This window comes from Camponotus vicinus, unplaced genomic scaffold (assembly GCF_025532165.1).
Source record: "Camponotus vicinus isolate PSW18456_S1 unplaced genomic scaffold, iyCamVici1.0 SCAF_1, whole genome shotgun sequence".
In the NCBI taxonomy this organism is placed as follows: domain Eukaryota; kingdom Metazoa; phylum Arthropoda; class Insecta; order Hymenoptera; family Formicidae; genus Camponotus; species Camponotus vicinus.
Window position 1 is genome coordinate 25,517,375 of NW_028141945.1, and position 144,179 is coordinate 25,661,553.

At 31.5% G+C, this 144,179-nt stretch overlaps 9 protein-coding genes, 3 long non-coding RNA genes and 3 pseudogenes across 19 annotated transcripts; 8 read left to right on the forward strand and 7 right to left on the reverse strand.

The window, feature by feature from the left end:
- Positions 1 to 7,897: 7,897 nt before the first annotated feature.
- Positions 7,898 to 8,494, forward strand: LOC145962285 (uncharacterized). The gene has a single exon (XM_083083283.1). It carries the CDS (start codon positions 7,898 to 7,900, stop codon positions 8,492 to 8,494), a length of 597 nt encoding a protein of 198 aa, XP_082939409.1.
- Positions 8,495 to 8,521: 27 nt separating this feature from the next.
- Positions 8,522 to 9,658, forward strand: LOC145962343 (uncharacterized). Its single transcript, XM_083083421.1, has one exon. It carries the CDS (start codon positions 8,522 to 8,524, stop codon positions 9,656 to 9,658), a length of 1,137 nt encoding a protein of 378 aa, XP_082939547.1.
- LOC145959850 (uncharacterized) lies at positions 9,508 to 11,720 on the forward strand. The gene is made up of 2 exons (XM_083079045.1): positions 9,508 to 9,519; positions 9,659 to 11,720. Exon 2 carries the CDS (start codon positions 9,691 to 9,693, stop codon positions 11,353 to 11,355), a length of 1,665 nt encoding a protein of 554 aa, XP_082935171.1. The 5' UTR covers positions 9,508 to 9,519; positions 9,659 to 9,690; the 3' UTR covers positions 11,356 to 11,720.
- Positions 11,721 to 13,128: 1,408 nt separating this feature from the next.
- LOC145959852 (uncharacterized) lies at positions 13,129 to 28,820 on the reverse strand (annotated as a pseudogene).
- Positions 18,375 to 20,820, forward strand: LOC145974933 (uncharacterized; annotated as a pseudogene).
- A 16,135-nt stretch (positions 28,821 to 44,955) lies between the features above and the next one.
- Positions 44,956 to 45,771, forward strand: LOC145962408 (uncharacterized). Its single transcript, XM_083083489.1, has one exon. It carries the CDS (start codon positions 44,956 to 44,958, stop codon positions 45,769 to 45,771), a length of 816 nt encoding a protein of 271 aa, XP_082939615.1.
- Positions 45,772 to 48,988: 3,217 nt separating this feature from the next.
- On the reverse strand, positions 48,989 to 81,181 carry LOC145959853 (cytochrome P450 4C1-like). 5 transcript variants are annotated; one of them, XM_083079047.1, is made up of 13 exons: positions 80,924 to 81,181; positions 54,801 to 55,039; positions 54,420 to 54,529; positions 54,087 to 54,177; positions 52,100 to 52,285; positions 51,802 to 51,895; positions 51,149 to 51,251; positions 50,826 to 50,925; positions 50,481 to 50,587; positions 50,319 to 50,387; positions 49,825 to 49,993; positions 49,456 to 49,635; positions 48,989 to 49,391 (listed from the first exon to the last, which is right to left on the reverse strand). In XM_083079047.1, the coding sequence occupies exons 2-13, from the start codon at positions 54,955 to 54,957 to the stop codon at positions 49,195 to 49,197; spliced, it is 1,563 nt and encodes a 520-aa protein (XP_082935173.1). In that variant the 5' UTR covers positions 54,958 to 55,039; positions 80,924 to 81,181; the 3' UTR covers positions 48,989 to 49,194. The 5 variants fall into 5 exon arrangements, with proteins under 5 accessions (XP_082935173.1, XP_082935172.1, XP_082935177.1 ...); XM_083079046.1 differs by having other exon boundaries at positions 54,801 to 55,061; XM_083079051.1 differs by having other exon boundaries at positions 54,801 to 54,877; positions 80,924 to 80,927.
- Positions 60,417 to 62,536, forward strand: LOC145959855 (uncharacterized). The gene is made up of 4 exons (XM_083079053.1): positions 60,417 to 60,798; positions 61,133 to 61,210; positions 61,306 to 61,380; positions 61,449 to 62,536. The coding sequence occupies exons 1-4, from the start codon at positions 60,687 to 60,689 to the stop codon at positions 61,649 to 61,651; spliced, it is 468 nt and encodes a 155-aa protein (XP_082935179.1). The 5' UTR covers positions 60,417 to 60,686; the 3' UTR covers positions 61,652 to 62,536.
- Positions 63,688 to 68,528, reverse strand: LOC145959854 (uncharacterized). Its single transcript, XM_083079052.1, has 4 exons — positions 64,930 to 68,528; positions 64,650 to 64,865; positions 64,279 to 64,551; positions 63,688 to 64,165 (listed from the first exon to the last, which is right to left on the reverse strand). Exons 1-2 carry the CDS (start codon positions 65,376 to 65,378, stop codon positions 64,694 to 64,696), a joined length of 621 nt encoding a protein of 206 aa, XP_082935178.1. The 5' UTR covers positions 65,379 to 68,528; the 3' UTR covers positions 63,688 to 64,165; positions 64,279 to 64,551; positions 64,650 to 64,693.
- Positions 81,182 to 82,716: 1,535 nt separating the features above from the next.
- Positions 82,717 to 83,251, forward strand: LOC145963679 (uncharacterized). The gene is made up of 3 exons (XR_014436230.1): positions 82,717 to 82,915; positions 83,009 to 83,097; positions 83,166 to 83,251. It is a non-coding gene; the product is annotated as an uncharacterized LOC145963679 (long non-coding RNA).
- A 26,057-nt stretch (positions 83,252 to 109,308) lies between these two features.
- Positions 109,309 to 109,916, reverse strand: LOC145968316 (uncharacterized). Its single transcript, XR_014437715.1, has 3 exons — positions 109,831 to 109,916; positions 109,635 to 109,749; positions 109,309 to 109,442 (listed from the first exon to the last, which is right to left on the reverse strand). It is a non-coding gene; the product is annotated as an uncharacterized LOC145968316 (long non-coding RNA).
- On the reverse strand, positions 109,877 to 114,269 carry LOC145962541 (uncharacterized). Its single transcript, XM_083083735.1, has 4 exons — positions 114,112 to 114,269; positions 110,600 to 110,842; positions 110,176 to 110,517; positions 109,877 to 109,958 (listed from the first exon to the last, which is right to left on the reverse strand). The coding sequence occupies exons 1-4, from the start codon at positions 114,267 to 114,269 to the stop codon at positions 109,877 to 109,879; spliced, it is 825 nt and encodes a 274-aa protein (XP_082939861.1).
- A 5,354-nt stretch (positions 114,270 to 119,623) lies between these two features.
- On the reverse strand, positions 119,624 to 125,320 carry LOC145973165 (uncharacterized). Of its 3 annotated transcripts, XR_014439382.1 has the most exons (6): positions 124,397 to 125,290; positions 124,089 to 124,244; positions 123,876 to 123,981; positions 123,387 to 123,749; positions 123,010 to 123,118; positions 121,955 to 122,942 (listed from the first exon to the last, which is right to left on the reverse strand). XR_014439382.1 is itself a non-coding variant. In XM_083102416.1 (5 exons), exons 2-5 carry the CDS (start codon positions 124,176 to 124,178, stop codon positions 119,694 to 119,696), a joined length of 600 nt encoding a protein of 199 aa, XP_082958542.1. In that variant the 5' UTR covers positions 124,179 to 124,244; positions 124,397 to 125,320; the 3' UTR covers positions 119,624 to 119,693. The 3 variants fall into 3 exon arrangements, 2 of the variants coding, with proteins under 2 accessions (XP_082958542.1, XP_082958534.1); XM_083102416.1 differs by lacking the exons at positions 121,955 to 122,942; positions 123,010 to 123,118 and adding an exon at positions 119,624 to 119,734 and having other exon boundaries at positions 124,397 to 125,320; XM_083102408.1 differs by having other exon boundaries at positions 121,955 to 123,118.
- On the forward strand, positions 124,627 to 125,153 carry LOC145973184 (uncharacterized). The gene is made up of 2 exons (XR_014439385.1): positions 124,627 to 124,903; positions 124,979 to 125,153. It is a non-coding gene; the product is annotated as an uncharacterized LOC145973184 (long non-coding RNA).
- A 2,132-nt stretch (positions 125,321 to 127,452) lies between the features above and the next one.
- Positions 127,453 to 138,647, reverse strand: LOC145959859 (proto-oncogene tyrosine-protein kinase ROS-like; annotated as a pseudogene). The gene is made up of 9 exons (XR_014435197.1): positions 137,535 to 138,647; positions 136,571 to 136,712; positions 133,186 to 133,279; positions 132,396 to 133,046; positions 130,725 to 132,171; positions 129,394 to 129,495; positions 128,993 to 129,210; positions 128,257 to 128,730; positions 127,453 to 128,027 (listed from the first exon to the last, which is right to left on the reverse strand). The product of XR_014435197.1 is annotated as a proto-oncogene tyrosine-protein kinase ROS-like (transcript).
- Between the last annotated feature and the right edge of the window lie 5,532 nt (positions 138,648 to 144,179).

Genomic DNA, 144,179 nt, shown 5'->3' on the forward strand with positions numbered 1-144,179 from the left:
ACTTAGATGAGATAACAATATTTTTTTTCTAAAAATATTTGTTTATAAAAGATATATACTTTTACATGTAATGTAATATAATACATTTTAATAAAAATGTTTCTAAGTAAAAGAAATGATACATCTAACTTGCTTCTAAATTTATATAAATCGAATTATCTTTCTATAAATGTCCGCAAACTCTCACCATCCCCAAAATATACGTAGAAATATGTAAACCTAGTCAGAAATAATTTCCGGAAAGTATATTTTAGTTATATTTTTCTTCATCTTAAATTACACATTATAAATATTTCTTGTCCTCAAAGTATATATTAAAAGATTTTATCTCAATTGTCATTAAAATTAAAAAAGTTGCATTTTTTATATAATGTAGGCAAAAGATACTAATTTTTCTAAATTATATTTTTCAAATATATTTCCTAATTGTTTTCGAACTACAAATAGATATACTTTATCTTCCTTAAGGTTACAAGATTACATGTATACAAATTTCTTGCCTCACAAGTTCAAAATATTTTTTATATTTAACGTTTACTATACGAGAACTCATGAATAAAATATATTTTCCTAGGACATGTCCTAGAATTATATTTTAAACATATTATTTAGCAATTAAAGTGAAATGTCCCGAAATAATACGTTCAAATTTTAGATGCAAAAGAAAGCAGATATGAAGTTTCATCCGGTCTCGTATTTCTCAAAACGGGCGACCGATACTGAAAGCCGCTATCACAGTTTCGAATTAGAAACGATCGCAGTTATTTATGCACTTCGTCGATTTCGCATCTACTTGCATGGCATTAAATTTAAGATCGTCACGGATTGCGCGTCATTGAAAATGACTCTAGATAAGAAAGATGTGTGTCCGCGAATAGAAAAATGGGCAGTCGAGCTTATGGAATATGATTATACTCTGGAACACAGAGTCGGTACCAAAATGCAACAAGTAGACGCTCTCAGCCGCGCCACAAACATTCTGATAATTGAGGATAACCCACTCGAGTTGAAGCTAGCGTTAAGTCAAAATCGCGATCCCAAAATTCGAGAACTGCGCGGGAAACTTGAGAAATCTCAAGATAGACAATACGAGATGCGAAATGGACTCGTGTATCGAAAGAGAGATGGCGAGTTACGGTTCTATGTACCGGAAAAGATGGAAGACCAAAATGTATTGCGAAAGTATCATGACAAAATGGGACATTTCGGTCCAGAAAAAACATGCGGTGTGATCGATAAAACCTATTGGTTCCCGCAAATGCGTACTAAGGTTAAGAATCATATTCGAAATTGTTTAAAATGTATTGCGTTTACTCCATCTACAGGCAGGTCTGAAGGTTTTCTGCATAGTATACCTAAAGGTAATATACCGTTTCAGACATTCCACATCGACCATATGGGACCTATAGATCGAAAACACTTAATCAAACAACACATTCTGGTGATCGTCGATGCGTTCACGAAGTACATTAAATTGTATGCTACTAAGACTACAACTTCAAGGGAATCCATCGATTGTCTAAGGCAGCATTTCGCTAACTATAGTCGCCCTCATACTATAGTGAGCGATAGAGGAACCTGTTTCACCTCAAATGAGTTTGAAGAATTTCTCAAGGAAAATAACATTCGATACATGCCGATAGCCACGGAATCTCCGAAAGCGAATGGGCAAATAGAACGCATTAACCGTGTATTAGGTCCGCTCCTAGCCAAAATAGTTGATAATAATGCCGGAAAATATTGGTACAAGGCATTAGTGGAAGCAGAATTCGCGATCAACAACACAATAAATAAATCCACGGGAGATACGCCAAGTCGTTTATTGTTTGGAGTCAATCAGCGAGGCCCGAATATCGATGGAATCAAGGAGTACTTAGAGGAAAAGGCTACACCAGAAACCCGTGATCTCGAAGTGATACGTGAAAGGGCCGCTAAGAATATTTCAAAGAATCAAGAGTACAATCAGCGTTACTTTGACAGGAGCAGAAAAGAGCCGCGCCAGTACAAGGAAGGTGACTACGTAGGGATCCGAAATTTCGATAATACTCCAGGAGCGCCGAAGAAACTCGTCCCCGAATTCAAAGGTCCCTATGAAGTATATAAGGTCCTCAGAAACGATAGATACATAGTTAAAGATGTAGAGAATTCCCAAACATCACGTCGCCCCTACGAAGAAACGTGGGAAACTTGCAACATTAGACCTTGGCATGACGAAATCGCCTGACTATACCTAAAGCGCTAGTCAGAGACTAAAGATTAGTTGATAAGCAATAGTTTAAGATTGTTTTGTACTTATTCATTATACTCTATTACCTTGTTTGTACTACCGTGTCCGAGGCCGGACAAATGATCAGGAAAGGCCGAATTGTGAGATGAACGCGATATAAAAAAAAAACCCAAATCATGCGCCAAGATTATTGTAGGACGCATGACCCAGGTGCGCTACGGAAGGCGAGGGCGCTGGCGAGGTGAGAGGGTAGCGTGGCGTCTGTCCGCACCTTAGAACATATAGATATGGAAGGAGAATGCCTTTGTTCTCGACCAGAAAAAGATGTCCGCAGGAAGTGAGAAAGAAAATCATCGTTGCCTCTCTCTCATGAGTTACTGCTCGAAAGTGCGCACGCGCGGCTTACGTTTGCGCCGGTCCCTTGCCGGTCCGGGTCTGAGAAAAATAAGGTTATATTATTAACCGCATGTTGAAACGTATTCATTTCGTAGATAGATTTTACAGTTTATTTAAAAACGTGCTCATTCGCGAACATACATACAGTGTCAAAATTCAAGCAAGATGGGCTTATATTGTATTTTATGTGGTAAAAAGGACAAATCAGTTTCCTATTTACGGTGAGTAAAAATATATTTAATTTATTGATGTCAGTAATCTCAGCAATGGATATAATTATTGAACTATTTAAACTAATTACTATTGAAACTATTTTTTTCTATATTTTTACTTAAATGTATTTTATTTGTCAACAGATTTCCATCAAATAAGCACATCAGGAAGCAGTGGTTGAAATTCTGTAAGAAAAGTGAGAAAAATTTGTATGTCTCACACAGATTATGTACAGATCACTTCAAACCCGAGGATCTGAGGAAGCATTTAAAATGTGTTGTTGTACACGAAAAAGCTATTCCTTGTATATATACGGTGAAAGGACAATTTCTTACTGTTGAAAATGCCAGTAAGATTAACGATGACAATATCTGTTCTATTATAACAGAACAGATCAGTGACCCCGAGAATCACAACATGAACGGGAGTTATTTGCCTTCGAATAATTGCCTAACTCCCTTCAGACAGAAAGAAGATGTTTGTTGCAGCAGCAAGAAGAAACGCTTAGATTTCGATTCTATTGAATTGGTTTCTAATGATGATACTGAAATAGCCAACTGTGAAATTCCTCCGAATAATTGCCTAACTGAATTGGCTACTGAATTGGTTTCTAATGATGGTATTGATTCAACAATCTCCATTCAAGAATTACCAGTACGTATTACTTCGTTTAAGTATTTGTGTCTTATATAATAATAATATTGTATAATAATAAGTTTTGCATAATCTATCAGGTCTCTGCTCTTACACCAACCATTTGTGATTCTGCTCCACCGATACCAGATCCACGTTATGTTGGTGATATCCAATTATCTCATTTCGCAACACCAAGACGAGCTACGAGAGCCATCAACGTAATGCGACGTACCGTTACGCAACAACGACAGAAAATTAAAACGTTGCAGAAAAAATACAAGGATGTAAGCAACGTATATCTTTACTAAAGGATCTGGTCTTAGATTTGAAGAAAAGAAACTACATTTCTGAAGCTGTTGCTGACAACTTAATGGTACGTTTAAATAGCATTTATCGATCGATGATGGCATCGAACATCGAGTAAAACCAATGTCTTCATCGATGAAGATCGCAAATGAAAGTATTATACATAACTTCGGTTACAATTGTATATAAATATATTCTCTACAATTAGATACTCCCTGCAGGATATAAAAAAATTAAATTTACTAATGAATATTAACCCTCAAGTACACCGTTGATGTCTATTTGCTGTGGAATTCTGTAACTCGTTAACGACAGATATCAATATCTGTCGTTAACGAGTTACAGAATCCCGTAGCTGGCGTGTTTTCGAAAGTAACATTTGTGTGCAGGTAAAGGTACACCGCTTATTTTACTTAATGTAAGTAAAATAAGTGATGTAATTGAGGGTTAAAATTTGTTATGTAATTAATAAATTTTAAAATATGTACATAAGTTTCATAAAGAGGTTGATTGTATTTAGGGTGAAATCCCAGGAATCATGCATGAAGTACTGAAGTGTAGAACAAAAGTGAGGAGTAAATATTCCGCTGAATTACGAGCCTTTGCCTTGACGTTAAATTTTTATTCAACTAAGGCCTATGAATACGTACGAAAAACCTTCAAAAATCTTCTACCAGAATCTTCAACAATTAGCAAGTGGTACAGGTCAATTAATGGACGACCTGGATTCACTGAAGAAGTTTTGCAAGCTTTACTATGTAGAGTTCAGAATAGCGATAAAGCAATAATTTGTAATTTCAATTGTAAGTCATTGATGAAATGAGCATCCGTCAGCAGGTTGATTTTGATGGGAATCAATATTATGGTTTCGAGGATTTTGGTTTTAATAATTGTACAAATTCAGATCAGCCTATACAAGCGACAAGTGCCTTAGTTTTCATGCTTGTGGCCTTAAACGATCATTGGAAGGTCCCTATAGGATACTTTTTGATCCACTCACTAAGTGGAAAAGAAAGAGCGAGCATTCTTACAAACTGTTTAGAATTACTTGCGAAAATTAATGTACACATACATTCATTGACTTTTGATGGAGCCAGCACTAATGTGTCTATGTGTAAGGAGTTAGGGGCAAACTTTGAATTGGAAAAGGATTTCAAGCCTTTTTTTATTAATCCTGCGACAAAAGAAAAAGGGTTATGTTTTTTTTACCCTTGTCATATGATTAAGTTAGTAAGAAATACGTTAGGACACAATTTAAAATTACGAAATAATGAAAAAAAAATATTGTTTGAAGACATAAAGCGTCTGCAAAAATTGCAGGATGAGGAAGGCTTGAAGGCTGGCACAAAGCTAACTAAAAAACATATATATTTTCATAATAACAGAATGAATGTTAAATTAGCGGCTCAAACACTTAGTGAAAGCGTTAGCACTGCTCTAAAATTTGTTGACAAGTGTGTTCCTGGATATTTACAGTCACCCGAAGAAACTGCTAAGTTCTGCTCCATCTTCAATGATGCCTTTGATATTCTCAATGTCAGATCAAAATTTCCAAAACCGAAAAAGTGTAATATGCCTCTTTCTGATAGTACTTTTATTGAATTAAAACAAATGCTGAGAATATAATTGAATATATTAAAAATATTGAAGATTGTGAGCATCGATCTATTTTAAAAAGTAATAGAAAAACTGGTTTTTTAGGTTTGATTATATGTTTACAAAATATATTTGAATTATTTCTACTTTTAAAAGAAAAGGGATTAGAATATTTACTTACTTATAAACTAAATCAAGGCCACTTGGAAACATTTTTTAGTGCAATACGAAGTCGAGGTGGATTCAATAATAATCCATCGGCTAAACACTTTGAATCCAGCTACAAAAGATTATTAGTTAGATATGAGGTGAAAGCTGCTGAAACGGGAAATTGCATGATCAATGATATTCAGATTTTATTTGTATCGTCAAAGAAGGAAGATACACTTTTCATAGAGGAAGAAAATATGCAAATAACATCGAGTGATATAATATTTGATCATGACTACTTATCCACATTATGGAATCTTAGTCCGTACGTTGATGAAGTAGTTAAATACATCAGCGGATTTGTAATTAGGAAACAATTAAAAAATAAAAATATATGCGATGTATGTGCACCATTTTTGACAGCTAGTAGGCAAAATATGCCGAAATGTACATTGATCGAAATAAAATCACGGGGAATGTTAATGTATCCTTCGCATGATGTTGTAATAATAGCTAGAACAGCTGAAACAATTATACGCGCAAATGATTACATTCTTTTCAAACATAAGAATATTAAAGAATTCTTAATATTGAAAACATTTCAGGCAGTTAGTATAAATAATAGAGTATTTAATGATAATATCATGACAGAACATATAAAGAATCAAGGAATTATTGATAATCATAAAACTCAATTAATTAAAAGTATTATTAAAACATATGTAGTTCAGATGTTAATAGAAACGAATATATTCGACACAAATTTTCAAAATTAATTTTATTTGAAAACCAATAAAATTGTAACAAAATGTAATAAAATATTTATACCATATTATATAAAGACTGATCTTCTCAATATTGATTTATTCATTCTTCCATTCCTTTCTTTATATATTTATAAAATACATAGATATATTATACCTTTAAATAAATAAATATTTATTACTTTAATAATTAATTTATACGTAAATAAATAAAATTATTACAAATATATATATATATATATATATATATATATTTATTTATTTATTTATATTAATAAGTAAACATATATTTATTTATGCATCGGTTGTTCAATCCTATTATTAATTATTTTATCTTTTATTCATTCACTTATTTAACTATTTCATTTATTCAAGAATTTTTTATTACAGTCGATTTATTCATTTATTCATTAATCGATTAATTCATTATTTATTTATTCTGACTCGTTTAATCATTTATTCGGTTATTTTTATTCATTTTTTGACTCATGCATTTCATTATTTATTTTATTTATTTGTTCTCTGATCTTTTCATAATTTATTCATTAAAAATAACGAATATATATATATATATACATGATTGATTTGTGGAGGTCTGTATATGTACACACATGATGCTTGTGTGCGTCAGCAAATGACACGCATGCGCACTTTCGAACAGTAACTCATGAGAGAGAGGCAATGATGATTTTCTTTCTCACCATATCTATATGTTCTAAGGTCCGCACACAGTGAGAGCGCGCGCATGAAGGAGCGAGTGACATGGACGGGAGCACATGTGACGAGAAGCACATGTGACGGGGTAGCGTGGCGTCGGTCCGGCCGCACAGTTTAAGTATGCCTTATCAAATAAAATAATGTTCTCATTAAGTCGGAGTACATAACTATTGCCGCACGGCACCTTACAATATTCATATACCTATTTGTTTGATCCTCTCTTATGCAGTATTCATGCCTAGCTGCCGATCAAAAATCAACTATCAGGGGCACGAAGCACTGACCGCGCTCACTACCTTTTGTTTTTGACTGCCCCTGCGTGGTGGCAGTTATGTCGCCTAGTCAGTCGGCCTCATGGCGTAGAGCAAACAAGACTGTTTCTTTGTTAATTAATTAGAAATAAATATGCATATCAAACCAACAAGAAAGTGGGCTCGTGATTTATTGTAAACACAGCCATTTCACCCATACATGGAACATAGTCCTTCGAGCCGGATCGTACCGGATACATTATCGAATAATTTGACGAATATTGGCAAATATTCAGAAATATCAACACAAACGGCATTTTCTTCTTGAGAATCACGGAGCGTGTCTGTGAATATCTGTGGCATAGGCGTTACAGCAGAAGTATTATCCACAGCAGCAGACCGAGTAGCAAGGCTACGTAACACAAGCATTGTGAATCAGCACAAGTATCGATGATTCTCGACGGCATAACGACGATCGTCGACGGCCATTTTTTCCTTGCGGACATATTGGTGAGTCGCATCATATTTTCGTCCTTGACGACGATACGACGGCCATCTTTTCTTTCTTGTGGACATTCTGGTGAGTCACGTCATATTCTCGTCTTTATTACATCTCAAAAAAAAACTATTGTTTCGTTGTAATGGCGGAAGCCGAATTAAAGAAGGCTAGAATAAAACGCGGGGCGATTAAGAGTGCTCTCACGCGAGCTCGCACATTTCTCAATTCTGACGATGCAATCACCGCTATCTTATCACAAATACATCAACGTAAACAAAAGATAGAAGCAACATGGGATGAGCTCGATAAAGTCCAAACAACGATAGATCTCGCGACAGATGAGGAGGTCATGCACGAAGAAAGAAAACTTTTCGAGGATGCATATTTTGATATTATTTCGCGATTTGACGAACTTATATTATCTCGCACGCCCGCCGAAGTTGTCGCGCCGACACGAGAAGATGAGCGAGCGCATCGACATGAAGTTAATAATAATTTGCGATTGCCGAAAATTGAATTGCCGACTTTTTCAGGAGGATATGAAGAATGGTATCCATTCCACGATACTTTCCAGTCACTCATACATGATGTGGAAGCCATTCCAAGCATTCAAAAATTCCATTATTTGAGATCATCGCTCCGAGGTGAGGCCGCCGATGTTATACAATCTCTAGAGGTTTCTGCGGACAATTACTTAGAAGCATGGCAGATGCTGCGCCAAAGATATGACAATAAATGACTAATTGTTCAAAAACATATAAAGGCGATGTTTGAGTTGCCCACAGTGTCAAAGGAAAATCATTCATCTCTACGATCTCTCATCGACGGTACTCTAAAACATAAACGTGCCCTGCGAGCTCTCGGCCGTTCCACAGGCGAATGGGATGATCTTCTTGTGTATTTGATCACGAGTAAACTCGATGTAGTTACTAATCGAGAATGGGAAAACAGTTTGAAGGAACCGAACATTCCGACACTTCAGGAGTTAATAGACTTTTTGGAACATAGGTGCCATACGCTAGAAATAATTCAAAGAAAGGCGCTACCGTCAAGCACGTCAGTCATTGCAAGCAAACAACGCCAAGTGAGATCAGTTTCTGCAAACGCTGCGGTCCAAGGCAAAAAATGTCCTATTTGTAAAGGTGAGCATTTTGTATTCATGTGTGACACGTTATTAAAAATGAGCGTTCAGGACAGATCAAAGGCTGTTAGAGACAGCAAATTATGTTTGAATTGTTTGAGATCCACATCGCATCAGGCTAAAAATTGTTCTTCGCGTGGATGTAAAACTTGTGGTAAGCGGCATAACACGTTGCTACATTTCGCATCATCTGAGGATCAAGGCGAATTGCAAAAGGAGTCCAAGCAAGGAGAAGCAATAGCTCAATTTTCAATAGTCACGAGTGCAATTCGTCCTGAGGACCACAATGGTCAAGTATGGCTATCGACTGCGATCATTCAGGTGTTAGACGTAGACGGGAATGCTCATTCATGCCGTGCCCTTCTTGATCCTGGTTCCCAATCCAATTTGATAACGGAAACATTGGCGAAGAAATTGAGATTACCGTGCCACACTGTAAACATTCCTATTGTGGGAGTAAATCAAGCAATGAGTCTCGCCCGAAATATCACAAAGGTCACGATTAATTCAAGACATTATTCATTTCGCAGGGAAGCGGATTGCCTCATATTGAAGCGTATCACAGACAGGCTTCCATCGGTATTATGCAACAAATTAAGCTTAGATATTCCGCAAAATCTAAGGTTAGCGGATCCCAAATTCCATATTTCAGATGACATTGACATGCTTATTGGAGCTACAATGTTCTGGGAAAGTTTGTGTGTCGGACAAATTAAGGCCACATCTGAGCGTCCAGTTCTCCAAAAAACGCTTTTCGGTTAGGTGGCTCAAGTGAATCCACGAGACAGAAGCGAATGCCGACACATTGCAACCTCATTACAAACCAACAACTTGACGCAAGCCTCACAAGATTCTGGGAGCAGGAACAATGTCCTAAACGAATTACTCTTACAGCTGAAGAGAAACTCTGTGAACAGCACTTTGTGGAAACACATCGTCGTGACGACGAAGGACGATTCATCGTGCAACTTCCGTTTAGAAGGGATATAATCGAGCAACTTGGTGAATCTAAAGATATAGCATTGCGTCGATTTTACGCGTTGGAACGGAAGCTGAATAAAAATCCAACGTTACGAAATCAATACACTGAATTTCTCGACGAATACCAACGATTGGGACATATGGAGTCGGTTGAAAAGCATGACTCATCGACAACAGGTTATTACTTACCGCATCATTCTGTCATTAAAGAAGCGAGTTCAATTACTAAATTGCGTGTCGTTTTTGATGCATCTTGCAAAACCACAACTGGAATTTCGCTCAATGATGCACTCATGGTAGGGCCAACTTTGCAGCAAGATCTCTTAGACATAATTTTCCGATTTCGTTGTTGGCAATACGTTGTGACGGCCGATATAGAGAAGATGTATAGGCAAGTTCGTGTTGAGCAATCTCAAACTCGATATCAGCGTATTCTTTGGAGAACAAATCCAGAGGAAGAAATAAGGGCATTTGAGCTCAAAACGGTCACATATGGCACCGCATCGGCATCGTTCTTATCGATACGAGCATTGCAAGAATTAGCACACATAGAGAGATTAAATTTCCCATTGGGAGCTGCAGCAGTATTGTCAGACTTTTATGTTGACGATCTGTTAACTGGTGCAAACGATTTAGACTTAGCACTCAAGATCCGTGATGAAGTGATGGCTATACTAGCCAAGGGCGGATTCCAATTGAGAAAATGGGCATCGAATTGTCAGGAATTGCTTCAGAATATTCCGGATTCAGCATCAGAGCAATCAGTCTTAACCTTAAGCAAGAGTGAGCATCTATCAACTCTGGGATTACAGTGGCATTCGGTCAACGACACCTTGCAATACCAAGTGAAGCAATCAACACCTTACAACACAGTAACGAAAAGGACTATTCTATCGAGTGTTGCTCGAATTTTTGATCCCCTTGGATTGCTCGGACCAGTCATCATAGTCGCAAAAATTTTAATACAGAAGCTTTGGTTACTCAAACTTGATTGGGACGAAACAGTACCTGTGGAAATTGAGACAAGATGGCGCAATTACGAGGCTCAATTGGCTCTTTTAATCACGCTAAGAATACCTAGAAAGGTCATAATGCAGTCATCGCCTCACACTGTCGAAATGCATGGATTCTGTGATGCTAGTATGGATGCTTACGGAGCCGTAGTATACATTAGAACAACAGGTTCCGATGGTCATAAAGAAGTACGTCTACTCTGTGTAAAATCACGTGTTGCCCCAGCTAAGGCAGTCACTCTTCCAAGATTGGAGCTTTGTGCGGCGCACTTGCTTGCCCAACTAACTCACAGAATTTTACAGATTCTTAGCATTAAATTTGACAACATTTATTATTGGACAGATTCCATGATCACACTGGGATGGATACAAGCAGACGCAAAACGTTGGAACTTTTGTGGCAAATCGTGTCGGACAAGTCCAAGAACTAACAGATGCATCATCGTGGAGGCATGTAAATTCTAAGGAGAATCCTGCTGACGCAATATCTCGAGGAATCTCACCTTCTCAATTGATCCAATTAGATCTCTGGTGGAATGGGCCGCAGTGGCTCAAATGTGGAATTGCAGACTGGAAAGCGGAATCAGCTCTCGTGTCTATACCGGAAAATCTTCCAGAAGCTCGCAAGGGTACTTTAATTGCAATAAACAGGTCGCAGGAGTGGAGCATTTTTTACACTATGTCCAGTGCAACTCACTTAATCCGATCTATGGCATATGCTTTACGTTTCATAGAGAACGCCAGAAGGGTTAAGCAAGAACGACAGATTGGTCCTCTCACCGCTCAAGAATTATGTCGAGCGACCACACAACTGTCGAAAATCGTTCAAAAATCCGCATTCTCACTCAAAATAAGGGCATTACAGAAGGGCGATTCAGTGCCCCGCAACAGCAAGCTTATTGGTTTATCGCCATTTTTGGATAATGATGGTATTATTCGAGTTGGAGGCAGATTATCACACTCTAAATTACCATATTCAACAAAGTATCCTATTGTGTTGCCTTCGAAACATAATTTTACAAAAATGTTAATAGCAAGTGAGCATCAAAGATTGCTTCATACAGGACCACAGTCAACGTTAGCTTCTTTGCGACAACGGTTTTGGCCAATAGCTGGAAGGAGTGCTGTAAGACAAGTTATACGAGATTGTGTAAGATGCTTCCGCACAGCGCCAATTCCTAAATCAGCAATCATGGGAAACCTTCCATTACCGAGAGTATCTCCCTCAAGACCATTCCTGCATTGCGGAATTGATTATTGCGGACCGTTCATGGTGCGAGATACAAGAAAACGTAATTCGAAGCACTCAGATCGGTTGATAACCTTCTGTATAACTGAAAATATTAAAAAATAATTATTTGCATATGTATATATATATCAGATAGGTAGAAAAGCTCTGCAGCTGAAATTGTTACCAACTAATTTGGTTTCCGTATGATTGCCATTACAAAGTCATACTTATAACTCAGAAAGCAACATACACCAAGTCTTCTAGCTACGCTGTGATATATAATAGACAATAGACATCCTTTGTAATGTTCTGAAGTCTATATCATCAAATTTTATTAGAAAAAAATTATATTGAACATTTATAAGATATAAAACGCATAGTTTGCACGATGCATAATAAAGTTATAAATTTGTAGGGATTTGTAGGGACGATTGTCTCCTACTCCGCCTCTGTTACACACACACGTACATATTTACTCACGTATATTATATAAATTCTAATCCCGGCATGCACGCATCCGACATCCGCTTTCACTTTTGTAAAAGTTTACAACCCTTGCATGTTACGCAGCCTTCCATCGATCCCTTACATCGCCGATTAACATATGGCAAACACACGGCTTTTCTTACACAACGGTCACTCGTCCCTCCAAGAATCTTTCCGATTATAAAAACTTTCTCCCGCATCATGTATGCTGAATCCTGGTTTTCCAGGAATCATTCGGTATCCCGCTTTCGGAGAGTGAATATCAAGTCTTAAGAGAATCTATCTCGCACCTATCGATAGCTCACATCACGCCCTCAGACAATACACACGTGACCACATACAATATACAAGACGCTCAAGTTATAGATCAAAATAAATTCAGAGTTATTTAATTTAGAAGCGTTAATTCCTTGCATCCCGAGATCACCCACAAATTAATATGTAAAAATTATAATTTAATATAATAAAAAACTAACTTACAGTATTTATAAATTTTTTTTCGACATCTAATGTTACCAATAATTGATATACTTGATGAACAATAAAATTAGAAAACATAATTTCATCAAGAATATATATAATCTGTTTGGCTTCTGTCAAACTCCAGAAGTCATCGTTGATATTGTTATTTCTCCATAAAGTAAATTGCTCAGAAGACGTCGAGAATACTGAATGTGTAGGATATTTATTTTTAAGGCGGGATAGCACTTCTTGCAATATTATTATTAAGGCCCAGCTCCGAAGTTTGTTTTCTTTCGTTATGTATTTTATGAGATCTGTTTCTTTTTACTGTATTGTATCTACAGTGCATGCCCTTTTCGGGGTCAGAGCGGCCCGGTCGTCCCTTTTGGAAGGTCTAAGTGGCCCCGTTGTGCGGTTGAAAAGAAAAAGCAGTCTGTCGCATGTTAACCAAGTCTTTGAATAAAACTAATTATTGAAATGCAACTCAATTCACTGTTTTCACCTACATTTTCCTTAGAAGAAAACGCAAAAATAAGTGGTCCAAAACGTAAAACTTTTGCCACTTGGGTAAATCTTTTTCACGTGTATAAACTACGATTCTTGCGGGGCACGTCGAACGAAGATTTAACAATCATTTAACCATGTATCAACATTTGAGTGAGATACTTGTGGTTGAAAATATTGTGTGATAATAGTAATTTGCTTTTCTAAAAGTTGCTCTTCCTTTGGCATGTACATAAATTTGGTTTGCTTGTATATGCTAACCGACTGTTTTAACCAATGATAAATTAGGCCGAAATAATATTTAACTGTCAAATTGGAGTCGTGCCTGAAAAAAAAATTTACATATTAATTGTACAATATTTACATTAAATTATAATGTTAGTGGCAATTTGGTTATTAAATTTTACCATGATAATTATACAGAAATACTTTTATTTATATCATCCAAAATGAAACGATAAATTGTAGAATGTTAAACTATGGAACGCAGAAATTTATTCAATTCCATTTCTTTGATATCCGGTAAGTTATTATAAAACATTAGTACACAAAATGGCGTAGTTCTTCGGCACATTTTACACCTGCTTCTAAATGGTTAAAAATTTTCTTTAATTTCTTTTGTTATGTATTATTTTCGACAAGGGAAATCTAAAATTGAAAAGAATATTCTTCAAAAATATGTTAATCAACAAATCAGCAATAAATATAGGAAATATTTATTTTTCAAATTAAACACATATTATATTTTTTAATTATATATATACAGGGTGTCTTATTTTAATTGTGCATCCCGATTAACATCGCAGAAAGTGGTCGGATTCAAAAATATTTTAGACAAAAGTTGTAGGGTTCGGGGGACATCTGATGGTGACATTGGTTTGACCTTGAGTGAACGTGCCAAGGTCATATGAAATTAAACTTTGTTTTATTAAATGGAACTCCATATTTTTTATTACATATTCTTGCACTTATATCGAGAGTTCTTCCCAAAACACTATAACAAAATATTTTTTGTTAAGTATTTTTCAAGTTATGAGACTTGAAATAATTTCTTAATTTTATATAAAGCATAAAATATCTCGTAAAATATTAATTTTTTTATTATCTCACCTCAATACTTTTATGCACAAAATAATGTGAGAAATCAATTGGTGTAAAGAAAAGACATAATTGTTTTTAAGAAAATATATATAATTGGAAATTAACAATTATGTTTTCTTTGCACTAATTGATTCCTCTCATTATTTTGTGCATAAGTATTGAAATAAGATAATCGAATAATGAATATTTTACGAGATATTTTATGGTTTACGTAAAATTAAAAAATTATTTCAAGCCTCATAATTCGGGAAGTATTTAACAAAAAATATTTTATTATAGTGTTTTGGAAAGCTCTCGAGATAAGCTACAAGAATATGAAATGAAAAGTAGAGGGCAAGGTTATTTAGCGAGTTTTCTGGTCCCCGTAGGATTTTCAAGAAACAAAATTGAATCCATATGATCTTGGCACGTTCACTCAAGGTCAAATCAATGTCACTATCAAATGGTCCCCTTCTGAATCTTTCAACTTTTATCTAAAATATTAATAATATTTAATTTAATAATTTCCGAGCACCATATACATATACAGGGTGTAACTGAAAAAGCGCCCACGGAGCAAATAGCGTTATTTCTGATTATAAATCGAGTTGAAAAGTCCTGAAGACCTAACCATTTTTTTCTATAATGCTTAATAAAGCGGTAATTATTGAATAAAGTGCGCCAATAAGCACCGACCTTTAGACGGGTGCACGTCAATGAGCCGCGCGCCTGGTAGTGTGCGTGAGCGCTCCGCCGCTACGGTGCTATGTCATATCGCTATCGTGCAATATTCTTATGCGTCGTAATAATGTGAAAAACTTTATTTTGTATTAAAAATCATATTTCTTCCGTTAAAAGCGTTTCCTTAAAGAAAATTTCAACAAGGAGGATAAAGGTCGGTGGCTTATTGGCGCAATTTTATTTAATAATTACCGCTTTATTAAGCATTATAGAAAAAAAATGGTTCAGGCCTTTTCGACTCGATTTTTAATCAGGAATAACGCTTGTAAGATTCTTTCTCTCATTATGTTATATTATTGTTGTATTATTTATTATTATGACTACGCTACAAGTAAATAAATTTTTTTACATAAGTAATATAACATAATACGGGAGTATATAATCTTCCGCCGTAACCATATAATTATGATTATATAGTATTTCTGCAATCATAGAAGTTTATATATTTGCTGTGTAGCCAAGAATGATTGTAATAAAAATATTATATAATCATAATTATATGATTACGCAGAAGATTATTTACTCTCGCATTATGTTATATTATTTATATAAAAAAATTTATTTATTTGCATAGTCATAATAATAAATAATACAACAATAATATAGTTATAGTTCGAAAAATACAAGAATGTAAGGTTTTATATTCCTAAAAATCCGTTTCTAATTTTTGTTGCACAACAAAAACTAATGCTCTGACCACATTTTGTCATTAGGAAAAGTTGTACTCGTCGAGCACAATCTGGCACAAGAGAAAAAAATAAGAAATATTAAATTTTTTTCATTCCCACCCCTTTTTATTAAATATTTAATCAAACTTTATAATTACCTATATTTTTTTATCTGTTTATCCTTTCTAATTATGAGGACAATATAATACAATTTATAGAAATTCAATTAATGCTATATAAAATGATTTATGTATTATCATTGTTTTTAACTTTACGAATTTTTTTTAGCTAAATGGAATAAGATAACAAAGTTTGCTTAACGGCACAATACGGCACAAACTTATACCAATTTATTAAAAAAATTGAACTCAATTAAGACAAAGTGCGGGGCTAGTAATTTTTTTTTTTTTTAATTTTCTCGAATATGATTCAAGTTATTGAGTTGCGGGTTGCTGCACACATTAGCACAAACGTAGCACAATACAGCACAATCAATAAAAATTCAAAATTCGAAAAGTGCGGGGCTAACTTCACACAGGTTCAACACCGTGGGTTCTGCTCTCTCCCTCGTTTACGGTGAAACTCCAGGAAGATATAAAACTGATTCAAACTTATTTCTGACTTAAAGTTACAATTTGGTCTGAATTACGTTATATAACCGTTGTATGACGTAAAATTATATTCTATTCAGTAAACCCTTTTTGTTGATAACTTAATAAACAACTAGCGCGGGCTAAAATCTTTATAAAATTACTCAGATTGATTTTGACAACATATGTGAAAATTATTGAAATCGGAAATGACTCTCTATATCTGCGTAATTATCAGATTGTAATATCAAGATGCATCTGCTGCGATAAAATCTCGTATTATTTAATTTAATTTAATTTAATTTTATATCGTGTTTGAATGAGAAATCAAGTTGAAAATAATTGTATAGAGATATTTAAGTCTACGCATGCCAAAAATAAAACCTGATAAAATATTTTAGAATAAAATAGTACTTAATTTTTACAATCTACAAATAGATAAAACTGATTGCATATGATTAGGTTTTATAACATTGTAAAAACCATAAAGTGAACAGAAAATTTCAAGAATAAAATTCTCTTATATTATGAGTTCCGCTCCAAAATATTCAATTTATGAAAATTAATTAGAGATTATTATATAAATAAATATTGAAATATAAATAAACTTGAAACAAATGAATATAAAAGAAATATCTTTACGAATATTAATATAGATAAATATTAAGTAATCGCATTATTACCAATTTTAATATTAAAATATGAAAAATCGTGACAGCACTTTTATTTAATTTTGTTTCATATGTGTTTTACGCTATAAAATAGATTTTTTTTCAATACATGATAAAATAATTTTTTTAAATATTAAAAAAATTTACTAAACACATAAGTACATAGATTATATTTTTAAACATATATTTTTAATAATTTAAAATAATCCAAGTCAAAATACATTTTTAGCGTGCCGTAACTGAAAACAATAATAAAAAAAGAGATATGCTTATAATTTAATAATAAAGTCTATGCAAGGAAACGATGAAATTATAATCTACGATAACAATGAGTCATATATTTCAAATAATAATAAACTATCTTTATCAATAGAACAAATGATGGAAATGATTGGAAATGATTAATAAAACTTATTACGACTTGTAGAGCCTATAGACGTAAAATTTTGGCTTTACTAAATTTTGGCTTTACTAAATTTTGAACCTTTATTACGATCGACATGAATTGTAACATCAAAAGCTCAATATACAACGAAGCAACAAACGCAGTATAAATTAATAAGATAACAATGTAATAACTTTAACTTTACTATTTCACTATTGCTTTCACAAAGGTTCGTTGAGCGATGGAAATCGACCAAATATAAAATAAATATGAAAAATTTAATAAAAGAATGCTTAAAATCATACCTCTGAAAAAACTTCTTTCCCAAAATTTGGTGTTAAATGTTATATGCTGCAACCTCTTGCATGTGGATTTAAGATTTACGATATCCTCCATGCTAATGTTCTTATTTTCCAAAATTGTAGCAATTATTTCATCTGACAAATGTGTTATCGTAGTCATCGTAAAAAATTCAATGATTCACAAAATAGCTCGCAACCGATATTATTTATTTTCACACCACTAATTTCGTTTACATATTTATATATATATAACTAATCACGAATGTGAGCACAAATTTTACTGCTACTTGTAACATTGCGTCTATCGCATGCACTTCGTTCGAGGTTGCACGTGGTTCAGACTAAAGATGCACTTCCTTTAGAAATGATTCACGGCATTTGGTTTACCAATCAGAATAAAAGGGACATCTCCGTCCTGATTGGTCAAAAAAGTTAGACCATAGTAGCAGGCAACGTATGACAAATTCTTTGGAAAGAATTTTTGAACAATCTCTTTTCCCTTCTTGAGATGTATAGTTTTAAGGGGGTATTCTAATCTAGTGGGTCAAAAAAATCGATTTGTTTTTTGCATGTTTCGCTAGTATTGGGTATGGAAAATATGCCTATAAGAGGATTTAGCCCGACTCGCAAAATTAACAAAGATATAGCACCTGAAAGGGAGTGGTCTCCGGATTGCGCTCGACGCTTAGACCGCGCGGTGTACAATGCGCAGAGCACTGTATTGGCATTTATATTTCGGTTAGGCTCTGTTAGGCTCGGTTAGAGTCGGAAAACCGTTGCCTTTAAAATATCACACATATACAGTGCGGCTTTGGAAGTTAAGGCGAGCGAACGAGTTAAGCTAAGTTACTGGTTCATTTACACGCTAAAAATCTTGAAAATGGATAAAAAAGGGTACAAAATTAAATCGAACTTTTGCGAGTCGTCAAAGAAAACGGCATTTTCGAGGTAATCAACACACAGCTGAGCAGGATTCGGAATTTACGAGCACGTCGGCAAAAAAATTGCGAACTTCGGAAGAGATCGACTTTCCTATTTCAAAAGAATTTGGTTATTGCATCTTGAATTTTTTCACGGTGTTTTCTACAATTGCATCTCTTGTGATCTGCAAAAATTGCAAAAGTAATAAAAAAAATTCAATTCTCCCAGAGCAAATTCAATTCTCCCAGACGCCAAATCGAGATTTGGGATTCAAAATTTATGTAAAGTGCGACTGTAATGAAGTATATATCGATTCATCGCCATTTATTAACAAGGCATACGAAATAAACCGTCGAATTGTTTTTGTTTTGCGGCTTTTAGGTGTTGGACGAGAAGGCCTAAATTTATTTTGCGGTTTGATGGACATTTGCTAAGGCATGGCTGCAAACACTTATTATGCATGCCTTGACAATATCTACGTAGCGACATCTGCAGTTTACAGTTGCATTTTAAAACAAGCAATTGAAGATGAGAAGACAAAGAACGAAGCGGCTGGAAATGTTGCAACACATTTAACGGTTTCCGGCGACGAAACATGGAAAAAAAGGGGATCTTCATCTTTATTTGCTATGTCTACTTTAATTGGAAAATATTCCAAAAAAATGGTCGACGCGGAGGTTAAAAGTAGCTTTTGCCAAGCGTGTAATTTGTGGAATAAAAAAAAAGATGACAATATTAACGAATATAATGAGTGGTATGAAACTGAAATGTTTTCCAGATCGAAAGAGAAGCACGGAGTTCTTTACGTGAAATACATCGGAGATGGGAACAGTAAAACGTTTAACGGAATTTTAAATGCGAATCGTATGAAGATGAAGTCACTGTGGTGAAGAAAGAGTGCGTCGGTCATGTGGAAAAGAGAATGGGCGCGAGACTTCGCGATGCAAAAAAAAATAACAAAGGTATCTGCGGCGAAGGTGCTGGGAAGTTAAGGGGATCCTAAAGTCGTCTGTTTTATCGACAAAAACGCCGTAATTTTCGAAAGTGTGCCATTTTTTATTGCCTGTGTAGAATTAAAAATCTTTCTCCAGAATTGAAGTGTACGCAAATGGACACGTGAAAACTCTATACAGTATGAGATTTTATATTGAGAAAGAAAATATGTATAAAATTACATTTTTATTTATCGACTTCTAAAATCAACATGGCGTCAGAGCTGTCAATTTGTACAAATATTAGCTTCTTATAAAAGTTTTATAGCTTTTATGCATAAAACTGTAGCTTTCACAATTGTGTACTGCACCGTAGAACATTGTCGAACTATAAAAACTGAATTTAATTGCCTAATTAATAAATGGCATTCTTTCGAAAATTTTAGTCCGCATGTACCTGAAATATCGGTAAAGTAGAGTGGAAAAAGCAGTGCATCTTCTTTATAAATAACATGACAGAGAGAGAGATACGGGATGAGGATTAGATGAGGGCGTTGTAATCATGTAAGAGTTCGCCGTTCAGTTTAGGATCCCCTTAACAGATAAAATTATTGGTGAACTCACGACGTATTATGGCTTGGCTATTCGCAGACATCCGGACTCTATCGAGGAAATGAGGAAGGCAATATGGGCCACATATCATCACAAAAGCTCCACTGATGATAAGCCGCAACATCAAAACTCCAGGTAAAGGGAGCTGGTGCAAGTGGCGTAAAGCCGAAAGCTGAAGATACACTTGCAAGCTTCCGTCATGATAATCCGCCTCTTACCGATGAAGTATTGGAGGTAATTAAGCCTATTTATGAGGACTTGTCATCGAATGAATTGCCAGAACATTGTTTAGGAGCGGAAACGCAAAATAATCTTTATAACGAATCTTTAAATTCATTGATTTGAACTTTTGCCCCAAGACATCTTCATTCTGGGGCAAAAATTGTTGAGATAGCAACTTTTCTGGCGGTTGTTATCTTCAATGAAGGATTTATGCCAATTTTAAAAATTATGAATATAATGGGGGTGACTATTGGTCAACAAGCAGAGATGTATGCAAACTCTCGGGACGAAGTTCGTATCGTCCGCTCGACTGACTTCGCCAAAGACGAAAGAATAAGTCGCAGGGAAGAGAGAGCAGCTCGGCAAGACTTTTATGAGCAGGAGGAAGGTCCCTTGTATGGTCCTGGACTAGCTGATTGATTGTAAGTAAAATTATCTCTATGTAGTTAGTACGAAAAACTTTAAACGCGTTTTTCTCGAAACCATGTTTTTCAAATTGGCTCGCATGATATCTCAAAAACCAGTTGATCAATTGAGTCAGGCTTATGCACACATCTTCAGGATATGTGTGGCTATAGCCCCTACCAGAATCAAGTCGAAATCTTTTTTTTTTTTATTTTTACAGCCCTTTAATGAAGGAAAAAATGGAAAAAATCGAAACTTGATTTTCTAAATGATGTCATTTTTTTAATTTTCAATATTTTTTTTTCATTCTGGTACGGGCGATAGCCAAATTCATACTAATTAAGAATCTTTTTGGTTTTTTTGTTTCAGATAAGCAGAACAGCCGGAATCGTGCGAGCCGTGGACCAACTTTTTTTTTCATGAGTATATTCAATGTTTTATACTGCGCATATTAATAATTATTTTTTCATAAAAAAATTATGAGACATACTTTAAATATGGGTAAATATATAGGAGAAATCCTTGTCCCAAAAAAACTTATACTTTTTTAAAAAAAAATTCGCAAATATAGCATAGAAATCTACACAGGAAAAAAATAAGTGTAAAATCAAAACTTATATATTTAAACTAACGCGTTCATTGTTTCGTATATACGCAATAATTTATAATCTTCTTAGAAGAATTTAATAATTTTAAATTTCAACAATATTATAGTCTTATAATATTGTAATTGTCATCTCAAGAATATATAATTATTTAATTTTACTTTAAGAAAATTATAATCTTTGATTTAAAAATGTTATTTTCTATCTAACATTGTTTCTTTTCCATTTAAGAAAATTAAATCTTAAATCATAAGAATATATTTTTCTTGATTAAACTATATAAAATGGCTTCATTCAAGTAAGCAATTATTCAAGCAATTATATTTTTTTTTAATTAACGCAATATAATCTCATTTCAAGATTTCCATGTTAAAACTAAATATATTTTCAAAACAAGAATGTCCTTTTTTCTGTGTAGACTAGAATACCCCCTTAAGGTCTTATTCCAATTTTATTTTAATGAAAATTTTTTTCAATGAAATTTTTTGCCTTTTTCATCGTCATTTATATATATGCGCTGAGAGAGAGAGATCATATTTATCTTATTGGAGTTGTAATCGTATCGTGTTTCTTGGCACTTAATTTTATTATTCTTATATTTATTATAATATTATATTATATTTATTATAATTAATAATTATTATAAGAAAAATTAAATAAACTAATGAATCATATATGATCACGAAATATATAATGATCTGCGAAAAACCATGCAAGTAAACTAACGTCCGTATTCGCAGCTCGGCTTTGTACAGTATAAACTCTACAATAAAAATTTTCAATTTTAATTTATGAATTTATGAATATAACAAATATTTTTTTGAAATCTATATTCAATCTTCTTATATCGTTTCTTATATCATTCTATATATATATCGTTTTTCTTTTCATATGGAGTGAAAACAACTTTATCTTTTTTACATACAAATACTTTATTCATTTATAGATTTAGAAAGATATTATTTTTTTCTTTCACTGCTGTTCTCCCGAGACCTGATCCCGATTGAGGTTATCCGATTCGGCTGGCAAACTCGCGGAGGCCGTTCGTGACATTTTTACATTTTATTATGTATATTCAATCACACAATGTAAAAAACTGACATAGATGAATATTAATATCCGAATATTAATATAGTTTAATCTTGTTAAATAAATTTTACGATTTAAATATTCAATTTAACTTAAGAATATATTCGAGAATTGAATTCTACTTTTTGATCTTTTCTACTATCGATTTTCCCTCTAATAAAGATAAGAAAAAATCAGCTAGTTGAAGTTTGGAACGTTCCTGGAGCGATTTTTAGAAAGTACATATAAATAACAAAATACATCATATATATGTAGAATAGTACAATATAGCACAACAGAAAACATAATATTTCAATACGCTCTACGAAAGATACCCTTATTATCGAAAAACCATCCTTCAGATAACGAAAAAAATTCCAGCTTCGTCAAAAAATAATTTCTCCCATTTCTACTGTCACACACGGTGACTTTCAAGTGCCACGCACAAAATGGGGCCGATATCGGCCCGATATACCTTGCGGAAGACATCCTTACTATCGAGAAATAAAGCATAAAATGCATTTTACTTTTGTTAGGAGAGATTTGTTTTTAAAGTAAATTTAATTTTTGTATAATAAAAATATTTTGTATAATATATAAAATATCACTATTATGTTATAGATTTTCTTGCAAATAGTAAATTATAACTTTATCTAACCTTTAATGCGCCATCGATTGCTAATTTTGAATTTAAAAGTGTTCTGTGCTAAATTCATCGAAATATTTGAAATTGTTTTGAAATTAGGCCCTGGACTAAACGAGTTAAGACTAAAGTGACATATAAAAACTTGGCGTACCTGAATTATAACTCATAAATTTTTATTAATGAATATTATAAATATTTAAAATCAAGATTCACGAATTATATATCTGAAATTAAAATTTGTAAATTATTATTAGAAATTATTATCAATATGTTAATAAAAATATATGAGTTATGCGATCGGGGTAAGTTTTTGTATGTTACTTTGGTTTTAACCCCTTTAGTTCCAGGCTTACTTGACAAAGCTTATAATTATTTTAATAACAATTTCAAATATTTCGATCAATTTGGCACAGGACACCTTTAAATTCGAAATTGGCAATCTACGTGATCGATTTTGTAATGCAGTAACAGCTAAATAATCTTTATTTGCAATAATATCTATGACATAATAATGCTATTTTACACATTATACAAAATATTTTTCATACAAAAAATAAATTTATTTTTAAAAACAAGTTTTCTTAGTAAAAATAAAATGCATTTTCATGAGATTTTCAAAATCTATGTATAATATTTTTATAAATGTGTAAGCGATAATGGAAATGCGAGAGAGTTGACGAGATATAATATCATTATATCGTCCTTTTGTTTTGATCGAGAGCACCTTGTCTCGTCTTGAGACAGGGGCAACCCGCTAAGACCGAACAGAAGATGGGCATTCGCATTTCGCTTCTAGACAAGTAACGAACATTTATTCTGCGATAATAGCTCGTGACTGAGATCGATCTAACGGATTCACATTTCCCCGATTACAGTTTATCAGAAGTGGGATTCGAGCGCCTTTACAAATTGCCTTAAACGCGTCGGGGCGCGAGAAGAGCGGACGTCAAGCAACGGTATCATCCCAACGTCTGATAGCGTTAAGAATATTAAAGGATTGCTGCCTGAGTTTGACGGAACGGCTAACGCTTTTTGGAGGTAGCAACAGCAACTGCAGCTATTAAGACATTCCTACCATTTGGACGAGAGTTCGATGCGGATATTAATTAGCTCGCGATTAAAAGGGCGCGCGCTATCATGGTTCTATTCGAGAGCCGAATATTTGACATTGAACATGGAGGAGCTGCTCAAGGAAATGGAGCTGATGTTCGATTTGCGTCCTAATAAACTGGCGCGGAGAAGAGAATTCGAATCTCGAACTTTATTACTATTAAAGAAAGAAAATGTCAGTTTTTCGGGCTTAATGCCCTCTCAGAAAGGATTTCTGATAACAAGACGAAAAATATTCTTGACACATTTAATCCGGTCACAATCTTATGTAGTATAAAAGTGAAACAATTTTAAAACTAAAACAATAATTCTTATTTTTCTCTCTCGAATTAAATAAGATTGTCTTTATAATCTGGAAACAAGAATAATATAAAGAAATCTAAGCTATACATATATTCTTGCACTTAGAATAATTTGATATTAGCGCCAGTAGTTGCGTGAAACCGATATGCGTCTGTCGTCTTTTGTAGATAGAATCAGGATCATTTTATTCTAGATTTAAGAATTTTCCATTTTCCAAGATTAAAATATTCTTTTTTTAATAAAAAACATGATTGTCGCTATATCGATCCTATTTTATGATAGATTGAAGTGTAATAGCATTAAATTTAGAAATCTTTTCTGTGGGTGCATTAATCCGAGAAAACAAAATATTGATTTATCTCGATGACTTGTTGATCGCAACGAAGGACATGTATGAGCACATTGAAATCTTATCTAAAGTCTTTGAGGTAGCAGGTAAACATCACTTGCAACTTCGGCTGGATAAATGTTATTTCGCTCAAACAGAAATAAAATATTAGGTGTATAACTAAGTTCCCGCCGTTTTTTTACTTGAAAAATGCATTTATTTCAATAAGAAAATGAATTAATATATTAATTAAAATATAATCCTTTGTTTTCTATGACTTTTTTGCAAAAGTTGAATTCCGCTCAATTTTATTGATAAATGCCTAACTTCACTACATTTGCAGCTGGAGCCATTTAATTATGAGCGGCGGGAACTTAGTTATACACCTAATATTTAGGATATTGCGTATGGTGTTTAACCGAAGGATGAGAACATCGAATCTATTCTTAATTAGCCAATACCGTCAATAATGTAAAGGATGTACAAGGATTTATTGGATTGGCGAGTTATTTTCGTCGATTTATTCGAAACTTCTCGGTATTGGCAAAGCCATTATATGAGGTGATAAGGAAAAACGCTGCTTTCAAATTCGAGTCCGTCGAAAGTTCCACGTTTGAGACACTCGAGCGATATTTAGCTACTAGACCAGTACTTGCGATTTATTCACCACAAGCAGAAACAGAATTACACTGCGATGCAAGCGCTAGTGGTTTTGGCGGTATTCTATTGCAAAAACAAACCGATAATACTTGGCGTCCGATCTCACTTTGGAGTCAACGAACAACACCTGCCGAGTCGCGGTACCATATCTTTGAATTAGAGTGTCTTGCTGTTGTGTATGCGCTGAAAAGATTCCACATAAATCTTGCGGGGCGAAAATTTAAAATTATTACAGATTGCGATAGCTTCCGTCTGACTTTGAATAAAAGAGACGTGAATCCTCGAATTTCGCGTTGGGCTCTATTTTTGCAAAATTATGATTATGAAATTGTCCATCGTCCAGGTAAGCGGATGAGTCACGTTGACGAGCTTAACCGATGCCACGGTATATTTGTTCTCGAGGGCAGCACATTGGAAAGAACTCTGTCCGTTTGTCAGGATCGCGATGAAGAAATTTTAAAGATCCGCAACGAGCTTGAGAATGGCGAAGTCAAATATTATGAATTACGAGACGGGCTTGTGTATATAGGGTGTCCCATTTTAAAAAACACACTTCGACAATTCTTCAACGAAGCATTTTCAGCAAAAATGTTTCAGACAAAAGTTGTATGGTTTCAAGGGGGACATAAGATGGTGTCATTAATTTGATCTTGAATAGTTACATGAAGGTTACGTGAAGGTCACCTTCAATTTTTTAAATGGAACCGCCTACTTTTTGTTGCATATTCTTGCAGCTCATCTCGAGAGCTTTCCAAAACACTATAATTAAGTTAGTTGTCATTAAGTACTTTCCGAGTTATGAGGCTTGAAATCATTTCTTAATTTTACATGAATCGTAAAAATCTTGTAAAATATTCATTTTTCGATTATCTTACCTTAATACTTTTATGTAAAAAATAATGAGAGGAATCAATTGGTCTAAAGAAAACACATAGTTGTTTCGAAGAAAAAATATGTAATTTGCAATTAACAATTGCGTTTTTTAAAATGGGACACCCTGTATAGGAAGGATAAAAATAAAAAGCTGCTTTTCTATGTCCCCCGCTCTATCAAATGTGATTCGGACATGCCATGACGATATCGGTCGTGTAAGAATCGATAAAGTAATCGAAAATATTATACGAGTCTACTGGTCCCCTCGTATGCGTGAGAAAGTGCGAGAGTATATTTTTAACTGTCTTAAGTGTATAGAGTTTTCCCCGAGTAATAATAAGGTTGGCGACTATGTTGAGATTCGTAATATCGAAACAATGACTGGAATTAATAAGAAGTTGGTGCCAAGGTTTAAAGGTCCATATGTTGTAAAGAAAGCGTTAGATCGCGATCGTTATGTTGTTGCCGACATCGACGGATTTCAATTGACCCAGCGGCCGTATACGGGCATATTGGCGTCAGATCAGATGCGTCCTTATATGCGTACATAAATGTAATATTTAATGACTTTATTTTAATTATTCATTATTTATAAATTGTGTGTGCGATAAGCGTTGGTTTTAGTTTTATATTTGACTAGGGACGGCCAAAAGTCAGGATAGCCGACCTGTAAGCGATAATGGAAATGCGAGAGAGTTGATGAGATATAGTACAATATCATTGTATCGACCGTTTGTCTTGATCGAGGGCACCTTGTCTCGTTTTGAGACAGAAGCAGCCCGAAAAGACCGAACAGAAGACGGGAATTCGCATATCGCCTCTAGATAAGTAACATTTATTGTATTTCGCGCGATAATAGCTCGTGCCTGAGATCGATCTAACGGATTCACATTTCCCCGATTACAATATAATATAAACGTTTCGATTATAGTACATTCGACATTATGACGATCTGCCATTATCTTGTCGTATTATTATTTTCAATTTTATCGTTTGATAAAATGCTTTTATTTTTGATATCATTATATTTGTAAAACGTCTGTATTATATGATTTATTTTAATTCAAAAATTGTTGACATGATATCTTGTTGCCATGATGTTCTTTTGCAGTGATTGCAATAAAATTATATCGGTATTATTTTGTGACATATATGTATGATTTTGTGCATATATCTTTAAAAATGTATAATGAAAAGGAACACGCGAAGCGCGCGCTTTGTATTGTTCTAGTGAAATATAAAAAAGCACTTGAAACAAATGAATGTAAAAGAAATATCTTTATGGATATTAATATAAATAAACATTGAGTAATCGCATTATTACAAATTTTAATATTAAAATATGAAAAATCCTGACAGCACTTTTATTTAATTTTGTTTCATATGTGTTTCATGCTATAAAATAGAGTTTTTTTCAATTACATAATAAAGTAATTTTTTAAAATATAAAAAAAATTACTAAACACATAGACTATTTTTTTAAACATATATTTTTAATAATTTGAAATAATCCAAGTTAAAATACATATTTAGCGTGCACAATAACTGAAAACAATAATAAAAAAGAGAATATGCTTGTGATTTAATAATAAAGTCTATGCAAGGAAATGATGAAATTATAATCTACGATAACAATGAATCATATATTTCGAATAACAGTAAACTATCTTTATCAATAGAGCAACTTGGAAATGATTAATAAAACTTATTACGACTTGTCGAGCCTCTAGATGTATTAAAATTTTGGCTTTACTAAATTTTGATCATTTACTACGATCGTAATAAATTTTAACATCAGAAGTTCAATATCAACGAAGCAACAAACGCAATATAAATTAATAAGATAACAATGTAACAACTTTAACTTTACTTTTTCACTATTATTTTCACGAAGGTCCGTTGAGCGATGAAAATCGACTAAATATGAAATAAATATAAAAAATTTAATAAAAGAATGCTTAAAATCATACCTCTGAAAAAATTTCTTTTCCCAAAATTTGGTGCTAAATGTTATATGCTGTAATCTCTTACATGTGGATTTAAGATTCACGATATCCCCCATGCTGTTCTTATTTTCCAAAATTGCAGCAATTATTTCATCTGGCAAATGTGCTATCGTAGTCATCGTAAAAAATTCAACGTAAAAAATTCAATGATTCACAAAACAGCTCGCAACAGATATTATTTATTTTCGCACCACTGATTTCGTTTATATACTCATATATATCTCTCATATATATATATATATATATATACATATATATATATATATATATCATATATACAGGGTGTCCCATTTTAATGTCCCACCCTAAATAACTTTCTTATTTTTAATTTTAGAAAAAGATGTTTCAGACAAAAGTTGTATGGTTTCAAGGGGAACATAAGGTGGTGTCATTAATTTGACCTTGAATAGTTACTTGAAGATCACGTGAAGGCCACTTTCAATTTTTTAAATGGAATCGCCTACTTTTTATTACATATTCTTGCAGCTCGAGAGCTTTCCAAAACACTATAATTAAGTTAGTTTTCATTAAGTACTTTCCAAGTTATGAGGCTTTAAATCATTTCTTAATTTTACATAAACCGTAAAATATCTTGTAAAATATTCTTTTTTCGATTATCTTACCATAATACTTTTATGTACAAAATAATGAGAGAAATCAATTGGTGTAAAGAAAACACATAATTGTTTCGAAAAAAAAAATGTAATTGTTAATTGCAAATTACATTTTTTCTTTCGAAACAATTATGTGTTTTCTTTACACCAATTGATTCCTCTCATTATTTTGTACATAAAAGTATTAAGGTAAGATAATCGAAAAATGAATATTTTACTAGATATTTTATGGTTTATGTAAAATTAAGAAATGATTTCAAGCCTCATAACTCGGAAAGTACTCAATGAAGAAATACTTTATTATAGTGTTTTGGAAAGCTCTCGAAATAAGCTACAAGAATATGGAATAGAAAGTAAGGGGTTTCATTTAAAAAATTGAAGGTGACCTTTACGTGACCTTGAAGCAACTATTCAAGGTCAAACTAATGACACCACCTTATGTCCCCCTTGAAACCATACAACTTTTGTCTGAAACATCTTTTTCTAAAATTAAAAATAAGAAAGTTATTTGGGGTGGGACATTAAAATGGGACACCCTGTATATATATATTAATATATATATATATATATGTATATATATATACCCTGTATATATATATTAATATATATATATATATATATACAGGGTGTCAGTGAAATTTTAGCCCATACGAAGTAAGGAGGTAGATTGGCTCAAATTAAGAAGGAAGGACTTGTACTGTTTTGTGATATTCGCAATAATTAACGAAAAATTAAATAAAGAATATCGGCCAATCTGCGTGAGTAGAAGCGCGCGGCGACGAGAGTCGTCCCACTGTAATCTTATACTAGGCGCGCGGCGAAGCGATGGGCGGATCGCTCTCCGAGACATGATGGTGGCGTGCGATATATCGCAATACCGCGCCGAAAAATGACCCGTCCTTTTAGTGGTGAGAAAATGACGCGCTATCATTTCCACACCACCTTGCGATAGATAGCATGGTGCGCTTTTTTTATAGTGGTTTCTCCCATAGGCCTATTCCACTCTCAATTTAAATATTTGTGAAAATTGTTCAAAATGCCGTTACTGTACGCTGAATGTATTGTAAATGTAAAAAATTGATGATGACAGTACCTTTACAAAAATTGATCCGTGGTTGAAAATCCCTCGATAAAATTACACACGTTGGTAATGATACGGACGTAATCCATTACACGTAAAGCGTGATGTACCGCGTATCGCGAAAAACCAAATTCATATGCCACATGACGCACGCTAGTTCCAGGATTTTCATAAAATGCTTCAAGAATCCTTTCTTCATCTCGTACACGAAGACGCACTGCTGGACCGGTTATCCCGATATTATGTACGATACCCAGTTTCACATAATTATTGCACAACTCGTAAAACTGTACGTTCTCTTGGCTTTCGTGCACGCCCGGAAAATCATTCCACGTAAATTACGGCCGCGCGATAAGTATTTTCTTCCGCTAGCCCCTATGCCACAATCATATCCGTATATTCCTGCAGAGTACACTTCATTTTCACTATTAATTTGCTACGCGAACACAAGATTTTTACTAAAATCGTCTGAGCTCTCGCAGGCTGTTGCCAGAGTGCATACGCCAGCAGCACGCAACTACAGCTGAGCGGACATGCGAATGTAAGCGTACGTGTGAGCTCGGCGCCTGCGCATTATGATTACACTCACATGTCCTCTCAGCTGTAGTTGCATGCTGCTGGCGTATGCACTCTGGCAACAGCCTGCGACAGCTGAGACAGTTTTAGTAAAAATCATGTGTTCGCGTAGTAAATTAACAGTGAAAATGAAGTGTACTCTGCAGGAATATACGGATATGATTGTGGCATACGGGCTAGCGGGAGAAAATACTTATCGCGCGGCCGCAAATTACGTGGAATGATTTCCCGGGCGAAAACCAAGTGGACGTTTTTACGTGTTGTGCAATAATTATGTGAAACTGGGTGTCGTGCATAATATCGGGATAACCGGTCCAGCAGTGCGTCTTCGTGTACGAGATGAAGAAAGGATTCTGAAAGCATTTTATGAAAATCCTAGAACTAGCGTGCGTCATGTGACACACGAATTTGGTTTTTCGCGACACGCAGTACATCACGCTTTACGTGTAATGGATTACGTCCGTATCATTACCAACGTGTGTAACACATTTTATCGAGGGATTTTCAACCACGGATCAATTTTTGTGAAGGTACTGTCATCATCAATTTTTTACATTTACGATACATTCAGCGTACAGTAACGGCATTTTGAACAATTTTCACAAATATTTAAATTGAGAGTGGAATAGGCCTATGGAGGAAACTACTATAAAAAAAGCGCACCATGCTATCTACCGCAAGGTGGTGTGGAAATGATAGCGCATCATTTTCTCGCCACTAAAAGGACGTGTCATTTTTCGGCGCGGTATTGCGATATATCGCACGCCACCATCATGTCTCGGAGAGCGATCCGCCCATCGCTTCGCCGCGCGCCTAGTATAAGATTACAGTGGGACGACTCTCGTCGCCGCGTGCTTCTACTCACGCAGATTGGCCGATATTCTTTATTTAATTTTTCGTTAATTATTGCGAATATCACAAAACAGTACAAGTCCTTCCTTCTTAATTTGAGCCAATCTACCTCCTTACTTCATATGGACCAAAATTTTCCTGACACCATGTATATACAGGGTGATTCAAAATAACCCCTGTGTCCCTGAAATGACATATTCTTGAATCAATTCTAAGACGATTTTTCCTTCGGCAAAATTTCGTCCGAAGCTTAGTTTTTGAATTATTAAAGGAAGTAGTTAACGTATGACGGGTCGAATACAAGAGGCAGGCAAGGGTGGCGCGATTCACCGTCAGACGCGGGAGCTTACGCGGGGCGCCTGCTGCGATCAGCTGATCGCTATACACATACAGACACACATGCGAACACATACATTCTCTCTCTGTCTGTCTGTCTGTCTGTCTCTCTCTCTCTCTCTCTCTCTCTCTCTCTCTCTCTCTCTCTCTCTCTCATTCGCTCACTCACCTGTAAATGTTTTTTTTTTTTTTTTTTACGAGAGAGGGGAAAATGCATTTTATGCATACCCACCGGTCGATCCAGTGAGTTATGTGGGACTCGAGTACCAAGTCGAATTACCAACTCGGTACTCCCTACCCACTAAAAACCCTTCTCTTTTCACGAATTTCCTTTAACACACTGTTCCTCTGACTTCCCGAGATCTGTTTTCACATAACGTCAAAAAATAGTTATTATTACCTTGTTCGATGACTTTTGATGTATTGCTGTAATTGCTTGAAGGAGAAATGAATTTTCCGATAGATCGTACGTTCTCAAATTTAACGTAGATATCACGTTGCAAAAGACAAGAAATCCACACTAAATTATTAACTGAAAGTTTTTCTTCTTTCATGAACTGTATTCTTTTATTAAACTTTAACATAATCACATTTATTTACTCACTCGATGAGACGAGAAATTTACTAATGACTCTATCACTAATCACTATTAATCACTGTCGAATAATAATTGTTGGCAATTAAAAATCACTCGATGAAAGAAACACGCGCGGATACGTTACTACACGACGCGACGACGCGACGACGCGACAATGCAACGATAATTACGACTTGGCGACTGCAAGCAGTTTTTTGTCATGGTAGGTTGCGGTAGGTTAAGGTATTACTGGCGCTATCGAACGCGATCATGTGTTCGATTGAAGAATGCGGTAAACATAATAAACATTTAACATATTAATATTATTATTATGTTAAATGTTTATTATGTTTACCGCATTCTTCAATCGAACACATGATCGCGTTCGATAGCGCCAGTAGTACCTTAACCTACCGCAACCTACCATGACAAAAAACTGCTTGCAGTCGCCAAGTCGTAATTATCGTCGCATTGTCGCGTCGTCGCGTCGTCGCGTCGTGTAGTAACGTGTCCGCGCGTGTTTCTTTCATCGAGTGATTTTTAATCGCCATCAATTATTATTCGACAGTGATTAATAGTGATTAGTGATAGAGTCATTAGTAAATTTCTCGTCTCATCGAGTGAGTAAATAAATGTGATTATGTTAAAGTTTAATAAAAGAATACAGTTCATGAAAGAAGAAAAACTTTCAGTTAATAATTTAGTGTGGATTTCTTGTCTTTTGCAACGTGATATCTACGTTAAATTTGAGAACGTACGATCTATCGGAAAATTCATTTCTCCTTCAAGCAATTACAGCAATACATCAAAAGTCATCGAACAAGGTAATAATAACTATTTTTTGACGTTATGTGAAAACAGATCTCGGGAAGTCAGAGGAACAGTGTGTTAAAGGAAATTCGTGAAAAGAGAAGGGTTTTTAGTGGGTAGGGAGTACCGAGTTGGTAATTCGACTTGGTACTCGAGTCCCACATAACTCACTGGATCGACCGGTGGGTATGCATAAAATGCATTTTCCCCTCTCTCGTAAAAAAAAAAAAAAAAAAACATTTACAGGTGAGTGAGCGAATGAGAGAGAGAGAGAGAGAGAGAGAGAGAGAGAGAGAGAGAGAGACAGACAGACAGACAGACAGAGAGAGAATGTATGTGTTCGCATGTGTGTCTGTATGTGTATAGCGATCAGCTGATCGCAGCAGGCGCCCCGCGTAAGCTCCCGCGTCTGACGGTGAATCGCGCCACCCTTGCCTGCCTCTTGTATTCGACCCGTCATACGTTAACTACTTCCTTTAATAATTCAAAAACTAAGCTTCGGACGAAATTTTGCCGAAGGAAAAATCGTCTTAGAATTGATTCAAGAATATGTCATTTCAGGGACACAGGGGTTATTTTGAATCACCCTGTATATATATATATATATATATATATATATATATATATATATATATATATATATATGTAAGGTGCCGTGCGACAATAGTTATGTACTCGGACTTAATGAGAACATATTTTATTTGATAAAGATACATTTAAACTGTGTGGCCGGACCGACGCCACGCTACTCTCTCACATGTGCTCGCTCACCTCATGCATGCGTTCTAACTGCGTGGCCGGGCAGACGCCACGTTACCCTCTCACATACGCTCGCTCATATTCACGCGTGCACTCCTTCGCCTCGCCAGCGCCCTCGCCTTCCATAGCGCACCAGGGTCTTGTGCCCTGCAATAATCTTGGCGCGTGATTTGGGTTTTCTTTGGTAGAGCGTTCATCTCACATATATATATATATATATATATATATATATATATATATATATATATATATATAACTAATTACCAATGTAAGCACACAAATTTTTTCTCCTACTTGTAACACTGCGTCTCACATGCACTTCGTTCGACGTTGCACGTGGTTCGGACTAAAGATGCACTTCCTTTAGAAATGATTCACGGCATTTGGTTTACTAACCAGAAAAGGAACATCTCCGTCCTGATTGGTAAAAAAAGTTAGACCATAGCAGCAGGTACGTATGACAAATTCTTTGGAAAAAATTTCTGAACAATCTCTTTTCTCTTTTTAAGATGTATAGTTTTATGATTTTATTCCAATGTTATTTTAATGAAATTTTTTGCCTTTTTTGATCGTTATTTATATACAGGGTGTATCTGAAATGATGCACTAAACTTTAGGAGCGTATTCTAGAGGTCAAAATAAGACTTTTTTTTCTTATGAACATGGGTCCGCAAATGAACCGCCCTCCGAGCTAAAATTCGAAAATGTGTGAAATTGACCAAACACCCGCAACGTAAATTTATTTATCTCTCAAGAGAGGGTGATAAGTAATGTCAAAACTTTTTTTTTCTGAAATACAGCCAATTTTTAATTTTTTCCCCAAACTTTAGGGGCCTCTAGCTCGGAGGGGGGTTCATTTGCGGACCCATGTTCATACGAAAAAAAAGTCTTATTTTGACCTCTGGAATACGCTCCTAAAGTTTAGTGCATCATTTCAGATACACCCTGTATATGCGCTGAGAGAGAGAGAGAGGGAGAGGGAGAGAGAGAGAGAGAGAGAGAGAGAGAGAGGAAGGAGATATTTTTCTTATTGGAGTTATGATCGTATCGACATTTCTTGCCTCTTAATTTTATTATTCTTATATTTATTATAATATTATATTATATTTATTATAATTAATTATTTAAGAAAAATTAAATAAACTAATGAATCATATACGATCGCGAAATATACAAGGAATGCGAAGAACCATCGAAGTAAATTAATGTCATATTCGCAGCTTAGCTTTGCACAGTATAAACTATACGATAAAAATTTTCAATTTTAATTTATGAATATAATAAAACTTTTTTGGAAATCTATGTTCAATCTTGTTATATCGTTTCTTATATCATTCTTTATATAGTTTTTCTCTTCAATATAGGTGAGAGAAAACAACTTTATCTTTTTTACATACAAATATACCCATACTTTGTACTCATTCATAGGTTAAGAAAGATATTATTTTTTTAAATTTAATTATAATTGTTTCCGGTGACTCTAATCATACTGACACGCATTTTAAAACTTGCGATATATCGAACGTCGCCGCGCACGATCGACAGCATTATCATCTTGTAATACACACTTACTCACACTTGTATACTTGTACACACACACACACACACACACACACACACACACACACACGCACGCACGCACGCACGCACGCACGCACACACACGCACACATCAAAGGACGTTTATGAATTTTATTTTATTTTACTTTAACACCAAAGAAATCACGTTTTCTTTCACTGCTGTTCTCCCGAGACCTGATCCCGATTGTGGTTATCCGCCCATATAGAAATAACCAGACTTGACAACAGGGCCAATACTTGGCCTGATATATGGTAACCGATGATTGGCCAATACTTGGCTTACTGTATTCGCCCATGCTTGGCATTTTCGAATTTGCCAAAAAATTTTAGAAATTACTCCTACTTAAAGCAATAAAATATTATATATAATATATTATATATATATATATATATATATATATATATATATATGCTGATATTTTAACAGTTTAAAAACAACAAAATTTTTGTAACTTAAAACTTTAACTTAACTTTAAATGCTTATTTCCTTTTCTGAGTAGTAACTTTACTGTACGGTAAAAATGCCAATATGGTTTTCTTACAGCTTAATCAAATTGTTTTTTATTGCTTCCTTGTAGAAATAAATTATTATAAATATATACTTATAAAATAGTTTGCTGGATATGTCGAATTTGTTGAATTTTTATTAAAAATACATTAACATATAATAATTATATACACAGAGAAAAATGTTTCTTTACATTTAGTATATCTATTTGTTTGACTTATATTTGTTTCTCTAAAGAAAAAATTATTTTATACTAAATATTATTTGTTTGAATCAAAATTTGATTGTTTCGTTGTATTAATTTATATTGTTTAACGGAAAAATGACGATTATTTGAAATAATACTGATTCAAATAAGAATATTGTTTGTTTCAATTAACTTATTATTTGGAATAACCAATAGTATGTAGTATATGTTTCTTCGTTTGCTGTTACGCGACGCACCACTCTTAACTTTTCTCTTAACTTTTCTATTCAATATTTACCATGAAATGTGTATAAAGAACTAGTATTAAACACGTAAGATCTCAAGTATATTTTTTTCCTCTTAGCAGTAATGCGAGAAAGAGGATGATATTCACACGTAGGTTCTCTGATTGTGTGCATGTGAGCATACTCTTTCTAACATATCATTTTTTATCACTTTAATTCCAGACAAACTAAATTCAAAATAATTTATTTAATAATCTGGATTTCTTGTTGGGATTCAAAATATTAAACAGATTATTTGAAATTATAAGAAAAAAAAACATTTTTCTCTGTGTATAAATATTCTTAATAAAAAGGGAAAAAGTTTCTAGTAAAATATATTTTGATAAATGTATATTTGTAAAAACATATTAACGCAATAAAGCAATAAAAAAAAATAATTTGGCTAAGTCGAGCCCCATAAGAACGCTATTATCGGCCAAGTATTAGCATAATAGATTAGTCATTAATGACAAAATATTAGCAAGATATATTGACCATTAATGGCAAAATATTAGTAAGATATATTGACCATTAATGGCCCATCATTGGTTACCATGTTTGGCCGTACATTGTTATCCATTGCTGGACCGAAGTTATTATTCCAGAAAAGTCCCATTGCTGAGCCAGTCATGAACGCCATTATCGCGCCAATATTGGTGACTTGGCAACCAGTTTTGGGCCAGAATAAGACTGTTAGTAAAACTATATGGGCGATTCCGCTGGCAGACTCGCGGAAGCCATCCGTAACATTTTTATATTTTATTATGTTTATTTATTTAATGAAAATTAAAATGACTAATAAATGAATCATATTCGATCGCAAAAGTGGAAAAAACTGACATTTAATTAATATCCGAATATATTAATATAGTTTAATGTTGCCTAATAAATTTTACGATCTAAATATTGAATTTTAACTGAAGAATACATTCGAGAATTGAATTTTACTTTTTGATCTTTTCGCATCGATCTTCCCCTTAATAAAGATAAGAAAATATGTGATCTTTCTTAATTGTAAACAATAATTGAAACAACATTTGCCATGAAATCAATTTTTGTATGATAAATATTTTGTATAATATATAAAATATCATTATGTTATAGACTTTCCTGCAAATAGTAAATTATAACTTTATTTAACCTTTAATGCGCCATCGATTGCTAATTTTGCATTTAAAAGTATTCTGTGCTAAATTGATCGAAATATTTGAAATTGTTGTTTTGAAATTAGGCCCTGGACTAAACGAGTTAAGACTAAAGTGACATATAAAAACTTGGCGTTCCTGAATTATGACTCATAAATTGTTATTAATGAATATTATAAATATTTAAAATCTAGATTCACGAATTATATATCTGAAATTAAAATTCTCAAATTACTGTCAGAAATTATTATCAATATGTTAATATGTAAAAATATATGAGTAGCGACCAGCCCATGCCAAGTTCTTGTACTTACTTTGGTTTTAACATCTTTAGTCCCAAACTTACTTGACAAAGCTTATAATTATTTTAATAACAATTTCAAATATTCCGATTAATTTAGCAAAGGGCACTTTTAAATTCGAAATTGACAATCTATGTGGTCAATTTTGTAGTACAGTAAGAGTTAAATAATCTTTGCTATTTACAATACAATCTATGACATAATAATGGTATTTTATTGCTCAAATTGCAGACCTTCACAAATTTAATTGCTTTTAAGTACTTGGCTAGTTATAATTATTAATTTCAATTTAATTTTTATTTAATTTTGACTTTTTACATTTTACAGGATTATATTTAGAAGAAAATTATTTTTAGTTTCTATTACTTTCTAAATATTATAAACAATTTTTTTAGTTATTTTGTTTTACTTATTTTGTATGTACATGGGATATTTTTTGTCTTCATATTTTTTTTTACTCTTTTTTTAATAGGATAGTATTTTGTAAAAGTCTTGAAAAAGATTATAAGAATATGCATTAAAAAATAAAGGATTTAATTTAAAAAATTCATGATGATTTTGTCCTGACCTTGGCAGCGCTACTCAAGATCTAACTGATGAGGCTAAATAGATTTTTGAAAATCCTTACAACCTTACAACCTTTTTTAAACCTTCCTTTCGTATTAAACATTTTTTTACATTTATGTTTTTCGAGATATTTCCCGACTCTTTTGTGGCAGCCTGTATAGAGTACTCTGTAGAAGACACGCATATTAATTGCCTAAATTTAATACATAATATGAGATTTACAAAGTTTATAGAATTGTGTAGTACATTGCACATAACGAGCGTTAAATTGAAAAATTGATATTTTAAAATCTTCTCAGATGAAAACCCGTTACGACCGAAAAGTTAGAAAGGTTCTTTTTCAAGAGGGGGACAGAGTCTGGTTGTTTAATCCTCGAAGATGTAAAGGGAAGGCTCAGAAATTGCAGAGCAATTGGGAGGGCCCTTACTTGGTAGTGAAGAAATTAAATGATGTGGTTTATTGTATTCAAAGAACTCTTAGACACAAGAAGAAGGTGGTACATGCTGATAGGTAGGAAATCAGTGTTGTGTGGAAACTGTTGTAGAAATTCAAGTAAATTTATCAATAAGAAAGTTTGACTAGTTAAAATGTCTCACAAAAATTTATTGCGAAATAATTTTACTGTATATTCTTGTTATATTTTACCTTTCATAACACGAAAGGTAAAATATAATTCACTCATTAACATTGTGCACTTTTAATTTTACAATATCTACAATATCATAATACCTTCATGGAGAAAAATTAAAAAATATTTACACATAATTTTAAAACACACACACACACACACACACACACACACATATATATATATATATATATATGTATAATGGATATTATTATACACACTACTGATAAGAAAATATTTCGTGCATAACAGCGATATCAGTTGGATAATTCTTTGCCAAGTTTTCATTTGGTACGTAATAAGTGCCTTTAAATTTAGAAAAATATCGTCCTATCTCTACATTATTGATCCTCTTTGGTGGACATTTTGATACCATATTTAAAAAAAAGGAAGTATATTTTTTATATTGCGCGTGTTAGAGAAATGGAAAATTATATAAAATATATATAATTTATGAAAGAAAGGATGCTACTAATATTTCATATATACCTTGTGTTACATAACACACTACATTATTTTCTGCAAGAATTATATAGTGCGGTTGACAGATATATCTGGAATTGTCTGATTTACAAGTTTCACATTTGCAGAAACATATGTTCTGACCATAATAGTAGTCCCTCAGATGCGGAACTAAAGAATACAATTTTTTCCGTATGAACGTAACTTTACATTTATGATGCCAACCAATTATCACGCCATCGTGAGTTTTGATAATTGTAGACCTAAACGTATGCAGGTACGATGAATTCGTTACGATCATACCAATCGTAAATTTAATTTCTTCCTTTTTTATTTCCGGTTGTTCATTTATGACGATGTTAAGTCTATCCCGTATGTACATAACAAATGTGTATATAGTAATGTAATAAAGCTGAGGATACCCATTAAAAATTTCTAGGTTATCTTTACATGACCTTGAGAACGCTATTGAAGGTCATACTAATTTTTCTGTGTAATGCTCCACTTAAAACCTACAATTTTTGTATAAAACATTTTTCTCGAAAATGCGTACTTTTCGAAATATTAAGGGGTTTCACTTTTTATGCACCCCTATAAAGCGCTGTATTTTCTAAACCATAGCGAATACGAAAAAAATTTATTTACATTATGTGTTCTACTCATGCTCCTCTTTCATCTCCTATTCGATTGACTTTACCTTTCCAGACACCCTGTAGATATACATATACAGGGTGGTAAAAAATTATATGTCATGGCTTTGACAGGTGATTCTCCAGATCGAGATCGGTAAAGATTTGAAAAAAGTTGCAGCCGCAAAATTGATCTTGACCTTGAAATTCAAGGTCAAATTTTTTTATTGGCTTAAAAAATTTCTGCTCATCAAGAGGAACAAAAATCTCAAAGAGTCCATAAGTCGCAAATGAACCCTTCAACCCGAAATAAAATCATGAAGTTGGAAAAATTAGGATATGCGTTTTTGTCGCGAATATTGATAAATGAAATTCTGTTTTTCTCTATCGACAAACTGACAAATCATTTCATGCTTTTTTTTTCCCTTAGGAGAAGGTAAAACTCATGCCCTGTTACCGATATGGTTTGCAAACGCAAGCCGCTGTGATTCGATTTGAAATATTTCTTCGACTATCTTGATTTCGGCTTTCCACTTGATTCTATACCTTCATTCTGCATATCTTAGAAGTTTGCTTATGATGGAACGTCGTTTGCGACATCAACGTAGGCGAATGCATAGAGATAGTCGTGACCGACGTCTGATGCTCCGAGTAATTGACCAAGTCCTTGGAAATTATGCACGAGCTCGCGAAATTTATGCCAATTTGTTATAAAATCGCGCAAACGGACGACGCCATCGTGAAATTCTAGATCGTCGGGAATTCCAACGCTTTGAGCGTTTTGGAGACCAAGAGCGATTTGAAATGAGGGTCGCGGGTCATTGTAGAGCAGGACGACCTCGAATTTATTGGCAACTCGAAGAACGGATAGGAAACTATTCCTGCCAAGGTGAGGTCTAATCTAGAGGCAAGACTACGATCTTGCTTGCGGAATGAAGGGCACCACGTGGAAATCGGAGAACAAACACGTATGCTGAGAGCCATCGGTGTGAACGGAACGGTTCTCTGGGTGCCACGTAGAAGACGTCGTCGAAATGCAGCACATGATTAGATTCGCGTCGCACACACATACACACGACAGAGAGGGTTTGAAGTCATTAAATACCGTGGAAGTGACGAACCGCGGGGTCCTAATCTTTGTGGGCATGTGTTGTAGTCGAGTCACTAGATAAAAAAATAGCTAATTAATTTCGTACGGCTGAGGTACCCATTGTGACCCATGGTCTCTTTGAAACTTTTGTTCCTCTTGATGAGCACAATTTTTTAAACTAATAAAAAAATTTTAAGAACAATTTTGCGGATGCAACTTTTTTCGGATCTTTACCGATTTCGATCTGAAGAATCATCTGTCAAAACCATGACATATAATTTTTTATCACCCTGTACATATAGATATGCATACTTATATACAGGGTGTCCTAGACCACCCGTACACCCCTTTTCTTTTAAAAACTAAGCATTTTAGAGAAAAACGTTTTCGACAAAAATTGTATGGTTTTGAGGGGAACATAAGATGGTGTCATTGGTTTGACCTTGGATGGCATCGTTAAGGTGAGGTCAAGGACACCTTTAATTTCTTAAATGGAACCACCTATTTTTTATTGCATATTCTTATAGCTTATGTCGAGAGCTTTCCAAAACACTATAATTAAGTATCTTTTCGTTAAGTACTTTTTGAGTTATGAGGCTTGAAATAATTTCTTAATTTTACATAAACCGTAAAATATCTTGTAAAATATTCATTTTTCGATTATCTTACCTTAATACTTTTATGTACAAAATAATGAGAGGAATCAATTGGTGTAAAGAAATCACATAGTTGTTTTTAAGAAAAAATATGGAATTGTTAATTGCAAATTACATATTTTTTCTTTGAAATAACTATGTGTTTTCTTTACACTAATTGATTCCTCTCATTATTTTGTACATAAAAGTATTAAGGTAAGATAATCGAAAAATGAATATTTTACAAGATATTTTACGGTTTATGTAAAATTAAGAAATTATTTCAAGCCTCATAACTCAAAAAGTACTTAACGAAAAGGTACTTAATTATAGTGTTTTGGAAAGCTCTCGACATGAGCTATAAGAATATGCAATAAAAAATAGGTAGTTCCATTTAAGAAATTAAAGGTGTCCTTGACCTCACCTTAACGATGCCATCCAAGGTCAAACCAATGACACCATCTTATGTTCTCCTCAAAACCATACAATTTTTGTCGAAAACGTTTTTCTCTAAAATGCTTAGTTTTTGAAAGAAAAGGGGTGTACGGGTGGTCTAGGACACCCTGTATATCATATACATCGTGTTATACACTACCTGTATTGAACTTGTAATATAATTTCTGTTTCCATAATCTGTTTGTATATCAATCTGTTTGTATATTATTATTATAAATAATTCATAATTATCGCAGCAGCGTGATAAAAATTTCGACAAGTACATCATTATGCATTTGTAAGATACTTGATATTTCAATTGTAAATCAGTGTAAATATTACAATGATCTCTCAATTCACAGAGACTAAGTATCAGATTTTGTATATGCTGAAAAATCATATAAATATGGATTGGCAGAGCGATAATAAAAGGTATTAGTTTAAAAAATAAAATTTAAAAAACAAATAATAGAGATATAAGTTTCTTATGTTGAAAAAGTATGTGTGCTATACTTAAGGCACAATAGCTTCTAATCCTTATAATATTTTTAACAAATAATACTCTTCATTCTCGCAGATTTAATACGCGCAGGAAGCAACGGCAGCGTAGCGCTTCCGATCCGTATTTTCGAAGAGTATTTTCTCGTAGGAAAGCGCGAAGACACGCCGAAAAGTTATATCAACAGAATATCAAGGGGACTTGGGGATTTGGAAACGTTTGGATACATCGAAAATAAAATATATATTATCGAGATTTAGACATAGATAATAGATTTGAAAATGTATGCAATGTGTTAAATGTATGGGATATTTTTGTGTAAGCTTTTATACAATGTTCCATTCGATATGTTAAATATTTTTTAAATATTGCTGGAATATCCAAATAATTCCTGAAATATTTATATATCTGTATATTCGTAAATTTTACATATTATTTTGTGTTTTATAGACATACTTATGATTAATGAAAAGAGAAATTCTAGATAAAAGAAATTAGTATTCTAAATAAAAATTATAATATGTCATGCTTCACCAAGAAGAAGAAATTTTATAAAAAGATACTTAAAATATAATAAGAGGCACTCAAAACATATGTAAAATGGTTGTATAATATTAGCATATCAATAGCATTATATAAAAGCTTCACACTGTAATGTGATATGACATTTTTTTATCTAAATAGTTATAATTTTGTATCTTGTTAGTATTTGAATCTCACTTAATATACGTAAGATATTAGGAAATAACAGATAACATTTTTATTGATCTAATTTCGTGATGTGACATAAAGTGCTCATCAAGAAATTTTAATCATAACAATGATGCTGTGATTTGTACCAAATGGTCACCGACAAAGAAATGGTGCTCTCTCAAAGAGATATTTCTTTGCGACAAAGTTATTTTAATCAAAATCGCGTCTGTGAATAGTCGATTGCCCGTGTGTAGACCAACAAATTTTGCAGCTTTAAAAGTACAAGATATGTATAGATAAATAAAGAAAAATAAAAAAATATATTATATCTTTTGTAAGAATATATGTATTATATGAATGTAAGATAAACAAAATATAAAACATAACAAGATAAGTGAATATGAATTGTAATATGCTAAAACTAACAATAAGAATCAACATGATTAAAATAAATATTTAATATATGATATGTTGCATTTTTATTAGTATAAAATATTAATATTTATTAAAATTTAATATTTTTATATTCACATTGCGTAAATGGTGCTGATTACACGTTTCACTTATATCCCACATTTTTCGCAAACGATTGGAGGATATCTTTGTGGTCTCTTATCAGTCGATAATTTGTTAATATATATATAAACAAATAAAAATGCAAACTATTATTTTAAAATTCAAATGTGTGGTTCAGTGGTCCGTTATTCTATTTATATCTTTTATTTTAATCTTTTATTCCTTATAATCTCGTGACATCTGTCCATCGTCATATATGTCATATACATAATTTCTATATAATAATTTTTCAAAAAATTAAAAAGAAAGGTCTTTTTACTAACATCCCATTAGATTTAGCGTTGGATAGCGTCTCAGAGAGATGGTATCTAATAAAAAAGAAGTGTAGCATTCCCCGCGACGAATTCTTTACTGCAGTTCGGTTTATATTAAATTCTACTTTCTTCACTTTTAATGGAAAAATATACCAACAAACATTCGAAACTCCCATGGGCTCTCCCCTATCCCCCATCATTGCCGATATCACTCTGCAAGATTTGGAAAATAAAGCAATTGAACGAGTTCCCTTCAATCTACCATTCTATTATAGGTATGTGGATGATATAGCTTTGGCGGCTCCCTCTTCTATGTTCAATGAGGTCTTGGGTATCTTCAACTCTTTTCACCCAACGCTTCAGTTCACATTGGAGGAGGGAGTTGATAATAAACTTAATTTTCTTGATGTTACGATAATCGTGAACAATAATTTAATTGAATTCGATTGGTATCACAAACCTACTTTTTCCGGGAGATATCTAAATTATAAGTCGAATCATCCACTATGCCATAAGAGGGGAACAATCGTAGGATTGGTGGATCGTGCCTTTTTATTATCGCATCCGAGATTCCATCAAATAAACTTTGAGCTGATAGTCGGCGTGCTCTTGGACAATGGCTATCCTCTATTTTACATTTTCCATGTAATACGAGAACGTCTGAAGTTGCTATTGGCCTTGAATCGGACAGGCTTGGAGCCCGACAAGGACCACCCTGAGAAAAGACCCTCTTCATATTTTACAATCCCATACATTCCAACGTTTTCGGAACAATTTAAGCGAGTTCTTCGTAATCATGACACGGGAGTTTCTTATTTTGGCTTAAATAAACTTCGTAATTTTGTCAAGGTCCATAAAGACATAATGCCAAAAGATTCGTGTAACAATGTAGTGTATAAAGTCTCGTGCAATGATTGCGATGCGTCATATGTCGGCCAAACTAGCAGACAGTTAAGAAAACGAATTTCTGAACACCGAAATCACATTTGACGAAATACGTCACAACCTTCGGTTATAACTAATCACAGACTGGAATTCGGTCATGATTTTAATTGGGAAGAATCTGAGATTTTGGACAGGGAGTCCTCGTTGGGCAAAAGACTTGTCTCTGAAATGCTGTTTATCAAGCGCCAAAAAAATAGCTTAAACTTGCAGAGTGATACAGAGGGCTTGCATCATACATTTGCGACGATAATCGATAATTTATCGAAAATATGAGGCGTTCGTTCACGCGTCGGTGTTTGTTATCGTTGAGTCAACTGCGCATGTCCTTGGTTGAGTCCATGTTTACGTCCTGACAACCGAGGACATATTTATACAGTTCGTCATCGAATCTCGAATCGACATGAGGCGCACAGCGGCATACTATATTATTAATTGTAAAAAGCGCGAAATCTGGTGAGCCATGCTTCTAACTATTAATTTAAGCAAAAAAGCTTATTCGCGTGTAATATCTTTCGGTATTTATTTTATTATTTTTACTCGATTTGTTAGATCTGCTGTGACGTCGCATAGCATAACTATAATATATTTAATTGATTGTTGGAGGCAGAGCGCTTACTAGACCTCCGCGGGATGCAATTTCGCGTCACCTACGCGTCGAGAACAAATTCGTTTAATGTAACGCGTCACTATCTGTAATATATATTGTTAACATCGCGCTGAAGAAGGATCAAAAGATGATCCGAAACGTTCGCTTTTTGTTATTATAATATATTTTTTAATAAACTAATATTGAAAAAAGAAAGAAGTGTTATTGCTTCTCTGCGCTCCAACTACCGCGCGTTGGCTCTTATGCCATTTTCTTTTTAATTTTTTGATTACTTGAGCCAAATCTCTAATTATTAAATAATTTTTCAGTTATATTTTTCCATTCTAAAATATTATTTTTTCGTTCGATTTATTATTCTTAAAAATTAAAATTTGTATTAACAGAAAATATTTTTAATAAATAATTACACTTAAAATATTGATATATACTTTGTATTATAGTTTTATTCTGAAAATTATCTATCAATATTCAATATAGTATTACATGTTTCTTTCATCTATTATTTCTTTATTTAGCGTGTGTGTAAGTGTAAATCTACGCGACAGATCTCTTTCCCACTTCCCACGAGATTTATGTGAAGAAAGAATTCATTAACACATAGAAAAGAACAAATATAATATAAATAATATTTTATGTGTGAAGGAATTAAATTTAAAATTGTATGATAATGTAACGATAAATACACCGCATCTTTCAAATGTATAATTAAAATGTTTATCACTTAAAAAAAAATTTAAAATGGATAAGGAAAAAACATAAAAATATTATTTTGCATGACAAAAAAAAATTAAATTTAATTAACGATCTTGACAAATTTAAATTGCTGCAGATATAAAAATATAATTGCAGTGTTGTAAATCGATTCAAGTATACAATGAATATATTTCGTCGATTAAAAATTATTTCAAAGAAAAAGATTCTAGCTACCAAAAAAAATAGAGTAATTATGCAGATATACGGAGCCACTTCCGATTTCAATAATTTTCACATATGTTGTCAAGGTCAACACTCTGAATAATGTTATAAAGATTTTAGCCCGCGCTCGTTGTTTATTTAAAAATTATTAACAAAAGAATTTCAGAATTTTAATGCTTTTTATCTCCGAAAATATTGATTTGAGAGAAAAAATTTTAAGCAAAAAATAAAGCCGTTGAAAAACTCTACAAAAAAGGGTTATATGCATTTTTTCCATAAACCTACTATTTTAGCTGTTATATAAAAAAAATAATAATTTTAAATACAATTTAAATTTATATAGAATTTAATACAATTTAATGCAATTAAAAAATATCACAAATGTATGTGTACACACACACACACACGCGCGCGCGCGCGGGGGGTGCAAGGGAGGCCTTCCTCTCATTATTTCATACATAAAAGTATTAAGGTAAGATAATCGAAAAATGAATATTTTACTAGATATTTTATGGTTTATGTAAAATTAAGAAATTATTTCAAGCCTTATAACTCGAAAAGTACTTGATGAAAAAATACTTTATTATAGTGTTTTGGAAAGCTCTCGACATAAGCTATAAGAATAAGCAATAAAAAATAGGTGGTTCCATTTAAGAAATTAAAGGTGTCCTTGACCTCATCTTAACGATGCCATCCAAGGTCAAACCAATGACACCATCTTATGGTACAATCTTACCATACAATTTTTGTCGAAAACGTTTTTCTCTAAAATGCTTAGTTTTTGAAAGAAAAGGGGTGTACGGGTAGTCTAGGACACCCTGTATACATATATCTTTTCATTTCTATTTTTTTCTTTACTCCCTTTTGTTTTCTTTTAATTTCCCACATCCTCATATTATTATTATTATTATCTTTTTCTTTCTCTTTATATTATTTTCCTTTGAATTATCATTACTTTTGGGAGAAACCGTTGAAATAGATGAATAATTTTCGAACTTAGACTTGGCAAATCTCTTATTTTAATTTTATTATTGTATTTTAATTTAGAGCTGTGTTTCAGCGAATTTAGAAAATTTTAATTTTAACTATAACACATATGCGCAAGCGACGAATTCTATACTTCCCTTAATAAGTAAGCGTTATTCATATTTTCTTTATTACACATTCACTTTTTATTTTGTTTTATTTCTTATATTATATTAATTATATGTATATTGTATTAACCAGTCAGAATTTAATTCTTAACGTAAATTCTTCCCTGTATATTCTGACTGATGACCTCCGAACGATTGTAACACCCGCGAGAATATATACATGCACACACAGATACCTACTCACGCATAACTACAACTGCTAAGATGTATTTTTCTTTCTTTATTTTTTTTATAATATATGTATTTTTTAATTTAATGTATAATTTAATTATTTAACCCGTTCTCTTCCCTAAATCCTGAGATCGCACTAGGTCCCATCCCGCGTAACAAGGATTAAATTCCTTTATCGAAAAGGGACCACCGAACGAATAGGCTTAAAAACGCAGCGTTAAAGAGACCTTCGGTCGCTGACCTGTGTCAGGCCCTTCACATTCGTTCGACCCGATCCATACACACGCCCGAATAAAGTGTGTCACGGGGTAAGTAAGTTGCGTCCTTCCATACAGCCCATCCATTCCAGGGTTTGAACGTAACATTAGCTTTGCATGCATATATTTTATGGATAAAAATTTTTATTACGGTTACACATAATAGAGGCCATACGTTACATACGTTACATACGTTACCTTACATACGTTAAATTTAGAGTATATTGAGTTCTGATTCATAAGATATTCTTTGTAGATATTTTCATGGTTAAATATAATGTTTACATACATAATATTTTCATCATAATGTTGAACGTATAATATGCATAATAATTTTCTTCGATTTTTGCTCTGCATCATCTTGTTATACTCTTGCAGTATCCACGTTAGTTTTAAACGGCTGTTTGACCGGGATGAATCTTATATGAACTGGATGAGTAGGATATAATATTATATCAAACTTTAATCGGATATTTTTTAAATACTCAATAGGTTCCAAGTAAAATTTATGTATCAAAGGAGCTATCGTAGCTTTCATCATCAGCAGACCGAGACGTTGACCTACAATTCGAAGTTTATGATAAATTATCGATATGAGAAGAAACGAAAATCGCCATCAATTCACCTATGCAATTTCTCGGTCCTGCGCTGAATGGTATATAAGAATAAGGATGACGATTTTGTATCTTTTCGGGTAAGAATCTGTCCGGATCAAATACTTCTGGATTTGGCCAAAAATTGGGATCTCTGTGAACTCCGTAGATATTAAGAATTAACATTGTTCCAGCGGGTACAACACATGACTCTGAAAATTATTATAAAATTGAAAAATACTAAAATTTACGAAAAGAGATGAGCTTTTTTGCGAAAAATAAAAAATAACAATATTGTATTCTTAAAATACTAATTAAGTTTAATATTTTACATTCAATAATATATACTCCATATTATGTAATATATTCAAAAATATATGCAGCAAAAAGTGACTAATTACGTAATTTTACATCATTCCCAGCCTTGCGTGATATGCCACTCACGCTGGGATACAAACGTAGCGCTTCCTTTATACATCTGTCTAAATATGATAAATTGTTTAATAATCTCATGTTAAGTTTTCCTCCGTTCTCTTGCATCACAGTATGGACTTCAGCCCTCACACGCTCCTGTGTATCGAAATTATTCATTATATTAATAATGAAAGTATATTTCTCAGTTCTGATTTTTATGCGCACAGGTAAAAATAAATTCATAATAAAGCAAAATATTTCCATTTATTTTAAATATATTTTCTCTTCCGATATATTAGTATACATATATATATATATATATATATATATATATATATATATATATATATACTAATATATCTAGGAAACATATATCATAACATAAGAACTTGATTATTACTTTAAATTATTACTCTTTATTACTTTAAATTAAAATCTTAATTTAAATAATATATCGCAATATATTGCGAGAAAAAAGTACCTGGATATCTTTATGTTCAGCTAAGAGTAGTAAAGTAAACATTATACTCGCCGTTGTAGTATCGTAACTCTATAATCATCGTCATGTGCATATCATATTGTTATACATACTTATTGTTAGATATCATGTACAAAAAAATAAAAAAAGGTTACAGATACATACTGCGACTATAAAAGTATCGACTTCTTCTCTAATATCCAAATCAGTTAAAGAATTTTCTCGAGATGCCGCTATTAAAAGGTCCAACATAGCTAGCCTATTTTTTTTAACTAAAAAAAAGCATATTAGTAACGATTTCACTTTTGCATGCCGCGCTTTAATTATATAACAGTTCTTGTTTAAAATTCAAACTCTATTACGAATAATAATGATTTATCTGTACAACAAACATTTGTTGTATCATTTCGTGTGATTATGTGTTTAATATAAATAGTGCAAGCATAATTTATAATATTAGATTGCGCAGTCAAACTAATATTAAAAGCTCTGCTCTTTTTTCTTACGTACTTCCAAACACGTCGACATTTTCTGTTTCTTTGTTATTTTCAAGGTTTTTTAAGTATCGGTCATTGGTGCGTTCGTGATAAAGCTTTCTTTCCGCAATGATCTATATAAGTACAGTATTTAATTTTTAAAATGATTTTCTTATATTAAACAGCAATGGCACATTGTGCTATATCATAGATATTTATAACATAATATTAATATATCTTATTAATATTTATAATAAATAATGTAATCCTACAAAGATTACGAGATTTATTGTTATTTTACATATAAGTGTTGTAAGATTTAAAATAATGAGATTTTAAAATAATGTGATAACGTACTTTTTCCGTAAATCCATGCAATATTTTCAAGACTTTCTTTTGCTTTCTTCCTTGTGGTGACAATGAGAATAATAAATCATTATACAACCAAGGCCTTAATGATCTAAACCGAAATTCAATAAAACTATATAATTTCAAATGATGATATAATTTCGATAATGTTATTTTATAAAAGCCTTAATTAAAGCCATCATGAAATCAGTTTAATCTTTAATAATTACAGATTGTAAAGAAAATTTAAATCTATGTATATTACAAAAAAGATATAATTTTCTAAAAACTTTTTATTTTATGTTAGCTATAGATTTTTTGATCAAAGATAATTTCTTTACAAATTTTGAATACAATTTATTTTTCTTTTAATTATTCTAATATTTTCAACATTTTAAAGATTACAAACAATTATGTAATGGAACATTTAGTGATACACATACAATAGATTTTGATTGAAAATTGTCGACTTGTAAACGAAGTGACATTTTCACTAAGTCCACTTTTACATAATTATTCATTAATTAATCTATTACATAATTATTCATTAATTAATCTATTTTTCATAATGTAATGTATCACAGTTAAAAGAGATTATAAGTTAAAAAATGTGGATTATAAGTTAAAAGATCATACAATTATATTCTATATTCGTGAATTACCTATAAATCATTAATTCGGTTATATCGTGAATCGCATTTCGATACTGTTGTTGGATCTCGCCAAGTTTTTGCAGAGAGACGCCCATGATAGTTTCTACAAATGCATTTAAATAAAACAATCTAAGATTATTTTCAGGGGAATATTTTACGGAAAGCTTTCTTTTATAAAATATTAGATATTATCTATCTTTACTTGTAGCATTGATACTTCGTATAGAAACATTATTCTATTTTTATTTTAAGCTATAATCTCTGAGAATAAAATTCCTGTACATAATGTAAAATAAGAACTCCTTACCGCATGTCGCGTTTAACGTATGTTCACTAATAAATGGTAATAAATCCTTTACAACTATCCCTCCGACGTCTTTCAACGATTTTGTCATGCAATCGCCCTCTTTGATCAAGATATCAACAAATTTATTCAATATATTAAAATGGAATGCAGGTGTTAACATCTTTCGCCGTGACTTCCACTTAATCGCTAAAACAAAAACAAAATAATGCAACATTGTGCTATAAAAGAGGAATTGCAAGTATGAACGTAGGTGTAATTATTATTTTGTAATTAACTTTTTATGAATCAGTAAATAGAAGTAAATTAATATAAATATATAATATTAGGTGCGCAACTAAGTTCTCGCTGTTTTTTTTATGAAAATGCAACTTTATTGTGAAAAAATGGTTACAAATGAATCATTCAAAGTATTGCCCATCGCTAGCTACAACTTTTTCCCCATCTTTCTGGCAGAGCTCGAATACCGTTACGGTAAAAGTGTTCATCTTTTGAGGCTATCCACGAATCAAGCCATTTTTTGATGTCTTCATATGAGCGGAACTGCTGATCAGCCAGACCATGTGCCATCGAACGGAACAAGTAATAATCGGACGGCGCAATATCTGGGGAATATGGCGGGTGGGGTAGGACTTCCCATTTGAGCGTTTCCAGGTAGGTTTTAACGGGTTTGGCAACGTGAGGCCGAGCGTTGTCATGCTGTAGAATCACTTTTTCGTGCCTCTGCTCGTATTGTGGCCGTTTTTCGCGCAGTGCTCGGCTCAATCGCATCAATTGAAGTCGATACCGTTCCCCAGTGATGGTTTCGTTCGGTTTCAACAGCTCATAATAAATAACACCGACCTGGTCCCACCAAATACACAGCATAACCTTCGCAGCGTGAATATTCGGCCGAGCCGACGACGTAGAAGCATGACCGGGCAGTCCCCATGACTTTCTTTTCTTTGGGTTGCTGTAATGAATCCATTTTTCATCACTCGTCACGATGCGATGAAGAAAACCCTTCCTTTTTTGCCTCTGGAGCAGTTGTTCACAGGCGAAAAAACGACGCTCAACGTCCCTTGGCTTCAAATCATAAGGAACCCAAGTTCCTTGCTTTTGAATCATTCCCAACGCATGCAATCGCTTGGAAATGGCTTGGCGGGTAACTCCTAATGCTGATGAAAGCTCTTGTTGCGTTTGGCATGGATCCTCATCGAGCAATGCCTCCAATTCAGCGTCTTCGAAGGTTTTTGGCCTTCCTTCACGCGGACGGTCGTCAACATCGAAATCACCGTCTTTGAAGCGACGGAACCAATCACGGCACGTTGTTTCACTTAGAGCAGCATCTCTGTAAACTTTGTGGAGCTCTCGATGCGCTTCAGCCGCCGTTTTCTTCGAATGAAAGAAGAAAATCAACACTTCCCGCAAATGACGATTATTTAGCACAAAATCAGACATTTTCACACAACCAAAAGTATATGACGCCAAAACAAAATCACTACTGTGTCAAAACGGTTTGTTTACCATATGTCAAAGCTTGATTCATGACGTTTTGGATATGTCGAAATCGACCAACACTTATTGGTGGCGCAATCTATTGACAAACAGCGGGAACTTAGTTGCGCACCTAATAATAATATAAATATATAATATATAAATATATAATATATAAATTATATATATAATATTAATTAAATCTATTCTGTATAATCTACAGATAGTACAATATATTAGTAATAGTGTTTGATTTAACTAAAATATCTCTCTTACTTCTATTTATAATAATATATACATGCATTACGAAATTATCTCTCAACATCTCACCTGTAAATTTCTTTTAAATTTATTAGTTTTTATAACAAAGAGTTTGTATAAATTCACCATTTAAGATAATATTCAAGTCTAATTGTAACATTTTATTTGATTTTCTGTGATGAGGATAGATCGACAACAAATTGTAATAGAAAAGTATGAACTTATACATATGTTAACATTATTATATTATTACCTGGGCTAATGCCGAGACCTTCATTTAACCAAGGGATGGCTATGTTATACAAAGGACTTTTATCGATGTGCTTAGTGCTGCTTAGTATCGTCTGAAATAATCGGAAACAGAAAGAAATATATATTATTCACTTATTATATCACTAATCTTAAATACACAAATAATTTATTAATTGTATCTCTGTATTTTATTCTAATCTCGATGGAGTATCGATTTGTCTTTCCATTTTTTTTAAGAAACATTTTTTATCAGTAAAAATCTTTCTGTGAATCGCAAGACTCTTCAATCTAATTCAATCGTAACGTGTACAGAGAATAAAATTTCTTTTATTACCTCTAAATCGTCTGGATGACGGATAATTATTATATATTTAAAAAATAATCCGAGTTTAAAAATGGGATAATATTCATCGGATAATTTACACAAGAACTTCCAAAATTCCTCTGAAAATTATATTATAAATATCAATACACACAAATGTCTTGATTAATTTTAGTTTCCATATTAATATGCAAATGTATCCAAATACGTTGAAAACAGATAAATAATAAAGAAAATGGATTACAAATTGTTATTGTAAAGAGAAGTAATCTGCATGAAATAATCTTAATAAATATATGTTTTAGAATAAATGATTTATAAATTTTTGCTTGTATACATGACACAGATTTCCTTTGTCAATTAATGTAAATAGATTAGAAATTTTGTACATACCTGCTGACACATACAATTGGAGCGCATTGCCAATAATCGGAAAACCCGATGGTCCCGGTATAAGATTAAGAAGTTGCCTGTATTTTTTATGATACACATAATAATTATATACCAAAAAAATAAACATAGAAGATAATACCAATATAGTAATAAACATTGTTTCTTCCGTCCTGATATTTCTTGATTATTTTATTAAGCTTCTTCCGTTTATTGTTTTTTATTCCTCACATGTGTCCGATCTTCGACAAAATTCGTAGTTATCTTAATAAGTTAAATAAATAATATAATTATATAAACTATATAATTATTGCTTAAGGGGATCCTAAAGCGACGGGCGAACTCCGACGGATTAGCGCCTCCATCTAAATCAGTGCTGTCACTTACTTGGAACTTTCGGCCGGATTTCTTAGCTCACGCCTATCGCTCTCCTCTTACCGCGCGTACTTTAGCAACCGCGCCGCCGAACGCTCGTAACTAAGGAGCGCGGCGGTAATCTCAAGCATGTGCGCGTCACAAATGTAATGTAGCAATCTATCTAAGTTCTCTTTATTGTTTATTAATAATAAAAATAATTATTCTATTATTAATTACGTATATGTTCTGTAACAATTTAAAATATTTGTGTTTTGAAACGTAATTACAATAAAGAGAACTTAGATAGATAGATTGCCACATTACATTTGTGACGCGCACGTTCCTGAGCGCTCCTTAGTCACGAGTAGCGCGAGCGGTAAGAGGAGAACAGTAGGCGTAAGCTAAGAAATCTGGCCGAAAGTTACAAGTAAGTGACAGCACTGATCTAAACGTAACTAAAAATGTTGATAATATCGATAATATCGACATTTTTAGTTCCGCTATTACCGACATTATTATTGAAACATGCATAATATAATAGAAAATGCAATCTTTTGCATTCCGTTCAATATATTGAAATGAGATAATATCATATTTTTATTGATTTATATATACATGCATATATATAATATATTTTATATATGTATAAAATATATATATTAAATATATTATATAATTATTAAATATATTATATATTATATATAGGGTGTCCCGAAACTACTGCGAGATATTTTAAAGGCAGATTCTCTGGCCAATTCAAAAACGATTTTTCCTCAGCCAAAATGTTAAGGCTATAATAGTTTTCAAACGGGAAACGATTATATTTCACGAATAACAGGGCTGGGATTTCGCGCGCTCAGACACAGCGAAATGACAAGTGATAATAGTGCTCTTATGAATAGCATCCTTTTTCACGATAATATTGTATAAATTTGCAATAAGCATTGTCAAAATATTTTTTGCCGCTTTTCTATTGCATTAGTATATTTTTTTTACGAAAAATAAGTATAAGGACTAAAGACATCTTGAATTTGATTCAAATAAACATTTCCGACATGTTTCAACTTCATCTGTCAAAGTGTCGATCAATATTATCATCATGAAGGTGTTCACTATGCTACGCGGTGGGTGACAAATGAAATGTAATAAAAATAAGTTTAACATTTGTTTATTTGGCATTTTTTATATTTTTACAATAAATTATGCTTAAATTGTGAACGCAATATTCATAAACGAGAATAGTTTCTTATTGAAAGTATAAAATTACAGAAAATATTTAAGTAATTAATAACATAATGAAATATTTAACAAATTTTAAATTATTAAATAAAAAGAATTTTACAATAAATGTTCGAAATGATCACTATGGCACTTAATACATAATTGTGCGCATCGTAATAGACTATTTATTGCCTTGCTAATCATTTCTCGTATTATTGTAGCGATTGCTTCAATAATTTATTCTAGTTTCTCGCCAGTATTAATTTGTTCCTTGTAAATAAATTATTTTATGACTCCATAAAAAATAATTGTACATACATTTTGTCATCGATTCTTGCAAGCATTTCAAATGGTCCAATCTGTAATTTAATATTGAAGATACTGCAGTATTTGTTACATAAATAATAATACATACAATAAACAAAAATCGGATATATCTATAACAATTAAAAAATATGTATGTATGTACAATGAAAAATAACTTCCCAATAAACACATGATGGAATATTAAACATTTATTAAACGTAAAGTTAGTATAAATGTGGTATAAGTATATCAGATAAACGTTTTAATTTTTATGGTTTTTATACAATCGTATAATATACGATAATGATATCCGTTTTTATTACGTTTGCATAAAACAAAACGGATTTTATGTGTTGAAAAATATTATATAAGAATACGAAAAGAAACGTTTAATTTCTAGAATGTATCTGCGTCTATTTTATTTTTTAAAATCGTATATTTATGTAATCGAAGAAACGTTTATTGAAAACGTATATAATTATATACAGACAGATTATGTGATTGGAGATGAGGATGTGAGAGGGAGAATCAAAAGAATGAGAATAGGAGATAAAATAGACTCAGATCATCATGCAGTGGAAGTATGGGGGGAGGAAAGTGGAGAGGAAAGTGGAGAGGAAGAGGAGAGGGGAAAGGATAGAAGAAGTCGGAAGAATGATATGGAATGAGGAGGGTAGAGAAATGTTTAGGAAAAAGATGGCATTAGAGAAAACAATGGGAGATGGATTGGAAGAAGCATGGGGGGATATGGAAGTGAAAATAAAAAAGGCGATGAAGGTGACAGAGGAAGAACAGGGAAAAGAAAAGATAATAAGAAGGGGATGGTGGGATGAAGAATGTAAAGATAAGAAAAGAGAAGTGAAAGAGGAATTGAGGAAATGGAGGAGGGAGGGAGAAGATAAAGAAGGATATAGGGAAAAGAAAAGAGAATATAGAGAGTTATGCGAGCAAAAGAAAAGGGAGGAAAGTGAGAGATGGGAAAAAGAAGCGGAGCAGGTAAAGAAAGAGAAGGATGTGTGGGAGATTGTGAATAGAGGTAGGAGAAAGAGGAGGAGAGTGAACGAGAATATAGAGGAGAGAGAATGGAAAGATTATTTTATGAGACTACTGGGTGAGGTGGAGCACAGAGTAGTGAGAGGAAATTGGGATAGAAGAAGGGAGGATGGAGAAGGGGAAATAAGCAAGGAGGAAATTAGGGGGGCGATCAGAAGGTTGAAGGATGGGAAGGCAGCCGGGTACGATGGAATACCAGGAAAGGTTTGGAAATATGGAGGGGAGGATTTGGTAGACTGGGGGTGGAACTTTTGCAAGGGAGTGTGGAAGGGAGAGGGGTGGCCGGAGGGATGGAAGGAGGGGATAATTGTACCAATTGTGAAGAAAGGAGAAGGAAAAACAGTGGAGGAATATAGGGGGGTGACACTGATGGCGGTATTATACAAGGTGTATAAGAGGGGGCTAGCGGAAAGATTGAAGGAGGAATGTGAGGCTAAAAGGGTGATTATGCAGAATCAGACAGGGTTTAGGAAGGGAATGGGTACAATGGATAATATATATGTGGTAAATTATCTAATAAATAGGCAATTGGGAAAGGGAAAGAGAGTAGTAGCATTATTTGTGGACTTGAAGGCGGCATTTGACACGGTGGACAGAGAGATATTATGTGAGACAATGAGGATGAGAGGGATAAGAGAGGGTTTAGTGGAGAGAGTGAAAGAAGCACTGAGAGAGACGAAAAGTAAGATAAGAGCAGGAGGGGAAACGGGGGGGGAGTTTTTGCATGGCAAGGGGGGTAAGACAGGGATTTTCATTGAGTCCGATGTTATTTAGTATAATGATTGCGGACTTGGAGGAAGAGATGGGAAAGATGAAGTGAGGAGGGATAAAGATGTGCGGGGGAGAAAGAATATATACCTTAGCTTATGCGGATGATATAGTGCTATTGGCGGAGGAGGAAGATGAAATGAAGAGCATGATTGGTAGATTGGAGGAATATATGGAGAGGAAAGGTTTAGAGTTGAATGTAGGTAAGACGAAGATAATGAGATTTAAGAAGGGAGGAGGTAGAATGAAGAAAAGAGAGTGGAGATGGAGAGGAAAAAGGATAGAGGAGGTAAAGGAATTTAGGTACCTGGGGTATACGTTGCAGAGGAATGGAGGACAAGAAGTGCATATTAGGGAAAGGATTAAGAGTGCAGCGGCGGTAATGGGGGAAGTATGGGGAATAGGGAAGAGAAAGTTTGGCAAGGATTGGAGTAGAAGGCTATGGCTGTTTGATAGGCTAATATGGACAATATTGAGCTATGGAGTTGAGATATGGAATTGGAAAGAAAGGGAAGGAATAGAGAGACTGGAGGAAAGATATATGAGGTGGGTACTGGGCCTAGAGAGAATAACGCCAGGATATTTGATAAGGGAAGAAATTAAGAGGGGAAAGTTAAGAGAGAGAGCGGGAAAGAGAGCTTGGGGATTTGAGGAAAGGCTGAAGGAAAGGAAAGGTAGTGAGTTGATGAGACTATGCTGGAAGGAATTGAGGGAGGGGGCGAGGGAGGGAAAGGTAGGATCAGAGTGGGAGGAAGAGAGAAAGAGGTTCTTTGAAAGCAGGGGATGAGGGATTGGAGAGGTAGAGAGGAAGAGAGAAGAAGGGGATGGGTGGTTTGGAGAATTGATTAATAAGGACAAAGAGGAGCAAAGGTTGGAGAGAGAAGGAAGGATAAGAGACTCAAGATATAACAAGTGGTATAAGATGATAAAGGAGGAAGGAATACCAGAATATCTAAAGAAGGGATGGGGAGAGAGTAGGTGGAGGAGGGTATTGAGGTTTAGATTGGGGAATGAGATAGGAGAGAGTAATTATTGGGAAGAGGAAGATAAAAGGATATGTAGGTTATGTGAGGGGGAGACGGAGACTTGGGAACATGTATGGGAGGGGTGTAGAGTGTGGAGGACTGGGGGGGAAAGTTGGCAGGAAATGGCGAGGTGGATATTGGAGGGAGGAGGGGAGGGAGAATGGTGGATGAGAGAGATAGAGAGAGAAAGAGAAGTAAGAAAAGATAGAGGAGGGAGAAGAGAGAGGGGGGCGGAGGAAGAGAGAGAGTGAGAGAGAGAGAGAGAGGGAGAGGGAGGGAGAGAGAGAGAGAGAGAGAGAGAGGGAGGGAGGGAGAGAGAGAGAGAGAGAGAGAGAGAGAGAGAGAGAGAGAGAGAGAGAGAGAGAGAGAGAGAGAGAGAGAGAGGGTAGAGGGAGGGACGATGGAGTTGAGAGGTTGAATAAAAGGCAAGAGGAAGCGGAAGTCGAGGGCGTGTGTGTGTGTGTGTAAAGGAGGGAGGGGGAGCGAAAAGATTCGCGATCCCTCAAGTAGTTTATAAGTATAGGTTAAGTTTAGGATAAAAGTAGATTTAAGACTTTTTTGTAAAAGATTGTAACCCTGAGGGGAACAATAAAGTTTATTATTTCAGTTTAGTATTTAAGTTTAGTATTTCATATTAACAATTATAATGATTTTAAGGTTTTCATTGTATTACATAAGAGTTTTTTATAATTAATCTTTTTTTTAATAATTTGAAGATTTATTAGTTAGAAAGACTAAAATGTTTATTATGCGCATGTGCCATATTTGATTAAATTTTAAACATTAAAACACATTTACAAGTTCGTAAAAGATTAATGTAATAGTTTTTTTTCCTTTATCTTAAAATTATTGTGTTGCTTACAAATACACTAGGACCTCTATTTAGGGCTGTGTTCCGATTCCCCACCCGGGTGCACCTAAACACCTAGAGAGCGTTCAGATTCCTCCTAAATACTTCTGCCGGACTCTCAAGTGAAGCGTTCAGATTACCACTCTATCCACCCGGGAAAGTGAAAAAATCACCCGGCTCATGGAGCCGGGTGATTTGGGTGGTGATGACGTATAAAGATTACTAGCGATACAAATCGACACAAGCATCATACTATCCTTTTTCAGCATCAGTGAATAACTAAAATACATCAATATTTTATGTACAAAAATGTTCTCGGAAAAGAAATTAATTTTAGATGCCAAAAGGCATCAATTGTGCAAATCGAAAGACAATAAAATCACCAGTTTTGACGGCTCATTAATTGTATATGATAAAATCAGTAAGTATTTATGTGACATAAACTCACACAACACAAAAGGTTAGAAATTTCTTAATTTTCTGTAATTATTTCTTATGTTATTGAAGTGTTTGTAGCCAGTTTTATCTATCGTAAAATATCCGTAAAAACATAAAAATAATTTGAATTGTTATTATATTACATTTTCAATAAGTTAATATATTACATTTTTAATAAGAAACAATGTATATTCCATACAATCACCTAGTATATTTCAAAAAATTATATTTTCTTTACCAAATTTCTTTTAATAATGTTCATATAAATATATATGTATATATTTATTTGTAATCTAATAAATTATGATTTATTGCAGCTGATGCTCTTATGACGATCCCTGATACATTAGAAACGAGGCAGTTTTTTAATCTTAATACAATAGATAACAATTCAAGTAAGTACATTTTTGAATAAATAGACTATTGATTTTCTTTTTGTGTTTCTTTTCTATTAGTGCAATTGTTGATATTATTGATATTGTTCCTTTAGTTTCATCAAATACTGCTGAAACTGATACAAGTAATACTGATGAGTTCATTCTAGACAGATACAGTAACAATTCAGGTATATCTTTAAATAAATAAAACTAATTTTATCATGTTTTTCTTTTGTTGATAATCATTTTATTTTAGAAAGTTGTAATACAAATCTCCTTCTACCGGATTCTGTACCAGTTAAGTGGACAGATGCTAATGCTGTTAGAGCACTTATTTCGAAATGGAAGAATCACGAAAATGATTTTAAAAGCACTCTTATTAGAAATAATAAGGTGTGGCAAATGATAGCAGACGATTTGAAAAAAGAAAATCCCCTGTGGAACTTCACTGGTACGTAATGTGAGAACAAGTTTAAGGATGTTAGAAAATCATATACCAAAGTAAAGGATCATAACAATCAAAGTGGAGCAGAAATTAAAACATGTAAATTTTATGATGAGATGGAGGATGCTTTAGGTGAAAAACCAATAGTGAAACCAATTTCAATATCATCAACGCTGAAAAATAGAATATGTCCAAATTCAAAGAGAGCAATATCATCATGGAGTTCTGACAGCTGTGATGAAAAAGAAAATGTATCACAAATGCCAAATAGAAAGAAAAGCAGAGTAGCGAAAGAATTGGATGAATGGAGTGCACAACAAAGAATAGAAGCAAAGGAACGAGAACAAGCAAGAATATAGCGGCATAAGGAAAAAATGGAAAGTCAAGATAAAGCTATAATGATTTATAAAGAGCAAATGGAAAAATTACTTGAAAAGCTCTAACATGTAATGTTTTAAAAATCTGCTTATTTCTTATTTCTTGTTAACTTAGATTTCTTTGATACAGTTTCATAAAAATACTTTTATCTTTCAAAATGTTTTAAGACATGAATGTTCTTATACTGTAGTTTTATGTAATTGATTTTGTTTTCATAAAATATTTTGTTTCTTTATTTTTTTCATATTTTATGTATTCACTTTTGAATAGTGATTTAAACAATTTTGTTTACTTGTTTTTTTTCGTTAGTAATCGCTCATTGTATGTGATACATAATTACAAAGATAAATGTGATACTTGAATACAAAGACTGTTCCATTTATAATGTTTAGTTCAGAAATGTTTCCATTTTTCTAGTCAGGAATCATTTATTTTTCTATGTAATATACAGGGTGAGCCATTTTAATTAACGCACGCAATTATTTCGGAAACAAAGCATTTTAGAGAAAAATGTTTCAGACAAAAGTTTTATGGTTTCGAGGGGGCCATAAGATGGTATCATTGGTTTGACACTGAAGAGTCATTTGAAGGTCACGTGAAGGTCACTTCAATTTTTTTAAATGGAATACCCTATATATTTTTGCACACTCTTGTAGCTTATCTCGAGAGCTTTCCAAAACACTATAATTAAGTACCTTTTCGTTAAGTACTTTTTGAGTTATGAGGCTTGAAATAATTTCTTAATTTTACATAAACCGTAAAATATCTTGTAAAATATTCATTTTTCGATTATCTTACCTTAATACTTTTACGTACAAAATAATGAGAGGAATCAATTGGTCTAAAGAAAACACATAGTTGTTTTGAAGAAAAAATATGTAATTTGCAATTAACAATTCCATATTTTTTCTTAAAAACAACTATGTGTTTTCTTTACACCAATTGATTCCTCTCATTATTTTGTACGTAAAAGTATTAAGGTAAGATAATCGAAAAATGAATATTGTACAAGATATTTTACGGTTTATGTAAAATTAAGAAATTATTTCAAGCCTCATAACTCAAAAAGTACTTAACGAAAAGGTACTTAATTATAGTGTTTCGGAAAGCTCTCGAGATAAGCTACAAGAATATGCAATGACAAATAGTAGGTTCCATTTAAGAAATTGAAGGTGACCTTCATGTGACCTTCAAATAACTCTTCAAGGTCAAACCAATGATACCATCTTATGGCACCCTTGAAACCATAAAACTTTTGTCTGAAACATTTTTCTCTAAAATGCTTTGTTTCCGAAATAATTGCGTGCGTTAATTAAAATGGCTCACCCTGTATAAGGTAAGATTGTGAAGTTTTATTAAAATTCTCTTTAGTTAATTTTTCGTTACTCTCAAGAAGATCAACAGAAAAAGTTCATATTAAATATTAAATTCATATTAAATTTTCATATTAAGAATAAGTTGTACTATTTAATTATAATATAAATTTAAATTTATATTTAGTATAGCTAAAAGAGATGTTTTTACATTGAAAAGTAGTAGAAAGTTTATTTTATCATTATATCATTTTTCATATATATAATTTTTGTTCTTATGCAACAATGTAATCTTAGAACGTAAGTTTTAGTTTAATAAATAAAAATAAGTATAATTAAATATAATATATTTTCTTTATTATCTCCATAAATTTTATCGTGTCTATCTTACAATATAGTTACACATCTTTTTTACATTATAAAAGTACGTTTCGATGAATTCTGCTAAATATTAGAACAGTTATATTTTTTTTAATTTAAATGAATTCTTATAAAAAGAATGAAAATCAAATTGTGTCAGTATTAAGCTTCAGCGACGAGTGCACACAAGTATTCACGTTTTATTTCTCCTGCCTCTTCATTATATATATTTCCAATATAAACCTCATCATTTTCCACTTCCACACCTTCTTGTATGAAATCTTCTATATCATTTTCGTCAATACCATCCAGGCATATATTATGTAATACTGTACAAGCAATTATGACATAGGGGATCATTTCATCTACGTTCATATCAAGAAACTTCAGCCTACGGAATCTACCTTTTAGTAGTGCAAATGCACGTTCAATCACTGATCGTTTTGATGAAAGAGCGGTATTAAATTTTTTCTGACCCTGAAAAGATAAAATATATATATTAATATATTTGAACAAATTCTCTTACTACAAGAAAAAATATAAGATATGTAATATTATGTAATAAAATACAAGATATGTAATCATCTTACAACTGTAAGTTGGCCACGATCAATATATGGGGGAATACACCATGTTAAAACAGGATATGCTTTATCACCAATAATGTATTCATCATTTGGGAAATAGGATTGTTTATCTCTTTGAACTTCTTTCCATAAGTCTGAGTTTTTGAAAACTCTTAAATCTCCAACTGAACCTGCAAATCCTGCAAAACAGTCAATGAATTTCATACGAGTATCACAGACTGCTTGCAAAATTATGGCATATGTTTTCTTATAGGTTCTGTAATATTGGGAGTCAATCTGAAAAAGAAAGAAATGCATGATACTATTTTTTCTTTTTTCTAATTCTAATTACTTACATTACAGTTACAATGGATATCAATAACATAATTACATACTTTAGGAGCTTTTATAAGAATATGCGTGCCATCAATTGCATCAATTATATTTGCAATGGTGAATTCTTATTGTTGAAATCTGCTTTCACTTTATTAAGTTCTTCGCCTCTTGGCCATGAAATAATTTGGCTTGCTATATCATTCAAACATTTAATGACTTTCATGAAACTCTTGTTCAATGAACTCTTAGCAAGATCGAACTTTTCCCCTACAGAACTGAAATCAATAATTCATACTAATTAAATCATTGTACAAGAGCAAATGTTTATCAGAAACTTACCGAAAAGAATCAGGTGTTGCTAATAACCATAACGATCCTAGTAATTGTTTTCTCACTGGAATTACAGTTTTTCCTTCAGAAAATGAAAGCAAAGGACCAAGTTTTGCTTCCAGATTTTCATATGTTGTTGGACTCATGCGAAAATGCCTTCTAAACTGTTGTGTGTTCATTCTTGGAATGATTATTTCAACATAACCTTCAATTCTTGGAGGCTTTCGTTGAACTCCACGTAACTGAACTCTTCTTCTTATATCTCCTTCATTTAAGTCCGAATCATCACTGGTTTCACTATCTGTATCAAAAAATACGTAACAACGAAGAAAATCATTACTAAGAGCAATCGCAGTAAGTGCAACAGCTCGCCGGTGCTCATCCATGTTTGCAACAATTTGGTGTTTAGTTTTCAATTTTCCCGCCGGAAAATTATGGCGAGTGCGTTCTGATTCCATAATCCTCTTGGACACTTTTTGTTAGGCTCCGCCCATCACCCACTCACCCGACTATTACCCACCAGGTGGAGAATCGGAACACAGCCTAGTAAACTTCGATATAGTGAAGTCTCCCCACTATGCGACCGATATCGATCGGTGGCGAGCGTGGTAAGAGAAGCGTCGGGCGTATACATTCAGGCGCGTAGCGCGCTATTAAACACTGTGTGTAGAGAGGTACATATTTAACAACAATGACAACGTCGACGAAACGCGCTCGAATTACATATTGTGATCGGTTGAAAATTATTGACAAATTAGACCAAAAAAGTGAAAAAGTATTTTTAACTGAAAAATGTCGAAAACAAAATCGGGGACCCGTCCTTACACGTGGCTGCTGATACGGTTCTGCAAGAGACTACATCAGTTGCGCAGAGTCTGCTTGGGTGGAGCGTGCACAGCCTTCGATTTATGCAAGTGTGATGCGGTGCCGGTCCCACCGCAGTTCACTAAATCGAGGTCCTAGTGTAATATGTAAATTGATTTTGTATCATTTTTACAACTATATTATCTATAGTATTATATAGCTTTTCCTCTCTGGAGGCCTGCCCCGGCCCTATCTTAGGGTCCATCCGCCACTGCTATTTGGTACAATGGGGATTTTAATATATACTAGAGGGATCTTGGGGGATGTGGTCACTCTACGGCGTTGTGCTCGTCGGTGCCGTTTTATACGGAAGGCCAGTCGGAAGCCAGCATGTACGCGAATACCTCCACCGGCACTTATTTGGTCAGCGAGCGACCTTTTCAAGGATCCTCCATGGCAATCGGCATTGCATCCATCGAGCAAGATACCAACATCGCTCTGGAGTCGCATATCACTGTGTTAAAAAGCAGCATTAGGTGTGAGGTCTGGATAGCTCAGTGGTCTAGAGCAGTTGCCCGGAAAGCGAAAGACTCGGGTTCGATTCCCGATCCAGCCACTTGCGCCTCACATATTTTTCTAGTCTGCGAATATTGTTTTCTAGCAATTATTCGTTAGGCTGAAAAATGTGTGAATGCTCTCTCCACAGGATATGCGTCAATGCCGTTGCCACGAATGGATTCTGTCGCTCGTTGATCAAATGGGCGTAAAGACACGTCCGACCTCCTCCCACATACATCCCTATCTTTCTCAAACAGTCTTGCTTATAATCGCGCTTTTATGGCCTCAATATATACAATTCTGTATTAATAATAGAGATTTTATATCTGCTCTTTTATTACATTTACTATTACATTTTGTTTTATTATAGGTATTTTAAGAATTGTTTAGAGACGTAAATGTTACATTAAAAAATATCAGATCTCTTATTTTCAATATTTTATAATTGTTATTCACCGTTACATAAATTATTAAAATTAAAATTAAAATTAAAATTAAAAATGTGTGAGAATACGAAGCATCTGAGCAATCGACAGTTGCGTCGAAAGATAAATAATGCAGTGTAAAACATATTATTGTCTTCGTGCACACAAACAAATAATTCTAATTTAACTTTTACAAATACACAAAATTTATGTTCACCTACATGCTATACAATTGGGAATAATGAAAGTGTTGAAATCGCTGTAGATACAGTAAATGCTACTAATAAATCTCCTTTCACATCAATGCTCACAGAATTAAATTTTAATAACATAGATAATGAATATACATTATACATTGACGACAGAGACAGTTCTAGTGCTGAGAATAATGAAAATCATAATGATAACGGTCTCATAACACATACATTTGTAGTAAATCCAGTCAATTTTACAAATAATTTGCGTAGGCTAGCAATCAATAATAATTTAACACACGCAGTGTTAAATATGATTTTAGAATTAATTAATCCAGCCTATCCATTTTTACCGCGTACTGCCAGAAATCTATTACGTACTCCTAGGAAATTGGAAACTACTTCTTTTGATAATGGCGAAATGTATTATTACGGTATTCAGAAATGTTTGACACGTAAATTACAGAATGGCGGATTGAGGAGCGAAATTTTAATAATTAATTTAATTATAAACATTGATGATTTACCCATATTCAAGAGTGGTAGAATTAATTTGTGGCCAATTTTAGCTCGTAGCGATGATATCGTACATTTATGACCATTTATGATTGCATGTTTCTGTGGCGAAGGAAAGCCAATAAATCTTGAAAAATATCTAGAACTTTTCATTAAAGAAATTTCTTTACGAGAAAACGGGTTTCAATACAACGGGAAAATATTCTATGTTGAAATTGAGTGTTTTGCAGCTGATGCGCCCGCAAGAGCCATGCTAAAGATGATCAAAGGGCATACAAGTATGTACGGATGCAAAAGGTGTATTATTGAAAGAATAAAAAATCAAATTTTTTTTCCAACTAAAATAAGTAATTCAGTAATTTTGAGAACAAAACACGACTACATAGGTGAAGAGACTAATAATGATCATGTGAAAGGAAAATCGCCATTACTTGCTTTAAATATAGATCTCGTAAAGCAATTTGTATTGGATCTTATGCATTTAATATATCTAGGTGTTACGAAGCGTTTGCTTGTGAAGTATTGGGTAGAAGGAGGACGTCACTGTAAACTTTCTCGACATAATCTTGCAGCAATTGATTATAATATACAAATAATACGTAAATTCGTCACGTCTGATTTTTGTCGAGTTTTAGTAGCCTTAAAAATGTTTAAAGCAACTGAGTTTCGATTCATTCTTTTATATAGCGGCGTAATAATTTTTTACAATATTCTTGATGACGTAAAATATCGACACTTTTTACTATTTCACGTAGCAGTTACTATTTTATCTAGCGCATCTTTGATCAAGGCTTACATACATGTAGCTGAAGAAGCTATTAAAAAGTTTGTTCTCAAAGCTGCTGAAATATATAATGAAGATTTCGTCGTATATAATGTACATTCATTACTGCATCTTTGTGCAGACGTACAAACATACGGTCCATTAGAAAGATACAGTTGTTTTCCTTTCGAAAATTATCTTCAATCTCTAAAAAGACGAATTCGCTCTAAAATATTATCTTTGCAACAAGTGTGCAATCGAATTGCAGAAGAAGAGAATATTGATATTAAGATTAAATCTTCTGTGACTCCAAATTACCTTCCTAAGCAACTTTTTTTCCCTAATACAAATATCATTAATCATTTCACATGTGGAAAATTAATTTACAAAAATATGAAAATATTAGTTAAACTTCTCGATAATACTGTAGCAGTAGGTAATCAAATATGTGTTATCAGAGAAATTATATTCATTGACAATAAATATAAATGTATAGGAACTACATTTAAATACGTCGATAATTTATATCGAAATCCGATACATTCATCTAAACTAGGAATTTATTATGTAAAAAGTATTAACATTAATACTTCTACTGCATTTTTTGTTGATGACATATCTTATAAATGCCTTCGATTACCTTTTAGAGAAGGTTTCGCGGTTTTTCCTATTATTCATCAAATAGCGTAATAATTTGTTAAAACTGTTATTATTATATATTCGTAATAAATTAATATAAATACTATTTAGTTTAATATTGTTAATAACAGTTCAAAGTATCAAATAAAACAGTGAACAATTTTTGAATATGAGTTAAATACAGCTTTATGTTACAGTCTTTGTATATGTAAAAAAGCGGAAAATTTTCTCGAAAATCAATAAAATTCTATTTCAGTTATTGTGCGGAATCTACAATGAGGAATTATTTTTACATTAAAATCGCAATTGATTAAAATGTATTTAAATAAAGAAAACCTTTTTTTAAGCCATTTATCGTATTTGTGTATAATCGAAAATTTGTTTAATGTGCTTTCTTATGAACAGCAGGTATTGCCGAAAAAAGTAAAATATGATTATATAGGTTAAGTTACAAAAAATCTATAGGAATTATGTCTCTAAACAATAAAAAAACGTATGCCCTTGTGGAATTTTTAAATGGTAAAAAGAAAGAATGTGCCGTCGTCCCATTGATTTGGCTAATAGATGATTGAATGAAATGCTATTGGTCAAAGACTAGATCTCAAGAAGTTTTTGATTCACTGGTATTGGAAAATGAACCATGACGCTACATGGATGAAATACAAAGTTCACTGAGTGTTAAAAGTTTCAGGTAAGGATTTGTTACGTCCGGTGGACTCCACGATTCTTTTCTTTCCTCGAAATGATTTCGTGGAAGAAAGAAATCAAGGATCGACTTGCATGTGGAATGTAAAGCGATTCTTCTTAGGAATAAAGATAACGCGTAGAAGAACGCAACCTAACCCGCGTGTATCGCCATTAAACTTTAACAAATCTAATTCAGAGAATGGCCAGTCGAGATAGCGCTAACGGAACTCTAAATAAATTCGTGAATTATAAGACGAAAAGTTGTTATAAGAAACGCCAACTGTCCCGTATCTATTGGTACGGCTTTATGTTCGAAGCCTCTCTATCTAAAGAATTCTTAAAATAAAAATCTGATTCTCGGGAAGATTGTCAAAATCTAAACATACAGCAATATTCTTGAAATTGATAGTGCACGTGCGCTCGTTCGACAGGCCACCCTCAAGCGTTCTCCGAATCGTTAAATCATCAAGAACGATAAGCTAATCAACTTACTCCCACTCTCTACTGGATGGAGCTAAGTCTCGAGCCAAAGGGCTTAATCAATAAAAATCTTAAGAAACGCCTCTCCTCCCAAAAATCAGCCTCCTTGTCCTTAAGAAGGGAGTATTGAAATTATTACAAAAGATTCCCACCATTCAGTAAGGAGGAGGAGTAATAACTTTAAAATGCAAGCGCAAGGCGCGACACGCGCGATTAACACTCCAGTTGACAGTTCAGTACGCTAATTCTTCCAACGAGCAGCAGTGCAGTTGACAATTCAGTTCACAGTTCCAGTCAAGATTCAGTCATTCAATTTTAAAATTGTATAGCCTCGGGGATCCTTTTTTCTTGCATTATACAATTGAGTTATTAATCTGTTTTATATCACAGTGAAAATGATTTTGTCAACATTTAATTGTGCATCGTGTGAATTTTCTGATGAACATCTCCATTACCCAGCTCTTCATGTTATAAGCCTCCGACCTCAGCCATTGCAATTTTATCAACGCACTCATTTTTGTGATGCCAACGAGTTGTGAGTAAAATTGAGTTTTTCTCTAAAATCTACGTCTGACAAATAATTTTAAACGGTTTAATAACCATTAAATTTTTACTAATCACTATCAGTCAATCAATCCTTATTTCTCCTTCCCATTCGATTAGCGATTGCGAAACGATCTTTAGGTAATTAAAGAGTTTGAATTATAGATCTTTAGAGTAATAAGAGTTTAATCAATAATACTCTCGATCAGTTAGAATTCCATAGTAACCATCAATAGTAATTTATCGATAACAGTTCAATTCCCCTTTCCGTATAACTCTTATCTATTCGTTGCGGATTTCAGAATTGGAATTCACGAATATTCCTCCTATCTATTCGTTGCGGATTTCAGAATTGAAATTCATGAATATTCTTCTTATCTATTCGTTGCGGATTTCAGAATTGGAATTCACGAATATTCCTCCTATCTATTCGTTGCGGATTTCAGAATTGGAATTCACGAATATTCCTCCTATCTATTCGTTGCGGATTTCAGAATTGGAATTCACGAATATTCCTCCTATCTATTCGTTGCGGATTTCAGAATTGGAATTCACGAATATTCCTCCTATCTATTCGTTGCGGATTTCAGAATTGCAATTCACGAATACTTCCCCACTCTCCAAAGATTCTTTACAGCAATCTATCCCATTAGTTTCCTTTAATTTTCTTCTCGATATAAATATATATATATATATATATATATATATTTGAAGAAGTAATTATATATATATATATATATATATATATATAATTACTTCTTCAAATTGTGATCGGATATATTTCAAATGAAAGGATTGAACGATAAATAAACCTTCGAAGATCGTTTCTTGATAGAGATCTAATATACCTGATCGATCATCTGTCTTCATTAATAATTACCGTATCTAAATCGCGTATCTTCAATTTTATTAGTGTCGCCTCGCAATTCGCGGTCAAACATAAAGCGTTGGTGGAATCGCCGGGAATCTCCGTAAGACGATTCGCGAACAATTCCTTGTTTCTCTTTATTAGCTCTTTCTGATTTATTTACCGAGAATTTATATTGTTTTCTATCTTTATATCTCGTTTCAGCCCTTCTTTATATATATCTTTTCATTTCTACTTTTTCTTTACTCCCTTTCGTTTTCTTTTAATTTCCCATCCTTATATTATAATTTTTATTATTATCTTTTATTTTCTCTTTATATTATTTTCCTTTGAATTATCATTACTTTAGGGAGAAACCGTTGAAATAGATGAATAATTTTCGAACTTAGACTTGGCGAATCTCTTATCTTAATTTTATTGTATTTTAATTTAGACCTGTGTTTCAGCGAATTTAGAAAATTTTAATTCTAACTATAACACATATGCGCAAGCGACGAATTCTATACTTCCCTTAATGAGTAAGCGTTATTCATATTTTTATTACACATTCACTTTTTATTTTGTTTTATTTCTTATATTATATTAATTATATGTATATTGTATTAACCAGTCAGAATTTAATTCTTAACGTAAATTCTTCCCTGTATTCTGACTGATGACCTCCGAATGATTGTAACACCCGCGAGAATATATACATACACACACAGATACCCACTCACGCATACCTACAACTGCTAAGATGTATTTTTCTTTCATTATTTTTTTTTATAATATATGTATTTTTAATTTAATGTATAATTTAATTATTTAAACCGTTCTCTTCCCTAAATCCTGAGATCGCACTAGGTCCCATCCCGCGTAACAAGGATTAAATTCCTTTACCGAAAAGGGACCACCGAACGAATAGGCTTAAAAACACAGCGTTAAAGAGACCTTCGGTCGCTGACCTGTATCAGGCCCTTCACATTCGTTCGACCCGATCCATACACACGCCCGAATAAAGTGTGTCACGGAGTAAGTAAGTTGCGTCCTTCCATACGGCCCATCCATTCCAGGGTCTGGACGTAACAGATTAGTGTAAAGGAGAAAAATATAGACTTAATCAATTTTTATTTTAATTTATATATTGGTATTTTATATTCATTTTGGTAAATCTTTACTTTAACTTACTCACCTCCAATGACTTTGACCTTGACATACGTTGTCAAGGTCACTACCCTGAGTGACCTCCAAAAAGTTTTAGCCATCGGTCATTGTTTATTACAAAGTTATAAACTAATAAAGTTTGACGAATTATATGGATACAATGGATACATAGCTTAGCATAGAAAATTACAAACCCATGAGAGGTCCATCACAAATGTATGTGTACACATACACACACGCGCGCGCGCACGCGGGGGGTGCAAGGGGGCCTTCGGCCCCCCCTCCTGCACCGCCCCGCCGATAGGCTAGGTGGACATTGCTTTGCTACAATGGACAGATGTTGTAAAATGAGGTCCACCTTGCCAACCGGCGGGGTGGTGCGGGAGGGGGGGGCCAAAGGCCCCCTTGCACCCCCCGCGTGTGTGTGTGTGTGTGCGTCTTGTGTACACATACGTTTCTGATGGACCTCTCACGGGTTTGTAATTTTTTCATAAGAGGTCTATCAGAAACGAACGTACGTATAAGTATATAATTACCTATGTTAAATGTAGAAATTCGTGAAGCAACATGTTCACTATTTGACAACTTTGAATATACTGAATGTTTGATATACTGCGAAGCACTGTGTAATAACATGTTTATATATTTCTGATTTAGCTTACTTATTTCACTTGTGATAGAGATACTGTTGTTTTGATATTTTTTTTTTATTTTGCCTAAATAATTTATTAAATATTTGTTATTAAAAATAAAAAATAATTAAATAAACGTATATTTCTTATAAATACATTTTATTAAGTACGTAATATGTTCGAAAATTACGTGAAATTCATGAAACTTTATTTGTTTATAACTTTTTAATAAACAATGACCGACGGCTAAAACTTTTTGGAGGTCACTCAGGGTAGTGACCTTGACAACATATGTCAAGGTCAAAGTCATTAGAGGTGGGTAAGTTAAAGTAAAGATTTACCCGTTTTAGCATTCAATATATTAGATACGTAAAATATTATTGTAAATTATATGTTGAACATTTTTTTACTAAAGTTATAATTAAATATATCTTACTTTTTAATGTAGTAATTTAACATATACTAATTGATGTATTTTCTTGTTCTAAATAATTCTAATTTGTTTAAGCTTTTATATAAGCATTAACAAAATAAAGCAACAAAAAGAAAGTTTATCCTTTTTTCATTCTGCAATGCAATGTAAAATTAAATAATATTCAAAACTTTTATGATTTTATGACTTTTTAACTTTAACCAACACGTGTCTCTTGATAAACTGTTCATATAATACATAAATATTATATTTTTTATTATGAATATAAAAAATGATATTGAATCTTATTCTTATATTTCTACAATATTTAATAAATAATAATTTAATTTTAGTATTTAAAAACTTATTTTTTTATAAGAGATTTTATAATACAACCTTAATATAGTATTGAGTCTCATAACTATAAATAATGTAAATATTTTTTACAGTATGGAAAAATAAATGTGATAATATATAGCCCTTTTTACTGTTTATGTATGCAAAATTTAAAATAATATATTTTAAAATTATAAAATTTATTAGGGCAATTTAATGTCAAAAAAATAGTGTATATACAGGGTGGCCCATTTTAATCCATCCAGTCGAATATCTCGAAAACCAAGCCTGGGAGAGAAAAATATTTCAGACAAAAGTTGTTTGGTTTCGAGGGGGCCATAAGATGGTATCATTGGTTTGACCTTGAAGAGTCATTTGAAGGTCACGTGAAGGTCACTTCAATTTCTTTTAATGGAACACCCTATATATTTGTGCACATTCTTGTAGCTTATCTCGAGAGCTTTCCAAAACACTATAATTAAGTACCTTTTCGTTAAGTACTTTTTGAGTTATGAGGCATGAAATAATTTCTTAATTTTACATAAATCGTAAAATATCTTGCAAAATATTCATTTTTCGATTATCTTACCTTAATATTTTTATGTACAAAATAATGAGAGGAATCAATTGGTGTAAAGAAAACACATAGTTGTTTTTAAGAAAAAATATGGAATTTTTAATTGCAAATTACATATTTTTTCTTCAAAACAACTATGTGTTTTCTTTACACCAATTGATTCCTCTCATTATTTTGTACGTAAAAGTATTAAGGTAGGATAATCAAAAAATGAATACTTTACAAGATATTTTACGGTTTATGTAAAATTAAGAAATTATTTCAAACCTCATAACTCAAAGAGTACTTAACAAAAAGGTACTTAATTATAGTGTTTTGGAAAGCTCTCGAGATAAGCTATAAGAATATGTAATGACAAATAGTAGGTTCCATTTAAGAAATTGAAGGTGACCTTCATGTGACCTTCAAATAACTTTTCAAGGTCAAACCAATGATACCATCTTATGGCTCCCTCGAAACCAAACAACTTTTGTTTGAAACATTTTTCTCTCCCGGGCTTGGTTTTCGAGATATTCGACTGGATGGATTAAAATGGGCCACCCTGTATATATATTTATATACATATATATATATAGTACACACACGCACACATTTTTTTGACATTAAATATTGCCCCAATAAATTGTACAAAATTTAAAATATATTATTTTAAATTTTATTTATAATATATTATTTTAAATTTTGTATACATAAACAATAAAAAGGGCTTTATATTATCACATTTATTTTTATATATTCTAAAAGAATATATAAATTTTTTATAGTTATTACATATATTATGAATTTGCATTATTACATAAAAAATTTAAATCGAAGTTCATAAAAATTGATGGAATTTTTTAAAAAGCATTCTTTTCTTTTATTCTTTTTTAGTGTAGAAAGTCCTACAAAAAACACATATTATTTAAGTGTAATCTTTATTAATTTCTTTTTAAAATACGTATATTTTTAATATATAAAAATTTTTATTTCTTGCAGATGCTGCTAAAAGATTTATCGACAAAAATGTTTCAAACAAATGTTATAATGTTTTAAAATATCTTTTTACTGATTTTATTACTTTGATCTTGGGTAGAGTTGTCAAAGTCAGGGCAAAATTATCTTAAATTTTTAAATGGAATCATATTTTTTTAATGTAAACTGATTACCTTATCCAAGGTCAAAGTGATAAGATCAATAAATAGATATTTTTAAATCCTACAACTTTTGTTTGAAACATTTTCTTCGATGAAGCTTAATCTTCGAGATATTTTGTTGTGTAAGTTAAAATGGGACAACCTGTATAATTGTATATAATACGTTTATTTAAAAACAAAAATTATTTAAAAGTATAATAAAAATAACGTATTTTAAATAGTCATTGCAATACATATTTTAAATAGTAATTGCAATACGTATTTTAAATAGTCATTACAATACGTATTTTAAATAGTCATTGTAATATGTTTATATAGGTACTCGTAATTCGTAAAAATTATGTATTCATAAAACGTAGTTTATTAGTTTATCAAATACGATTTTAATTGGTTTGAGAATAGCATTAAAAAACGAATAAATATAGTTTATGACAACGTATATCAGTCGGACATCACAACTAAAATTATACGCAATTGATATAAGTTAAATCTATCACATTTAGACCTCCCGTAAATACTTGATTTAAACGTATAATATACCATCATGGATTTATTGGGTTATGTGTTTATTAAATTATTTTATATGCCGGTCCATAGATTTAAATTAAAACGGTGTTGGTAATTTTTAATGGTACGTATGTAGATTTTCGTTGCTCCAAGTGTGAGAATTGTGCATATCAAATAAGTCGTCGCGCATAAAGCAATTGTAAATAAAATTTTTTTAACGAAATCCAGTTCTTATATCAATAATCAGATATAAAAATTGACTCTACGTGCATAATCTTGCGCGTAATAAATTTTGTATTTTTGTAAAATGTTAAGCATGCATTTTATTTTCTTTTAAAACAAGTGTTGCGTTTTTTAGAAATTATTTCTTCATTTATCAATTACAAAAATATTTTAGAATTTGGAGCTATACGCTGTGGAAAATTTATTGCGTACCCTTGCACGGCAACATAAACATTTTTATTGTATTTACCATAAATTATTAATAAATAGATTATAAATAATTATTGACGAAAAATACAAATAACTTCAAAATCTGTTTCATAATTAAAATTTAAAAAATTACATGCGTCTGTTTTTATGCGAGCGTTTTGTTTGCTCATGTCATTTCTTTTTCTTTGCATTCTCTTGTTAATAACAATTAAGTGACACTTTTTGTTTTAATATTAAAATTATTATTTCTTAAAAACTAAAATGGATTATACTCCGAATGAATATTGTGATATGTTAATAATTTACGGTGAATGCTGTGAAAGTGCTCGAATTGCCGCGCAGGAGTATGCAATACGCTTTCCACAGCGTAGAGCTCCACATTCTGATGTAATTTTGCGATTGATAAATCGAACACGAGAAACGGGATCTGTACTACCTGTACGCAGAGCTATTGGTGCCGGGCGTGAACGAGACGCTCGTACGCCAGAAAACGAAGAAGCAATTTTATTAATGATTGAAGAAGATCATCTATAAGTATCCAACAGATAAGTCGAAGATTAAATATCAAGAGACACGGTAGTGTCTCGCGCCAAGTTCATGCGAAGCATTAGCGCAGCACTCCGTGTATCTATACGCGAGTCGGACAGTTGAGAGTAACTCAGATTATCGGATTTCAATAATGGCTGAACGGATTGAATTCTTACTAGCCTTAATCGATAGAGCGGATTTGAATTATATAAAGAAAGTATCTTTATTTTTGTGCTGCGTGATCTATAAACGGAGATATCATAACGCAAAGTCGAAATATGAAAATTTTCAATTAAGAAACGTCTTTATCATGGTCATCAACGCACATATACACAACACATAGAAAGAGAAAACGTACATTTCCTACTCTCGACAGAAGATTGCGCTAATGACGCTTTGCGATATTTGCGATATTAATGACATGTGTCATATGTGTCATTAGTGACATGTATCATTAACCGCATTTTGAGTAGTGATAAATAATAAAGTGCAAGTTAAATAATAAATAATTAAATTATTAATTAAAAATTCGCAAGAGCCAATAAGATATGATAATTGGAAAGCAAGGTAAATAAATATATCTATTTTACAAGCCAAATATAAATATATGTAATATAATAATAATTATATATATATATATATATATATATGTATATATATATATATATATATATAAAATATTATATATTATATATACTTATTCTATATATATTTTTATATAATTTGCTAATATATTTAAAAAATATACATACATATATATATATATATATATATATATATATATATGTATGTATTAAAAAATATATATATATATATATTTTTTCTTTTTCTTTTTTTTTTTAATATCTCTTAGCAAATTAGACTAAAAAAAGAAGTGATATAAACCCCAAAAACTTACCTTTTTAAAAAAAGATAAAAAAAGGGCGCCAAGTTCATGCACTAATTGTATCCAACTGTCATATTGTCTACAAAAGTAGTGATATAAAAAAATTGCGCCAACTAAGAATAAAAATTTGTACAAGATAAATAGAAGTACAAGGAAGAAAACTTGTACAAGTTAAATAGAAATATTTTAATTGAAAACATTGTTATACAAAATAGTTGTTTTAATTTTTAAAAATAATAATATTAAAAAATTAAAAATTTATTTAAAAATTGAAAACTGAAAATTAATATGAAACAAAAAAGTAAAAAAAATTTTAATTAAAAAAACTTGGCGCTGCCAATAAAATTGGCATATATTCCAATTAAATATATATTTAACAGCAAATATAATTGCTGAACATTTATTATTAACTCTCTTAAGATCTTCTGGATCTTCAATTAATAATTTAATTATTATAATTCTTATATTATTTTCACAAATTATGCTTTTTACTTTAGAAATTTCTATGAGAATTATTCAAGCTTATGTTTTTTCTATTTTATCAACTTTATATAGTATGGAAATCTAAAAGATTGGAACATATTCCAATTATTAGTCTAACATTTAAATTTAATGACCTAATTTCTTTAATTAATTTATATTGATTTACATTTAAAAATTTAGACTTTTAAGCTGAACAATATATTAGTAAAATTGACAGCGCCAAGTTTTTTTAATTAAAATTTTTTTTACTTTTTTGTTTTATATTAATTTTCAGTTTTCAATTTTTAAATAAATTTTTAATTTTTTAATATTATTATTTTTGAAAATTAAAACAACTATTTTGTATAACAATGTTTTCAATTAAAATATTTCTATTTAACTTGTACAAGTTTTCTTCCTTGTACTTCTATTTATCTTGTACAAATTTTTATTCTTAGTTGGCGCAATTTTTTTATATCACTACTTTTGTAAACAATATGACAGTTGGATACAATTAGTGCATGAACTTGGCGCCCTTTTTTTACCTTTTTTTAAAAAGGTAAGTTTTTGGGTTTCTAAGACCGTAGTGGAACTTGTTTTAAAGGAAAACAAAATGCATGCGTATCATTATACAAAAATGCAAAATTTATTACCACAAGATAATGCACGCAGAGTCAATTTTTGTACCTGGTTATTGGCACAAGAACCAGGTTTTGTTCAAAAAATTTTATTTACCGATGAATGCTGCTTTACACGCGAGGGTTCATTTAATATGCATAATTCCCACATTTGGAGCAATGAAAATCCACATGCGTACCATGTTAGAAATTACAAATACCGTTTTAGTATAAATCTATGGGCCGGTATACAAAATAATTTAATAGTAAGTTATTTTTCATTGTACATATTTTTTTAATTTTTATGGATATATCCGATTTTTGTTTATTGCATGTATTATTGTTTATGTAATAAATATTGTAGTATTTTAAATATTAAATTACAGATTGGACCGTTTGAAATGCCTGCAAGAATCAATGGCAACATCTACAATAATTTTTTACTAACAAATTGCCGGAATTATTGGAAGATATTCCATTAAATATTAGACAAAGGCTTATTTTCCAACAAGACGGTGCACCACCACATAATGCAAGATGGGTGCGCAGGAACTTGAACGAAAAATTTCCAGGAAGATGGATAGGACACGGTGATCCCTTAAGTTGGCCAGCAAGGTCACCTGTTTTAACACCTTTAGACTATTTTTTATGGGAACATATTAAAGAATATGTTTACAAAGAACAAATTAATACTCGCGACGAACTAGAAGAAAGGATTATTGAAGCAGTTGCTACAATAACACAAGAAATGATCACCAAGACAACAAATAGTTTATTACGACGCGCACAATTATGTATTGAATGTAATGGTGGTCATTTCGAACATTTGTTGTAAAAGTTTCTTTTGTAATTTAATAACTTATTTGTTAAATGTTTGATTATGTTGATTGTTATTAAGTATTTTCTGTAATTTTATTTTTTCAATATAAAACTGTTCTTGTTTATAAATGCACGTTCACAATTAATGCAATTATTGTAAAAATATCCAAAAATGCAAAATAAATAAATATTAAACTTATTTCTATTACATTTTATTTGTTACACACCACGTAGCATAGTGAACACCTTCATGGTATAATATTGATCGACACTTTGACAGATGAAATTGAAACATGTCGGAAATGTTTATTTGAATCAAATTCAAGATGTCTTTAGTTCTTATACTTATTTTTCGTAGAAAAAATATACTAATGCAATAGAAAAGCGGCAAAAAATATTTTGACAATGCTTATTGCAAATTTATACAATATTATCGTGAAAAAGGGTGCTATTCATAAGAGCCATATATAGCCTCGACATTTTCGCTAAGGAAAAATAGTTTTTAAATTGGCCAGAGAATCTGCCTTTAAAATATCTCGCGGTAGTTTCGTAACACCCTGTATATGTAAATATATTATATATATAATGGTTGTATATGTAAATGTTTATATACTTGTAATATAAATTTACAAACATTTACATTACATTATATATTTATCTCATCGCGAATATAAACAGAATAATGAATTTATTCATTTTTTTAATTTACAATTTCTGAATATAGAGTAGGCCCATCCATCGCCCATTCTTGTGACATGCAATATATCTTTTTCGTCTCTCCAATTTTAACGAAGATAATCTTTACATTGAGATATTTTTAGATCGCCTCTGGGATAAATATCTTTTAATTATCACAGCGCTCATATAAACCGCGTCGGGTATAAAATATTTTTAAAAACCAGCACACGAATAGATCGCCTCTGAGATAAATATTTTTTAATTACCACAGCGCTCATGCAAACTGCATCTGGTATAAAATATTTTTAAAAACCAGCACACGAATAAGTCGCCTCTGAGATAAATATTTTTTAATTACCACAGCGTTCATGCAAACCGCATCTGGTATTGTTGGAGATTCTTGTGTGGAATTCGCGTGTCGGCCAAACGAGTACGTAGTTGAGAGCAATAAATGTACACCGATTTTACTGAGAAATAATTGTATATAATTAGCTATTGTTCTATACAAGAGACTGCCACAAATATCGAGTTGATAATTAACAAAAGCAGTCTTTCTACACTGGCAATGAGAATCAGAGTCACACAATTTATTACGAGAGAGAGTACTGTTCGCCACGAGGCTTGAGACGAAAGTGAAGGGCGTTTCGCGCGTACCATCCAGGTGCTCTCTCTCTCCCAAATTCGCAATTCATTCTTACGTTATATCAGTCTATATGCACGCCGATCTTAAAAATTATTTCCCAACAGGTATAAAATATTTTTAAAAACCAGCACACGAATAGATCGCCTCTGAGATAAATATTTTTTAATTACCATAGCGTTCATGCAAACCGCATCTGGTATAAAATATTTTTAAAAACCAGCACACGAATAGATCGCCTCTGGGACAAATATTTTTTAATTACCACAGCGCTCATGCAAACCGCATCTGGTATAAAATATTTTTAAAAACCAGCACACGAATATATCGCCTCTGATTGTGAGACAAATACTTTCAAAAGCAACTAGCTCACGAATAAATCGTCTCTGGCACTAACTACTATAAATATATATATATATATATATATATATATATATATATATATACATATATATATACATATATATATGTATATATATATATATACATATAAAGTATGTAATCTTTGACCATAAAGAGGCAAGCGTTTAGCATTATACTTACACACCATTATATGAGCACTATATATAAAATAAATAAATATGCACTATATATATTTTACTTTCATTACTATAATCGACACGTTATAACGCGTTGTAACTTGTAACAGTCATCATTGGCCGTGTTCCGAATTTACTGCCAGTACTGAAAATCTATAGTTTACGTCACGTATACTATAGATTTTCAGCACTAGCAGTAAATTCGCAACATGGCCACGGTCGATTGTTCTTACGCTATTTTCTTGTTACGTGTACATACGTAAGCATCGGCAGCGCGACAGCAAGTATCTGTTCGCGCAACAAATATATAATGAAATAATTTTAAATATAACCCGATTTATGTCGTATTTGGTGTCATTTTAATCACAAAAATCTCATTAATTTATTACAAATATTTGTAAACGGATAAAATGCAAAATAAAAGTTTTAGTTTTAATTTTATAAAATGTTTATATATATAGATAAAGAAAAATCCCCCATGTTGAAGGGTCGCTAAAAGCGAAAGCGAGAACGAATAAGGAGCAAGCGAGATGAATAACATCAAAGATAAAGGGAACCTCTCGCGAGGTTCCCTTTATCTATAATCTTTCACATATTATATATCATCTTACAATCGAAAATAAAACTTTCATAATTCGCATTTTATTACTTTGAAAATAATTTTAATTAATTAATGAGATTTTGTGATTAAAATGACACCAAATACGACATAAATTAAATCATTTTTAATCAAATTAATTATTAAATTTTAATTATATATTTATTAATGAAAATATACGCAATATTATTTGATGAAAGAAAATGCAAAAAAAATAAATTTTTTAGGTGGTACAAATAATTTGCACGACGAAGATTATAATTTGGATGACTCACTAAATATACCAGGATTTTCACATGAGTCCCACATTTTTCCCGCTTTGCAATCGACAAACATTCCAATTCCCAATTAAGAAACATATATTCTACTTCGCGTTCAACAAACATACTTTCCAGTTCGCATTCGACAAGCATACCTTTCACTTTGCACCCAAGAAACATATCTTCTACTTTGCAATCAACAGGCATACTTTCCACTTCGCAATCAACAAACATTTTAGCATCAGACATTCTTTCTAATACACAATCAATGGACAAGACATATCCTCCAGCACACAATCAATCCGTACAAGACGTAATTATAATACAAAATTAATATTTGTCTTAAATATATAAAATCTGCATTTAATATAATACTTATTTTTGGAATTATTTTTGGAATTTACAGGTACATCTTCTACACGTTCAGGAGTGCAGTTACATGAAGCTCGACAATCATTTGAAAAGATTGCAGATAAACATGCAGAAGCAATGCGAGTTGGTATTTTTATTCATAAATACACGAAACATTTAGTTTTTATTTTAATAATATACTTTTTTTACAGACGTTAGCTGAAGCAATAAAACTTCAAGCAGAAGCTCTCGTTCAATTAGGCCAAGCTATTGATAAATTTACAAATAAAGAAACTAGTTGTCACAGAAATATTACTAATAACGAATATTAACAGATTAAGTATTGCATTTAATTAGTATGTAGTGTTTGCAAAATCCAAAGATGTCTTTCAAAGAGTTATGTAATGTTTTATATGTTTTGTTATTATAAAATGTAAATTATTTTTAATATGTAATGTATACATATTAAAAATGGAAAATTATTGAAAAGGAGAGACAAAAAAATACATATGTTTTGTTGCTTGATGTTAGTTTTATAAATTTACTTTTTCCATTATTTTTTTATATTCTACAACTTAAGGCGTAATATAAATGAAAAGCGTTTGCTCTATAATGTTTAAAATAATTCAATTTTTATACAATTATGCGATAATACAAATTAATATTTTCAGTTATTTTCGTTATCCAATGCAGAACGATAATTAGGAAATCACTCTTGCATTATTTGATTCTGTATACGTTGCGCAACAGCTTTGGGTCCTCTGTGATTCATTACTTCTTCTCTTGCTTCTGCACCTTCAACATATACATTCTCAGCTGCACATAGAATCTCATTATTTTCTACTTCCATTGGTAGCTAATAATGTTGTCGCATATTATGCAACACTGCGCACGCATTTACAATTTGTCCGGCAATTTCAGGTGCATGCATTAACACACGTTGATATGATAGACATCTCCATGTTCCTTTCAATACTCCAAAAAACTTTTCAACAACATTTCGTGCTTTACACAGTCTTTCGTTGTATTGAAATTGTCGACTCCATGAAGGATAGTGAGGTAATGATGTCATCAACCAGGATTCCAAAGGATATCCATCATCTCCTATATAAATTCGAATAATATATCAAATAAGTAAGACTAAAAAATAAATATATATCTTAAAAATTAGTTTTAAAAGCAATAAAAAATATAATAAAAACACACTAAAAAATAAATTAGAAATAAATATATATATTTTTTTCTTTTTAAAATACCTATTACAAACAAAGTCATAAATCATACCAATCACATAAGTTTTTCTTTCACCGTTTTTATAAAAATGTTCCATTATACGTCTAACGGGAGAAGCATTCCATATAAATGCATCATGTCGTGCTCCCGGATAATGTGCATTAATATTTAATATTTTTAAGTCTGGATTGATTATCTGTAAAAAAGGTGATTATATACATACATTCTATTATTATATTGTTCTTATTATTAACGATAAAGATTATTATTAACATTGCAACACACAGAAATAAAAACTGTTATTTATACATTTTAAGAATTATTAAGTACATAAATATAATAATATATAAATTGTAATTATGTAGAACAAGGTTGTACTTACTGCTTGTACATTTAGTGAATGATTTCCATGATGGTTTACATATGCCTCTTCATGTAAACGTGGTGCGAGAAGATTAATATAAGTGCAGTTTATAGCACCAATGGCACCAGGAAATAGTTAACGAGCATTTGCAAATTTGTTTCGTGCAGCAGTTCTCTCTTGTTGTGTCATTGGAAATTTTATCCATTGTCGTAATAAATATCTGTTTATTAACCATGCTACTTTTCACAACTGGTGGATGGTTGACTTAAAGCAAACTCACATTAATTTCCTGCTGGTCTTTGGTAACTCCCATTAGCGAAGAATTCAACTGCTACTAATACTGTAATTTCTGGAGCTAAACCATTTCCACGTAGTGGTTGTAAATGTGATCTTAACATATCTGTTAGGTCCATAAGTAATTCTTTATTAAGTCTGTAAGCTACCAAAAATTCTCTATTAGAAAGTTCAAAAGGATTTTGTGCATCACGAAGCAATCTTCTTTCAATCCTTCTTTCCATAATTCTGACTCTTTCTTCCAAAAGAAGTAAATTCCATGCTAAGTATCCTTCAGCCATATTCCTAAAATTATAAATGCAATGAAAATAATAAATTTATAAAAATATATGCTAAAAATATATTTATTTTGTTACTATTTATACAATTACTATCTATGTTTATATTGCATTTCTTGTTAGTATTGATACTTACATATATATAATTTATATAACAAACATTATAAATATTATTTTCCTTAAAAAATTTGAGATAATGATATGTATTAAATAATAATAACAATCATAATTTTTATTTCTTACCTTATATTTTTAATTTTTGTCGCACTTTCTTAGTGAGGTTAAGAACAATATACACATACATTGACATACGCGTCAAAGTGAGTCGATAAAGCTAAGGCAAGAGGTCCGAGACTCCTCGATAGCATAACGACAGAATTTGGTTTCTTACCAACAATTTTAACGACATTATCGCTTTGATTTGAATTACAAAATACAACTTTCGTTAAAATTTTCGATAAACTCACTTAACGATAACTACAACGTCGTTAAGGAGTTACAGAATAGACCTGCTGGCGAGACTTCGGAACTCTTTGATGACTAGTCATCTCGTTTGCTCCTTACTCCTTCTCGCTCTCGTTTCGAATCGGAGACCTTTCCTTATCTATAACAACTGTTAGAGATTTCGTAAAATCATACTGTTTCTTTCCCTCTTGCTTGCGTGTGACAATAATTTATATATACGCATTATTATTATTGCGTTCCCTCTCATATTTTTTCTTTCATTTTCTCGATCATATGCTCATTCTGTCTCTTTCTAATTTCTCGCTCATTACATATCGCCTAGCTTCATGCTTCACACATAAACGGTTATACATGTTGCGTTTTTCTCTCTCTCCCTCTCTCTCTCTCTCTCTCTCTCTCACTCTCTTTGTCTCTGTTTATTTGCTCGGTATTATATTCTTTCATTCGCTCATGTCACTTTTACTTTTTTGACTCTTGTTTCTCTATATGAAAATAGTTTTTTATATGTATGCATTTTTATTCTATAATAAATATAAAATATTTGTCTCTCTTTCTCTCTATTTTGTTATAATAAATACATCTATATAATAGAATTTATATATATTTTTTACATTTATAGTAGAATAATCTTTATGATAATTGATCACAATTTACAACTATTTACCAAGAATAAAGTTTAGTAAAATCAATTTACATCAAATATGTATATTAATAAAATCACTACTACGAGTTACCTTGACATATGATATAACAATGAAATTTACAAATTTTATTGTAGGAAAATTTTGTTTTTTTGACAAATATAGACTAGTTCTTATAAATTATAAATACATACTTATCAGCTATAAGAATCATGTGACTATTATTATTGTATTGTATGAAATAAATAATTGAAATAAACTTGTATGTACTTGTTTTATTAAACATGTATAAGCATATTCAATTTTATGATTCTTATAGCTGATAAGTATGTATTTATAATTTATAAGAACTAATCTATATTTGTCAAAAAAATAAAATTTTCCTACAATAAAATTTGTAATTTATTATATCATATGTCGAGGTAATTCGTAGTAGTGATTTTATTAATATACATATTTGATGTAAATTGATCTTACTAAACTTTATTCTTGGTAAATAGTTGTAAATTGTGATCAAATATCATAAAGACTATTCTTATTGTAAATGTAAAAAATATATATAAATTGTATTGTATAGATGTATTTATTATAACAAAACAGAGAGAAAGCGAGACAAATATTTTATATTTATTACAGAATAAAAATGCATACATATAAAAAACTTATTTTCATATAGAGAAACGAGAACCAAGAAAGTAAAAGTGACATGAACGAATGAAAGAACATCATACCGAGCAAATAAACAGAGACAGAGAGAGAGAGAGAGAGAAAGAGAGAAACGCAACATGTGTAACCGTGTATGTATGAAGCATGAAGCTGAGTGATATATATAAACAATATTTCAATTATAGAAAAGAAAATAAAATTTTATTTATTGCTCATAGAATGTATTGATTCATTGACTAACATATTATTTATAAAACTTATAATCGATTATTATCTTCGTTAACTACTTCCTACTAAAATTAATAAAAAAACCTATGCATAAAAAGTTGCTTACCAATATGTTATATAAGGAATCCTGTGGATGCATATCTAGGTGACATGTCCCTTTGAAAAGTGTAGGGAAATATAGTGGACAGGTCGTCGTATAAAAATATTCTACCGATTGACAACCTTTTGTACAACTGAAAATATTAAATAATAATTATTTATTCACACACACACATATATATATATCAAAAAGGTTGAAAAGCTCAGGAGCTAAAATTGTTTCTAACTATTTTGGTCCCCATAGGATTGCCATTGCAAAATCATACACATATCTCAGAAAGCAACATATACCAAGTCTTCTAGCTATGCTGTGATACATAATAGTCAATAGACATCCTTGGAAATGTTCTAAAATCTATATCATCAAATTTTATTAGAGAAAAATTATATTTAACATTTACAAGATATGATACATAATGTGCGAAGTGCATAACAAAGTATTATTACAATTTAATGTAATATAAAAAAAATAATTTACAAAATACACATATTCTCGATCGACTTCTAATGTTCCAAATAATATATGTAATCGATGAACACCTAACCTATAAAATATAATTTCTTCAAGAATACACATAATTTGTTTGACTTCTGTCAGATTCCAGAAATTATCATTGATATTGTTATTTCTCCATAAAGTAAATTGATCAGAAGACGTCGAGAATACCGAATGTGTAGGATATCTATTTTTAAGGCAGGTTAGTACTTCTTGTGCAATATCATTTAACCATGTATCAATGATTGAGTAAGATACATATGGTTGAAAATATTGTGCGATAATAGTAATTTGCTTTTCTAAAAACTGCTTTTCCTTTGGCATGAATATAAATTTCCTTTGCTTGTATGCTAACCGATACTTTTCTAACCAATGATAAATTAGGTCGAAATAATATTTAACTGTCAAATTGGAATCGTGCCTGAAAAAAATTTATATATTAATTGTACAATATTTATATTAATTTATAATGTTAGTGGCAATTTGGTTTATTACATTTTACCATGATAATTGTGCAGAAATAATTCTATTTATATCATCCAAAACAAAACGATAAATTGTAGAATGTTCAGCTATAAAACGAAGAAATCTATTCAATTCCATTTCTTTGATATCCCATAAGTTATTATAAGACATTAGTAACACATAATGCCACACATAGTACTACGACATTATACTACTACATTTTACACCTGCTTCCAAATGGTTAATAATTTTCTCCAATCTCTTTTTGTTATGTATTCTTTTCGACAAGGCAAATCTAAAATTGAAAAGAATATTCTCCAAAAATATGTTAAACAACAAACATCAGCAATAAATTATAGACTATATTTATTTTTCAAAGTAAACACAAATTATATTATATTTTTTAATTATATATATATACAGAGTGTCTTATTTTAATTGTGCACCCGATTAACATCGCAGAAAGTGGTCGGATGAAAAAATATTGTAGACAAAAGTTGTAAGATTCGGACAGGGACATCTGATGGTGACATTGGTTTGACCTTAAGTGAACGTGTCAAGGTCATATGAAATTAAACTTTGTTTTATTAAATGGAACTCTATATTTTTTATTACATATTCTTGCACTTATATCGAGAGTTCTTTCCAAAACACTATAATAAGATATTTTTTGTTAAGTACTTTTCGAGTTATGAGACTCGAAATAATTTCTTAATTTTACATAAACCATAAAATATCTCGTAAAATATTAATTTTTCGATTATTTCACCTCAATATTTTTATACACAAAATAATCTGAGGAATCAATTAATGTAAAGAAAACATAATTGTTTTTAAAAAAAAAATATGTAATTTAGAATTAGCAATTACATACGCAATTCACTGCGTCCACGCAGGTACTTTGCAAGACAAAATGAAGTTCACTCTGCATCTAACCTTGACTCTCGCTAACATTAAGGGCCATCACACACAAAATTGCATAACTGCTTATGCATAACATAGGACCATACGGACCAACAAGTATTATGTTATGTAAGTCAATATGGCGACTTAATACTCGATGCTCATTGATCCATATGGTCTTATGCTGTGCTATGCAGCTATGCATAACATAAGACCATGTGGACCAATGAGCATCGAGTATTATGTTATGTAAGTCAATATGGCGACTTAACACTCGATGCTCATTGGTCCATATGGTGTTATGCTATGCTTATGCAGCTATGCAATTTCGTGTGTGAGGGCCCTAAGAGTAAATTTTGTTTTGTCTTGCTAAGTACATGAGTGAACACAGTGGGTTTTGCCCTCTCCCTCTTTCACGGTGAGACACTACTTCAGGAAGATATAAAACTGACTCTAACTTATTTCTGATTTAAAGCTAAAATTCGATTTGGGTTACGTTACATAACCGTTGTGTAACGTAAAATTATGTTCTATTCATTAAATTCTTTTTGTTGATAACTTAATAAACAACTATAACACGGACTAAAACCTTTATAACATTACTCAGAGTATTGACCTCGATAACATATGTGAAAATTATTGAAATCGGAAATGGCTCTCTATATCTGCACAATTATTTTATTGTAATATCAAGATGCATCTGCTGCGATAAAATTTCGTAATATTTAATTTAATTTTATTTTATATCATGTTTAAATGAGAAATCAAGTGGAAAATAATTGTATAGAGATATTTAGGGTAATTATGCATAAAAACGGCCCACTTTCGCACAAATGTGTTATTGGCGTATGCTGTGAAGATGTTATCCCTGATTAACATTCTGAAGGTTTTAGCCGGCGGCCGTTCTTTATTCAAAAGTTATTTACAAATAAATGTGAGAAATATTGACATAAAGATTCTACTTTATTTGTTCACCGATTTGCTTTATTTTTAAATATGTTATAGGGGAGATTTTCCCGAGTAATTTCGTATATATATATAAGGGTCGGACTCAAATAGTTTTGGAGATATAGGCTGAAAAAGGATAAAAATAATAAATACAAAAATAAGATAAATCTTCGGAAAACCTACCTATATGAAATAATGGGTAAGAATACCCAATTTCTACGTATTTTTACCTCCTGAACACGAATATGAAACTTAAAAATAGCGGTCGAACTCGCAAATCGAAGAAAAACGCAAAAAAAGTAAATTAAAGGTAAATAAAAAAAGGTAAACAATTTAAATTTATATAGAATTTAATACAATTTAATACAATTAAAAAATATCACAAATGTACATACACACACACACACACACACGCAGGGGATGCAAGGGGGGGCCTTCGGCCCCCCTCCTGCAACCATCCCGCCGGTAGGGGACGCATTGCGAAGAGTTCAATCACAATGGATATATGCTGTAAGTTGTAAAGCTAGGTCCACCTTGCCTACCGGCGGGGTGGCTGCGAGAGGGGGGCCGAAGGCCCCCTTGCACCCCGCACGCGCGCGCGTGTGTGTGTGTGTGTGTACACATACATTTGTGATATTTTTTAATTGTATTAAATTGTATTAAATTCTATATAAATTTAAATTGTATTAAATGTATTTAAAATTATTATTTTTTCATATAACAGCTAAAATAGTAGGTTTATGGAAAAAGTGCATATAACCTTTTTTATAGAGTTTTTCAGCGGCTTTATTTTTTGCTTAAAATTTTTTTTCTCAAATCAATATTTTCGGAGATAAAAAGCATTAAAATTGTGAAATTCTTTTGTTAATAACTTTTTAATAAACAACGACCGCCGGCTAAAATCTTCAGAATATTAATTAGAGATATCACCTTGACAACATATGTCAATGACACATTTGTGCGAAAGTGGGCCCTTTTTATGCATAATTACCATATAGGTATACACACACACACACACACACACACACACACACACACACACACACACATACACACACACACACACACACATATATATATATACAGGGTGTCGCAGACCACCCGTATCAGCCGAATATCTCAAAAACTGAGCGCGGCAGACAAAAATATTTCAGACAAAAGTTGTAAGGTTTCAAGTAACGCATTACATGGCGATATTAGTATGACCTTGAAGAGTTTTGTCAAGGTCACGTAAAGGTCACTTTGAATTCTGTAAATGGAAACCCCAATTTTTTTATCGCATCTTCTTGTAGCTTGCTTCAAGAGCTTTCCAAAACATTATAATAAAGTATTTTTTCATTGAGTACTTTCCGAGTTATGAGGCTTGAAGTAATTTCTCAATTTTACATAAACCATAAAATATCTAGTAAAATATTCATTTTTTGATTATCTTACCTTAATACTTTTATGTACAAAATAATGAGAGGAATCAATTGATGTAAAGAAAACACATAATTGTTTCGAAGAAAAAGTATGTAATTTGTAATTAACAATTACATATTTTTTCTTAAAAACAACTTACATTTAGTATATCTATTTCTTTGACTTATATTTGTTTCGCTAAAGAAAAAATTATTTTATACTAAACATTATTTGTTTGAATAAAAATTTTATTGTTTCGATGCACTAATTTATATTGTTTAACGGAAAAATGACGATTATTTGAAATAATACTGATTCAAATAAGAGTGTTATTTGTTTCAATTAACTTATTTTTTGGAATAGTATGTGGTATATCCCAGATAACACACAATATTGCATGAATATTCTATGTAGCATCAAAAATATTTTTTGAGAATATTATCAAAGAAATCATCTATACATCTTTATAGAATATCCTTGTTTATAAAGAATAATCTATAAATCTACCTAGAACATGTTAAAATGAACTATAGGAATATATTGTTTATATATTCCATAAATGTTCACAGAATATTCAAATGTATTGAAGATGTAGATGGCGTTCAGAAAGCACAGAAGGATGAAGCAATCATTTATTATCCATAATTCAATCTCTTTTCCTCTTTTATTAAATAGTGTACGATAAATAAAAAGTGTGTAAGCTTGTACAGAAAAAGAAGCTCTTATTGAGAAGGTAAATATATATTATTATCAAATACAATAAATATTATTATCATATTGTATTATTTTTACAGTGATAGATTTTCTAATCTTTCATTTATTCTTACAAGCTCTTTCAACAATTAATTTATCATTAAGAACCCCACATCAATTTTTCCAAGAACAATAATATAATGAAACGTCGTAGTAAGGCGACTTTTTATAGAAATGTTAAAAGAGGAAGCGTAACATGTTTTACATTATCACAGGAGAATTGTAATAATTCTAAATATGATTGTATAAATGATAATGTTTTAATTACAAAAAATAATGCAGATTTCCAATGTAATAGTACTTCTAATAAAACAGAGGACTGTTTTAATACAGATTGCTTTAATGTTTCACATGACTTATATAGCCAATCTTCTGATAACTCTGATAATGTTATTGAAAGTGATACTCCAATATCACAACAAAATATAGAAAATCAAAATTTATATAATTAAAGTAATAATTTTATTAATGAATTACGATCATGGGCAATATCATATAATATTTCACATAACACCTTACGAAGTTTATTAAGTTTATTAAAATTAGAAACAAATATTTCTTTGCCTCAAGATCCCAGAACTTTACTTTGTACTCCTCGACATGTACCCTACAAATCTGTAGGTTCAGGCACTTATGTACACATGGGAATTCAATTTGCAGTTCAAAATTTAATTAATTTGTTAGAGAAACAGCCAGAAAAAATTAATTTATTTATTAATATTGATGGTTTGCCTTTAAGCAAAAGTTCCAGTAGTCAGATATATCCAATATTATGCTCAATATCTGAATATCCGCAATATGTATCTGTAATAGGTATCTATCATGGTTATGAAAAACCTAATAATGTTAATTTGTTTTTACAAGATTTTACAGATGAAGCTATAAAGTTATCGGAAGATGGTTTTATTTATAATAATCATGCTATACCATTTGCAATTAAAGCATTTATATGTGATGCTCCAGCAAAATCACTCATTACTTCTTGCAAAGGTCACACTGGATTTTTTGCATGTACTAAATGTATGCAAAGAGGAAAATATATAAAAACCAGAGTATGTTATCCTGAAATAAATTATGTTGAAAGAACGGATGAAAATTTCCGTAATAGAGTTCAATCTGAACATCATAGGAACATCAATTTTAGAAACAATACCTTCGATTAACATGGTAAAAAGTTTTCCTCTTGAATACATGCATTTAGTATGCCTTGGCGTAGTGAAAAAACTAATAAATATATGGCTTTTTGGACCTATTTCACATAGATTATCAAAAATCAACATACAATCTATTTCAAGTTATCTCATTGAAATAAAATCTTGTATTTCTCCTGATTTTGTAAGAAAAACCCGGTCTTTAAATGAAGTTGCACGCTGGAAAGCAACTGAATTTAGATTTTTTTTATTGTATTGTGGTCCAGTTGTTTTAAAAAATATCCTTTCATCTGACAAATACTTACATTTTATATCTTTACATATTGCTGTTAGAATTTTAATTAATGCTAATTCATATAAAAAGTATTTAGAATACGCATGCTCATTATTAATATTTTTTGTGAAACAATTTAAAGTCATTTATGGAGCAGAATACATTTCACACAATGTGCATGGATTAATTCATGTTGTTGATGATTGCAGAGTTTTTGGACCTTTAGATCTTTACAGTGCATTTCCTTTTGAAAATTATATGCAATATCTAAAACGATTAGTTAGAAAATCTCATTATCCATTAGCACAACTTGTAAAGCGTATTCATGAGTCACAAAATATGATAACTAAACCGTCAAAAAAAATAAAATTGCAAATGGTACAAGAACATCATGAAGGTCCTTTACCTATGACACATTTTTCTGCTCAATTTAAAAAATTGATTGTAAATAATATGTCGTTTAGTACACGTTTAGGAGATAATTGCTGTTATTTAAAAGATAAGAGTATTATGTTGATAGAAAATTTTGCTATAAAAGATAATAAGTACTACTTAATTGGAAAAAAATTTATTAATATAACAAGTTTTATTTCTGAACCATTTCAATCTTCAAATTTTGATATATTTTCAGTACATGAACTCGGAGAATTATCTATGTCACTAGTGGAAGATATTTCCAACAAAAAACATGATAATTTTCCCATATAATAATACTTATGTTGTGTTTCCTCTCCTTCATACATTGTGTTAATAATATAAATGTATAAATGTATATATATATATATATATATATATATATATATATATATATATATATGTATATATCTTATATAAATACGATATTGAGAAGAAACCTATATTAAATATTATATATAGTTATAGTATATTTAGTATTATTAAGTGTGTTGCATGTTTACCTTTGTTAACCAAATGAGAATGAAAAGAGTTTTGTAATTATTTCGACTTCAGACTAACAATAAAAATATAAGATATATAGTTGCCCAATGGAGTGGATAGTAGTACATTTTATAAAAGAAAATTTAGTCGAAGCTGTACCGGTCGCATGGGTGCATGATGATATTGGTGTTATTGGCCACCATACACTGGCAAAAAATTAATTCATTCTGTCGCAGTATGTGAAAAACCAGTATTAGGTGTATGGCCATTATTTAAAATTCGAAAAGTGGGGAATGGACGTATCTACAGTAAGTTATATTTAAAGAATTAATTTGTTATAAAACATTTAGTTTTTGTCATATTTATTTTTGTTTTGTAAGTAATTATTACATATTATATATTGCATTCTTTCGTTATAGCTGATTTAGTAAAAGCAAGAGCAAAGACGTGTACAGCAGAAGATACATCAAAGACATCAGATCCTGAAGGAAAAAGAATTCGGAGAAAGAAAAAATATCTTTATGATACAGACGAATCACAAAGTTCGTTAACTAATGAAAGTTCATCGGATGATGAAATCTCAAATTCAGCAGATTTTCCTACTCTACCTGATTTTGATAACACAAGTAAGTTTTCAAAATCCATGTAAAAAATATTTTACACACACATCTCATTAGACATCCTGTGTGCATGCAATGTACACACGCATACACACAGAGTGTTTGATAAAGGAATAACACACCATTTATGCAGTAAAAAACATGGATTAAATTAACTAGAAAAATATTTGCAATTTTTGCAATAATTAACAAGATTAATTTACGTACAGATCTGCGAATGAATGCATACATTAATTAATTATTACAAACATTACAAAATGTTACATAACTTTTTGATTAAATTTAGTCCTTTCTATCTGCTCATGAAAGGTGTAATGCGTGAATTATGAGACACTCAAATATTTTTAAAAAATAAAATAAAAAAATAATTTTGTTTTAGAAAAGGACGTCAATAAACGCATGTATCCAGGACCTTCATGTAAAATAATAAATAAAGTACAAGAAAAGGATTTTGATAGTAATCCCGAGGAACAAATAAATAAGACACAAAAAAAATCTTTTATCAGTACAAGTGAAGCACGAAATGTATCATTTACTGAAATTTCATTGAACAATGAAGATGGATGTTCTACACACTTTCCTGTTATATCTGATCGTACAGGTATACTTTTTCAATTCTGAATTTAAAAAAACATTTTATAAATAAATAAATTAATATATATATAATCTTTAAAAATAAGTAAATATAATTTTAAAAATAAATATATATAATCTTTAAAAATAAAAATTTTTAAATATTATTTTAAAAATAGATGCGAATATGTGCATATCTGCAAAACCACTTGGAACAAATGCAAAAGAAATTATTCGCGATAGCAATAAAAAAAATGCAATAAAACCTATAAACATTACAAGTAACATGCCAAAAAATATAACTCAGTATTCTAAGGATGATACAATTAAGGAAAACATTCGTTATATTGATGAACCTGATAATGATAAAGTATTTTTAGTAACTTTTGTTGTACTTACACACACACACAAAATACATTAACTGAAATGCTATTATTAATTCAACATTTTCTATAATATGTACTTTAAATTTTTTAATATTCTTTTAGATATTGCATTCAAACGACAAGTCTTACGTCAATTAAATATTATTAATTTAAAACAATCGCAAATATGTGAAGATCTGCAAATAATTTTAAGAAAGATTGGAACGCAAGAGGATAGAATATTAATAAGAGATGATGAAAATAGTATTCTTTAAAAATTTGATTTTCCTTTGAAAAACATTAGCGAATTAAATGCTATAGAAGAGTATTTGATGGACGAAAACAATACTAATATGCTTGTAAATAGAATTTATATAAAAAAAGATAACATTTTTATAAATATTTTTATAAATATATTATTTTACATTAATAGGTGATTGAATTATCAAAAATTGGTGGAGCTACGTATAAACATACTATTACAAGAATAATGATTCAATTATTTTCTAATGAAGTGGCAGAACAATATAGTTGGATAGGATTTAAAGGAAAAAATAAATTTTACTTACTACGTATTTCTGCTGCTATAATAAGTGAGTATTAATTTATACATATTATTTTAATATACACATGCATATACAGGGTGATCCAGAACAAACGTTTGTCTTTAAAAAAATAAATTGTCGAGTCTATTCTAAGACGATTTTCCCTTTACCAAAATTGTCTACGAGGCTTAGTTTTTAAATTATTAAATAAAATAGTTTGCGAATTACGGAACGAGTACAAGAGGTAGACAGGGACGGCGCAACTCACCGTCCGATACAGGCGATCATGTGGGGCGCTCGACGCGATCAGCTGATTGCTGCACACGATGAGTGTAACGATCAGTGTGTGTGTGTGTGTGGTGTATTTATGCACGCGTATCCACACATGCACCGTACTCTCTCTCTCTCTCTCTCTCTCTCTCTCTCTCTCACTCTCTCACTCACTCACTCACTCACTCACTCACTTATTCTTACCTTAATAATGAGATTCTTCATACTGCTGATAAATAGCAGTGCCCAGTGTGTTGCACGATAATAATCGTCGTCGACGAGACGTCGTTTCTTCAACACGCAGTCTGACACATCGTCAAATAAGCGAAGTTTTTTCTTTCATCACTTTCGACACTTTTACAAATTTACTCGCGCACTTAATCACTCACGATTGATAAAAGGAGGAATTTACCAACGGTTACGGTACGAATTTAATAAACGGTTAACGCATTTAATTATTAATTACACACTCGATTAAAGAAACGCGTTAACAGAACGCGATACTCGATGCAAAGTGCGCGACGCGACGACCGACGACAAGCAGGTCAGGTTAGTACTAGCGCGTAATGCTACACGTTTATGTTTGGCAGCGCTAGAGGCGCTAGTACTAATCTGACCTGCTTGTCGTCGGTCGTCGCGTCGCGCGCTTTGCATCAAGTATCGCGTTCTGTTAACGCGTTTCTTTAATCGCGTGTGTAATTAATAATTAAATGCGTTAACCGTTTATTAAATTCATACCGTAACCGTTGGTAAATTCCTCCTTTTATCAATCGTAAGTGATTAAGTGCGCGAGTAAATTTGTAAAAGTGTCGAAAGTGATGAAAGAAAAAACTTCGCTTATTTGACGATGTGTCAGACTGCGTGTTAAAGAAACGACGTCTCGTCGACGACGATTATTATCGTACAACACACTGGGCACTGCTATTTATCAGCAGTATGAAGAATCTCATTATTAAGGTAAGAATAAGTGAGTGAGTGAGTGAGTGAGAGAGTGAGAGAGTGAGAGAGAAAGAGGGAGAGAGAGAGAGAGAGAGAGTACGGTGCATGTGTGGATACGCGTGCATAAATACACCACACACATACACACACACACACTGATTGTTACACTCATCGTGTGCAGCAATCAGCTGATCGCGTCGAGCGCCCCACATGATCGCCTGTATCGGACGGTGAGTTGCGCCGTCCCTGTCTACCTCTTGTACTCGTTCCGTAATTCGCAAACTATTTTATTTAATAATTTAAAAACTAAGCCTCGTAGACAATTTTGGTAAAGGGAAAATCGTCTTAGAATAGACTCGACAATTTATTTTTTTAAAGACAAACGTTTGTTCTGGATCACCCTGTATACATATATGTAATACTATAATATCATAAAATTTAATTTACAGAAGCAGTGCAAAAAACACAATACAATAACATTAAGCGATATTGAAACAGTTATGAAGGCATGGCTTGTAAAAGCAAAATTTAGAAATGCTAAACAGGCAAGAAAACAATACCCACTAAACATGAAATATATGTGCAATGTTTCAAAATGCTTCATATAGATTTCAAATGAGACGTTTCATGTCTATGTTTATAATATAATTCATAAGTGTCACAACTAAAATGTTTCATAGTCAGAAATATTTCAAATGAAATATCGCAGTTGATATGTATCTGAAATATTCCAAAATTATATTTCATGTATATTTACAAATGATGTAATTCATAAGTGTTACAATTGAAACATTTTATTTTTGCTTATTTCAGAAATATTTCAAATAAGATATTTCAATTGATACGTTTCGGAAATATTCCAAAATTATGTTTCATGTATATTTACAAATGATGTAATTCATAAGTGTTACAATTGAAACATTTTATTTTTGCTTATTTAAGAAATATTTCAAATAAGATATTTCAATTGATACGTTTCGGAAATATTCCAAAATTATGTTTCATGTATATTTACAAATGATGTAATTCATAAGTGTTACAATTGAAACATTTTATTTTTGCTTATTTCAGAAATATTTCAAATAAGATATTTCAATTGATACGTTTCGGAAATATTCCAAAATTATGTTTCATGTATCTTTACAAATGATATAACTCATGAGTGCTACAATTGAAACATTTTATTATTGCTTATCCCGGGAAAAAAAAGTCCATGTCTATTTATATAAAAAAAAGTAAAATTATATACAGTCTTATATAATTAAATATAATATCACACATGATTTTATCAGAGCATACGTTTTTGTATATGCTTAGATATGATGTCCATCTCTGACCATTTCTGATCATAAAAAATGATATTAGATAACTCACGTCATTTTGTACAATCAGACATAGTCAGATATTGATATCATATCTAAGCATCTACAAAACCAAAGCAAAGGTTAGTTTCATGTATGCTTTGATATAAATCATATATGATATTATATATAATCATTTAATATTATATATGATTTTACCTTTTTTTATATAGACAAATATAATTTTTCCTAAAAATTATATCTTGCATTATATATTTAATTAATTAAAAGTCCTCTTTATAAGTCCTCTTAATAAATATTCTTAATATATAAGAATATATTCTTAATGAATAAGAATATATTCTTAATTTGCGACTTCTACGCCGCAACTCGATTTTCGTGTGCGCGACATGTTTCTTCATTTGCCGCTACGCGGCGACACCACTCTTGATTTTTCTCGTATTCAATATTTATCATGAAATATATATAAAGGACTTGTATTAACGTAAGATCTAAAGTATATTTTTTTCCCTTAGCAGTGGTGCGAAAGAGAGGACGCGGCTCACACACAGGTTCTCTGTGTGCACGTGAGCCGCATCCTCTTTCTGACATCACTGTTTATCAGTTTAATTTCAAACTGAATTTAAAATAATTTATTTAATAATCTGGATTCCTTGTTGGGATTCAGAATATTAAACAGATTATTTGAAGTTAGGCGGAAAAAAACTTTTAGACCAATAATTAAATTTATTTGACTTCAACAAAATTTATTAAATCCAAAGAAATATTTTTCTCTGTATATTAAGAATATCTCTTTAGAAGATTTTCCTCTTAACTTAAGAGGATCCTCTTGGCGCCTATTTTAGTGGTATATATTCTAAAGATAAGTGGCATATTCTTAAGTTAAGAATACAATTTTTTCGGTGTACTCTTAGTGGTACTTAATTTTCAGATCTGATAATATTTATTCATATATGGTATCATATATAACTATATTTGGCAAAACATAATTAGATATTGACAAAATCCATATATGGTCAATTTTATATGGACTTTTTTTTCCCGGGCATGATACCGCTATATATAAATTATTACAGAAATGTAACATAGCAACATTTAAATATCATTTCTCAAGTATGTTTACGACACTATCTTGAAAAATGTTTTTGTAACATTTTTTAGGATAGTGTCGTAAACATTTTATATCAAGGTGTCTGAATGCGGACATTAACTGTTTATGCAATGTTTCTAAAACGTTTCTGCATGCATCTCCGAAACATTTCATGTTACAAAGTAATGTTTCCGAAAACTATCTGATATATTTCTTTGTATAATGGGTAAGCGCTATATATTAAGTGCAATATAGAATTTTGTTATAACAGTATTATATACAGGGTGTTGAAAAAAAAGGGTCACATATTTTGATAGCAGGTAGTATTGATCAAAACAAGAAGAAAAGGTCTAATTAACATGGGTCCTAAGACTAATATCTTCAAAGATACAAGCTATTTTGTTATTTGAGCTCTTTGTCATTTTCTTATTAGTCGTGTCATCTTTAGAATGTAATGAACAAAGGAGTAGGGGATGAAGTTAGAGTGCGTGATTTGAAAGAGTGCGTGATTCTCTAAGACGTAGGGCTGAAAGATGCGTGAGAGTGAATGGCAATCACATAGAGCACCTCCTCTAATGCTGAGTCAGCATTAAAATTTTTTGTTTTTTGTAAAAAAAGAGTTTTTATTTTGTTATCATACATTCAGTTTCTTTACTTCAGTTTTTTTATGGAAGATAAATGATTACATTTCATATTAAAATAAAAATTGTTTCTTTATCTCTCTTTGTTTATTTTTTATTTTTTAAGGCACCTAGAAAAAAGATATCCCCATTGTACCCCACTTTCCCCTACTCCTTTGTTCATTACATTCTAAAGATGACACGACTAATAAGAAAATGACAAAGAGCTCAAATAACAAAATAGCTTGTATCTTTGAAGATATTAGTCTTAGGACCCATGTTAATTAGACCTTTTCTTCTTGTTTTGATCAATACTACCTGCTATCAAAATATGTGACCCTTTTTTTTCAACACCCTGTATATATATAACACTGTTACTATAATAATTATTATTATAACATTAGTATTTATTATATAGCATTATTATAATAGAGTATTATGAAATATTAATATAAGTGCAATACTTAGGTATTTTATTATACAACTTTTTTTTATTGCACGAATTTTTTTTGTATGAATTTTTTTTTAATAACATATGTTTAACACGTACATGAAATAAATATAACATTAATATAAGTACAATACTTAGGAATTTTATTATACAAACTTTTTTTATTGCACGAACTTTTTTTTATTGTATAAATTTTTTTTTAATAACATATGTTTAACACGTATATGAAATAAATACTAACATGTACATGAAATAAAAATACTAATATATATTATCTAATAAATATATAAATATATAAATATATAATATATATAATATATAATATATATATATATATATATGACTCATTCCACGTCAACCGGAACAGTCCTGTAGCCAAAATTTGCTTTGCTCGACAAGAGTGTGTGAGGTCTCAAAATATTCGTATTGATGTATACTTTCAAAAGCAACGTGGCCTTTTGAAAAATCCAACATGGCTGATTCAATATGGCGCCTGGAAGTTGTGGATGAGATGGAATACTGAATAAAATCATCAACAATAATTTCAAAAGCCCTTTAATTCATCTCTAAAATGTTTATAGTACTGTTTTGGGGGTCGCTGATTACGAATCTGACGTTAGAATTTCAAAATTCAAAATGGCGGGCACAATATGGCGGTCATCCACCAGGCCAAACACGTCTTATAGCCGGAAAACAGTTGCAATTGATTTCAGAGTATCGATAAGGGGGTTTTCTTGGTCGCTGAATACAAATCTGATATCAAGATTTCAGAATCTAAAATGGCTAATCCAGTATGGTGACCATATAACAGATGTGCATGATTAATCTCATGATAGCAAAACATTTATAATTTTTGTAAATTTAAAATAGAAAAAATAGAAAATAATAGAAAAAAATTTTTTAAAAATAGAAAAAATTGTACATGAAGACAGTCTCAACCCTGTTTAACGCAGAGAGCTTTTTTTAAATTCAAAGAACTATGATTAGATGGTCTTAATTGCTAATAATACTCATTGAGCACTTTATAATTAAGCTATTGCATACACTACATGATTATACATAATGAATGTAGCTCCCAAAATGAAATTCATATTTTAATAGTTCAGTTAATCCTAAGAGACTTCAAAAAAAAGTTCAAAGCAGAAATTTACAAAAATTATAAATGTTTTGCTATCATGAGATTAATCATGCACATCTGTTATATGGTCACCATACTGGATTAGCCATTTTAGATGCTGAAATCTTGATATCAGATTTGTATTCAGCGACCAAGAAAACCCCCTTATCGATACTCTGAAATCAATTGCAACTGTTTTCCGGCTATAAGACGTGTTTGGCCTGGTGGATGACCGCCATATTGTGCCCGCCATTTTGAATTTTGAAATTCTAACGTCAGATTCGTAATCAGCGACCCCCAAAACAGTACTATAAACATTTTAGAGATGAATTAAAGGGCTTTTGAAATTATTGTTGATGATTTTATTCAGTATTCTTATCCACAACTTCCAGGCGCCATATTGAATCAGCCTCAAAAGGCCACGTTGCTTTTGAAAGTATACATCAATACGAATATTTTGAGACCTCACACACTCTTGTCAAGCAAAGCAAATTTTGGCTACAGGACTGTTCAGGTTGGAATGAGTCATATATATAATATAATATATATATAATATAATATATATATATAATAAAAAGTTTAAATTTATATTATACATACAAGTTTTTATTATTACACATCATCGATCAATCAGATTAAATGCAAATACATATGTTGACAGAAAGGAAATAAAAATGAGAACACAAAATATATTTTATTATATATAATAAAAATAATATAATTGTAATAGAGGATTACATAATTATATATATTTATATGTATTTGATAAATTATTTTCTCTCAAATATATACATATATATATATATATATATATATATATATATATATAAATTATATCACAATTATATTTTTATTATATATGATGAAACCTATTTTGTTGCTCTCATTTTTATTTCCTTTCTATCAACATATATGTATTTGCATAAATATTTAGAATATTAAATTAGTTCTGAAATATTCCATAAATATTCATTTAGATTGTTCTAAATATCTTCTCTGAATATTCTTGGAATATGATAAAGAATATTCTTTTAACCTTACCTGGAATATTTAAATTGGTCTCATTTCAACGTTCTGTGTACATTTATAAAACATCTTCTAGTACATTGTAAGAATATTCTAATATTCTCGACAAATATTCATAGAATGTTTATAGAAAGTGTTTGTGTTATCTGGGATGTTTCTTCGCTTGCCGTCACGCGACGTACCACTCTTAATTTTTCTCGTATTCAATATTTACCATGAAATGTGTATAAAGGACTAGTATTAAACACGTAAGAGAGATCTAGAGTATATTTTTTTCCTCTTAGCAGAAGAGCAGAAAGAGGATGATATTCACACGCAGGTACTCTGATTGTGTGCATGTGAGCATCCCCTTTCTGACATATCATTTTTTATCACTTTAATTTCAGACAAACTGAATTCAAAATAATTTATTTAATAATCTGGATTCCTTGTTGGGATTCAGAATATTAAACAGATTATTTGAAATTATAGAAAAAAAAACATTTTTCTGTGTGTATAAATATTCTTAATAAAAAGAGAAAAAGTTTCTAGTAAAATATATTTTGATAAATGTGTATTTGTAAAAATATATTAACGCAATAAAGCAATAAAAAAAATAATTTGGCTAAGTCGAGTACCATAAGGACGCTATTATTGGCCAAGTATTAGCGTAATAGATTAGCCATTAATGACAAAATATTAGCAAGATATGTTGACCATTAATGGCAAAATATTGGCAAGATACATTGACCATTATATGGCCCATCATTGGTTACCATGTTTGGTCGTACATTCTTATCCATTGCTGGACCAAAGTTATCATTCCAGAAAAGTCCCATTGCTGGGCCAGTCATGGGCGCCATTATCGCGCCAATATTGCTGACTTGGCAATCAGTCTTGGGTCAGAATGGGACCGTTAAAACCCTATATGGGCGATTCCACTGGCAGACTCGCGGAGGCCATCCGTGACATTTTTATATTTTATTATATTTATTTATTTAATGAAAATTAAAATGACTAATAAATGAATCACATTCGATCGCAAAAGTGGAAGAAACTGACACTAAATTAATATCCGAATATTAATATAGTTTAATGTTGCCTGATAAATTTTACGATCTAAATATTGAATTTTAACTTAAGAATATATTCGAGAATTGAATTTTACTTTTTGATCTTTTTGCGATCTTCCTCTTAATAAAGATCGATCTTCCTCTTAATTCCGATCGATCTTTCCTCTTAATTAATCGATCTTCCTCTTAATAAAGATAAGAAAAAATCTGATCTTCCTTAATTGTAAACAATAATTGGGACAATATTTGCCATGAAATCAATTTTTGTATAATAAATATTTTGTATAATACATATATAAAATATCATTATTATGTTATAGATTTTCTTGCAAATAGTAAATTATAACTTTATTTAACCTTTAATGCGCCATCGATTGCTAATTTTGAATTTAACAGTATTCTGTGCTAAATTGATTGAAATATTTGAAATTGTTGTTTTGAAATTAGGCCCTGGACTAAACGAATTAAGACTAAAGTAACATATAAAAACTTGGCGTTCCTGAATTATAATTCATAAATTTTTATTAATGAAAATTATAAATATTTAAAATCAAGATTCACGAATTATATATCTGAAATTAAAATTCGCAAATTACTGTCAATTAAGAAATTATTATCAATATGTTAATATGTAAAAATATATGATTTGCGACCAGGCCATCAAGTCATGTTTTTGTACTTACTTTGGTTTTAACCTCTTTAGTCCCAAACTTACTTAACAAAGCTTATAATTATTTTAATAACAATTTCAAATATTTCGATCAATTTGGCAAAGGGCATTTTTAAATTCGAAATTGACAATCTATGTGGTCAATTTTGTAGTACATTAAGAGTTAAATAATTTTTACTATTTACAATACAATCTATGACATAATGCTATTTTATATATCAATACAATCTATGACATAATGCTATTTTATATATCATACAAAAAATAAATTTATCTTAAAAACAGGTTTTTGTTCAAAATAAAATGCGTTTTATTTTCATGAGGAAAATATATGCATAATATTCTTATAAATGTAAGATTGATTTTATGGCAAATATTATTTCTCAAATTACAGACCTTCACAAATTTAATTGCTTTTAAGTACTTGGCTAGTTATAATTATTAATTTCAATTTAATTTATATTTAATTTTGACTTTTTACATTTTACAGGATTATATTTAGAAGAAAATTATTTTTAGTTTCTATTACTTTCTAAATATTATAAACATTTTTTTCACAAAAATTTTTTAAGTTTTTTTGTTTTATTTATTTTTTATGTACATGGGATATTTTTTGTCTTCATATTTTTTTTTACTCTTTTTTTAATAGACTAGAATTTTGTAAAAGTCTTGAAAAGGACTATAAGAATATGCATTAAAAAATAAAGGATTTACTTTTAAAAATTCAGAATGATTTTGTCTTAACCTTGGCAGCGCTACTCAAGATCTAACTGATGAAGCTAAATAGATTTTTTTAAACTTTACAACCTTTTTTAAACCTTCCTTTTGTATTAAACATTCTTTTACAACATTTATGGTTTTCCAGATATTGCCCGACTCTTTTGTGACAGCCTGTATGGAGTACTCTGTAGAAGACACCCATATGCCTAAATTCAATACATAATATGAGGTTCATAAAGTTTACAGAATTGTGTAGTACATTGCACATAACAAGCGTTAAATTGAAGAATCGAAATTGGGAAATCAGTGTTGTGGAAACTGTTGTGGAAATTCAAGTAAATTCATCAATAAAAAAGTTTGACTAGTTAAAATGTCACAAAAATTTCTTGCCACATAATTCTATATATATTCTTATTATATTTTACCTTTCATAACATGAAAGATAAAATATATTTCATTCATTAATATTGTTTAATTTTACAATGTCTACAATATTATAATATCTTCATGGAGAAAAGTTAAAAAATATTTATACATAATTTTAAAACACACTCACACACACACACACACACACACACACACACATATATATACACATATTATGGATATTATCATACACACTACTGATTAGAAAATATTTCGCGCATAACAGCGATATCAGTTGGATAATTCCTTGCCAAGTTTTCATTTGGTACGTAATAAGTACCTTCAAATTTAGAAAAATATCGCCCTATCTCTACATTATTGATCTTCTTTGGTGAACGTTTGTGTATCATATCTAAAATAAAAAGAAGTATATTTTTTAGCGCGTGTTTAGAGAGATGAAAAATCATATAAAATATATATATAATTTACAAAAAAGGATGCTACTAATATATATTTCATATATACCTTGTGGTACGTAACACATTATATTATTGTCTGCAAGAATTATATAGTGCGGCTGACAGATAAATCTGGAATTGTCTGATTTGCAAGTTTGACATCTGCATAAACGTATATTCTGATCATTAAAGCAGTCCCTCAGATGCGGAACTAAAGAATACAATTTTTCCTCTACGAGCGTAGCTTTACATTTGTAATGCCAACCAATTATCACGCCACTGTGTTGATGACTAATGAACGGAGATAAATACTCGTTCGTTGAAAGCGTTACGATCATACCAATCGTTCATTGTAAACTCACCCGCAAAAAAACGGGCCATTAAATTTTAGCATAATTTTTTTAACATCTTTCAATAGCGATAAATGAGCAAAATATCATCGTATTGAGATGAAACGAAGCTCAAATTAAAGCTTGAACGTTCCTCTTGAAAACCAAGAAAGCTAAATTTGAATTACGAAAAATGTTTTATAAAATGGCGAATGTTGAAGATAGACTTTGAGAAATGCGAAACAAGTAATTTTTTTAAACTGTTGCGTTGCTCAGGGAAATCGGCTCTCGGGTACAAAAATGTATGAGTTTTGGAGCAAATTTATTTCCTATCAAATTCATATTTTAATCAATTATCTACAACCTTTTTTGACAAAGTTACACCGTTTTGAAGAAAATGTTGCAAAATGGACCTTCTGTTATAAAATCTGCAAGTCAGAAATAAATTAACGCGGACAATTTTTTTCTGACTTGCAGATTTTATAACAGAAGGTCCATTTTGTAACATTTTCTTCAAAACGGTGTAACTTTATTAAAAAAGGTCGTAGAAAATTGATTAAAATATGGATTTGTTAGGAAATAAATGAGCTTCAAAACTCATACATTTTTGTACCCGACAGCCGATTCCCCTGAGCAACGCAACAGTTTAAAAAAAAATAATTTGTTTCGCATTTTTCAAAGTCTATCTTCAATGTCCGCCATTTTATAAAACATTTTCTGTAACTCTGGTTTTCTTGGTTTTCAGGAGGAATGTTTAAGCTTTAATTTGAGCTTCGTTTCATCTCAGTACGATTTTTTGCTGATTTATCGCTATTGAAAGTTAAAAAAATTATGCTAAAATTTAGTAGCCCGTTTTCTTTGCGGGTGAGTGTTTGCTGACATTTGAACTCATATATCTATATACATATACATATAGATATACATATACATACACAGAGTGGTAAAAAATTATGTGTCATAGCTTTGACAGGTGATTCTCCAGATCGAGATCGGTAAAGATCTGAAAAATGTTGCATCCGCAAAATTGATCTTGACCTTGAAATTCAAGGTCAAATTTTTTTATTGGTTTAAATTCTGCTCATCAAAGGTAACAAAAGTCAGAGACCATGGGTCGCAAACAGTGATGCCAGAAAGTCTTCTTTGCGAGAAAAGAGCGAGAAAAAATCATGTTTTGTCTCCTCCTATTACCCCTCCATGCTACCGCATGCTACCGAATCTGGCCGGAATCTGGCATCACTGAGTCGCAAATGAACCCTTCAACCCAAAATAAAATCATGAATTTGAAAAAATTAGGATATACGATTTTGTCGCGAATATTGATAAAAGAAGTTCCGTCTTTCTCTATCGACTGACAAATCAATTCATGCTTTTCTTTTCCTTCAGGAGAAGGTAAAACTCATGCCCCGCTATCGATATGAGTGGTTTGCAAACGCAAGCCGCTGTAATTCGATTTGAAATATTTCTTCGACTATCTTGATTTCGGCTTTCCATACCTTCCTTCTGCATATCTTAGAAGTTTGCTTATGATGGAACGTCTTTTGCAACATCAACGTAGACGAATGCATAGAGATAGTCGTAACCAACATCTAATACTCCGGGCAATTGATCAAGCCCTTGGAAATTATGCACGAACAAGCGAAATTTATGCCATTTTGCTGCAAAATCGCGCAAATGGACGACGGGTACGCCCTCGGGTGAAATTCCAGATCGTCGGAAATTCCAACGCCTTGATGAGCGTTTTGGGGACCAAGAGCGACTTCGCATAATACGCGAGAAGGGCTTGCGGCCTTCCCAGGTGCAAATAATGCAGGAATTGCGGCCTAAAGGTCGCTATTTCTCGCAAAAAGTTCTGTCGATGGATGTTACAAAAACTCCCAACTTTGTAGAAAACGTGCTGTTCATGGATGAGGCTAGCTTTTCTAACACGAGCATTTTGAACAGGCAAAATGTCCGGGCTTATCGGAACCTTCGCCATGCTACAGCGTGTTCAACACGGGCGTTTCGTGATTAATGTCTGGATTATAATTCCTTGAAATAAACTTGATGAGCAGAATTTTTTAAGCAAATACAAAAATTTTGCAACTTCTTTACTGATCTCGATCTGGAAAATCACCTATCAAAGCCATGACATATAATTTTCTACCACCCTGTACATATAGATACTTATATATTTCAGTATATCATGTACAATGTGTTACACACTACCTGTATTGAACTCGTAATATTTCTGTATTCATAATCTGTTTGTATATCTTCAATATTATCGCAGCAGAGTGATAAAAAGTTCCACATATACGTAAGTTTCCATTTGAAAAATACTTGATGTTTCAATTGTAAATCAGTGCAAACATTACAATGATTTCTCAATTTACAGAGATCAAATATCAGATTTCGTATTTGCTAAAAAATGATAAATATATATAAACAATATTTCAATTATTAGAAAAGAAAATAAAATTTTATTTATTGCTCATAGAATATATTAATTCATTGACTAACATATTATTTATAAGACTCATAATTGATTATTATCTTCATTAACTACTTCCTACTAAAATTAAAAAAAAAACCTATACATAAAAAGTTGCTTACCGATATGTTATATAAGGGATTCTGAGGATGTATATCCAGATGACATACCTCTCTGGTAATGCTACGGGGGAAGGACGTCGTATAAAAATATTCTTCCGATTGTCCTTTTCTATAACTGAAAATATTAAATAATAATTATTTGTAAATATATATATCAGATAGATTGAAAAGCTCTGGAGCTAAAATTGTTACTAACTATTTTGGTTTCCATACGATTGCCATTTCAAAATCATACTTATAACTCAGAAAGCAACATAAACCAAGTCTTCTAGCCACGCTGTGAAATATAATAGCCAATAGACGTCCTTGGAAATGTTGTAAAATCTATATCATCAAATTTTATTAGAGAAAAATTATATTTAACATTTACAAGATATGATACATAATTTTCGAAGTGCATAACAAAGTATCATTACAATTTAATATAATATAAAAAAAATAACTTACAAAATTCACATATTTTCTCTCGACTTCTAATGTTACCAATAATTGATGTACTTGATGAACAATAAAATTAGAAAACATAATTTCAATAATATACATAATCTGTTGGGCTTCTGTCAGATTCCAGAAGTTATCGTTGATATTGTTATATCTCCATAAAGTAAATTGCTCAGAAGACGTTGAGAATACTGAATGTGTAGGATATCTATTTTTAAGGCAGGTTAGTACTTCTTGCGCAATATCATTTAACCATGTATCAATGATTGAGTAAGATACACAGGGTTGAAAATATTGTGCGATAATAGTAATTTGCTTTTCTAAAAGTTGCTTTTCCTTTGGCATGAATATAAATTTCCTTTGCTTGTATATTAACCGATACTGTTCTAACCAATGATAAATTAGGTCGAAATAATATTTAACTGTTAAATTGGAATCGTGCCTGAAAAAAAATTTACATATTAATTGTACAATATTTACATTAATTTATAACGTTAGTGGCAATTTGGTTTATTAAATTTTACCGTGATAACTGTGCAGAAATAATTCTATTCATATCATCCAAAACAATATGATAAATTGTAGAATGTCCAGCTATGAAACGCAGAAGTTTATTCAATTCCATTTCTTTGACATCCCGTAAGTTATTATAAGACATTAGTGACACATAATGCCGTAGTTCTTGAATACATTTTACACCTGCTTTTAAATGGTTAACAATTTTCTTCAATCTATTTTTGTTATGTATTCTTTTCGACAAGGGAAATCTAAAATTGAAAAGAATGTTCTTAAAAAATATGTTAAACAACAAACATCAGCAATAAATAATAGACAATATTTATTTTTCAAAGTAAACACATATTATGTTATATTTTTTAATTATATATATACAGGATGTATTTTAATTGTGCATCCCTATTAACATCGGAGAAAGTGGTCGGATGAAAAAATATTTTAGACATAAGTTTATTTTAGACAAAAGTTGTAGCGTTCGGAGGGGGACATCTGATGGTGACATTGGTTTAACCTTGAGTGAATGTGCCAAGGTCATATGGAATTGAACTTTGTTTTATTAAATGGAACTCCATATTTTTTATTACATATTCTTGCACTTATATCGAGAGTACTCTCCAAAACACTATAATAAAATATTTTTCGTTAAGTACTTTTAGAGTTATAAGGCTTAAAATAATTTCTTAATTTTACATAAACCATAAAATATCTCGGAAAATATTAATTTTTCGATTATCTCCCCTCAATACTTTTATGCATAAAATAATGTGAGGAATCAGTTGATGTAAAGAAAATATAATTGTTTTTAAGAAAAAATATGTAATTTGAAATTAACAATTACAGATTTAAAAAAAAAACAATTATGTTTTTTTTGCACTAATTAATTAATTCCTCTCATTATTTTGTGCATAAGTATTGAAATAAGATAATCGAGAAATGAATATTTCACAAGATATTTTATGGTTTATGGTTCATTTAAAATTAAAGAAATTATTTCAAGCCTCATAACTCGAGGAATACTTAATAAAAAATATTTTATTATAATGTTTTGGAAAGCTCTCGAGATGAGCTACAAGAATATGAAATGTAAAATAGAGAACAAGATCGTTTCTAGCGAGTTTTCTGGTCCCCGTAGGATTTTCAAGACACAAAATTGATCTCAATATGATCTTGGCACGTTCACTCAAGGTCAAATCAATGTTACTATCGAATGTCCCCTTCTGAATCCTACAACTTTTATGTAAAATATTAATAATATTCAATTTAATGATTTTTGAGCACCATATTAGGAGTATAACTAAGTTCCCGCCGCTCATAATTAAATGGCTCCAGCTGCAAATGTAGTGAAGTTAGGCATTTGTCAATAAAATTGAGTGCGCAAAGATTCATTTTTTGTGAGAGATATTTTTTTAATCGATTTAAAATTAAATGTGATAAGTTGTTTTTTCGACATGTACTTCTTCACTACTTTGATTTAAATAAAACTGCAGCTGAAGCTCATCGATTGATTTCTGAAACAGTCACGGCTGACCACTACCAACAACAATTATACCGATTGAATGATGAATTGATGGGAAAAAGGCCAGTAATCGACGTAAAGTGGTTCTTTTGCATGACAACGCGCGACCTCATATTGCAAGAATTGTAAAAGAACTATTGGAGCTCGAATGAGAAGTTCTCCCGCACCAGCCTCTATTCTCCAGACTTGGCTCCATCGGACTATTACCTTTTCCGATCAATGCAACACGCGCTCGTCGATACACACTTCTCCAATTACGAAGAAGTCCAAAAATGCGATCAATGGATTGCTTAAAAAAACAAGTCGTTCTATCGTCTGGAATCCGACTTTTGCAAAAAAGATGGGAAAAAGTCGTAGAAAACAATGGATTATATTTTGATTAATATATTAATTCATTTTCTTATTAAAATAAATGCATTTTTCAAGTAAAAAACAGCGGGAACTTAGTTATACACCTAATATATATATTAGGTATATATATATATATATATATATATATTAGGTATATATATATATATATATAATCTTGATCCTCGCTAACAATAAGAGTAAATTTTGTTTTGTCTTGCAAAGTATATGCGTCAACACAGTGCGTTCTGCCCTCTCCCTCGTTTACGGTGAAACTCCATTTCAGGAAGATATAAAACCAACTCAAACTTATTTCTGATTTAAAGTTACAATTCGATTGGAATTACGTTACATAACCGTTGTATGACGTAAAACTATGTTTTAATCATTAAATTCTTTTTATTGATAACTTAATAAACAATTAGCGCGAGTTTTGATCTTAACAACATATGTGAAAATTATTGAAATCGGAAATGGCTCTCTATATGTGCATAATTATCATGTTGTAATATCGAGATGCACCTGCTGCGATAAAATCTCACATTATTTTATTTAATTTTATTTTATGTCATGTTTGAATGAGAAATAAAGTGAAAATAATTGTACAGAGATATTTAAATCTACGCAAGCCATTAAAGTAAAAATAAAAACTGGTAAAATATTTTAGATTAAAATAGTATTTGATTTTTACAATCTACAAATAGATAAAATTGATTGCATATGGTTAGATTATACAACATTGTAAAAACTATAAAGTTTGAACAGAAAATTTCAAGAATAAAGTACTTGTGATATTATGAGCAGCATATTTATGAATTCCACTCCAAAATATTTAATTTATGAAAATTAATTAGAATATTATATAAGTAAATATCGAAATGTAAAGAAAAACACTTCAAACAAATGAATGTAAAAGAAATATCTTTACAAATATTAATATAGATAAACATTGAGTAATCGCGTTATTACAAATTTTAATATTAAAATATAAAAAATTGTAACAGTACTTTTATTTAATTTCGTTCCATATGTGGTTTAAGTTATAAAATAGAGTTTGTCTTAATTACATAATAAAATAATTTTAAAATATTTAAAAAATTTACTAAACACATAAGTAGACTATAGTTTTAAACATATATTTTTAATAATTAAGTACTTGTGATAATAAAGTAAATTTGTGATAATAATTTAAAATAATCCAAGTCAAAATACATTTTTAGCGTGCTATAACTGAAAACAATAATAAAAAAAGAGATATGCTTATAATTTATTAATAAAATCTATTCAAGAAAAGGATGAAATTATAATCTACGAAAGTAATGAGTCATATATTTGGAATAATAATAAACTATCTTTATCAATAAAGCAACTTGGAAATGATTAATAAAATTTATTATAACTCGTCGAGCCTCTAGACGTTTTAAAATTTTGACTTTACTAAATTTTGATCCATTACTACAATGGTATTAAATTGTAACATCAGAAGTTCAATATACAATGAAGCAACAAACGCAATATAAATTAACAAGATAACAATGTAATAACTTTAACTTTATCTTTTCACTATTATTTTCACGAAGGTTCGTTGAGTGATGGAAATCGATCAAATATGAAATAAATATAAAAAATTTAATAAAAAATTACTTAAAATCATACCTCTGAAAACATTTCTTTTCCCAAAATTTGATGCTAAATGTTATATGCTGTAATCTCTTACACGTGGATTTAAGATTCACGACATCCTCTACGCTAATGTTCTTATTTTCCAAAATTGTAGCAATTATTTCATCTGACAAATGTGTTATCGTTATCATCGTGAAAAATTCAACGATTCACAGCTCGCAACCGACATTATTTATACTTATATGTATATAACTAATCACCAAGGTGAGCGCACAAATTTTACTCCTTATAACACTGCGTCTATCATGCACTTCGTTCGACGTTGCACGTGGTTCAGACTAAAGATGCACTTTCTTTAGAAATGATTTACAGCATTGGGTTTACCAACCAGAACAAAAGGGACACCTCCGTCCTGATTGGTCAAAAAAGTCAGACCGTAGCAGCAGGTACGTATGACAAATTTTTTGGAAAGAATTTCTGGACAATTTCTCCTTTCTTTATTTGAGATGTATAGATGTGTATATATATATATAGGGTATATATATATATATATATATATATATATATATATATATATAGGAGGCCATGATGGAATGGGCTAGGTGACAGGTGTGGAAGAGAATGTCCGGAAAAGAAGGAAAAGGAGGTGGTTGGGAGAAGAGAAGAGAGTTAGGAATAGAGGAGGAGATGGAGGTGTATCAGAGGGCTGTGAGGACGTGGAGGCAGAAATGGAGAGAGAGCGGATAGATAGTTTTTTGGGAGGTAAAAAGTTGGAGTAAAAGTGCTGAGTTGTGAAGAATGGCGGAAGGAGGGAGAGGCGGGAAGAGAAGAGTAATGGAACGGTGGAGTTGGAGAGTGGAGATGGCGCTAGAGGCTGAAGGAAGGAAGCGAGTGGTCGATAGATCGATGCGTGGATCGATAAAAGAGATACGGTGATTACGGGGTTTGCAGTGACACAGATTAATAGACAGATCGCCAATGACCCGGATAAAGACTGGACTGCTATTTCTGTGTCACAGACTTTACCCCTTACCGACACACTTTGCCCCTGGTTCGAGTCCGTGCTAAACTTCGTTGACTTTACCAAAAGACTTTGCCCCTGGTGCGAGTCCAGGCTAAATTCCTTTGATTTTACCAACAGACTTTGCCCCTGGTGCGAATCCAGGCTAATCGATTATGAGACGAATGAGAGGTAAGAGATTTGGCCCCCGCTCGCACCCACTCATCAGAGATGGACAAAAAATTGTTAAAAAAATTAATATTACTTGATTGCTTAAATAATTAGTAATCAATTAAAAAAATTATTTGATTACTTGGATAATCAGTAATCAAAGTAAAAAATTATTTGATTATTTGGATAATCAGTAATTAAAGTGAAAATTTCAGTAATCAAACTTAAAAATTTTTTAATTATTCAGTAATTATATAGGATCAGATGTTCATTGATTAACTATATAAATAATCAAATTAGGGTCAGATGTTCTTTGATTAACTAAAAGCTAAATAATCAAAGAACATCTGACCCTAATTACTGAATAATTGAAAAAGTTTTAAGTTTGATTACTGAAATTTTTACTTTAATTACTGATTATCCAAATAATAAAATAATGTTTTATTTTGATTATTGATTATTTAAATAATCAAATAATTTTTGACTTTGATTACCGATTATCCAAGTAATTAAATAATTTTCTACTTTAATTATCCACATAATAAAAAAATTTTCTAAATTGATTATTGATTATTTGAGTAATCAAGTAATATTAATTTTTTAATAATATTTTGCCGATCCCTGCCACTCACATACCGTGCGTTGCAAAGAAATTGTTCAATTATTAAAAGCTGTTCTGTTTGCTCCATCTGAAATCCCATGTAATTAATTGTACATTTGCGTTTATATTGTTTTATTTTATAAACATATATTTTGGCAAGTTGGACAAAATCTTTCTTATGCGTTAAATTTATGCGTGCGTGTGTGTGTGTATGAGAGAGAGGGAAAGAGAGAGAGAGAAGTTTACATATATATAAAATTTATTAAATATTAAAAATAAATTTTTTTTAAATATGAAATGCTTTTTTATTTAAAAAATCATTATTTCAAATGTGAAATAAATCTTTTTAAATATTTTGCACATTATACATTTGTTATTTTATTATTCAACACGGTGTTCCAAAATTTTTAATTAAATTTTATTAAAGAAAATTATTTGACATTTTTAACATAAAGAATTTAAAAGCTCCTTATATTAAAATAAATTATAAGAAATAAATGGGCTATGTGAGCTGTGCGTGGATGTAAGGCACGTTATATCGAAATTTAATTTTTCGATATAACTTTTAAATGTGCATGAGGCACGATAAATTTGTTTGAACATTTCCAAGACTTTTAAAGGAGATTTTTGGAATTAATTCTCAATTCTTTAATTAAATTTCGATATAACGCGCCTTACATCCGTATGGCTCACATAGCCCATTTATTTCTTAGTGCAATTTTTAAGTTCTTTATTTTTCACAAAGTTTACCTTTTTTATTATAATCAAATATGTTTAGTACATATTTTCAAAAATTTTGTATTTTTACTTATCGCAGTTTCTTATACAAATCTTTTATCAATCTTCTGAGAAAACGAAACAATTTACAATTTTATGATATGACATTATTACTATTTCTATATGCATATCTGTCGAATATTTTGTGATTTTCTTCACACATTGTCGTAATCTATTTTAATCCAAGAAAAACGCTTGCAACAATCGAAAACAAACTGCCTATCGTGAACGGAAAATATCGAGAAAGCACGCAATTTCCGCGAATTTCGTGATTTTTTTAAAAAATCTACAATTTCGACAAAATTATAGATTATTCAGATTACTGCACAAGTATATAATTCCCAATAATAATTTTCAGTAACTACGATAAAAAATTGTTTATTGAAAACTGTAAGCAAAAGTGCAATGGAAAAAAGTATGTGAGAAAATAAGCGATAAAATAAACAAATTGGCAATAGAAAATTAATAATTTTCAAACAAAATTCTTGAAATTATCGAGGATTACAAATTATAAAGTAAAAATTAAATAATACATTTTCAAACTTTGCTCGCGGAAAAGATCTTTGAAACGGGAAAAGATAAGATCTTTAAAGAAAAGATAAGATCTTTAAAGAAGCGAAAGCGTCGGAAGAATTAAAGCGCCGCGTTTCAACAGATTTACGCACAATGAAATCGACACGCAATTGTTTTGCCTTATCGCGGCGAGCTCACAAGCTTCTGGCGTTCTTAAGTGATCACATATATATATATATATATATATATATATATATATATATATATATATTTTACGATTTCTTTCGGAATCGTTTGTGACTTGCCGCTTGCCGAGTATAAAAGCGCGAAAGGTGACACCTCATGCTTGCCGCCGCACGGGTCCACGAGACGCTCATCGTTGGTGAGACAAAGTCAGAGCGATGGATTGTTAGTCTTTGTCAGACTAACTCATCTGTCTGTTTCATCTTGAAAACGTAGTTAGTAGTTACTGCATTGGCCACTACTACGGTATGGCGAAATCAGTGAGAAATGCCGGTCCAGTCTTTATCCAGGTCATTGGCGATCTGTCTATTAATCTGTGGCAGTGAGTGGAATGGCGGAGATGGAGAGTGGAGATGGCGCTAGAGGCTGAAGGAATAAATTATATATATATATATATATAATTTATATATATATAATTATACATGTAGGGAATATTTCTGCGTAACTATATTTGCGTCTACGCAGGCAAATGTAATAAATATCTATGTAACTATAATAATTATGGTTGCGCAGTCAAATATGTAAATTTCTACATACACACACACACACACACACACACACACACACACATATGTGTATATATATATATATATATATATATATATAATTATATACTATAGAACTATAGAGTTATAGATAATATTTTCCTTCAAAAAATAATTTGCAGAAAGGGTATAAAATTTTACAAAAAGGTGTGAAATCCCTCTAAAAAAAACTTTACAAAGGTAAAAAAAATATGCCAAGTACATAAAGAATATTCTACTTTGTATGCATCTTTAATAAAAATATTCCTTAAAAATAATTTTTCACAGTAATTTTCCCTCAAAAAATCATTTTCCTAAAAAACAAAACCTCAACAAATAATTTTCATAAAAAAATATTAAAAAATAAAATATCAAAACTAAATATGAAATCAATAATTACTATTAGCCAAGTACTTGAGAGCAATTTATAAATTTGATATAATATTTGCCGTGAAATATTAATTTTATACAGTAGAAATATTATACATAAATTCTCCCTAAGAAATTAAAACGCATTTTATATTTATTCAGAGAAAATTGATTTTTAAAATATTTAATGAGAATTAGGATTCTTTTAATTCTTAAAACACATTTTATATAATGTATATAATTTAAAAAAAAGTTTTACGCAAGTTTTAAATCGCACAGTCTTTAAATCGAAGTAAGTTATGAAAACTTGGCGTGCCCGGATTGTTTACATTATAAACAAATATATCTCCAATAAAATGTAAAATATTAGACATTATGTAATTAAATATTTAATCTGTATTTGATTACGAGCATTACATGCGAGTGTAAGCGTACGTGTGAGCTCGGCGCCTGCGCATTATGATTACAATCACATGTCCGCTCAGCTGTAGTTGCATGCTGCTGGCGTATGCACTCTGGCAACAGCCTGCGACAGCTGAGACAGTTTTAGTAAAAATCATGTGTTCGCGTAGTAAATTAACAGTGAAAATGAAGTGTACTCTGCAGGAATATACGGATATGATTGTGGCATACGGGCTAGCGGGAGAAAATACTTATCGCGCGGCCGCAATTTACGTGGAATGATTTCCCGGGCGAAAACCAAGTGGACGTTTTTACGTGTTGTGCAATAATTATGTGAAACTGGGTGTCGTGCATAATATCGGGATAACCGGTCCAGCAGTGCGTTTTCGTGTACGAGATGAAGAAAGAATTCTGGAAGCATTTTATGAAAATCCTGGAACTAGCGTACGTCATGTGACACACGAATTTGGTTTTTCGCGTTACGCAGTACATCACGCTTTACGTGTAATGGATTACGTCCGTATCATTACCAACGTGTGTAACACATTTTATCGAGGAATTTTCAACCACGGATCAATTTTTGTGAAGGTACTGTCATCATCAATTTTTTACATTTACGATACATTCAGCGTACAGTAACGGCATTTTGAACAATTTTCACAAATATTTAAATTGATAGTGGAATAGGCCTATGGGGGAAACCACTATAAAAAAAGCGCACCATGCTATCTACCGCAAGGTGGTGTGGAAATGATAGCGCATCATTTTCTCGCCACTAAAAGGACGGGTCATTTTTCGGCGCGGTATTGCGATATATCGCACGCCACCATCATGTCTCGGAGAGCGATCCGCCCATCGCTTCGCCGCGCGCCTAGTATAAGATTACAGTGGGACGACTCTCGTCGCCGCGCGCTTCTACTCACGCAGATTGGCCGATATTCTTTATTTAATTTTTCGTTAATTATTGCGAATATCACAAAACAGTACAAGTCCTTCCTTCTTAATTTGAGCCAATCTACCTCCTTACTTCGTATGGACCAAAATTTTCCTGACACCCTGTATAAGAATCAAAGCAAAATAAAGCTTTTAAATTAAAACAATATATAAATTTAAAAAATATATAATGCATATACAGGGTGACCCATTTTAACTTAGGCAGCCAAATAACTCGAAAAATAAGCAAGATAGAGAAAAATGTTTTAGACAAAAGTTGTATGGTTTCGAGGGGGCCATAAGATGGTATCATTGGTTTGACCTTGAAGAGTCATTTGAAGGTCACGTGAAGGTCACTTCAATTTTTTTAAATGGAATACCCTATATATTTTTGTACATTCTTGTAGCTTATTTCGAGAGCTTTCCAAAACACTATAATTAAGTATCTTTCCGTTAAGTACTTTTTGAGTTATGATGCTTGAAATAATTTCTTAATTTTACATAAACCGTAAAATATCTTGTAAAATATTCATTTTTCGATTATCTTACCTTAATACTTTTATGTACAAAATAATGAGAGGAATCAATTGGTGTAAAGAAAACACATAGTTGTTTTTAAGAAAAAATATGGAATTGTTAATTGCAAATTACATATTTTTTCTTCGAAACAACTATGTGTTTTCTTTACACCAATTGATTCCTCTCATTATTTTGTACATAAAACTATTAAGGTAAGGTAATCGAAAAATGAATATTTTACAAGATATTTTACGGTTTATGTAAAATTAAGAAATTATTTCAAGCCTCATAACTCAAAAAGTACTTAACGAAAATGTACTTAATTATAGTGTTTTGGAAAGCTCTCGAGATGAGCTACAAGAATGTACAAAAATATATAGGATGTTCCATTTAAAAAAATTGAAGTGACCTTCACGTGACCTTCAAATGACTCTTCAAGGTCAAACCAATGATACCATCTTATGGCCCCCTCGAAACCATACAACTTTTGTCTAAAACATTTTTCTCTATCTTGCTTATTTTTCGAGTTATTTGGCTGCCTAAGTTAAAATGGGTCACCCTGTATACAGGGTGACCCATTTTAACTTAGGCAGCCAAATAACTCGAAAAATAAGCAAGATAGAGAAAAATGTTTTAGACAAAAGTTGTATGGTTTCGAGGGGGCCATAAGATGGTATCATTGGTTTGACCTTGAAGAGTCATTTGAAGGTCACGTGAAGGTCACTTCAATTTTTTTAAATGGAATACCCTATATATTTTTGTACATTCTTGTAGCTTATTTCGAGAGCTTTCCAAAACACTATAATTAAGTACCTTTCCGTTAAGTACTTTTTGAGTTATGATGCTTGAAATAATTTCTTAATTTTACATAAACCGTAAAATATCTTGTAAAATATTCATTTTTCGATTATCTTACCTTAATACTTTTATGTACAAAATAATGAGAGGAATCAATTGGTGTAAAGAAAACACATAGTTGTTTTTAAGAAAAAATATGGAATTGTTAATTGCAAATTACATATTTTTTCTTCGAAACAACTATGTGTTTTCTTTACACCAATTGATTCCTCTCATTATTTTGTACATAAAACTATTAAGGTAAGGTAATCGAAAAATGAATATTTTACAAGATATTTTACGGTTTATGTAAAATTAAGAAATTATTTCAAGCCTCATAACTCAAAAAGTACTTAACGAAAATGTACTTAATTATAGTGTTTTGGGAAGTTCTCGAGATGAGCTACAAGAATGTACAAAAATATATAGGATGTTCCATTTAAAAAAATTGAAGTGACCTTCACGTGACCTTCAAATGACTCTTCAAGGTCAAACCAATGATACCATCTTATGGCCCCCTCGAAACCATACAACTTTTGTCTAAAACATTTTTCTCTATCTTGCTTATTTTTCGAGTTATTTGGCTGCCTAAGTTAAAATGGGTCACCCTGTATATATATATATATATATATATAATTGCACGTTCGAATGCATAGCCATTGTTTTACTATTTCTAATATTTTTTTGCATTGAACTCTTTTCAGATGCAATTCTTAACCTAAATGTACTATATCTATTGATAATTTTCTTTCTTAAATTATGACAATCTGGAACGGAATAAGGAATCTCTTCAAATTTTGAAACAAAGAATTGTTTTATATTTAATTTTTCATGTAAAGAACAGATTGTCTTATAATAAGCTCTAAATATTTTTTCCATAGACAAGAAATAATTGAATGTTGTATCATTCACAAAAAACAAAGTATCTTTGGTACTTTTCTTTTTTATACGAATTAACTTTATAAGAATAATGACATATTCTTGGCGTTTTAGAACCTGTACATTTTAGACAATTATAACATGTAGTTTTAATGTTACTCACTATATATCCAGCTATATAATATAATCCATTTAATTCGATATTGTTTAGCACAATATTAGTGTGTGGTATATTTAAATTTAATGTTTGATATTTATTTGTACTGTTGTTCTGTTCGTCTGTATTATTTTTTCTATCTTGTAAAATGTCTAGAAATTCTGATAAAAATATTCTATCATCTTCGTCATAATTTCCAGAAGAAACATTTTTCATATATTGGGAAATACTAATAAGTATGGTTTCTTTCAGATGTGTTCTTGCATTTTCATAGCATTCCATATTTTTTTCCTAATCCAAATGCTGGATGACGTGCAGTCATTAATTTAAACCAACGAAAAATGAAATCTGCAAACCATGCAGTAGTATAATATTCCTCTTTAGAATGCTCTTTGGCCAAAAATTTTAAAGCAGAGCTTGTTTCATCACTAAAAACATTAGTGGCACTACTTACTCGCATTTTTAAAAAATGTTTCTTTGTATCTAAATAGTCTGATGTAAGTTTTGGAGCGAGTTTAAATTCTAAATTTTGTTGGGCAGAAAGTAATTCTTTAAAATGTAAGGATTTAACAGTATTATTTGGCAAATTGTACTTTTGAATAAAAATATCAGGGATTGTAAAAATTTCATTTGTAAAAAAACCACTTTTAATATTTTTAAAGGCATGTGGAGTATCACCAAAGAACCATAATTTTCGATTTTCATCGCAAGGATGTTTACATGAATTACGCACAGTAGAGTATCTACTCGCTGAAATATCAAATGCATTCCACATACTTTGATTCGGTGCGCCCATATCGGACGTTACAGAATGGACTCGTAAACCTATTTCTTCGCACTTTTTAATTATTTCTATAATAATTGGTTTATATATTTTCCCGCGTGTTTTCTTATTTGTAAAATAATATGCGACTATCTGTTTCCATCGGCTTGCTAAACCTGCTATTAGAAATACTAATGCTTCATCAGCTTCGCCACTATGATCAGGTAAAGTTACTTGACCCACCATTTCTTTTGTAGAGTTATCATATATATTTCCAGCAATAACACTCATCTCATCTAATACTAGCATACAGTCTTTGTCCGTTTCTTTTTCGAATTGTGAAACTTTAATCCTTAAAAAATAAAAAATTTCAACAATTAAACCACTTCTAAATTTTAAATTTTCTAATCTTCTGGTTAACGTTCGAAGAGAAGGTAATGGATGTCTTTGTTTTAATAATTCTAAATAGCCCGAAGTACCACATGAAAATTTCAATCTATACGCTTTTAATAAAGTTTCGTTACTCCATTTAGTTACTTTCTTATTTTTATTTTTTTTTAAATTTACTTGGTCATCATTAAAAAATTTAGACGTAACTTCTACAAGAGAATTTGTTTTACCTATTTTGTTTTGAAGGCGCCGTAATTTTAATTGTAATTCCTTGTTATATGTCTTGTGTTTTATCTTCATCACTTTTATGATTCGATCTTTTTTCTTCAATTGTCTCTCGAATTGTTGAATTTTTTCTGAACTTTTTTTAATTTGATCCATTAATGTTACATTTGGATTGATATTGTCACAATCAAGTGCATCAGGTACCACATCATTTATTTCTTTCATCTGATGTGTGACTTCTACATCATCTGTTTCAGTCATTTGCTTTCCAATATTTTCTTCTAACGGCTTTTCTGAATCAACAATGTGTTGTTTATTTTTTAAAATACTGACTAATTGTAAGTGCATTTTTGGCATTTGTATAGTACCTGCAAAAGAATAAAAAACATACATATATATATATATATATATATATATATATATATATATATATATATATACACACACAACTTAATAATGTGTGTGTCTGTGTGTGTATGTGTGTGTAATCTCACCATCTTGTAATATGTGCGGTACTTTTATTGGCACAACATTTGGTTTTAATTTTTGCTTTTTCCCAAAGATTTGTTCATTTTCCCACATATCACTAGTAAAGTGTTCCTGAAAAAAAGATTAAGTATAATATATATTAAAATAAAAAATAAATAATTAGGGATCGCACTGACAAATAAAATAGTAATTTTAAAATTATAATAATAAAAACTTACATCGCATAACGCAGGATATTTTTGATGAGGGCAACCAACATTTTCTTCCCATTTCTTCCTTCGGGAAGGAGATTTGGGGAAATTGAACATTTTATGGCCATTTCGTGTGCTATTACAACAATTACGAGCAGTGCACGTTCGTATTACAATAATATTCTAAAATACATAAAATCCATAAACAAAAATTACTTCTGTTTCTAGGTTGGATCTTGATTTTTATACGATTTTTACTTTAAATAATGATATTACAAATTATAAAATGTCACAAGGTCACCATTAAACCTTCTTTTCACATATATAATACTTACTTTTATGAATTTGAAAAGACTTAAAATTATTAAAGCAGTTTATCACTAAGCGCTCACTGCTGAATGCAACAACTGTCAAAGCTGCGTGGCGCGCACATTTCGAAAGACGGAAGTGTCCCTCGAATGGCGGCGACCAATCAGCAGACAGTTGCCTTGTTGTCCGATCCCTTACTAGAGTATCTCTAGAGGAAGGAAGCGAGTGGTCGATAGATCGATGCGTGGATCGATAAAAAAGATACGGAGATTACGGGGTTTGCAGCGAGGAAGGTTAGAACGATAGCTAGAAAGATGGAAAGTGGTGGAATTGTGGAGGAGATTAGAGAATTGAGAAAGGTTATGGAGGAGATGGTGGTGGTGTTAAGGAAGTTGGCAAGGGAGATGGAGAGGAGAGAGGAGGTCGGTCAAGAGAGTGCAGGAGTTGCGGTTAGGACGGAGAGGGAAGGTGTAGAAGAGGAGAGTAGGAAGGCGAGAGGAGAGAAAAGGAAGAGAGAAGAGGAGGAAAGGAAGGTAGGAAGGTGGAGGAGTCAACGACAGGAAAGTGGAAAGCAGCAGAGGTGAGGAAGGAGTTACTTTCGGTTACAGGATGGGGAATGGGAAGGAAAGGATTAGAGCAGAAGGAAACGGAGACGAGAAAGGAAGAGAGACAGCATAGAGAAAGCAGAGCGCAGGAGAAAGGGAGAGGAGAAAGAGGAAGATGGAAAGCGGAGTAGTCATGAAAGGAAGCCTAGATTGGGAGGAGAAGGGTCCGGAGAGTGGAAAGGGGGGTGAGGGATAGAGAGAAAGGAAGGGGAGGGTACGTAAGGAGGGTGTGGGAAATCAAGATGAAGTGGTCGCACAAGGGCCAGGTCGGGGGGATGTAAGCTTTTTGGATTTGTTAAAGGTTCGGAAACGCTCCTTGTAAAAGCGCCTTGTAATCCCTAAGGGGCAGCAATAAACTATTATCTATCTATCTATCTATCTATCTATCTATATATACATATATATATATATATATATATATATATACATATATATATATATATATATATATATATATAGGGTGTTCGGAAATTCAATCGACAAATTTTCAGAGATTGTCGGGGGCACCATAAGAATCATTTTTTGCAAATGAACCTGGGGTTGGAAACGTGTCATTACATCGCTACGGCATACGGAGTGTTCGAAAGAGTCGGGACCTCGAAATATCACAAAAAATAGGTTTTACAAAAAATTGTTTCAAACAAAAGTTGTAGGGTGTAAAATGGTCTATTTACTGGCGCCATGTGTTTGACCTTGGATGGCGTCGCCAAGGTCACGACAAGGCCATCTTGAATTTTTGAAATGGAACCCTCCACTTTTTATTGCATATTCTTGTAGCCCTTCTCGAAACCTTTTCAACGCACTAATTTTACCAATTTTAAGTAAGCCGTTTCGAAGTTATTGAAGTTATAAAGTTTTTCCTGATAAGTCGACGACTGTAGCTATCGTATTATTATCCGCGAATGAAGGTAGAAGTGGTAAATGATGGTGGAACTACTTTTATAACTGACCGATATGTATGATATTTTGGTCCATTTTTTATTACAGACATTCGAGCAAATAAAAACCTCATTTTTTTGTAGACTTGAGAGTGTACTCCAAACAGTACTGTTGTGCACTGTTGTGAAAGCACGTATCCGATTGAAATCATCATCTAGAAAATAAAGTATTTTATTTCTGATTTCTGATATTATTTCTTTCTGACCAAATGCGACATGGAGCGATACTTTTGGAACGAGTATGCTGACGTGATTGCTGTTTATGGAGAGGCCCATTATTACGGGCGTACAGCAGCAAGGGTCTAAACTTAAAGTTGGTAAAATTAGTGCTTTGAAAAGGTCTCGAGAAGGGCTACAAGAATATACAATAAAAAGTGGAGGGTTCCATTTCAAAAATTCAAGGTGACCTTATCGTGACCTTGGCGACGCCATTCAAGGTCAAACACATGGCGCCAGTAAATAGACCTTTTTACACCCTACAACTTTTGTTTGAAACAATTTTTTGTAAAACTTTTATTTTTTGTGATATTTCGAGGTCCCGACTCTTTCGAACACTCCGTATGCCGTAGCGATGTAATGACACGTTTCCGACCCCAAGTTCATTTGCAAAAAATGATTCTTATGGTGCCCCCGACAATCTCTGAAAATTTTTCGCATGAATTTCCGAACACCCTGTATATACAGGGTGCCTGGCGTACAGCGGATTGTCTCGCAATCTGCAGTGATACGGTCACGAAGATCTTGAATATCACGCACAGGTGGCATTTTTGAACGTGTCCGTGAATCGATGCATCGACGTGTCACTGCTTGTATTCAGGAAAATGGTGAATATTTTCAACATTTATTGTAACATACTCAAGGTCACATTAAAACCAAATGTAAATAAGCCTAATTAAACGATTGTCGTCTACAATAATTAATCCTAAATTTTTCCTTGTGTAAGTAATACAGCTAACAGTATTTTCAACATAACTCCTGAAATAAGCATTTCCGCACCTATGTCCATATAACATTTTTTCATCCTTCAGGTGTGAAGAATATCTCCTTAAATTTTTGACATTTTTAGAACACCCTGTATATATGTATAAACAATATTTTTTTCAACATGTATAATTAATTTTCGACATTATATATGACCGATAATTACAAACTGAATTGTAAAATTTATGAGTGAAAAAGAAAACGCGAATAATATCCTCTATAATTATATTTCTGAATATATAATTATAATAATATAATTAGTTTTGAATTTATAACAGTTATGTGTGAATTTTTTTTACATCATTCGATATATATATATATATATATATATATATTTTTTTTTTTATCTTTATATTTAATGACTTACTATATATTCAAATTATATTGATGACAATTATATTGATTACAAAAGTACGCAGTTGTAAAAATGAACTACATTTATTTGCTCTATTTGTATTTTCGAGTAATCGAAGCGAAATCTAATGATTGCAATTATATATATATATATATATATATATATATAATCGCAATCATTAGATTTCGCTTCGATTACTCGAAAATACAAATTAGCGTCTGTATCACATTGTTTACAATCATGAAAACGGATGTTTTTTTTTTATCAAAATTTTATGGAAGGTAAGATTAAAAAAATTTCTTTTATCTTCATTGATAAATCTAATATTAAGATCAAACATGAAAATAACAGAATCAATTTAAAAATATTTTTCTACATTAATTATTGTATCGTTTGGAAAATAAGATAAACAATAATTTAATTATATCGGCTAAAGAATATCGACTGGACTCAGTAAGGCATCTTCTATGTTCCTTCTTAATGCTATAATATTTTTCAGACAAAATTTAAAATTTGGTCTGGCATCCGCTGTACTCCAGCAACGCAGCATCAACTGGTACAACGTTGACGGACAGTTAAGAGTCATTGGCAACCTGCCTCCATCACGTACATATTTTATCACTTCTTCATTAGTTTTGGCAATATAGGGTTGCTCACCCAACGATGTAATTTCCCACATTAAAATCCCAAATGACCAAACATCGCTTCGAGAAGTAAATATTCCGATCACCAAAGATTCCGGTGCCATCCATCGAACAGGAAGCAAACCTTCTCCTTTCTAAAACATGATTTTAACAAAAATTTAATTTTCTAGTTTAAGTTGTTCATTTTTAGAATATGTGCAAAATGAAAAAACGTTCAGTTATCTCTTGCTTTATATAAATAGAAACTATTTAAAATTGATATTACTTAAAGAAACAATGCACAATACTATTATAATAAAAAGATGAAAAGCATTTCCAAAAAAATTCATTTTTAATAATTAATTTTTTTAATATTGTATTTACCACGCGATAATAATCATCGTTGTAGACATCTCTAGCTAGTCCAAAATCTCCAATCTTGATGACACGAGTCTCGCGATTTCTCGATGATACTAAGCAATTGCGACACGCTAGATCTCTATGTACGAAACGCAACTCTTCCAAGTAGCAACAACCTCGCGCAACATCTTCGCACATGGCGAGCAAATCCTGCAAACGCAGAGCATACGAATCTGACGCTTGCAAATTTCGACAATCTTTCAAATATTTTAACAGATCACCAGTTTCCATCAATTCCAACACTAATAATGGAGAATCCTCATCTAAACAAACGGCCAACAATCTTAATATATGTTTGTGTCGAAAATGATTCATAAGCTTGGCTTCCTTTAAAAATTTCTTTTTCTCATTGGAAGAAGCATTTTTTCGAAGCATTTTTATTGCAGCGGATATCTCTGTGCTCGATCTTTCTAAGTTCTTCACAGTTCCTTGATACACCTGCGAAATATTTCACACAAATTTACATGAGTACTTTATTAGAAAATGTATAGTTTAATGTCAAGTAATATTAATATATTTTATTTTATATTAAATAATTCAATGAAAAATATATAATAAATATGTTGTCTCATCTAAATTTTATATTACTTATAATCTATTATAAGAATTCATGTAATTTATATCTTTATTAGAAAATACATATCTGTTTCGTTGATCCAAAAATTAATTTGAAACATTGCTTGAAAAAATTAATTTTTACCGTTCCGAATGCGCCGCTACCAATAAGTTTTGTAAATGTAATTTGTTTACGTGCGATTTTAGTTATCGCATATTCATCCGGATTATAATGTAACATAGGACTGTAAATCATATTGAATTGAGTGTTTCGGCAAGGTATTTCATGTAGAGTCTCCAATTCTATATCGGTCATTGTTGAAGACAAAAATTGTTCATTATTACTTCTTCGTTGACGATACACTGTTATAAAATTTCGACTTAATTATGTAATAATATGTATTATAAAATTTTTCGTTTTTTAGTAAATTTATTCAATTAGTTTTATATAAGTAAATTACTATTTTCAGTAAGTTCTTAGATATTATATCAGATATATATGTATAATCTACAATTCAAGTCGATACCTACATCAAATATACTTACAATAATAAAAGTAGCAGACGCAGATTATAGTAACTACAACGATAAAACTCAATAATAATAAGTAATATTTTTTCTCTATTATTCCAGGAGTGCTCGAAATATCTATATTAAGCAAAAATATAATTTTAATATCTTCGTGTGTGTATGTTTTTACAAATTTATTTTTACTTATGACTTTATTACAAAAATTTAATTTTTTTAAATTTTAGGCCTATTCATATCAAAAAAAATTAGCACATAATATTATAATATCTATGCAGCACAGAATGTTACAACTACATTGCAATAATATTGCAATATTACAAATTGCAATGCAACATTACGGAAACATTGTAGAAATATAAATTAACAAAGTATGAATTAGATATTAGCAAAATGATATTTATATTTTGAAAACAGTGTAAAACTATAACACTCTTTAATTTATCTATAAAAATAATGTAATGATATATTTTTTATATTTGTATATATGCGATGAATTTTACTTTTTGCAGAAGTCAAATGAATTAATGACCCAGAAATAATATCAGTCGAGTTAATGTAATTCTAAGCTAAAGATAAGCATTGCTATTTTTTTATTAAAATATAGATAACATTTTATATCAATGTTACAATATATTTTCTGATATATTTTCACTTTATGTACGAAAACGATGTTAATCTTCAAAGATAATATATTTTTTTATTATATTAAGAATAGATACTATTAAATCTATCATTATATTTTTTTATGCATTTTTATGTATTTTTCACATGCAAATATATATAATTATAACGGATTTTTAAAATTTTCAAATAAAAATATAATTATTAATGTTTAATTAATTCTATAACTAATGTTTATATATGTATAAAGTACCCATTATAAGAGTATATTGAACATTTAAAATAAAAAAAGTGATTCGTAAGTAAGAGTTTAAAGTAATTTTGTATAAAAATATAATATTTTATGTTATATGATTATGTTTAAATATAATTTTGCAATATATTATCTTAGATATGATTATCTTAGATATTGCAAACTTCTATTTATATCAAGCTTTTTAATTTAATTATATGTTTCCAAAATATTTATCTATCAAAAACAAAAATATTTTATACGTAATATTATTAAATGATTGCAATAACATTGCATTCTTTTCAATATATTACACTGTAATATTGCTACAATGTTTCATTGTAAAAAGCGGACATCTTAACTTTATCACATCTTATAACAATGATTCAGCAGAGTTTCGCAATCGATTTGCAATATTGCAATGTTTCAATGAAATTATACTTCAATATATCTGCAACCTTATTGTGCTGTATGGGTATTTTTATTTGCTTACCACGTTTGCTATCAAGTGTTGAAAAAATAAATCTTTCATCATCCGGCCATATAAAAATTTCGTCATATTCAAGGTATTTCAATATCAAGTGAAACTTGTATAAAGTTCCCGATTGTAAATTTCCGATATGGTATATTATTTCTTTGTTATAATTCATTTTAATATATTTCGTTGTTTGCCACTTTTCTGTTGCAATGTCTTTGTACTCTAGTGTAGAAAAAACCGTCACATTAATGTTTGAAATCCATGAAATGTACATGCTATTTATGTTGGCCTCGCTCAAAATAATATTGTTTGGTTCTGAGTATATGTGATCGATCTTGCTTAAACTCTCGTTGTAGAAATCGCTGAAATTGCTTGGATACACACGCACGTATATCAAGTAATCTTGTACTGGTAGCGACAAGTTAATCTTTGTGAAAAATCTGCCATCTGCCATACGTTTCGGCACATTGATAAATTGTTTGCTCTTTTGTTGCGTGCTATTCACTAATGTAACTGACTTCCAATGCACTTTGTAGGTCACAGCCACGCAGTTCTTGAGTGGCATTCAATGAACTACTGCTATAGTAGGCGTCAGAGCTTGAACACTTATGTCTTCCGGTGCATTGAGCTTGCCCGGATTAGTTTTTATTAGTATCATATTCGAGTCGAATGGATTTATCGATAATTGATCAAAGTAATAATTGCTTAAAGTAAACTTCAACTTGTATTCTGTAAACGGTGTTAAGTTCTCAATTTCATAATATCGCTCGTACGTCTGTACATTAAATTCTTCAGATTTGTTGAGATTGTTGTCTACACAATGGCTTACGGAGATAGTATATATAGTAGTTGGTAAATTATATTTTTTGCATCCACTCTTTATAACCGGCTCCGGAAGATTTACAATGATGCTGTTTGTCGTTGCAGTCACATTCTCAAAATTATAAACTTTTTCGTAAGGTGTCAGACATCTCATTGGAGGATATGGTTGTAAAGATTTATCAAAAGCGTAAATTCCATATACAGAATATTTATCTGAGCCTATTATTATCTTTTCAACATAATCGTCTACATTTACGCTCTTGAGACTTGCGTATTTCTTTTTCGAAACGTAGATATGATGAGTACGTTGAAGCCGATTCTTTGCTAAAACGTAAATGTTTGTTTTGTCAATCGTCATAAATTGATTCTAAAATCATCACTTATTTCTTTCGTGTGTAAAATCGTATTGCACATAGAAAGGTTAATGTTTGTGACAGTTATGTAATAAAGATCTATCCAGTAAATTAACGGCTCCTCATTATTCATGTTGTCAATTATCATATGATTTATAACAGGCGCAGGACGAAATTGGCAAAGGGATGAATTTGTCTGAACAATTTGCACGTTTTTTCCATCGAAATGATACTTCATTATATCATATTCTTTATTCGTCCAATTGTACGATATGCGATATAAAATTCTAAAAAATATATAATTATTTTACTCATTATAAAACATTATTTTAACAAAAACAGAAACTTATATTTAGTAAAAATTCGAAATTCTTATAATTATATAATAACTTATTATTATTTTTTACTTATGATCTTAATTATAAAACCACGTAAAATTATAAAAACATTACAAATTTGCATAAATCTTTAATGGAAAATTATTTTTTCAGGTGAACGGTAGTAAACGTACCCCATAGACGGTGATACAATTAAATAGTCAAAAGTAATTTCTGCTTTGAAAATTTCATCAAATTTAATTATGCCATTTTCCCACATTGTTACGTCGAACTTTACAATGAAAGAGTAGTCTGCATCTTGATAGGCTATATATAGATTTCTTGCTACCCAGTCAAGACAGAGATATAGCTTATATAGCTCATCATCAAAGCTAGCTATTTTTGTGATACTATTTTCAGTAATCTCCAATGTCATTAGATTATTACTGTGCATCCAATAAATTTTATGTTCTTGTGCCCAGTAAGCGACATCTATTATGTCCGATTGTTCAACGAGATTATTAATAGTATTTGAATCTAAGTCCAATATGTGGATGCCAGCCGTCGTTACTAATAATAATTTAGGTATTGGATTTTCATGAGTAGTCAATACATCGATTAAATCCGAGTAAGGACCAGCAATAACTTCAGTATGTGCACGTACTCGGAAATAATATGTCGTATTAGGTTTAAGATTGTGCACCGTGTGCTCCAATTTTGTAGTTGTGATATTTTTATCGTCGCAGATTTGAATCTCTTTTAAGTCCTCGATGAAAAAACATTGCACTGTATATTGCAATGTGTATCCTTGTATTATTTCATCGGTAAATTCAGGTTGGTTCCATCTGTAAAAAAATAAAATTTTAGCCATTTTATATTTAACAAAATTATAACAGAATTGATATTTTGATATAATTATGTCGTTGAATTTAAGAAAAAGAGAGAAAAATGAAAGAATACAAACTGAGAATTTAAATTCTTTACCTCAATGTCACAAAAATGTCGTTTACTTTTTTTGTGAATTGACTGTCGAATTGTACAAATGCTCTGAGAGATGTTGGCTTGTTCAAACTGCTTTCTAGAGATTTTAAGATCGTACATATTAACATAATTATATATAAGATTAAGTGGATTATCTCAGTAAATCAGAAAGAACAATTTAATATGAAAATACCCTGGTAGAAATTGCCTTGCCGGCGCCATAACACCTGTCAAGCGCCATGTAAGTTTGCCACGTCACAACCTTATTTTCAAAAACTGAAAAGATCCACACCAGAACCATGGTCGCGGCCGATATATAAATGGCGTATTATAAAATTAAACGGGCGCAGATTTGGATTTGACTGGGCTTCTGATGCGGTCCATACTTGCGCCACATCAGATGCTCAGACATCTTTTCGCTTTGTCAAAAAAGATAACATAAAAAAGACACAATATATGACACGTGTTTCTTCACTTGCCGCAACGCGGCGACACCAGACTTAACTAAACTCGTATTCAATTTTTTATGAAGTGTGTATAAAGGACTGGTACACACATGAGATCTAAAGTATATCTTTTTTCTTTTGCGAATAGTATCGCCGAAAAGAGGACGCTGCTCACACCTACACCATCAGAGAGCCATGGCTCTCTGATTGTGTGCAAGTGAACCGCGTTTTCTTCTTAACATCACTTTATCAATTTAATTTAATTTAATTTCTGACAAACTGAATTTAAAAAAAATTATTTAATAATGTAGATTCCTTGTGGGATTCAACATTTTTTTCCTTGTTGGATTCCAGATTTTTTTTTCCAATTTTAGTAATATTTTTAGGCGACTTGGTGGGGAGTGGCTCATTGGCACACAGTACAATTGGACACGTTGCAATTGCACACCGTGCTATTAGACACATAAGATTGCGCACCGTTCGATTGGACACGTTACATTTGCCCACCGTTCAATTGGACACAGTTCTTTTGCGCACAGTTCTTTTGCGCACCGTTCGATTGGACACGTTACATTTGCCCACATTACATTTGCCTACATTACTTTTGCCCACATTACTTTTGCGCACATTATTTTTGCCTACAGTTCAATTGCGCACATATACTTTTCCATGCAAAGGGAGGTTCCACATTGGTTTGCAACGTGGTGGGGGGGCGGGGGGCGGGGGGCGGGTGTGCAGCTGTGCGTGTACTTTGGAACCCAAACTGGGATTCCACATGGGTTTATAAAACTATGGGCAAAAGTAATGTGGGCAAAAGTAGTGTGGGCAAAAGAACTGTGTCCAATTGAACGGTGGGCAAATGTAACGTGTCTAATCGAACGGTGCGCAAAAGAACTGTGCGCAAAAGAACTGTGTCCAATTGAACGGTGGGCAAATGTAACGTGTCCAATCGAACGGTGCGCAATCTTATGTGTCTAATAGCACGGTGTGCAATTGCAACGTGTCCAATTATACTGTGCGCAAATGAAGGCTTCTCGACTTGGTGCTGTGTAGGAAGTTTTTTATCAATAGTCAAATAGTTCAGTAGTATTTTTTCGTAAAGCAATATTACGCTATACTGCAGTAATTCCGCATCTGCCCTATGACAATACCTTATTAGGACCATGTTAATGCCATGTTAGCACCACACAAAATTCATTTCAACGTGGCGCCAGTGGGCAAAATGTGACGATTTCGAGGATGGCGCTTACCAGCGTGTCATGCCAGCTCCTTAAGTGGCAGTGTGGCACGCTGGCCAATGCCATACAAACGCTCGATCAAAATTTCTACCAGGGTAAAGGAAAAAGAAAAAATAAATAAAAAAGTAAACTACAAAATATGGAAACTAGCACAGTATTGACCTTTAAAAAAATAATATAAAAATATGGTAATTATGCAGATATACGGAGCCACTTCCGATTTCAATAATTTTCACATATGTTGTCAAGGTCAACACTCTGAGTATTGTTATAAAGATTTTAGCCCGCGCTCGTTGTTTATTAATAAATTATTAACCAAAAGAGTTTAATGAATAGAACAGAATTTTACATCATAGAATGGTTATATGACGTGTACACACACACACACACACACACACACACGCGCGCGCGCGCGGGGGGTGCAAGGGGGGCCTTCGGCCCCCCCTCCCGCAACCACCCCGCCGGTAGGGGACGCATTGCAAAGAGTTAAATCACAATGGATATATGCTGTAAGTTATAAAGCGAGGTCCACCTTGCCTACCGGCGGGGTGGTTGCGGGAGGGGGGCCGAAGGCCCCCCTTGCACCCCCCGCGTGTGTGTGTGTGTGTGTGTGTACACATATATTTGTGATAATTTTTAATTGTATTAAATTGTATTAAATTCTATATAAATTAAATTGTATTTAAAATTACTATTTTTTTATATAACAGTTAAAATAGTAGGTTTATGGGAAAAATGCATATAACCTTTTTTGTAGAGTTTTTCAACGGCTTTATTTTTTGCTTAAAATTTTTTCTCTCAAATCAATATTTTCGGAGATAAAAAGCATTAAAATTGTGAAATTCTTTTGTTAATAACTTTTAAATAAACAACGAGCGCGGGCTAAAATCTTTATAACATTATTCAGAGTGTTGACCTTGACAACATATGTGAAAATTATTGAAATCGGAAGTGGCTCCGTATATCTGCATAATTACCAAAAATTTTTTCCGTCATTTAAGATTTAGAAAAGTAATTGTTAATTCATGGCAAAAACGAATAAATAACTTTTAATTATATGATAAGTACTTTTCCAAAAATTCCTGTAACTTAAGAAATCAGAAGTATAATATTTGCGATTGCTTTGAAACAAAGTAGCAAATTAATAAAATTTACTTTACCTTAAATCATGACAATTTTTATGTACAATGTTCTCTCTAAAAGTGAATCAGTGTATTATCACTGTAATCAGTGCTGTACTTATAACTGTTTGTAATCAGTGAGTATTTACTGTTTTTATCAGTGAGTATTAACTGTTTGTAATCAGTGAGTATTTACTGTTTTTCAGTGATAATACACTGATTCACTCTAATGAAAGTAGTATATATACTACTTTCACTAATATATATACTACTAGTAGTATACATACTACTTTCACTAGAGTGAATCAGTGTATTATCACTGAAAAACAGTAAATAGTCACTGATTACAAACAGTTATAAGTACAGCACTGATTACAGTGATAATACACTGATTCACTTTTAGAGAGTTATGTTTATATTATGCTTTTCTATTTCTTTTTGGGCGGAATTAGAATTTATATTCTTCTCACTACTGGAAGATACTTTTAGATTTGATTTCTACTCTCTCTTGAATTTAAATTATATTTACACTTTTTCGTCATAGATTTTGTTATTAATGTTTTATGCATTTTTTGCAACTTACCGATAGATTCTGGGATGATAGAAATACTTGCAAGTATAACTTCATCGACTTCTCGCTCATTTCTCACAGTACTATCAGAATGACTCCGGTCAGATTTGAAATTTAGTATATGATGATCACTTTTCTCGGAAATTGAAATATCCTCCATAAAGTATAACATACGAAAAGAATTAAGTGAATATCATTGAAGTGGTTGTTTCTGGTGCTTTTAATGATAAATAATATAAATTATAAAATTAAACGAAAAATTGCCATTCGTTTTTTGTTTGCTTAATAATACCGGTTTGATATATACCATTCCTAAATGATATATATTGAATGTGATGTAGTTTTATTCATATCGTAAAATCTATTTTTTATTTATTTTTTTAAAGACATCTTGTATATCAAACATAACTCATATCAAAAAGAAAATCAATCAATAGGTTAACAAGAGTCAATGAGGATTCATAACAGCTTTTAGCAAACAGTACAAGCGAAAGTGTAGCTCTTTGCAATTATTAAAACAATTTTGTCTAACGATTTGATTCTTTCTCATGATAGGTTAGTTAATTCTTCTCAATTATACCGTAACTCAAATTTCTTTTCAAAAATTTGCCGATATTATTAAAAAGTTATATTAATGTTTGTACTTCAAGAATAAAAAGGTTAAAAATATTGTTTCTTTACAGTTATTAAGTATTAGTCACAGAAATTATATAAATTCTTTTATTTATTTATAACCTTGTCAAGTTTTTTCTCGATTGTCATTATATTTTTAACAAACAAATCCTGGAAATGATAATTATAATAAACCGATAGTATAAACCGATAATGCCTCGATAAGAATATGTGCACATAATTATATATACTCATGGATAGGAGTATAGAAAAAATATATAACTTATTATCATTCATTTTTAGTCACACTACTAGCTGCAATAACATTCAATTGTTTCTTAATCAAGCAAAAAATATCTCTTACCTGCGTCTTTAAATCCGGACACATGGAAACACTTTTTTTCTGGAGGCTGTTTGAAGTGGTATAATCGTTCGGCGTGAGAGTTGCCTTTGTTAGTACTACACCTTTCAATAAAACACATAAAATTGTTCCAAACATAATTTGCATCTTCATAAACGTGTGCACTCAATCAGTTCCCGTTGAATCCTCAGTTAATTGTTTTTTTCACTCTACTAATTCTGATGTGCTAATCGCGAATTGATATTAATTCATATATATATATATATATATATATATTTTTTTTTCGATAAATTTCTTCAAACTCAGTTTTAACGTATCACAAGTTATTATTTTCTAATATTATTTTAGATTTTAGATTTCTCTTTATGGTCGATTACAATATATATCTTAAGATTAAGTTATGGAACTCTTAGTAAGCAAATAATTTCTATTTTTTTTAGGAGAACAAATGGCAATGCGAAATGATACATATTTATTTCATTATATCGCGCGAACACTGGAATATAATTATTATCAGCTTTCCTTTTTAATTTATTATAGTACAAAAGCAGTCGATAAAAAGATAATAATCGCAACCAAATTACAACGATCAAAGAAGTTATAGAATTACAGATCTTGTAACATTTTCATCCATATATTTAAACGCACGCAGCATGTAATCGAATTCACTTAAATATTTGCTATATCTTTGATTTTATTATAAATGTAATTATGACAATTTGTTTGTACGATTGTATTACTACGTACAATTGTGTTACTACGTATGCTTTTCAAAATCCATTATTCGTACACAATTTTCTGTGATATTCATATGATATTCATATGATGCAGTTTGAATCAAACGATAAGTAACGCGGTAGCGTGTTTTGGCTAGCGATCACAATAGTAACTGACTTCAAATGATAAATCTGATCATGTGTTGCCATGACGTCTTATTAGCTGCATTCCGTGGTAATTTATTTATTTTTCTCTGCGGAGATACTCGGCTTATTCCAAAAAGAATTAAAATCTTTAAAAATTGTTTGACAAAATAGTTATATATATAAAACAAAAATAATTCTATATATAAATAAAAATAGTTCTATATATAAATAAACATAGCTCAATAAGAAGACTTATCGCTTTCCTCCGACGGGCAAATTTTCTTACGCGCTGCGCTCATTTCCCGGTCATTGCTCTTGCTCTATCACAAACAAAGTTTAATAAAATTTAATAAACAATTATATATATATATATATATATATATATATATATATATAAAGTTAAAGTATAAAAGTTTAATAAAATTTAATAAACAATTATATATATATATATATATAATTGCTATATATATATATATAATTGTTTATTAAATTTTATTAAACTTTTATACAATTATATATATATATATATAATTGTTTATTAAATTTTATTAAACTTTGTTTGTGATAGAGCAAGAGCAATGACCGGGAAATGAGCGCAGCGCGTAAGAAAATTTGCCCGTCGGAGGAAAGCGATAAGTCTTCTTATTGAGCTATGTTTAATGTACAGTTTTGCCTATTTTTATTATAATCCACAACTCACAGTACAAAAATATCATACACTTTATATACAAAAAAAGAGATTTAATTATTTTGAGCGAATAACTAATGAACGGATCTTTATTCCGCGAGCAACGGATGAGATCGCTACAACGATACGTCGACTTTAAATTCCGCGAGCAACGGATTAAATTTTGAAGATACGATGTACGATGTAAGCGCGCCGGAGACTTTTCGACAAGAGAGAGGGTGCTCGACGGCCGCGGCAATTTATACTCGCGTCCTTCTCGAAAAATCCAGATGTTTTAAGAACCGTTCGATATACGGAACAACGATCGTATTTTAACGGATTCTTTGTTGGTTGGTATCGGATCTTTCGAGAAGGACGCGTGTTGTTTTGAATCGCGCTGACTTTTCGATATGTCGCTACCGGGCTACCTCAAATTGAGCGCCAGGGATGTCGCATAGACGGGCGGGCTAAAGGCCCCCGACTCGCTTGTCGCGCGACTATTTTTCTTGAACTGCCCCCTTTTCTTTGGACGAGACAATTATTGAAATCTTAAATGAATGTGTCTGACTAGATATCGAACAAACTTTTTATATTAATTTATTTCTGAGTATCTTCTCTTTGGCATAAGAGGCACGTTTACTATATAAAAAGATATTCTAATTATAAGGAAAGTAATAATGGATTTAAAAAAAAGTGATTTATACGTTTTCTGTGACATTCATATAATGCAGTTTCAATCAATACGTAACGCGATAGCGTTTTTATTATAATTCTAGTAGTTCTAGTATAAATAAATACAAATTTCCAATAGCACATAAATAACAAAATAAATAAAATAATTGTACGAGTTATTATTATCGTTATTTGCATTGAATAACCTTATAATATAATAACGTATATAATATAATTTTACTTAATATTAACTTAACATAATATACTTAATATAATATAATATAATATAATATAAAAAACTTATAATATTAATTACTTTATTATTTTAATTATACTATTGTAATTTTATATACGACAATTTTTATATGCAGTGTGCATTAGTGCATCCCATCAAATTCTCTCTTTCTCCCGCTATAAATCAATTATTTTTTCCAAAAAAGTGATAAACACTTTAATTACGTGAAAATAATTTTGTAATGCTCCGGTCTTCTTTTGTGACTTATTCAGTCCATTCATATATTAAATGATATACAACATTTTTATTTTCAAAATGACTTTTATATCATTAAAGAAACTTCTGCTAAGAATAATTAAGAATAATTCTGTTAAGAATAACTAAAAATAATTCTGTTAAGAATAACTAAAAATAATTAAACAAGTTTATATAATGGTCTCTTTTTAAATTCATGCATAATAATAAACGTATTTTCAAATATTTTATAAATTTATAAAAATTTATTCCCTCTACAGCAATGATATATGTATGAACAAAGATTTATATGTACAGTTTGAAATAGGAAAAAGCGCGAAAACATAATATAAAAAAAGCTTGAAAAGAAAATTACAATTGTATGTTAACATTCATGAATTTACAAAATAGTTAATATTACATTAAAAAGTGCAGATCTTATACAGGGTGACCCATTTTAACTTAGGCAGCCAAATAACTCGAAAAATAAGCAAGATAGAGAAAAATGTTTTAGACAAAAGTTGTATGGTTTCGAGGGGGCCATAAGATGGTATCATTGGTTTGACCTTGAAGAGTCATTTGAAGGTCACGTGAAGGTCACTTTAATTTTTTTAAATGGAACATCCTATATATTTTTGTACATTCTTATAGCTCATCTCGAGAGCTTTCCAAAACACTATAATTAAGTACATTTTCGTTAAGTACTTTTTGAGTTATGAGGCTTGAAATAATTTCTTAATTTTACATAAACCGTAAAATATCTTGTAAAATATTCATTTTTCGATTACCTTACCTTAATAGTTTTATGTACAAAATAATGAGAGGAATCAATTGGTGTAAAGAAAACACATAGTTGTTTCGAAGAAAAAATATGTAATTTGCAATTAACAATTCCATATTTTTTCTTAAAAACAACTATGTGTTTTCTTTACACCAATTGATTCCTCTCATTATTTTGTACATAAAAGTATTAAGGTAAGATAATCGAAAAATGAATATTTTACAAGATATTTTACGGTTTATGTAAAATTAAGAAATTATTTCAAGCATCATAACTCAAAAAGTACTTAACGGAAAGGTACTTAATTATAGTGTTTTGGAAAGCTCTCGAAATAAGCTACAAGAATGTACAAAAATATATAGGGTATTCCATTTAAAAAAATTGAAGTGACCTTCACGTGACCTTCAAATGACTCTTCAAGGTCAAACCAATGATACCATCTTATGGCCCCCTCGAAACCATACAACTTTTGTCTAAAACATTTTTCTCTATCTTGCTTATTTTTCGAGTTATTTGGCTGCCTAAGTTAAAATGGGTCACCCTGTATAATATATAAAATACAAAAGTACACATGTTGAATATCTAAGTATCGTAAGAAAGCAAACATTCAAGTATTAATACATGCATATCCATCTACAATTTTTTCTTCATTAACTAAGTTATTTATATCAGTTAGATAATACATATAACAATAATTTTTATTGGATTTAATATATCATCTCTTCTATGTCACTTCTTAGAACTATAATATTTTCGAGACAACATTTGAAGTTTGATTTCATTCCCGCTGCATTGCAACAAGACAGCATTAATATCAAATGGACAGTTAACCTTTAATTACGCATTATCAATAGATGACGAAACGTTTTATAACACATGGCTGTTGATAAATAACTTTAAGATACGAGGTCTGTAAATAAAGTAATGAGACTTTTTCGAGATGAACTTTTATTTATAATTTAACTATAATTTAACTCTGTCTTTTTCAAAATAGTTCCCTTGGGAAACCACGCAGCGCCTGAGACGTTGTTTCCAGTCTTCATAGCAGTGCTGGAACTCAGAAACCCGAATGGCCTTCAGCTGGTCGGTTACAGCCGCTTTTACGTTTTCGGTCGTATCAAAGTGATGTCCTTTGAGATGAGTTTTCAATCTCGGGAAGAGAAAGATGTCACAGGGACTCAGGTCAGGCGAATACGGGGGCTGGGGGACGACAGGAATGTTTTTCTTAAACTTGTAAACTTTCGATTACGGAGTTTTTGGCACGAAAAAACATTCCTGTCGTCCCTGTGACTTCTTTCTCTTCCCGAGATTGAAAACTCATCTCAAAGGACATCACTTTGATACGACCGAAAACGTAAAAGCGGCTGTAACCGACCAGCTGAAGGCCATTCGGGTTTCTGAGTTCCAGCACTGCTATGAAGACTGGAAACAACGTCTCAGGCGCTGCGTGGTTTCCCAAGGGAACTATTTTGAAAAAGACAGAGTTAAATTATAGTTAAATTATAAATAAAAGTTCATCTCGGAAAAGTCTCATTACTTTATTTACAGACCTCGTATGCTATGATGCCCCAAGTAGCACACATTCGTTTTATATACGTTTCTTAAACGTATCCAATATTTTTTAATCGTAAAACATTAATAAGAAACGTTTCTATAAAAACGCTTTTAAAACCATAATTAACCCAGCAAATACCAAGTAACAGTTATATCATTGTTAGTTATAATTTCCTACTCAACAATATAATTGTTATTTAACACATAACAGTTATATAACATGTAACAGTTATATTGTTGAGTAGGAAATTATGACTAACAGTTATGTAACTCTTACTTGGTGTTTGCTGGGAAGGAAACATATTTTTTTGTCACGTTTCTAATATAGACAAAATAAAAACTAATTTTTATTAATTTCAAATTATATATACATATATACATACATATACATATACATACATACATATAAATATATATATACAGGGTGTCAGGGAAATTTTTGCCCATACGAAGTAAGGAAGTAGATTGGCTCAAATTAAGAAGGAAGGACTTGTACTGTTTTGTGATATTCGCAATAATTAACAAAAAATTAAATAAAGAATATCGGCCAATCTGCGTGAGTAGAAGCGCGCGGCGACGAGAGTCGTCCCATTGTAATCTTATACTAGGCGCGCGGCGAAGCGATGGGCGGATCGCTTTCCGAGACATGATGGTGGCGTGCGATATATCGCAATACCGCGCCGAAAAATGACCCGTCCTTTTAGTGGCGAGAAAATGATGCGCTATCATTTCCACACCACCTTGCGGTAGATAGCATGGTGCGCTTTTTTTATAGTGGTTTCCCCCATAGACCTATTCCACTATCAATTTAAATATTTGTGAAAATTGTTCAAAATGCCGTTACTGTACGCTGAATGTATCGTAGATGTAAAAAATTGATGATGACAGTACCTTCACAAAAATTGATCCGTGGTTGAAAATCCCTCGATAAAATGTGTTACACACGTTGGTAATGATACGGACGTAATCCATTACACGTAAAGCGTGATGTACTGCGTATCGCGAAAAACCAAATTCGTGTGCCACATGACGCACGCTAGTTCCAGGATTTTCATAAGATGCTTCCAGAATCCTTTCTTCATCTCGTACACGAAGACGCACTGCTGGACCGGTTATCCCGATATTATGCACGACACCCAGTTTTACATAATTATTGCACAACACGTAAAATTGTACGTCCACTTGGTTTTCGTGCAGGGTTTCGCCCGGGAAATCATTCCACGTAAATTGCGGCCGCGCGATAAGTATTTTCTCCCGCTAGCCCGTATGCCACAATCATATTCCTGCAGAGTACACTTCATTTTCACTGTTAATTTACTACGCGAACACATGATTTTTACTAAAACTGTCTCAGCTCTCACAGGCTGTTGCCAGAGTGCATACGCCAGCAGCATGCAACTACTGCTGAGCGGACATGAGAGTGTAATCATAATGCGCAGGCGCCGAGCTCACACGTACGCTGTAGTGTGTGTGTGTGTGTGTGTACACACACATTTGTGATATTTTTTAATTGTATTAAATTGTATTAAATTCTATATAAATTTAAATTGTATTAAATGTATTTAAAATTATTACTTTTTCATATAACAGCTAAAATAGTAGGTTTATGAAAAAAATGCATATAACCTTTTTTGTAGAGTTT

Coding starts and splice junctions, on each gene's coding strand:
- LOC145962285 (XM_083083283.1), top strand. CDS start 7,898: ATGGCGGAAGCCGAATTAAAGAAGGCTAGAATAAAACGCGGGGCGATT.
- LOC145962343 (XM_083083421.1), top strand. CDS start 8,522: ATGTTTGAGTTGCCCACAGTGTCAAAGGAAAATCATTCATCTCTACGA.
- LOC145959850 (XM_083079045.1), top strand. CDS start 9,691: ATGCCGACACATTGCAACCTCATTACAAACCAACAACTTGACGCAAGC.
- LOC145962408 (XM_083083489.1), top strand. CDS start 44,956: ATGGGCTCTCCCCTATCCCCCATCATTGCCGATATCACTCTGCAAGAT.
- LOC145959853 (XM_083079047.1), bottom strand. CDS start 54,957: ATGTTTATTACTATATTGGTATTATCTTCTATGTTTATTTTTTTGGTA. Junction 51,896..52,099: donor TACGTTAAACGCGACATGCG/GTAAGGAGTTCT, acceptor ATGCATTTGTAG/AAACTATCATGGGCGTCTCT. Junction 51,252..51,801: donor ACCGAATTAATGATTTATAG/GTAATTCACGAA, acceptor ATTTCGGTTTAG/ATCATTAAGGCCTTGGTTGT.
- LOC145959855 (XM_083079053.1), top strand. CDS start 60,687: ATGTTCTCGGAAAAGAAATTAATTTTAGATGCCAAAAGGCATCAATTG. Junction 60,799..61,132: donor AATTGTATATGATAAAATCA/GTAAGTATTTAT, acceptor GATTTATTGCAG/CTGATGCTCTTATGACGATC. Junction 61,211..61,305: donor TACAATAGATAACAATTCAA/GTAAGTACATTT, acceptor TTGTTCCTTTAG/TTTCATCAAATACTGCTGAA.
- LOC145959854 (XM_083079052.1), bottom strand. CDS start 65,378: ATGGAATCAGAACGCACTCGCCATAATTTTCCGGCGGGAAAATTGAAA. Junction 64,866..64,929: donor GCAACACCTGATTCTTTTCG/GTAAGTTTCTGA, acceptor TATTGATTTCAG/TTCTGTAGGGGAAAAGTTCG.
- LOC145962541 (XM_083083735.1), bottom strand. CDS start 114,269: ATGATAACGATAACACATTTGTCAGATGAAATAATTGCTACAATTTTG. Junction 110,518..110,599: donor ATTTCTGCACAGTTATCACG/GTAAAATTTAAT, acceptor ATTTTTTTTCAG/GCACGATTCCAATTTAACAG. Junction 109,959..110,175: donor ACAGAAGCCCAACAGATTAT/GTATATTATTGA, acceptor TTGATGATATAG/ATTTTACAACATTTCCAAGG.
- LOC145973165 (XM_083102408.1), bottom strand. CDS start 124,178: ATGTTCAATTTCCCCAAATCTCCTTCCCGAAGGAAGAAATGGGAAGAA. Junction 123,982..124,088: donor AATATCCTGCGTTATGCGAT/GTAAGTTTTTAT, acceptor TCTTTTTTTCAG/GAACACTTTACTAGTGATAT. Junction 123,119..123,386: donor GCGCCTTCAAAACAAAATAG/GTAAAACAAATT, acceptor TTATTTTTTAAG/GATTAAAGTTTCACAATTCG.